We start from the raw sequence: 118,776 nt of genomic DNA on the forward strand, positions 1-118,776 counted from the left end.
ACTTACCATTGTTTAAGTTTCATAATATAAGCTAGAAATTATTTTATCAAGTATTACAACCATACTAGCACTGATAGAAGAATGGACACATTTACTCGCTTAGCAAGTTAATTCACCATCACTGGGCAAGTTATTGCATCTCCATGTCCATGTGTCATGTAAACAAGCCAGCTATCATAGATGGTTTTCAAAAGTTACTTCCTAAATTTAACTGTCCAGTGAATATGAATATTTTTTCTCTCAATTGTCTATACAGAATCTAAAATTACAATAATTTCATAACAAGGACAACTCCTTAAAGAGATATTATGTGCATAAAGATAAAAAAAAATTAAAACAGCCTTTTTATTTGACCTTTACGACTAAAACATGGTTTGATGAGCAAACTGACACCTCAGTAATTTAGTTCTAATGCATTCATAAGACTATGACCATGTTTCCCTGAATGTACTGTTATTTGGAAGTTCACTTGCTGTTCCGTACGGTAGATGTGACGTTAAGCATGTGTGTGTGTCTGTATGTGCTTGCTTAAAAATGTCAATGAAAAATATTGCTTAACCTCTTAACACAGTAGTTATGTATAGAGGAGAAAAGTTAGTACAATTCTAAGGGCCCCTTACTGACAGGCTATTGCAGGGAAACAGGGTAGGACGGCCTCCTTTATGTTTGTGAAATGGACTGTGCTGTCTTGAAAAATAATGGTTATCAAAAAGAGGAGGATAAAACCATTAGAAGGAGTACCAATTTCTAACCCAGTTTGACCTGGGTATCGTCTATAATATATGACTTCAGGCGGGAAAGTTTGAAGCATTAGGTAGCCAACAGTTGCCAACTTTTCAGCAAGGAAAATCTCTAATAACTGTCCTAAAAGTCACCTAAAGGCACTAAATGACACCATTATATAATTTACATATTTAGTCATACTTTCATCCAAGACAAAAAGTAAATAAAAACACTCTAAATATGTTAAAAACTACATAGTAAAAAACTGCATGGTAAAGCTGCTGAGACTGACCACTTGTCAATCCTTTTTAGATGGGGGAGGCTCACTGCTATGGAACTAGATCGATCTCAATTTTCACAAATACACATATGTGATTCATACATACACAGGACAAGATCTACACATGCACAGCATGATTCACACAAGCACAAACAAATCCAGGCACACACAGAACAAAATCCACACACGCACAGCACAATTCATGCAAGCACACAGATCAACACATGCACAGAACAAGATTCACCAAAGTATTTCTGGTCCATAAACTATTATAAATTAAATTACAAAGTTTTAGAAGTCTTTAAACTTCACTGCAATTGTGTGTGGATTTTTGAGATTCTTCTGATGTACCTCGATTCACAAATGCATTTTTTACAAACAAGGAATGGTTTGCCACCAATCACAAAGCTCCTTTGTATAAGTCAATCACAAGAAAGCACGCCATGTGGGATGACTGATCCCAAGATTCCACATCCTCCGCCAGCAAAGGCTACAATCTCTGCAGTTCCTCCCATCTTGCTCCGCTCCGACTCCCTTGGAGCTTGAGGAGAGCATGCGCCATATTATCATTTAATTCAAGGGAGAAAAACATACGATAATGAATGCTTAAATTTATTACGACATAATTAAATCTCACCATCAACATAAATCACACACGTTTCTGCCAAAAATAGAATTTTTTCGTTGTGGGTCTTTGTAATAGGAATAATCATATAAAATGAGTTTCTTCTCTACCTCCAAACCCTGCATCTCTTCATGCACGTGATTATATAATCGACTTCCACCTCCTGGGTGACTGGAGTCCCTGGAATGAGCAAGCTCTAATGGATGTGTTCCTCTACTTCCTACTAAACGCCACGGCATCCTACAGCGCCTCAGCGGTTCATGTGACTGAATGAGCAATTTAGTGTCATCTGCTATCTAAGCAAATTATTTTATGCTATTAACCACCAATTCTGGAAATTTTTTCACTTGTGATTAATAAAATTTTGTACATACTATTAAGTGGGAAATTATAAGTATTTGGTTTTCTATTTAAACATTAAATATATCACTGTCTATCTCGCCTAAATTTTTACGTTCTGAGCCTTCTGACAGTCTTCTGCTCAACTCTTGCCATAGTTCTGGTGTTATATTTCAGAGCACTTCACAACATCTATTTTCGTCTGCTGCAGTGGTGTGTTTTATGTTTCAACTTTTTTTAATGCAATACGTTAATGTTTTCAGAGGTGAGCAGTAGGGGTGTAAATCACATCCATCATGGCGATTCGATTCAGTATCGATTTCCTGACCCAATGATTCGATTATTTTCGATACTCAAAAATACACCACGATTCGATTCGATTCGATTAATCGGTTAATATTTTTTTTTTTTTTTTCATTTTGTTTTTTTTACACCTTACAGGCTAAACAAAGTTTCAAGTTTGAAATAAATCAATGAAAGCTGTAATATTGTTATGCATTTCTTTTTTTTTAGAAACAACAGCAAATAACAGAAGTAGAAAAGTTGTATAAAAAATACTGCAAAAATACATAATCAGTGCAATGAGTGCAATGCAATACCTCGGCTCCAGACGCCCCGCCCCCTTGAGAGACGCTCCGCTGCTCCTCTCCCAAATTGTAGTTGACCGCAAACAGTGCCGCAGACAGGAGGCCGGCTTGTTTCGTTTTTATGACCAAAATTTTGGAAAACAACTTGTGAAGTTTGACCCGCTAGAAGAGCGAGGTGCGCGAGAATGCTGAGACCCTTTTTCCACCTGGATCTCCGCTCTCTTTGGCCCTCATTTCCCTCCGTCGTCGGACTAAATTCGCCCCCAATTCATCACCGCCTCGGCCGTATCTAGACCCACAGTGTGTAGCACAGACCACGCTACAATATTGAGCATAATTTAAAAATGTCTGTGTCAAGCTCACAACAACACACTGCTGCAGCAGGATAACCAGGAAGCGAGGTAGGAGGGCAAAATAGGTTTAGCGCCACCGCAGAACGGGAGGAGAATTACACCCAGGAGCAAATGGATAAAAATAGACCGAAGGAAAAAAAAAAAAACATGAATCGATTATCTTGCAGACGTGTCGATGCATTGGATCTTCGGCTGTTGGATCGATGCATCGATACAAAACGATTATTATTTACACCCCTAGTGAGCAGCCAGTACTTCAGAGCAGTAAACTTAGAGCCATCTGTGCTTTCATGCATGGTTTGCCAAAGTTTCCAACAGTAAGCAGTCATTCAATTTTAAGCTAACCTTTTTTTTTTTTTGTAAAGACTTTTAATCTTGCATAAAATAACATTTTGCATACTGTATTCAGAGTTTTACATGAACAAATTCATGTGCTATTCCTAGTACTGAACTACAGTAAGTAAGAAGGTGGCATGCAAATCTATTGATTGGTCAGTAAAATTTTAGAGATGCATAGACGGTAGCTGCTTAAGCGCCGCGGGACCAGATTTGTTTTTCCCCTGCTCACATTCACACAAACATCCATCTCCCCCGCCCCCACCACCACCACACACACCATTACTCACTTTGGACATGTAGAATCAGTTGGACACTGTATAAAAGATTTCCCTTATGTGAGTAACAACATAGATCTTGTTGAGAAGCAACATGCTGGTGAGCACCCTTATAATAGTTATTTACTTAAATGTAATTAAATGCATTTTTTTTTTCAAGTACTTATTAATCTTTAAATCTTTACTAAAAACACAGAAAGTCTATATGCCTAAAGTAACAGTAAATGTGACTGTTGTTTCTCATCTTTGTACATTTTTCTGAACAACCCTTTATATTTTTTAAGTTTTTGATCTGGATGATCTTATTATTTTATTGAAATTCACAATATTAAAAATGATCAACTACTGCAAAATGTGAAGGATTAAATTTCTTTCTGCTCACTTTAATTGAAACACTTTAATTTTACCTTTTATATAACCAAATGTTTTTCTATAATAATTCCCTTTCGCTATTCTTGTATAGTTTATTATTTCAATGTGTAGCTGGCTTCACCTGCCAAAAGACATTTTATTCATTAATGTGCACTTACAGGTAAACTAACACAATACTGTATACTCTAAATACCATAATCACTTATACAAAATAAGTTTTATAGACATAGCTTTAAATTACCATTAAAGAACTTCCAATTTTAATACTAGGAATTGACTGTATATATATCTTGCTCTTCCTAATTTTAAGACTCAGGCTGTTCTGGTCCCATCTATTAGGATCATTGCTCATCAATAAGATATTTTTTATTACGTAAATCGAATACATAAAAATGTTCATGAAATTTAGATATTAAAGTTAAAAAGCATACACAACATAATTATTTTAAATATCTAATTTAAAAAAAAAAAAATAAAATATCTAAATTTAAAATTTCATCCTGTATGATCAAAGAGTTTAAGATACCTTCGAATGCTAATTAAAAGTAATGATTGCAAATAAAAGCACGAGTTGTGACCATTTTTAATGTATTTATTTTTTAATCTGGTTGATTTTATTTTGCCAATGCAGTTTTACGCCAGAGTTTTTTTTTTTTTTTTTTTTTTTTTTTTTTCAAGTAAATCTATGTTCAATTTCCTAGCTATCATATATTTTACTGGATTTCAGTTATCCATTCAGTTTTTGTATATATTGCAGATTTTCTAATTTTTTTTATTGTGTTTTGTGATCTACTTTTTCTTAGCTCACAGCAGCAGGTTATATAAGATGAACTCATCATCTGCCAACCTTACACTGACAGGGCGACGTCCAGATCCCTTTGGTAAAGCTGTGACTAAGATTTTCATTGTCATGCTTCTGGGAATTTCCATCAGCTACATCAATGCTGCTCTCATTCACACCTTCAAGAAACATCAGGTTTGATTTTTGTTTTAAATGATGGAATTGTGCTGCTGCTGTTTTGGTCTCTATGGTAAAATAAATATGTTTATCTCAATGGGAATGTTAAAAAAATTAATAAATAAAATAGATACGTCTAAATCTATTCATAGTACTTTATTAATTTCAAATTTGAATAAAAAGATATTCTAAATTAAAAATGTTTAAATGCTGTTGCTAAAAGATTAACAGAATTTATTTTAGTCACAAAGATTTAAATATTTCAAGACGCCATTTCATGTTTTTTCTACTATTATGGCTTACACATAAAAAAAAAAGTTCTATGTTACAGGAAAAAAGTAACTCATGATACAAAATAAAATAAATATTTAAAGCTATTTTTTATTAAATCAATGATCTTTTTCTTGAATTACTGCATAGGGCCTGTGACACTGATGAGATGTAATGGTAGATTGCTTTCATAGGAGTTATTGGGTCGTCTGCACTGGGTCTGCTGTCTATAATCTTTATCAAATTATCTCATAGAATCTCTACAGGGTTCAAATCAGACCAGTTTTCTGGTTGTTTTATCTAAAAGAGAGACGCTGAGTACCAATCCAGTTCTGTTTCTCAGATAAAATATTATTGAATGGAATTTTAAGTTCAGTCAAGGCCACGGTTATCCTTGTTTGTTCATCTTTCCTTTTAGCTTTCTATTGGTGTGGTTGGATACAGCCGTTAAAGTAATTATCTCATTTAGGTGTGACACAATGATTTTTACAGAACTTCATTTACTTTTAAAATATTCTTATTTATATGTACCTGTAAAGCTTAATTTATTTCTCATCAGACCTGCTCAGGAAACAAAGCTCATTGAAACACCTGTTGTAAACAGAAAAACAGACTTCTTTACTGTTTTTGTGTGTACAACTAATTTATCATCACAAAAAAACACTGTATTGGTTTTTAGGCCATTTATTAAAAGAAAAACTTATTTTGAACAGTGAATAAATTGTGTGCCAAAAATATTGCAATTGAATGGTTCAACCTTAAATTTAAAATCAAGAATAAAATGTGGTAATATTGTTTGGCAAGAAGGTAAAAACTTGTTTCTCAGAGTGTCTTCTTTTCTCTTAGTCACTTGCCAGTAAATACCAGTAATAAACATTAAATAGCAGAAATAAACATCAGTGTGAATCTTTCTTCTAGATTTTCCACACGAATCCTCGGTACATCCTGTTCATCCACATGGTGGTCAACGACATGATCCAGGTGACCCTCTCTATCAGCTTGTTTATCATCAGCTACAGCGTCTACAAAATCAGTGTTTCAGTTTGCTGTATCCTTGTCCTTATTACTCTCTTCACTACTGAAAACACCCCCCTGAACCTGGCCTGCATGGCTTTGGAGTGCTATGTCGCCATCTGCATGCCACTGCGCCATGCCCAGATCTGCACTGTTAAAAGGACATTGATGTTGCTGGGATTAATCTGGGCAACCACCATGCTGTCAGTCCTCCCAGACCTGTTCATCACCTTGGCCATAGAACCACTGGAGTTCTTTAACACCCAAGTATTTTGTATCAGACAAACCAGCTTCCGAAGTGCTGTTCTTCTTAAAAAGAGAGACGTCACATATTCATTATTTCTAGTTTTAGTTTGGTTTACTATCTTTTTCTCCTACTTCAAGATCCTGTTCACAGCAAAAACAGCAAACAAGGATGCAACAAAAGCCAGAAACACAGTCCTCTTGCATGGGTTTCAGGTGGTGCTTTGTATGACTACATATGCAGCTCCTCTCCTCCTAAGTTTGCTGCAACGGTTGTTTGTTCTAAACTATAACGACTCTCTTTTTGCATTTTACATTGTAGTGCAGGTACTGCCACGATCCATTAGTCCAATCATATACGGTGTGCGAGATAACACTTACAGGGGGTACCTAAAAAGATATTTGCTGTGTAAATTCAGAGTCAGAAAACATCCAGATCCTTGATTTTTTTCAGTAAAAAATAATCCCTGATGTCCGTTGCTCAGTAACACAAAGTGTCTGTACTCGTCAAATTAACAAACCCTTAATTTCTAAGCCAATAAATAATTGATTATTTCAATAATCAATTAATCAGGACATATCTAATTAATTTCTTTAGCCACACACAACAGAAGTATTTTGGGAGGAAAATATTTCTTGTTTTAAGGCAATTTTATATAGCTGCTTGATTCCACACTAATTTTAAACAAATGTATAAAAAATGTAAGCAACTTTGGAAATAAAAAAATACCCCTGCGAATAAAATAAAGGGGTCATTTTCTGCTCGTCCTCTATTCTGTCTACTTTCTCTGTTTTTGCTGTTTTTAACTCAGACCATATGTAACACCTACAGTAGGATAAAATAAAAAATAAAGTAACAATATCATATTGATTTAGATGCATAAGTAAGGCTGTTTAGGTGATAAAAAAAAACATATTTTAGAGACAGAAGAACTCAAACAATGGAAAGTAAAAAATCTTGGATGACACATAACGATGAACAACCTTTAAAAATAAAAAATATATAGTTTTTTTTAACAGGCTGCTCAGTAGAGCAGTGGGTGGCACTTAAGGGTGTTCAAAATAATCGTCATGACGATGCATTGCGATTCAAATTTTTGTGATCTACTGCATCGATTCTTGAAGGCAAGAATCGATTATTAAAAAGAAAAAAATGAACAAATAAAATACATTAATGGTTGGCACACATCAGCCAAATCAAGTGGAATACAACTTCCAGTCCAGCAGATGTCGCTGCGGATGTGTTGACGCCTGCTGCTTTGTGTCACAAGCATGTCCGGCCGTGGGATACTGCGACGAGTCATTCTTAAACAAAACATGGAGGACACTATGAAAATTCGCCCCGCGGCTCCATCACATTTCAAGTCAGATGCTTGGATGCATTTTGGCTTTAAAAACAAAGAAGGTACAAATTAAATTGATATGATGCACGTCATTTCCAAAAGGGGAAATATACATTTGAATGTTTTCATTTCATTGGTTTAAAGGACCACTGAGGCCATGTAAACGGCACTGATTATCCTTATTTTGTTTTCATAATTTTGATGAATCCTAAATCTTTTTGTCAGTGTGTCCACGCCAGTAATAGTAATATTTCTGTCCAGTATTTGTTTTCATGGCAATACCTCCAAAAGTTGTTTCAATAAATACAGCAATGTATGAATTCAGTTGCTTTCAGTTATGTATCAATTGAAGACACGATCCAGATCATACACAGCCAGTCAGCCACTGGTAAGGGCTGTATCTTTTTCTTACAGTGTACAGTGAAATGCATCGCAATATTTCAAGTATCATGACGCATCATGATAGAATTGCATCGTGGCATGTGAATTGTAATTGGATTGATTAATGACTTTTTTGCCAATACCCACCCCTAGTAGCACTGCTGACTTGCAGCAACAAGGTTGTGGGTTCGATTCCCAGCCCGGGGTCTTTCTGCATGGAGTTTGCATGTTCTCTCTAAGCATGTGTGGGTTCTCTCCGGGTACTCTGGCTTTCTCCCACAGTCCAAACACATTAGCTTAATTGGCTTCTCTGAATTCTCCTTAGGTGTGAGTGTGTGTATGAATGGTCCTGTATGTCTCTGTGTTGCCCTGTGACGGACTGGTGACCTGTTCCATAATGAAATATCACATATATTTACATCTTATATATATATATATATAAAAGAATATATTGTGATATTTCATTATGGAAAACAATCAAAATGTTCTGTTTATTATGAAATTACAATATTAAATTCTATTCTAGTAAGAATAGAAATACTAATATATATATTTATATATATTAATTTATATAATTATATAATTTCAGAGCACTTTTGAGAGAGAACTAAACCAGTTCTTACAATCATGGATCCATTTGAGCTCCTAGAATAAACAAAACTTTAATTGTTGTGTGATCCTGTATTCCCCATAAGTTGTATGTCTTGACCATCCAGTGGTTAATAATGGACAGAGCATTTTAAATATTTTGACATTTTTATATTTTTCTGTAAAAGTATTATTGTCCTGCTAGTGATTTTTGAATTAGACATGAGATATTCATTTTTGGTTAAATTCTAAATGTAATTAAAGAGATTGTGCATGTTTATGGTTACCTTTTTTAAAACAATGGTTATCAAAATATATTTATTAGTGCTGAAGTTACGTTAAAATGATCTATTCTACTTTTTGTTATGTCTAGTTTAATACTAAAGGATCTGGTTGTAATATTTATTTATGCATCACTGGTCCTCGCCTTCACACCGGAGGGTGGGTTTAAGCAAAGATACAACAATAAATAACCAGACTTGAATCCTATTTAATACTACAAAGAGAACAACCTCCTGAACAGGGATTACATGTTACATGCTTAGATCTAAGGTCTATCCGTTTGATCTAATATAATAATAACTTTTAATCTTTAACAAACATTTGTCTGAATTTTTTGTTTTCTTGTTGTAATATAAACGGTTTTTGAATGTTTTCTTTCTTATTAGATGTCGTCCTTAACTACCAGCACAAATTTCACACATCCTGAAGGCAACCTAACTGGAGCTGGAGTGGAACTGGGCATGTTTCCTTTCATTACTGTTATGAGCAATGTGGTTGTTATCTCACTGGGCATCATCATCTGCTTCATTAATGCTTCAATGGTTCACACATTCCAAAAGCATCAAGTATGGATTTATGATACTGTTTTTCAGTAGCTTACAGTTTGTTTGTTTTCTTTTTTGAATCTCACTAGTGGGGTAAAAAGATAAACTTGGGAGAGTTTGCAACTTTTCCAGCTTTCGTATGTTTTTCTTCCTAATAAGTTCTTAATGTGATTTTCTTTTCTGTGTAAATTAGTTTCCAGTAATTTTTACAACCTTACAGTTTAACTCTGGATTTCTGTACTTTAGATCTTCAGGTTCAGTCCTCGCTACATCCTTTTCATCCACTTGGTGCTGAACGACATGATCCAGTTGACAGCAAGCATTTCCCTCTACATCTTTGCCCATACCTTCTACACCATCTACGTCTCCGTGTGCATCGTCCTCCTTTTGCCCTCTATTCTCACAAACACAAACACTCCATTAAATCTGGCGTGCATGGCAGTAGAGTGTTATATCTCTGTTTGCATTCCTCTCCGCTATGAAAATATATGCACTGTAAAGAAAACCTATATTATGATAGCTCTTATGTGGGCAATAAGCTTGCTCGCTGTCCTGCCTGATGTCTTCACTCTTTTTATCACAGAGGAGCTGCATTTCATGAAAATGAGATTGTTCTGTGACAGGGAATCTGTGTTCAGAAACAGCTACGGTACAACTAAGAGAGATGCATCACATATATTTTTTCTGGTGGTGGTTTGTCTCACTCTGATTTACACATATTTCAAAATTCTGTTTGCAGCAAAAGCTGTAAATTCAGATGCTAGAAAAGCAAGAAATACTATCTTGCTTCATGGTTTTCAAACACTGCTGTGCATTATGGTGTATGTGCAACCTCTTCTAAAGCAGCTTTTGATATACTTGCTTCCCAATCAGAGAAAATCTATACAAAATATTACTTTTGTGTTAATTCAGGTCTTTCCTAGGTTTCTTAGTCCAGTTGTTTATGGATTGCGAGACAAGGAATTCAGAAAGTATTATAAGAAGTATTTTATATCTTTACAAGTAAAGGCAGCGAGGGTACAATTCTAACATATACACTGCAAAAAATATAAATCTCAATAAGTTATATTTTCTTAAAATAAGTGTGTTTTTTCTTGATTTGAGGAGGTAAGTAAGACACTTTGCCAATGGAACAAGACAATTTCCTTTTAAAATAAGAAAAAACTATTTTATCGTCTTATTTCAAGTAAATATTATCTAACTATCTTATTTTAAGAGTGAAAATACTCATTCCATTGGCAAATCATCTTATTTACCTGCTCAAATTAAGGCTAAATATACTTAATTTAAGCCATTTTTTACTTATTTCTGGATTGTTTTTGCAGTGTACCTGAAATCGTCTTAAACATTTTAACACAGGTTTCAATGTGCAATCAATTTGTTATTGTGTTTAAATTGTATAAACATAATGTAATCTGAATGTATTCTGAACACTTGACTCACTGTGTTGTACTGTATAAAGCTAGACAGGTCAGTAAAATAAAAAAATATATGTGAGTTTCTAGGTCCTATGATAAAGAAAGTGATTTATTTAAAACACGAACAAAAAGTCCTGCTTGTTGATAACAGCAAGTTTGAGAGGTGCCCATGTTCTGTTGAGTAATCGAAATTTGTACATACGTATAGCAGAAAGTGTCAACTAGATCTAATAGAACACCACATGCTTTGTGTTTTCAGTGTTTATTTGAGAGTTTAAGATTTGCATACATCTACTTCTTATCTGCTGTATGATATTTTGATTTAAAATTTTACCTGCCCAGCCAGTGTTCTAATGCACCATCTAAATAGAAATATGAAAATAAAGTCTTAAATAGCGCAAGTTTTGCTACACAATCTTTGTTGTAAATAAAACACCCTTTAAATCTATGAGGTTAACATAAATAAAATATAGGCTGTACAAAAACTTGATGTGGGCACAAAAGGACTAAAGAAAGAAAAGACGAAGCATTGCTGCAGGATAAATCATCACATTGGCCAAAATAGTTATAAAAAATTCTTATAGTAGATAAAGTCATAGTGTTTTTATTTTCAAATTTAGAGGTAAAGTCCTACAGAAAAGTTGTGTGTGAATAACTTGGCAATGTTGAACTCTTCAATCATGCCTTATCGATAACATTGATCCCAATGCTAAACCCCTACCGGAAAGAAATGCAAGGTAGAGTGACATACAGTGGGCATAAAAGCACATTGCTATCCTGCTCCGAAGCCAATCATCTTGCAAGATGAATGGCTTTATTTAGCTCCTGGCCCAGGTTCTCTCTCATGCGGGCAAACTTTCACCCACGTCCACCCCATCTCCTCCCTTATTCTCAGTCCCACTCACCGTCTGCCTTATTCCACCACCAGTGTCTAGGTCTCGGGGGAAGACAACTCTAATCCTTTTGTGGGTTACTCATCCAAACGTATATAGACTCACAGCATTGAAGTCTTCTGCCAGGGCCTGAGCACCAAATAACTTATTTTGTTCATGTCTTTTTGCTTTGGTCTCCTTGAATCCCAGTTGGTGTCATGATCTGGCCTGTTTCCTCTCCCCTAATAAGTAATTCCTCTCACCTGACCTCTTCCTTCCCTGCCTCAATTATAATTTATTCCTCTCACCTGTTTCCTCTGGTTTATATTCAGTTCAGCCTGAGCATTCAGGGCCAGATCATTGTTTGTCTTTCTGTCAGTCTTTCTGTTCAGTTTTTATTTGGTTCATGTCCTGGATCCTAGCTGCCAGTGGAAAGAGGGTTTTAGTGTTTGTCTCATCTCCTGATCGTCCACTGTTCCTCCCCTGCGGAGTCCTCTGGGTTTTTGGCTCATTATGGGGGGAGGTTCAGTTTTTAAGCCTGGCTCCAGGGAGGAGACAGTTTAAAGTCTGCTTCAAGTTCCGGTTCCTACGTCCTGTCTCGGCTACCCTCTTCCACTGTGCCTGCCTGTCTGCACCTGATCCTGTCTGCTCCTGTGCGTGACCACCTGGTCATGCTTCTGGTCCCAGTCTGACTTTGAACCTCCTGGAAGCCTGTGCATGTCTGGAAGTCTGGATCCTGCCACCTGTCTCTGTTCCTGCCTGATCTGGATCCCTCACCAGGATCAGCTTCCAGCATCACCCCTGGGACTGCAGCACTGGGGACACTCGTGGTCTGGACTGTTAAACCAGGTAAGTGACCAACCCAGATAATCATATATCAGTTTATCGTGGTCACTTACCTGTGTTTCCTCTCCCTAGAGTGTCTGAGATTGGGCGGTGCCCCGCCCCCCTGCCTGCAGTGTCCGCGAGCCACAGCTCCGCTTTTGTTTTGTTTTTATTTTAATAAACCTTTTGAACTTTCCTACTGACTGTCTCTCCTGAATACTGGGTCCATCTGTCCGCGATTCATGACAGTTGCTCACCCTGAGACTGGTTCTCCTGGAGGTTTCCTCCTGTTTTCCTCTCCACTGTTACTACACCCATGCTCAGTGCGAGGGATTGCAGAGAGTCAATGAGTCATAATTCGCTGGTTTTCCTTGGATAAAAATATGTTGAAGAATATGATAATGTTACCTGTATAAATAAATGAAATATTTTCTAATAGCAACCTTTCTCTGTGTGAGTCTCTGCAGGTTGAAATAGAAAATTCATGTTCCCACCAAACACAACAGAAATACAGAATCAGCATAACGATTTTAATGCAGTTAAAAAAAAAAAAACTAAGGATTTTTTTTTCAGTGTTTTCAAATTGGATCTTGGATTTTTCTTTATAATTTTAAGAACTTCACAGGGAGATGCTAACCGACTTGGTCCACCAGATTCTATGCAAAAACACTTAGACTCTCTTTTCTTTCTGCTTCCTGTAACTCTGCCTTTAAAACAATATCTAGACAACCACAGGCTTTAAGTATGATTTCACTGGGTCAGACTGGGAAAGATTTTCTGCCCTGGCATTTATTTCCATCTACACCAGCCCACTTATCAGAATCAGAAATACTTTAATAATCCCAGAGGGAAATTACTTTTGTTACACACTCCAGTTACAGTTTCATGGTAGATGCCCAACATTATCCATTCTCACTTCAATATGGATAAACTCATCAACATGTAGGAATGTGCATAGAGATGGGAACAGAGTTTTAACCAGCTTTCACGATTACAGGTAGTTGTTATCTCATTAGAAGAGTGTCATAAAACAGCTGCAATTGCAAACAATCTTAAATCCCCTTAATCCTCTCATGTGTTCTCTGCCTGCTATAACACTAAACCAAGAAGAGTAGCTGTCTTTAAAAAATATACATTTCACAGTATTAGACACACGTCTGGACCTAGAGGGTAGATATATGATAATAAAGATATCTATAACCACATTTTTAGCATTACGGCCCCAAACTTTGATGAGCCCATATTCTTTTACTCTTTCTTCACAGCTCTATTGAAATATTTAGATACATACCTTATTATCGGAGGTGATTTCAACTTTGGCCTAAATGAAAAAATAGACAGGCTTATTAGAACAGGATATCAATGCAGTTGGCAGGTAAATAAATATAGATAAGTAGTACATGAGGGATTATTTAATGTATGGCGCTCTCTTCATCCTAACAGCAGAGAATCTCATTTTTCTCTCTGATGTACATCAGTCTTACTCATTAAATTTGTATGTTTAGCTCCCTCAGGATGAGCTTGTAGTGGCATTTGCTTGCATTGTGTCGTTGACTCTTCAGATCTACAAGTATAAAAACTTATCTGAATGATACAGTATACCATACTCCTCTACCATCAGCCAATGTCTGTTAATGGCATAAAAGGTCATCTACTGAAAAGATCTATGAGATCGATTTTTATTTAATCTAAGATCTTTGTTTGAAATATTATTCCATAGCGATCATATATCAAGCAAACTGTCTTGTAAGATCGAAGGGCATGAAATGAAGATTATTTGTCAATGCAAAGATTCAATTAAATTCAGTTTATTTCTATAGCGCCAATTCACAACAGTTCAACCAGATCATACAATCAAATTGATTCAAAGTTTGCTATCTAAGGAAAACCAGTTGACTGCATCGACTCATTGACTCAAAAGCAATCCCTCACACTAAGCATGCTTGTAGCGACAGTGGAGAGGAAAAACTCCCTTTTAACAGGAAGAAACCTCCAGCAGAACCAGCAGAACCAGGCTCAGTGTGAGCGGCCATCTGCCGAGGCCGACTGGGGTTCAAGAAGACAGAAGCAGAGATGCATTTTAAGTGTATTTAATGAATTTTAATAAACAAAATTAATATGAAATAAATGAAATGTAACACTCACAACCAGTCTTTATTCTAAACTTTGAACTAATGGGTTGGTTTTCCTGATGGCTTATTTCTCCAATTGTAGCATGAGGAAACGTGCTGAAAGACATTTTGTCAACCTTCTTTTTAGGAATATAGAGTACATTGTGTGGGAGATCAGTTGATTTTGTTTATTTGTAAAATAAAGCTAACTTGCATATTTCTAGAGTTCTACAGGATGCGGGTATCTGATAGTGCTCATAAAGATGAGACGCTATAAGAGCCCAAAAAGAAATTAGAAAAAGAATGTAAGCGCTCTCCATCCGTGTTTTTAACAATTTTTAATTTAATGTGCCATTGAGAAATAGAATCAGGAAATGTTCTCCATCAAATTTCAACTATTGTCTCTCAATTTAATTTACATTAGGTTAAACATAAATAATCTGCCTAAGATTTTTTACTGATAGAGAGGGCTTTCGGGAAAAAACGGAAATAAAAAATAATAAAACTTTGTCTTGATTTATAGCAATACATTGATTGCTTGTTTGTTCAGTATCTTTCTAGGACACAATAGTCTCTAAGGTGGTAATACTGTCCAGGTACAGAAAAGCATGTTCTAAATAACATTTTCTGAGACAGGTATAAAGGTGTAAAGCCAGCTGGCCTCAGCAGATGGCTGCTCACACTGAGCCTGGTTCTACTGGAGGTTTCTTGCTGTTTTCCTCTCCACATGCGCTGCATGCATGCTTGGTGTGAGGGATGGCAGATAGTCAGTGAGTCTATGCAATCAGATGGTTTTTTCTTAGGCAGAAAACTTTGAACCAATATGACTGTATTAGCTGGTTGAATTGTGTCCATAAATTGGCTTGAGATATGTTGGGATTTGGCGCTATATTAGGGGGACCAAACGTCCGTATTTCCCAGGACATGTTCGTATTTCACGTCCTGTCCTGGGCGTCCCGGGTTTTTTTTAGAAAGTGAGGAAATGTCCTGTTTTTTTTAAATTACCTTCATTGGACCATTAAATTTACAGACGCTAGGGCACTGCGCACGACGCTGCGTGTGACATCACCCCTGAGCCGCGCCAGTGCGGGGGCCCCGTTCTTAATCAGAATATAGATAGCGTGGCTGTCAGTACGCCAACAACATGCAAAGGCACAAATGTATGTTTACCAACGATTTACAAAAGAGTTTCCCCGCTTTCAGACCGGATCGAGACAAATGGGAGGCCTTGTGCACAGTGTGCAAAGCAGGCACATATGTCTCGGTGTCCAATGGAGGTGCAAGGGATCTGAAAAGCCACCTGGACTCCGAAAGTCAAGCTATTCTATTGATATGTTTGTTCGTTTTTGGTACATTTTGAGTTATTTTTGCTACAAAAGAGGTGTTTTTTGTTAATTAGCTCATTTGTTTATTTTTTCCAATAACCTACAGAACAGACATTATTTCGTTCATTGCTGAGGCTGAGTATCATCATATTGGGAGTTTATTGTTAACTTTTATTGTTAAGTGAGGGATGTTTAGATGAGACATTATTTCTTTCATTGTGCTATTCATTCATTACAGGAATTGTTAAGCTGTCATGATCTCAGCGCTGATGGTTTGGTTTTTTTCCTTTGCTCCTTGCTTTCCTGTCTAATTGGTTCTGCGGCTGATTATTGCCGATCATTTCCACCTGGTTCCTCTACTATTTTATTGTGTGTTTGCCTCCCATCAGCGCCGGGTTATTCTTGTGTTTTTGAGATACGTTCCCTAGCAATCTGTAGTCTGCCTGTTTCCCTGATAGTGACCAGTTTCTGCCCTGAAGATTTCGAGTTTTTTGCCTTGCCCCTGTCTGCTCTGTTTGTCCTGTCTCATCCTGGATTCTACCGGCTTCTGAACCTGGAACTGTCGTCTGACTTCGGCCTTGGATTTCCCCTCTGGACTCTGTTGCTGCTCGGCGTCTGCTGCGCGCTCTCTAGGAACTCTCGGGGCGTCTCCCGCCGCAACTGCGGTCAAACCTCAGCAAACGGACTGAACTTTGAATCAGGTCAGTGACTTTGCTCCAAATCGTGTTAAGCTCCATATCCAGTCACTGATCTGTATTCTCCCATTTCTGCAGAGAGCCGCCCCGCAGCAGACGAGCAGCCCCGCGCACCTGTTTTTGTTAAATAAACGCTTTGAACTTTCCCACTGCCTGTCTCGCCTCGAATTCTGGGTCCTACATTCTGAGATCATTACAGAATAACCCGGCCAAAAACATGGACCCATCGGCAGACGGGCAGTGGCGAAACGACGTGGATCAGAGCATTTCCCGTCTAGAATCAGGCATGCGGGAGATCCTCGATTACCTGCGTAATCAGGCTCCCCCAGCTGCTCCGCCTGTGACAGCTGCCGCGCCCTCGTCTTCTACTGATAGTCCACCTTTTCTTGAACCACGTCTGTCCCCTCCTGAAGTGTTTAAAGGGGATCCTGACCAATGCAGAGCTTTCCTGACTCAGTGCGAGATTCATTTTGAGTTACAGCCCTCTGCGTAATATCTCTTTTAGCGGGAAAGGCCAAATTATGGGGAACGTCAGAGTGGCTGAATAATCCTGAACTCTGCAGCTCGTATGATGATTTTTCTTCGGAACTAATCCGTGTTTTTTGTCCAGTTCTTCCAAGTAGGGAAGCCTCCCGGGGACTATTGACTCTCAGACAGGGAGATCGGTCAGTGATGGAGTACATCACTGACTTCCATCTGCTGTCTGCTGATTGTTCCTGGAATGAGGATGCCCTCATGGATGTTTTTTTCTTTGGCCTGCGGGAAAGCATCAAGGATGAGCTTTCGACCCGCGACTACCCCCGGACTCTGAAGCAGCTGGAGGACCTTGCCAACCGGATCGACCTTCGCCTCACTGAGCGTCGCAGGGAGAGGAGAGCACTGACGACGGCCTCCTCTCAACCTGTTGTTCACTCCGCACCCTATGCTCCTGCTTCAGCCCCTGGTCCGGCTCGGATGCCAGAGCCCGAACCGATGCAGCTGGGACGCACATGCCTCTCCAAGGAGGAGAGGGCATGTCGAATCAGCTGCCACCTCTGTCTGTACTGTGGCAGTGATGGACACTTCCTCAGTTCCTGTCCTTCTAGGGGTAAAACTAGGCTGGGACGCACCAGACTCGCTGCCTCCCCAGCTCTCCTGCTACCTAAGACTCGTTTGGTTTCTTTCAGAACCCCAGATCCTCCAGTAGCCTCGGCCCCAGCACCCCCGGAGCCTGGTCCGGGTTATTTTTCTCCCCCTTCTTCTGAGTCTGGTTTGGTGGATTTTTATTATGGGGATAGAGAAGATCTTTATCCTTTCCGTTCACCTCCACCCACCAGATCCAGAGAGGGGGGCCCTGCCTTCACTGTCAGGCGCCTCCTCAGGTCTAGGAGGATAGGCAGTGGGCTTCAGTATTTGGTTGACTGGGAGGGTTATGGACCTAGGGAAAGGTCCTGGATTCCGGCCCGGTTGATCCGGGATCAGGACCCCCACTACGGGGATCATCCTGATCAGCCTGTTGGGGCGTCTGGAATCCGCCCTTGAAGGGGGGGTTCTGTCATGATCTCAGCGCTGATGGTTTGGTTTTTTTCCTTTGCTCCTTGCTTTCCTGTCTAATTGGTTCTGCGGCTGATTATTGCCGATCATTTCCACCTGGTTCCTCTACTATTTAAGTTGTGTGTTTGCCTCCCATCAGCGCCGGGTTATTCTTGTGTTTTTGAGATACGTTCCCTAGCAATCTGTAGTCTGCCTGTTTCCCTGATAGTGACCAGTTTCTGCCCTGAAGATTTCGAGTTTTTTGCCTTGCCCCTGTCTGCTCTGTTTGTCCTGTCTGATCCTGGATTCTACCGGCTTCTGAACCTGGAACTGTCGTCTGACTTCGGCCTTGGATTTCCCCTCTGGACTCTGTTGCTGCTCGGCGTCTGCTGCGCGCTCTCTAGGAACTCTCGGGGCGTCTCCCGCCGCAACTGCGGTCAAACCTCAGCAAACGGACTGAACTTTGAATCAGGTCAGTGACTTTGCTCCAAGTCGTGTTAAGCTCCATATCCAGTCACTGATCTGTATTCTCCCATTTCTGCAGAGAGCCGCCCCGCAGCAGACGAGCAGCCCCGCGCACCTGTTTTTGTTAAATAAACGCTTTGAACTTTCCCACTGCCTGTCTCGCCTCGAATTCTGGGTCCTACATTCTGAGATCATTACATAAGCATTTTTAATAAATACATTTTGAATAAAATTATCATTTGTTATAGGAGTTATTGCTGTTGACTTTTACTGAAAATCATTTTTAATAAATCAACTGTTAATATCATGTTATTGTAGGATTACCTAGGCCTATGCATGGGAACAGAGACCCCCCCGTAACCCCCCCAAGGTGTCCTGGTTTTTCAAGATGAAAATATGGTCACCCTACGCTATATAAATACAAATAAATTGAAATGAAAGTGTGTGCTGGTCAAAAATAACATTATGCATATATTAAAAAAAATAGTATTTAATATTTAGCATGATTCAATAACAAAGTTAGTTTAAAAAGTTTACCTATTTCTGATTTGATTACATCAGACAACTAATTGATACCCAGGAGAAAAACATACTTCAATCAGATTTCTGCAGAACTTAACCTTCATATAAAATCAGAAACCTTCCCTCATAGCTTTTGACTGGACAAATAGATCCAACAGTGATACATCTGAGGTAGGAAATCTTTTGTACTTTTTATCCGTAGTATGACGTTTCAGCTTTCCCATTTTCTATAATTAGCTTTATTAATGAAAAATGATGAACATAGTAATATAAATATAGGTAGCAATTAGCTAAGAGTTCTTTCTTTCAAACTCAAACTTTGATTATCTCAAGGAATTCACAAATTCAGCTCCATTTTATATACTGATTATTTATGTGGTGTATTAAAATGCTTTAGGTTCTAACTTTTACCTCTTTATTGTCTTGACTAAAACACAAAAGGATGCCAAGTGTTTAAGGTCATTTGTCTTAATTTTACTGAAAGCTGGGTTTTCATAAAAAAAACTGCTTACAAATTATTTCCTAGGGTAGACTGGCTTCACAGGCTGTTCATCTACAGACATGGATAGTTAAATGAAAACATTGATTTTAAAAAACTTACAAAGGTACCGTAAATAAATTAGGGGCACTGATAGCTGTCACTCTATGACAGGAGGGCAGACATGTCACCACAACGGAGTATTAAGTTCCCCAAATATATCTCAATTAACAAAATGTGGTTGTTGTAAATACAGCTTGTGAAACCTTAGACAAGTCCAATGTCTGATTTATTCAATAATAATATCAGTCAGCCTGCATTTTTCTATGTTCTCCCCAATACACATTTCAAATCTTTCTATGCTTGTTTGACAGAGACAGATAAAAAGAATATGAGTAGCGAAAGAGTTGGCTTGTGTAAAAACATAGACAGAGGGAGGTTTATGCTAGACAAGATTAAATAACATAAATAATATTTTAAAGGCTAAGTTGTGCAGCAGATGATATTAAAAAGCAACAGAGAAAGGAAAACTTCTGTGAAGTTAATAAAAAAAAACATTCAGGTAAAATCCTTTCCTGACTCTACTATCTTAAAATATGTCCATTACTGTTCTCAAATCCTTTGTACATTTTCTGTTGTTCAGCAAGTATCACCAGCCTTTTTTATGTATATATTTGTATATTTTACTCCCAAAAAACATCTATAAAATAATTTATACATAAATTCAGTAGGATATTTTCTTGAGCAGAAGAAAAATATTCTTTCAGATTAAACTTGGCAGGTACAATTTTTATGTTTCTGTTCCAAAAAAGTTATTATTTTTGTTTATTCATTTTGGTATTATTATGATAACATGATCTAGTTTAGTTCATTCTTAGTTGTGGAATAGCAGAAATCAAATAGTCAAAATTTGTTTGAATTAAAACAGTTCTTCTCTCTTACCTTCATTAAAAGTAATAAAGATTGGTTTTGATCTTGTCAGGTAATTGTAAACTTGAGTTTGAGCTTATTTTAGGTAGTCTATGTACATTAAAAGTAGTAAAAACCCCTTTATGCAAGCCGACAATGGAAAGCTTACTTCACTGTCCTTTTGATCCATCATAAACAGCAAATTTGGAGAAAGAAACTCCTGAGAAAGAATTTAGTGCTAGTGAAAAAGCTTGCTTTAAAGATGACCATTTCATAAATATTCATAAATTCCAGCTCATCAATATGGGCTGAGCCCTTTAAGGCTTATACTGTAGATGTCTGCTGGATATCCAACACCTTAGGCCAAAATAAATAAATAAAAAAAAACATACATTTTACCTCTGAGACAATAACAAATCAAATGTTACACTGACATTTTTATACAACTACCATATGCTTCTCAACATGGTTACTCATTTGCAACAGGAAGGTAATTGACAGAGTGAAGCATGGGGTTCACATCTGCTCTAGGGAATATTTATCAAGATAATCTGATTCAGAGCTCAATCTGTTTTTAAAGTCTTACAACACAGGTCAAATACACAAAATACTGAAAATGTTTAAAAATACAATAGAAAACATACAGCATGTTTTGTGTAACACACGAGACAGACACCAAATCTTTTATTTAAACACTAAATGTTTCAGTATGCAATACAAATTTAACCCTATTAAAATTAAATTAATTGATTTTGTTTTTTAACAGAATTTTCTGTTTTAATAATCAAGAATATTTGAGCTCCCAGATGAATTCCTCATCTTTGAACTTCAACATGTCCAGGACCCTGACTTACAGAGATTCTCCAGGCACTGCTGTGGCAAAGAATGTGCTCATTATGGCTCTGGGCATTTCCATCAACTATATCAATGGAACACTGATTCACACCTTCAGAAAACACCAAGTCAGTTTTTGTCATCCTTCACTATGAGTTATTCCTGTCAAAGTGTTTGAATAAAACCCAGCATTATGAATGAAAAGAACTAAAAATAAACTTTCCTTCTCTTCCAGATATTTTACATGAATCCTCGTTACATCCTTTTCATCCATCTGGTGGTAAATGATATGATCCAGTTGACTGCATCAATCAGCCTATTTGTCATTAGTTACGTCTTCTACAAAATCAACGCCTCCTTCTGTTGCTTTATCGTAACCTTTGCTGTTTTCACCACTGTCAATACTCCTTTAAATTTAGCCCTGATGGCGGTGGAGTGCTACATTGCTGTTTGTTTCCCGTTGCGACATGCTGAACTCTGCACCATAAAACGAACATATTTTCTCATAGGTTGTATTTGGGTTTTGAGTGCAGCATCGATTTTACCAGACATATTTATTATCCTTGCAACAGAGCCTCTATGGTTATTTCACGCCACAATATTTTGCCAAAGAGACAACCTGTTCCGACGGCCAATAAATATACAAAAAAGGGATGTTTCTCATATAATTTTTTTAACTGGAGTTTGGTTCACCCTTTTCTTTACCTACTTCAGGATATTTTTTGTTGCTCAAGCTGCTAACTCAGCTAAAGGAAAAGCAAAAAGTGCCAGAAATACCATCCTGCTTCATGGAGTTCAGCTGCTTTTGTGTATGCTAACATATGTAGCTCCTTTGGCACAAAAGATTTTTTTGTTCCTGGCTCCTGCATATTCTGTCCAGATCCTTTTTGTTTTGTACATATTGATCCAGATTCTGCCCAGGTTGGTCAGTCCTATTGTGTATGGGCTACGAGACTGCACATTCAAACAGTACTTGGGGAAGTATTTTCTGTGTACTGTTAGAGCAGCCAATAAACTGCATCCATCAGCGAAGCTTTCAGTATCCTGAATTGGATCATTTTAAAGCATTTGGTTTCCTGTCCTGTACTTAGATAAAGCAATCATACAAATGATTTTGAAATCATTCAAATATGGGAAAAAAATAGATCCGTGTAATTTCACAATTAAACATTTTGTGAATCATACCATAAATCGAAGTATTTTCAAATCTAAAAACTATATTGCTAAATATATCTTAACTGTCTTTTTTTTACGGCCTTGAGGCAGGACCTATGAGAAATATTATTCTCATCCAAATTGTGCAAATTTTGCTCCTAGCATCTGTTGCTTGCTCTTTTTCCAACAGTAAGAACGCTGTCATGGGGAGGAAAGGAACACTATGCTGAACCTGAGCAGCCTTTTACCTTCCTGATGTCATTAGGTGATAGAACACATTGCTGGATGATGCTTTTCAAATTAAAGTAATACAAATGTAGATTACAGGTGGAGCTCTCCGTTATAAAACCCAAAACATATCAAGGTGTGTTGTGTCTGCACAGATAATGAAACCATGTATTATCTGTTATTCTCCTTGAGGTGAAACAGAGCATATACACTGTAAAAACTAGAAATCTAGAAATTAGTAAAAATGTCTTAAATTAAGTTTATTTAACCTTATTTTGAGTAAGTAAATGAGACAGTTTGCCAATGGAATTAGTATTTTTACTCTTAAAATAAGATAGTTGGATAATATGTACTTGAAATAAGGCAATGCAATTGTGTTTTCTTATTTCAAATGTAAATTATCTTGTCCTATTGGCAAAATGTCTCTTTTACTTCTTCAATCCAAGAACAAATGCACTTATTTTAAGAAAAAATGACTTATCTAGATTTTGATTTTTTTCCAGTGTAGGCTGTGTTACACATCGAGCTCCTACTGTATGTGGAAGATGGCAACATCCCCCCTATGTTTATACTAAATGAACTATCGAGATGAAGCTTCCTCTTTCTACCTCCCTTACTGACAGCACTTATCATGCAAACTGCTGATGTCCACTTTGGACACAATTTAAGTGTCCGATTTGCATTATTTGGATGGACAAATTTTTTGTTGTTACTTTTCATTTTGTTGTCACTCATCCTAAGCTTGAAATGGAACAAAAAACTATGCCAATCACATCCCCCTTGGAACCACTTTGAATGATTATCTATATTCACTATATTGCACTGTGTATGGCTCTGAGTTATGAATGGCTTTGTTTTGGGTTCATTTACTTATTTTTCAATTAGCAGGTAAGGTTGTACCCAGGACAATGACATTTTAAATATGTATTCAATGTTTTTATTTGAATAGTAATTATTTACTGTAATAGTTCAAAAACCCCTTTTTCCCCTGAGGCTTGTGATTTAAAAATGACAATTGACTGCTGTAACATAGGATGTTTTAAACTATGATGTAAATCAAAGGAATATGGGAGTGATCAGTTATGTCTAGGTTTGATTTAAGATTTGAAACACTGCATTAACATTTAAATGGCACATTTTCAATCCTTTCTTCTATGAATAATAAAAGTGGTTTTACATATAAAAAGGTAGGCACATATTGGCTTTGGTTATTAGTAGTACTTAGGTGTTTACAAATGTACAGTGTGATTCCTGCTGTGCTGTTTTTAATGCTTGCATAGTTTATTTTACTGTGAGCTGGTATTAAAAAGAAGAAAATAATAGTTAAAATTGCTGGAAATAATTTTTTTAATAAGTAAACAAGTTGTCAGATATGCATGATATCCTTATTGCTTTTAATAAGGTAAATACTTTAATAAAGTATTTCAATGTCTGGTTCTATACCATGATGGCAAAGGAACAAAATTAAAATAGAATTCCTGGAGGCCAGAGTTAATCCTCTATGTCTGCCCTATGATTTCAAATTTATTTACATACAATCCATCCATCTATATTCCTCTGCTTGGCCGTCAGAGTGAGTCTGATGCTTACCTCCAGCAGTATACCCTGGACAGGATGACAGTCCATCACAGCAAAGAGACATACAACCATGCATGTACTCATAGCTAAGGGCCATTTAGAGACCCCAATTAATCTAACAGTAATGTTTTTGTACTGTGGGAGGAAGCTCAACAGAACCCACGCTTGCATGGGGAGACAATGCCAACTCCATGCATTTGAGGTCTTTTCCCTTAAAAGCATGGATGTATTCCAAATTTGAAGAATAAAGTTTGTAAAAATGTTGTCTGCTAGACTCCTTCCGCCATGCCTGTTCCCTGTTTTATTCAGAGGAAATGATGCGTTTGTGTGTTCATGTGTTTGTATCACAGAAGGGGAAAAAATGCATATTTTCTATTATATCACTACAGAACCAGTCAGCCAGTCAGTTTAGTTTGTTTGTTAACTTCAAGTGTTGACTTCTGAACTATACCTATTTACTATTTTGTATAATGATGTGTGTTAACATAAGTGTGTAACATTTTACAGCTGGCTAATATATGAGAATGGAATGACTTACTTTGTTTATGACTCTCTTTTTTCAATCTAATGGACATTTAACAGTCTTGAAGTTGCAGTTTTATGCACACTCTATGAGTGCCACCAAGTGGTCGATAAGTATGAGCTGATTATATTAAAATCTATTCTAGGAGGCTTTGCCTGCCATGTCGGCCATTCCATGCATTGAATATGCCGGTTATACTTAATAATAAATTTTTCTTACAAAATCGGTGGCAAAAACATAACAATATTGTACTATTTATTGCAAAGAGAAAAACAACAAAACATATTGAATGACAAAATGAAAACGTGTGTATTTTGTTTTGCATATTTTTGTGGTTGATAAGTCATAGGTAACACGACTCCTTCATAATAAAATAAGGTACTCCAAATTTGTTATTATCCAGCATGGTTTTAAAGGAGAAATGAAAACAAATCAGCAAGATTAGGTTTCCTGGAAAAGCATATTGAAGCATTTCCTCATAACTTAAAAGGGAAAAAGTAATGACAGTCAATGTCAGTATACCAATGAAGTTTTTATAAAAATGCTCCCATAGCAGAGTCCGACTGATTGAAATTCCATAGCATACATACTTGGATCACCATCTAAATCAGCATGCTGAGATTTACTTAACATTGTTGAACGATTCTGCCATATGAGTGCTACACTCATGTATAAACGCACATTAAAACCACTGCCACAGAATCAACACAAATGTGACTCCAGTATCACAAGATCTGATAATATTATTAAATATCTTCTTGTTATGCTATGTAGACTTTACCCACATTAGGAGGGTTAAAACAGAAGGCATCACTGGATGTGATGCATTTAGCTAACAATTATCTGATATCTATGGGGGGCATCACAGAGTAATGAGATGTTTTTCTTAGGTGATCAGCTGGCAATTTGAACTGGGGAAAAAATGTGATTGTAACCTAATGGCTGCTAGAAATGTGGAAATGTGTATATTGTGACAATAGTTTGTATTTTAGCCATCAATTGTCTGCAAATGTACCAGAGGATGTACCTGAAAACTTTTCTCTGAACTTTTTTTTTATTATTTTGTCAGTTTCTACATTTTTTGCCATGCCTCTGGTTTCAATAGAACATCTTTATCCTCCAAAATATTTCCCCTCACTTTTTACAGTTTAGTTTATATATGTTTAAATTTTATTTTAGATTGGGAAGTGAAGTCATTTGATAAGTTTGCAATAAACACAGACTTCCACCTTCATCCCGATGATCTTACAGAGCAACTCAACAAGCAGCCACCTACGGACACACACACGTATTGCCACTCACATGCATACATGCAAGCACAAACACATACACACCCACATGCATTACACCGCTGACCTTTTCATGTTTCTATTCCCATGACCGTCCTGCATATAAACTATATATGGGGATAAGTCAAGCAGACCTGACTTATTGTCTGCAGTATAAACCTGTATGACCAGAACCAGGTGAGTCTGTTCTTTGTCTTGTTCTCATTTAAACTGGTAAATGCCTAATATTAATTCAACATTTAAAACATATATAATATGTAACATATATAATACACTGATTGTCATTTAAAATATTTCTATTTTACTGCTACTATTAGCCAAAAAGAAAAACAAACAAAAAAAGGATCTGTACACTTTTACATTGTAATACTTAATGTCATAGACTACAGTGTGGTGTGAAAGTGTTTTTCAAAATGTAAATGCTGTGTTATTAACATTAACAACTTTTCAGTAAAAAACAAAAATAATAATTTAAATAAAGCAAAAAATTGCTGTCATCTCTGAAGATGGGCTTCAGTGAATTTGTTTAAAATGACGACTTGGATGATTACTGGATGAGAATTACACTAAAACTAGATAAGAAACACTATACCTAAACAACTTTAGATTATTAATTAATCTATATTGAAGAATGATTGTATTCTTTTTGGTCATACAATGCATATTATTTGCTCGCAGTTTAACTGCTATATGTTTCTGATTAAGAAAATAAGAAAATAATTTATTCATTTTTAACATTCACCTGTTGAACATTTCTCTGCAGTTTGGCACACAATATCAGATGATTTATAAGCCCTCTAAATACTGGTATGAATACTACTACAACCGTCAGTCGGGACCCGCTCTACATAGCCATCATCAAGAATGTGATCACTGTCGTCCTCTCTCTTGCTATCATCTACATTAATGGGACTCTGGTTCACACATTCAGAAAACATCAGGTACAAATTTTGTCCATCATACAAAATATCTGCTGTGCTTTCCGTATAATAGCTGTGTTGCTATAAAAAGTTAAAGGTAAAAAGTACAATAGCGTGAAGTTGGGAAACTATTTCAAAACCATTTCTATGTGTTATTCTCAAAGTTTTTAAAGGAATTTTTTTTCAAAGAAATAAAAAAAATAAAAAAATAGGGAATGAGAGTCAAACTGTGTTTATTCATACAATTATACGTCTACAGGTAAAAACAATTTTTTTTCAACTAGCTGCAAAATAACTGTTTTAAATTTCTGCTGTCTTTTTGGTCTGGCAAAATCTTTTTAAGAACATTTCAGAAATAAATTTTTCATACAACACATTAATAATTAAAAGCATGTGATTGTACAACTGGGGAGACTGCTGGATATTATGTACTTTATCTTTAATTAAGAAGGGAGTAAACCTTTCTACAAGTTTATGACGTATTTTAGTCCATGTGTTAAAATGACATCATGATAAATCAATATGAATAAAATGTTTCAGGGTAAAGATTTTTCTAAAGGTTTTTAATTTGAAAATATCTTATTATATTTGTCAAATTCAAGACCTACATATCAACAAGAGATGTAAAAAATAAATAATATATATAGAGTTTGGACTCACAACATGGAAATAAAAAGGTTAAATGTGCAACAATATTGTTTTGAAATTTATTTTTGCCCCTTGAACATAACATTTACAAATAGAATGCCAGAAAAATAAAAGGAAATACTGCTAACAAATGCTATCCAGCTTATTTTACAGTATTTCTTCAGAACTTTCAATGTAAATGTGGGCTTGCTAATGTAACAAAAAAATCTGTCCTGAAAAATGTCATCCTCCCATTTCAGGTTTTCAACTCAAACTCTCGTTACATCCTGTACATCCACCTGGTAATCAACGATATCATCATGCTGGTATTGATGATCCTGCTGCAAGTCCTGAGTTACATATTGTTCAAACTCAATGTATCATTCTGCATCATTATGCTAATGATTGCCCTACCTGCAAACCTAAACAACCCTTTAACCCTTGCAGCCATGTCTTTAGAGTGTTACCTGGCCATATGTTTCCCTCTCCGCCACCCTCAGATCTGCACTGTCAGGAAAACCTACATTGCTGTGGCTTTGATATGGCTCCTAACTTTACTGACAGTCCTGCCAGATCTGTTTATTGTGGTGGCCACAAGACCTGCAGGATACTTTCATTCCAGGATTTTCTGCCTATGGGCTAATATTTTCTCAAGTCCTATCCTTGAAAAAAAGAAAGATGTGTCCAACATTTTGTATCTAGTCATTGTTTGGCTGATTATTCTCTACACATACTTTAGGATTCTTTTTACTGCAAAAGCTGCTTCAGCAAATGCAAAGAAAGCGAGGAACACCGTCTTACTTCATGGCTTCCAGCTGCTGTTATGCATGTTAAGTTATCTTCACAGTATAATGATACAGGGCCTGTCAAGTTTGTTTCCGAAAGATGCTGTAGCTATTCGATATGTCATTTCACTACTGATTCAGGTTTTTCCCCGGCTCATCAGTCCAATGGTGTACGGCATAAGGGACAAAGTGTTCAGAGAGTACTTGAAACAATACTTCTTACCAAACAAATCACTTGTTCATCCAGAACAGATTAAAAAAGGGCCAAATTAAAATCTGAAAGAACCATTTTCAATATCATGGATTTTTCTGGGAGGACATTCTATATTAACATTTTTTTAACTACGTCATTAAAAAAAAGAAAACAGCTCAGGTAAAAAAAATATTTTTACCAATTTTTAGATAACTTGCTGATGCAAATTTTTTATTCAGAGGAGCTGAGATCCTCAGTCGGGAGAAAGACTATTTATCACCCAAACACTTAACTGTTACAGCTCAACATTTCTTAAATCAAACATCTGATCATTTTGCTAACGTTCTTCGACTATATGACTGGTAAAATATAAAAATCTTCCTCTTTTTCAACTACATACAAAGTCAAAATTCCACTCCGAAATAAATTAAATAAGAAAAAAAACTGATTTTTCTTTCTATCTCTTTGAATGTAAAAAGTGCTAAAGTTCATGACCATCAACACAAGTGGTAGGGTTTGATGTATTGTTTGCAAATGAAAGAATGCCAAATATCACTATAAGCAAAAAGTAAAATGTAAAGATGTTTAGAATGCTAAAATAATCAACCAATAAGGATTTTTTTATTATCTACTACCCTTTGCCCTTTGGTGATTTAGCATAAAGGTCCAACCATGCAGCTTTCTGAGATAGTCTTTTAATCTGGTAACCTTAATTGGTCTTTAACCCTTTAACATTGGAAATAATAGGTGGTACAGTCATTTGGGTCATTTACACATTCTTAAGAACCACATACAATGAGTTTTGGTTGTAGAAAGTTTTTAAAACTATTATTATTTTTTTTTGACAGCTTAGCATTAGGTTTCTTTTGTGTTTCAGTTTGCAATAACAAAAAATTATGTTAAAATAATTCCAGTGTAGTCCTTTTTAAAATAACTACAAAATGTCTGCAAAGCAACACTTCATCAACTTAGGTACTTTACACATTGCTTAGGAGAAAATAAAACTTGTTAAAATTAGTGGAACAGTGCAAAGTTCTGACTTCAATACACAACTGAGGTTTTGTCTGTAGAAACAAAACAAAGCTTTCAGTCAGCAAAGGGTTTTATCTTCTCTCTTCTCTCTTTGTTATATTGGACTTTTAGGTAGCTTTCAGGGTTTTAGTGAGTTGATGGTGTTACATTAGTTCCATAAACAGGCAATTCTGCAATACATCCCCAATGAAAGAAGCACAGAAAAAATAACCCAAAAACATCTGCTTTCCTATTATTTTGAAGCGATACTGTGTAACTTTTAGCCAATAGGGGCATTTGAACTTTAACCTCCAGGTTTAGCACCACCAAACGCCACAAGCAAAGAGTGTCACAACACTGTAAAAGTGAGTAAAAAACTAAATAAATAAATACATAAAAAATAAATCTAAGTGAATTGTTCTTAAAAATAAAAAAAAGAAAATAGAAAAAAAGGGGGGAGGAAAAGCGAGTCACAAATGCTATATACTGTAGCTGCAAAAGCAGTGTTTCTTCCAGATTTTCCCTCATAGGAATCCTAGTGTTCTGAGGGCCGCAGTCCTGCAGATTTTACTGGTTTCCCTGCTGCAGCACAGTTTATTTTTTTATTGATTTCTGACTAATTAGCTTTTGCTGAACTATTATCAAAAGAATCAGCCATGCGCCTTTGAAACCTGTAGGACAGCAGCCCTTGAGGACCGACTTTGGACATGCCTTCCTTGAGTAAACATGTTTAGTAATTTATAACTCATCCTAATGCAAAACTGTTCTGGAAACATAATCAAGAACACTAAGCTACTGAAATTACGATAGAAAAAAATCTCTCCTCTTAATTCTAATTTACCTGAGTGCTTATATTTAGAGTATAACTCAAATATATTCAAATGTCCTGCTTTCAGCAGCACAGCAAGATGATTTTATACTTCTACATAAAAAGACTTTGATAAATGAGAAGACTAATGGTTACATTGGTAGTGTGTGTGATCTCGATTATGTCCCCATCTTAGTTTTGTTAAGTTAAAGTAAGTCAATTCAGGTTTGTTTATTTTATTCATGGACAGCCCCTCTTTTAACACTGTATTTAAAATAATGAAACATATTGGACTGACCAATAATTAAGTAAAAAATTAAAATTTCTTTTTACTGGAAATATTGTAAACTGGCCCAGATCATGATACAACCACCGACATGCTTCACAAAAATCCTTGGTTAAGGAGTTTCTGCATTCACAAAAGCATCTAATAATAAAGGTAACAAAAAAGTAAAGTTTTTTTTGTTTCTTTGGTTTTTTTTTGTCTTAACTTTCTATCTTTCTGCAATTTGTCAATCCTACAATTCATCCAATCAAGCCAACATGCTAGCCAACTACAGGTTGAGGCAGCTATGGTCACCCTAATAAGTGCAACATGAATATTCAGACTTTTTTTCCTTAAGTACAGACAGAGCGAACGAGAGTGGGCAGAACTATACAATCAGTTTCTGTTGGAAACCTAAGATTTGAAGTCATCACTGGAGTAAATATTCATACTTGGAGGATTAGAGAGGGAGCACAAGAAACAGAAAGAAAAGTGGTTTAACTCAGTCATATGGAAGAAACCTGTTTACAACAACACAGAAGACAAGGAACTTTTTATAATATTTGTATAATAGGTTGTCCTAAAAAAATTAGACCTTTTTGCCTCTTATTACCTGAGCATCTTGTCTTTTCTTTCAGGTTTTCAACATGAGCTTTGGTTACGTCCTCTACATCCATGTGGTGATCAACAACATCATCATGTTTACAATGATTGCTCTTCTCTTGTTCCTGGGCTACATTTCCACACTCAGTGTCTTATTTTGTATTATTTTTATCATGATTTCTATATTTTCCCACCTAAACAATCCCTTCATGATTGCTGCGATGGCTTTAGAGTGTTACCTGACCATATACTTCCCTATTTGCCTCCCTCAGATCTGTATGATCAAGAAAACTTACATTATAACTACTCTCATATGGTTCCTAACAATATTGCCAGATCTATTTGTACTTGTGGCAACAAGACCTGCTGAGTATTTTATCTCCAGGATTTTCTACTTTTGTGCAAATACTTTTACAGCCCCCTGAAGTGAAAAAAAAAAAAAATATATATATATATATACAGCCATTTATATGGTCAAATCATTCTTTTTTTTATGCACATTTCAGAATACTATTTACTTACATCACAGGCTGCCTATTCATCTGTAAAGAAAATGAAAAACACTGTTAGGCTGATGGATTCAATGATGTTTAATAAACTTTGAGTTTTTTGTAATAATGACCCATTTTCCTATAGCATTACTGGATTCCATCAAATGTTCAGATTATCAATTATCATTCAAATTTAAAGTTTTAATACAGTGAATATAAAAGAATGTGGTGCTTATCTGCAGAACTAAAGGGGGCTGAGACCTCTGCTTTCCAGATATTTGTTAGGGCCCATGCTAAAAGTGGGGCACATGGTAAAATGTAACGATCAAAAATGTAATGTAATAAAATGTAATAATAAAAAGCATCAAAATTGCCTCTGAGAAGTCAGAAATATATTTTTATATATATATATATATATATATATATATATATATATATATATATATATATATATATATATATATATATATATATATATATATATATATATATATATATATATATATATATAATAATGTCATAAACAAAGACACAAAATAGATATATCTGATGATCATTCAGTGCCTCATTTGACTGAGTGAAGAGCATATTTTTTATTAGGAACTTTTAAAAACTATTTTGAAATCTTAAGTCAAATAACAGAGGGCTGTTAGTTTAAAACATATATTAAAACTGGGGATAAAAAAAGAGGGAAGAAAGACATAGGAAGTAATATCATTAATATTGCACCAACAGCAGGATTACATCATTATTATCTCAAATTTTCTGCTCAGTGATTAACACTGATGTCTTTATAAGGGGCTGGTATCTGCAGCTCCTTGCTGCCTGTGTCTTATCTGGGGACAGGTAAGTGCCTGAGAGGTGAGATGCAGGACTCAAATTTGCTTTAAGATGAACAGCTGCAGAATTTATATTTATCAAAACCTGAGCTTTGGTTTTAATCCATTCATTGAGCAAAAAATGATATGCTTTTATATTTATTTGAATATATCCATATCTTTGTCTTACTGTTGCTATTATTGCTATGCATGATTTACATCAGATGGGGCTGCTTTCAAATTTGTGCTACATATAAGTAGTAATAATTTTCATTTATTTTTTTTTATTTCTTTAAAGGGCAAATAACTTTTTGCATTTTACAATTGATAATTTTTTGGAAAATAAAGAATGATTGCTTAATGTTTAAAAATAAAATGCGAAGATAAGAGTTTAAAACAACTTTTTAAAAATGTTGAACAAATTTTTATGCACTTTTATTAATGTTTACTTTCATTTTGTTTATACTTGGCTTCTCTCTGATGTCTCATGGAAGAATGAGCTCAATATTGAGTCTCACGAGCAACATGACTTCCCCTAATCAGGTTGGGTGGCACATTGAAAGGAATATAACTGAAATATACTGTTTGGCTTTATTTTTTTTGAGTAGTAGTTAGTAGTGTTTCTTTTAGATGATGACACTTATTTTGTAAACCCAATGAAAACTGTGAAGGGATTTTTTTTGTGTTTTTTAGTTTCTACAATAAAGCACTTTTATGAAATTGAAAGTATTTTTAACTTTATAAACTCATAGTTTAAATTTTTTTTAGAATGAATCGGCACTGTTAGTTTTTGTTTTGTTTTTTAAACTGGATTTAAGAACATATAGGAGTTCAGAAGCAAGGTCTAAAGGTGATAAAGAAAATTCTTAGTGTTTTCGGGTTTTATTAACTAAAGAACTCACTATTTCTAAGTCAAACAAGTAGATTTAACTTTCATGTTGACACATTGAACTATTGAAGGCATATCTACGTTTATAGGAAGAGTTTTTTTTCCTTATATTTCTTTTTCTAATCGACAATTGTCATAAGCTTGACAGACGACCGGAAATGAGGTTAAAGCAGGTATCAGCTTTTCTGTTTTTACTGAGTCATGTTTCCTTTCTTCTCTTTTTAGCCAGTGCTGGTTAGAGATACTTTTGCCACAGCCTTTGTGAAGAACCTGATTGTTGTTCTGGTTTGGCTCACCCTCACTTACATCAACAGTATCTTGATTGCCACGTTTTTTAGACACCAGGTATTACCTGCACATAGCTATCAGCTTTAAAAAAAAAAAAGTACTGCTTTTTTTAAAACTGTATATGCACAACTATTTGCATTACTTTTGCTATAGAAAAATCAGATGTCATTTTTTCTACAGTATATATAAATAACTTATTTATTTTACTGTCTAAAATTGTGTTGACGTTATGGATTTAACCATTGAATGTATATACAAATATTCAAATTTTTTCAGATTATAACCTCAAAATAGGTAATAAATTTGATAGATCAAGATCAAGTTGCACATGATTATGGAGTAAGGGAAAAATTTATAGATGTTTAATTTATTTAATGTTTACGATTTTTTTGTTTGTTTTTTCTATATTTTTAAAAATCTGCATAGTTAAACTATAAAGTTTTTTGGCATCGTCTTTATCTAAATAGGTAAGGCTACGCCAGAATTAAATAGTCTCTGTGATTATCAATATTTACAGTGAGGAAATTAAGTGTTTAAACACCTTGCTGTTTCGCAAGTTCTCCCACTGAGAAATCATGGAGGGGTCTGAAATTGTCAATGTAGGTGCATGTCCACTGTAATAATATACACGTAATCTAAAAAAAAAAAAAATATCAGAAATCACAATTTATGATTTTTTTACCTATTTATTTTTATGATACAGCAGCAAATGACTAATTGAACACCTGAGAAAATCAATGTTTGTTACAGTAGCCTTTGTTCCCAAATGTTTGCTGTAGTTTTTCGCCAGGTTTTCACAGACTGCAGGAGGGAATTTGGCCCAGTCCTCCTTACAGATCTTCTCTGGATCAGTCAGGTTTCTCAGCTGTTGCTGAGAAACACAGAGTTTGAGTTCCCTCCAAAGATTATCTCTTGGCTTTAGATCTGGAGACTTTCGAAGCCACATCAGAACCTATATATGCTTCTAATGCTACGTTCAGACCGTAAGCAGCAGAAGCAACAAAAATGCGCGTGCTGATTTATTTTTTATGCTTGTACAAGTTTAGTTCTGCAGCACACCCGAAGCATCTTTACTGCTCTAGCTGCGCGGTCAAAAAGTGGGTCTGATGTGCGTTGGGCAAAGCTACCCTATCCTTTCTTTGCCTGTAACAATGGCAGCTGTATTTGCTGTGATCAGTGGGTTAAAAAGTAGTTTTTAAGTGAGAAAGTCCACCTGAAAACTCTGCCAGTTCATCAAGATTATGATCCTGCCTTCAAATATTATTTCGCTGTCTGAGCCGCTGAGACCCCTGTACACCAGCTGTGCGTTGTCACAGAGAATCCCGTTCAACAGCACCCTCTGGCCCGGTCGCCTCTTTGCGGTTTTCCGCTACTGTTCATGAAAGATGGAAGGCGTTTTCTGGACTTTTTTTTTTTAGATTATGTCAGTGGACATGCACCTATCATGACAATTTCAGACCTCTAAATGATTTCTAAGTGGGAGAACTTGCAATATAGCAGGGCGTTCAACTACTTATTTTCCATACTGTAGGTCATTAAACAAATTCTTAATTGTATTAAGCTCCTGATTTTAACCAGATTAAGCCATGAAGATGGTCTGCTTTAAATCACTTTATTGTTTTTCTGGCTGTAGATTTAGGGGCATCTTTCGTTCATATCATAATTCCAACTAGTTTCTAGTTGGTAACTAGTTTCTTTGTAAAATAAGGAAAAGGTGCGTAGAGTAAGAGTAAGAGTAAGAAGACCTGAAAGCATTTGCAAAGTATAATTTTAAGGTTTAAACAAATATTGAAATAGACGTTTTGGGTTTCAAGGACTATAGATTGTGATAGATATTCCTAATCTCTTTACTAACATCATATCAAGTCATGAAATCAAGTTTAATTCAGCCGGTTTTGTTGCTACCATCCAACATCATATCTCTATGCATGACTGTTAATTTCAGCAGCTTTATTGTTGTGTGTCTTCCAACAGATCTTCTATGAAGACCCTCGTTATATCCTCTTTATCCACATGGTAATCAATGATGGCATTCAACTGACTGTGACTATCACACTATTAATCCTTAGCTACATAATATACAAGATCAATGTCTCGTTTTGCTGCTTCTTTATCCTGGTGGCAGTCTTCACCACCAGAAACACCCCAGTAAATTTGGCTGCAATGGCCATAGAGCGCTACTTGTCCATTTGCAAGCCTTTGCATTATACTCAACTCTGCACTGTGAGGAGGACCTACACTGTTATCGGAATGATTTGGTTTATATGTGTTGCTCCAGATATAACAGATCTGTTTGTGACCCTAGCAACTGAACCATTAAGTTTCTTTCATGAGTCTGTGTTCTGTTTACGTCAGAATGTGTTCAAAGACCCGATCCTGGCTCAGAAGCGGAAAGCTTTTGATATCATTTATTTCTCCTGTGTGTTTCTTACCCTGGTCGTTACCTACTTGAAGGTCATGTTTGCAGCCCAGGGCCTCTCATCAGCTAACACTTCAGCCAAGAAAGCCAGAAACACTATACTCCTTCATGGCGTACAGCTGGCCATGTGCCTGCTCTCCTACATATCTCCAAGTGTGGAGATTGTTCTACTCATCATGTTTCCTGGTCGAATTCTTGAAATCAGATACGCAAACTACCTACTTGTTTATATTCTGCCTCGGTTCCTGAGCCCAATAATCTATGGTGCGAGAGACAAGAAGTTTAGGAAATATTTCAAGAAGACTTTGCTGAGATGCCGCTGTAAGTACACTGTAAAGCCAGTGGCCCCACTTAACAAGGAAAGAATGTGAAAATACTTTTTACTTTTGGTTTTGTATTTGTGCTTCCCAAAAAATAAAGTTTAATTAAAATTTAAGGATATTATTATTGATTGTTTTTTTTTTACTTCCTGATAAGAAGTAATTATATGTTTACAAGATACTTGTCTATTGTATTATATACACACACACACACACACACACACACACCCACACACACACACGCCTGGGAGTTTGAGGGTTCTGCGCAGTATCTTGGCTGTTCCTAGGACTGCGCTCTTCTGGACAGAGACCTCTGATGTTTTACCTGGAATCTGCTGTAGCCACTCTCCCAGTTTGGGGATCACAGCTCCCAGTGCTCCAATTACCACTGGCACCACTGCTGCTCTCACTTTCCACATCTTTTCTAGCTCCTCCTTCAGTCCTTGGTATTTCTCAAGCTTCTCATGTTCTTTCTTCTTGATGTTGCTGTCGCCTGGGATTGCCACATCTATCACTGCTGCCTTCTTCTGCTGTTTGTCGATCAACACGATGTCTGGTTGGTTAGCCATCACCTGTTTGTCAGTCTGGATCTTGAAGTCCCATAGGATCTTAGCTCGGTCATTCTCAACTACCTTAGGAAGTGTCTTCCATTTTGACCTTGGGACTTCCAGCCCATACTCATGGCAGATGTTCCTGTACACTATGACAGCTACCTGGTTGTGGCGTTCCATGTATGCACTTCCTACCTGCATTTTACACCCTGCTGTTATGTGCTGTATTGTTTCAGAGGCATCTTTGCACAGTCTGCATCGGGGGTCCTGCCTGGTGTGGTAGATCCCGGCCTCTATTGATCTTGTACTGAGTGCCTGTTCTTGTGCTGCCGTGATTAGAGCCTCTGTGCTGTCCTTCAGTCCAGCCTTTTCCAGCCACTGGTAGGATTTTTTGATATCAGCCACTTCTTCTATTTGTCTGTGGTATACGCCGTGCAGCGGCTTGTCCCTCCATGATGGTTCTCCTTCCTCTTTCTTGTCCTCACTTTTGGTGGAGCCACTTACTGAGGGGATAAAGGCTGGAGGTAATCAAAGAACATGATCCTCACAATGCTGTCTGCCTTGTCTAAGTGACAGTGTGTTTGTTGTAGCAGGTGTATTATGGCATCATCAACCCCACGGCAATAAGCAAACTGCAGGTGGCCTTGATAGCTGCTTGTTTGCTTGCTGAGGTGAACCAACAGAACTCTCTCTAGGCCTTTCATTATATGGGATGTCAGTGCAATAGGTCTTTAGCAGTAAAGGACTGTTGGCTGACCCGCCCTCTCCACTTAAAAAAAAATGCACATGAACAACCCTGTACCCAATCCAGAGAGGGAATGCCTATTAAACGTGTGCAAGAGCATGCACAAACCCTTTTCTCCTTGTGCACTCTCTGTTTAAAAGTTGCTGTTTGCATCGCTTATACAAGCTTACTTTCTAAAAGATTTTCAATTTTTCCACTATGTCAGACTCACCACTGGTAAGTGAAAATGTGGACGAGCATGTAGGACGGCTTTACATAAACATATCACCAGAATGATTGACAATTAGGACCACTTATTTTGATGATCTACCCAGAAAAAGAACATCCTCCACTAAACCTTCAAGTGTTATGATCTGCCCTGATAGCTCATCTTAAATATTCTTTTCACTCACTTGCCTAACTCTGCCCGGTTTTCTTATTAGCGCTCATCTCATCTACCTATGTCAGTTCCTTTATATTCAGTTCAGCCCAAGCTATCGGGGCCAGATAATTTTTTGCTGTCTTTTTGGTTATGCCTATTAGTTTGTCTGTTTAGTTTATTCTATGGTTCATATCCTGGTTTCCAACAGCCAGTAGAGCAAGAGGGTTTTGGTGTTTGTCCTGTCTTTTGATTGTTTCCTGATCCCTCTTCGCAGAGCCCTCAGGGTTTTGGTTCGGAACGTCTAGAGAGTCCGTTTTATTTTTGTAAGTGTAGCTCCTAGGAGGAGAGCAAGTCCTGCTGAAACCCTGGTACTACGTCTTGTCTCAGCTTCCCTCAACCACTGAGCCTGCCGGTCTTCATCTGTACTGTACCTGTCTATCTGGCCACACCTCTGGACCCGTCTGAACCTGCCTTCACGCTCTGAAGATTCCTGGAAGCTTGGATCCCTCTGTTCCTGCTTGGATTGGAATCTCTGATCAAACTGAGAACTCCTGGATTCCTATACTGTTCCTGCCTAGATCATACAGTCAGATTGGTTCAAAGTTTTCCATCTAAGGGAAAACCAAATGATTGCATTGACTTATTGACTTGACAGCAATCCCTCACTCCAAGCATCCTTGTTGCAACATTGGAGCGGAAAACCTCCTTTTAACAGGAATAAACCTCCAGCAAAACCAGGCTCAGTATGAGCGGCCATCTGCTTCTGTCAAAGAGACAGAAGCAGACAAAAAAAAAATGAAGCAGAGATACACAGGCAACTGTCAACCAGTGCCACGGGTGGCTCTGTCCAGGAAACACACAGCCAGGCAGATTATCTCCAGCCAGCTCCAATGACAGAGGATGAAAGAGAACACATACAGTTAGTCACAGTAAGAGAAACAGGACTACACTGAGAAACATGCTAAGCTCGAAAATCTATAAAAGGTGTTGATGGCAGCAGCCCAGCTGATATTTTTTTTCCAGGATGGTGTCATAGCCAAACAGGAACAGACCAGATGAAGCAACTATGATGAGAAAAGGCAGAGAGGGCATAACGTTAGATATTTACCTAACAAGTACTGCAGAATAGGAGAATAGAGATATAGTGATGAAGAGGGGTCGCTATGTCCTCCAGCAGTCTAGGCCTATAGCAGCACAAATGGAGAAAATAGCTCGGGACAACCTAAGTATTTTGGACGAGGTTTAAGAAAAGTAAAACCACACTGTGGCCAAGGCAGAGCCAAAAAGAAAGGCCTATCTGGACTGAAGTTCTCTGCCGCTGGATCGGGCTGTTAATGTCCACCTACATCTCTACTTGCCCAGCGACTAAGCGCACATAACTGTTTTTAACTATAAGATTTATACAATAGGAAAGTTTTAAGCCTACCCTTAAAAGTAGACGGAGTGTCTGTCTCACATACTAAAACTGGTAGTTGGCTCCACAGGAAAGGAGCCTGATAACTAAAAGATCTGCCTCCTACTTTTAGAAATTCTAAACTAGTAAATATGCAGATTGAGAGCGAAGTGCTCTGTTAGGAACATAAGGAACAATCAGATCTCTGATATAAGATGGAGCTTGGCCATTTAAGGCTTTATATGTGAGAAGGAGGATTTTAAATTCTATTCTGGATTTAACAGGAAGCCAAAGAAGAGAAGCCAGGATAGGAGAGATATGATCTCTGTTTTTAATTTTCATAAGAGTTCTGGCTGCAGCATTTCGGATCAGCTTAAGACTTTTAACTAATGATGAATTATAAATTACAGTTTGCAATAAAAATTCTATAATTTCATATTAATAACTATCAATACAATGCATTATCAAATAGACAAACTGAATTATTTACTAAAGTTAAATTAATCAATCAATCAGCCAACCCTTCAGACAATAAAAATTAGTTTGTGCTTTATTAGTCTAAATATGTGCTTTAAAGGCCATTTAACAGGACAAACAAAACTGATTTACACACATTACCGTTCTAGATCAGCCTTTCTCTTTTTATCTTATAAAGTCCTATACCTAAAATTTTTGTCATCTTAAAAGTGAAAGTAAAAAGTCGTAAATCAACAACAAAACCTAATAAACAGTTAAAAAAAGATTTGGCTTCTCTCATGTTAAATATAACATTCTGGTGAAGGTCTAGGTTGCTTTGACTGCTTCCCAAAACATTCCTTCTCATAGACTTATAAAAAAAAGGAATAAATGTGTTGAAGGATATTCAGAACATATTAGTAAAATTCTGGAAAACTGCAACAAAATCATTATTCCAGATTTATAGGAGGATTACAAAGCACACTGTTTGCATATGCTTATTAGAGGAGACTATCTAATCTGTTACATCATAGCCTTCAGCCTATCCCTATAACTCAGTAATAGTGACTCATGGATAAAAGCACTATCAGACTTCTTATAAATACGAAAGAACATGTATCTCACAATCTCACAAAGTGAGATTTCAGTCTTCGGTTTATAGATGTGAGTATATAACACTATTTGTTATTGAATGTAGAAGCTCTTGAATACCAAGCTCATAAGTTTAACTGCATTTATCCACATCTTCAAGATTATTTAAGAACAGAAATGATTGTGTTTGGCTAAGAATGATAAAAAGGAATCAGAATTTTATGCTCATTTTGTTTATATAGATCATCTTTTTACAACAGTAACATATTGAGATATATTTGTTTTCTATTACAGCTCCTTTTCAGAGTCTAAAACATGAGTTTTAGACACCTCTCCATAAGGTATGTGTATGAGCATGATCTATTTTATAATAAATCTTACCTGTTTGCCTATAAGTATATTATCAATATGTTTATAGGAGGTTTAGTTAAGAAAATGTTTTGTCAAAATTGTTACTACAACATCTTCCCTGTGATATACGGGGAATCTTCCCTAACCACAATTTTAAATCTTTTTTTAAATGGAACTTGATTTCAAAATCTAAACATAAATTTACCTTTCTCCTTCCTTAGACAGTAAGGAGGAGAAATAAAAAAAAAAAAACAATTCCTCCTCCTCCAAACACATGGCTCTTCTTATGAGTAATAACAGCTCTATGCAGACAGGGAGTGATGTGGCCCTGCCTAAAGAAAGCTTCTCGAATGCTCTGACTAAAAACATAGTGGCTGTGATGGTGTGGCTGGTCCTCAGCATCATCAACAGCAGCATGGTGCACACCTTTTTACGGCACAGGTATGGCTGTTTCTTTCAAATTTGAGAATTTCTGATTAGAAACAGAATTCTGACAAAAATGATCTGTCATATAATGTGACATTTAACCACAGATAAAGACATAGCTATGAATGAATGTGTACAAATGAATATAATATATTTATTTTTTTGTTAAATAAACACATTATTACTTGGAAAATTCATAACAGGACAGTCTTTATCATATCAGTAATTTGCATCAGCTGCTGACTTATCTGCTCTCTCTAACGTGAACATATAAGTGTCCATTTCTCTCTCAGCTTATTTCTCTTGACCCTAGTCTCTTCTACGAGAACTCCCGGTACATCATGTTTATCTGCATGGTTGTCAACGATGCTCTGCAGCTCACGCTTGTGACGACCCTGTATGTGATCAGCTACATCTTCAGAAAGATCAATGTCTCAGTCTGTTGCCTCCTGGTAAATTCTGTGTATTTTCCATCAGCTTTTTCCCACAGAATGTCTGAAATAAGACTGCTGTAGCTACCTATTTATAGAGAAATTTAAAAGATGTTTTTCATCATTTAAGTGTTGACACAGCCAAATATTGGAAGTGTGAAGAATAAAAAATACAATGTGTGAAAAGAAGGGGGAAAAAAGCATTTTAGTGTAAAAAAGCTTTTCCTTGATCATGCAACTCCCAATGCTACAGTATGTTATTTTGTGTCTTTTATAGAAGGTAAAATACATAAGGCCTTTCTGATTATAGCCTTTAACAGAAATATCTGCAAAAATGTCTCTGGTTACACGCGTCAAATACATTATTTTAAGAAAAGGTGAATTTACAATACAAACTGCTGCTAGTTTGTGATTGAAATCTACTAAATAGACTATCTGTACCTCTCTGCGTTATTATTCTGACCAACTCTACAACATATTTACACCATCTTTAGGTGATGACAGCTGTTTTCACCACCCGCTTCACCCCTCTCATCCTAGCTGGCATGGCTGTGGAGCGCTTCATCGCCATCTGCATCCCCCTGCGCCACACCAACTTGTGCACAGTGCCCCGCACCCTCCACCTCATATGGATCATCCTTCTCCTTGCTGCCACCCCTCCAATCACTGACCTCCTCATCACCATCTTCAAGGAGCCTCCGAGTTTCTTCCACAAGGCCATTTTTTGTGACCATTCTTTTCTTTTCCGTGATCCTTCCATCTATTACAAGAACAGCGTGTTTGATGGGTTGTACCTCTCCTTTGTGGCCCTCACGCTGCTATACACCTACTGCAAGATCATGCTGACAGCACAGGCTGCCTCAACCAGCCTGGCATCCGTGAGGAGAGCCAGGAACACTGTGCTGCTTCACGGAGTGCAGGTGACATCTTAATACTAAGGAGCAGAATCATTAAGCATTGCAACACCAAAAGTTGACCTGCAATTAATATAGATGTCTGAATATTAATTAAACTATATCATCCTTTTTCTTAATCTAATTGATTTTATTCCATCACTCACTCACCGATTTGTAGGATTCTACTTTATGTAAATACAAAAATAATAGATATGATATCCATATTTATATATATATTAAGAGTAAAACAGTAAAACCTACCTAGATAAAAAAAACTATTGTTAACAAAATTTCTGATATAACTACTTTCCAAATGTCAGAAAGCTGCAGAAGTGCTGCAAAGAGTCTTTCTGTTACAAGTTTATTTGAATTAATTTATTTAATAAATATCAGCAAAATAACGTACAGCTTATTTAATAATGGGACTTATTTGTCCTATTTAACCAAATTTGATAAAGATGGTATCAAAACTTTGATTTTTTTTTCACATATTGCTACAAGTGTAAGCATTTATAAATAACATAATATGTATTTTTTGTTGATTTTATTTCTTTGTTTCAATATTTTTTTAAATAAGGTGATTTTGCTCTGTGTATTTATTTTTTCTTTACTATGATATTGCTTTTCTTATACTGTTTTATTCTTTAAGTGCATGAAAAGGTTATTTAAGGAAAATACCATTTTGATATGAAATGTTGGTACATGGTTTAGTTTATATTACTTGGTCTTAAACTTTATTTGCCTTTTCTTTTACAAATAAAATCTCCTTCAATCTTCATTTTTTCATTCTTCATTTTCAGTTGCTGCTGTGCATGCTCGCCTTCGTGGTTCCTTCCCTCCAGGCTGCTCTGATCTCCCTTTTCCCCCAGCTGTCCCTGGAGATCCGCTACATCTTCTTCTTGCTCGTCTACATCATTCCCCGCTTCATGAGTCCAGTTATCTATGGGTTCAGGGACGAGCTTTTCAGGAGGTACTGGATCCGCTATCTGTCCTGTCAGAAGATCATTCGGGTCCAGCCTAAAGCTTTAAAAGAAACTTGCAGGTGAAATTAATGGAAATTATGTGGGAAGCATGACACCCAACATCTGTAATGCATTGGCTCCAAATGTAAAGAGGGCATTGTGCTGTGATTTTTAGAATTAATTATAAATGGCATCTGTTTGTTTCAAATTCCTGACTATTGTGACTGTTAAATGAATTTATTTGACCAGCGTGTCAATTCAAATATAAGTTGTGCCAATCACATGGAAGCAACTCAATGAATTTAAGCATCTAGTCATGTTGGAATGAGGAATGGCATGATTTTCTTTCCAGCTGTTCTGGATATTTGAAACTGTTAATTTTAACTAACAATTATATGTTGATTTTTCATAGAATGATCAAAAAATGTCCTGTTACATTTTTTATTTGCTTCGTGAATATCAAATCACTCTCATCAATAAAATATATTCAGAATACACAAATACACAGAATTAAGGCAGAAGAATACACAGGAGTAAGGCAGAAGGAAATTGACAGAAAGTCCCAAAAAACAAGTACAAATGTGTACAGATGTTGGTATCACTTATAAAGGAAAAACTCACTATGGTCTCAGAAAAAAAAATGAATGTGACAAAAGTGATAGATATTAATTTTATGAAAACAAACAAATAACTAAGACATTGCTTTTCATCATTTTTTTACAGAATGATCTGAAAAAAATCAACTTATGAAACAGGCCTGGACAAAAATAATGGTATCCATAACTTGGGTACAGTAATCACTCTAAACCAAATGATCCCTATAAATGTCAATGAGACTTCTGCTTCTTTCAACAGGTATCCTTATGAGCAAACAGCTCCAGTTGCCATAGGTACGATATTCAATAGAATTTAGATTAGGTTTCATAGAAAACCACTGTACACTGCAAAAAATTGAAATCTAAAGAAGTCAATTTTTCTTAAAATAAAGGAATTTTTTTCTTGAGTTGAGGTGATAAGTAAGACACTTAGAACCAATAGCCAATAGAACAAGATAATTTACATTTAAAATAAGAAAAAACTTTTGCATTGTCTTATTTCAAGTGCATATTTTCTTATTATCTTATTTTAAGAGTAAAAATACTAATTATATTGGTAAACTATCTTATTTACCTGCTCAAATTAAGAGTAAATAAACTTAATTTAAGACATTTTTGGCAGAATAGTCCAATGTGTTCCTTTCAGCCATTCTTGGCTGTTTCTAGCTGTGTGTTTTGGGTCATTATCTTGTTGAACGACCCATCACACTGGGCAGCATATTTTTAAATGGAATTCACAGATAGTTTTGATATTTTATTTTCTCAATTTAAACTATTTTAATTTAAAGATTAAAGAGACCCTGTGGCAGATGACGTAAACCAGCTCCAGAACATAACATGTTTCACATTAGGGACACTGTTCTTTTCTTGATATGCAAGAAAGTTCTTTTGTCTCATTTGCCCATAGGGTATTCTCCAAGACGCTTTTGTTTGTCAAATTCCTGTCTGGATTTTTTTAGGATTTGTTTCCAACAATGGTGTCCTGCTTGATCGTCTCCCATTAAGTCCAATTTGGCTGAAGCAATGACGGATGCCGTTATCTGACTCTGATTTTCCTTGAGCTTGAAGCTTGTTTTTCAACTCTTTAGTTTTTTCCGGGCTCTTTTTTAACCTTTCTTATTGTCAGTCTGTTTGGTTGTCATCTGTTTTCCTCCTGCAGGGAGGTCTGGATAGTAAATTTCTTCATATGTGAAACTGTAATCGCAGAAACATCAAGATGCTCTAAGATGGCCTCATAGTCTTTACCTTTAACATGCTTGTCTTTAATGTCTTTCTAAACTCCTGTGACAATTCTTTCCTTTTCTTCCTCTGGTCCATGTTGAGTGTGGTACACACCATGTCACCAAACAGCACAGTGACTGCCTGTAGCCCTATAAATAAGCCCATTGACTGATTACATGATTGTAGAACCTTATGATATGAATTAGTGAACACGCCTCGGTTTAACACGACTTTTGGTCACATTATTTTCAGTCTTTTAAATGGGTACCGTCTTGTTTGTCCAGGCCTACTCCATAAGTTAATTGCTTGTTGCTGCTTTTTTAATTACTATTATTCTGTTGAAGTATAGTTAAAAAGCAATGTCTGACTTTCAAATTTGATTTTAAAAGATTTTCTTTTTACTTTTCTCAGAATCAAAATATATCTGTGAACCACTTTGTTGTTTGACTTTGATTTTTTTTTTTTTTTTTTTAAAGAAGTAACACATTTTTTTCTGAGTGTATCTATTCCTCAGTTTGTAAAGGGGCTGGGTCTAAATTATTAATTATGTCTGCAATTAACTAACTTGATATTTTACACAAATATAAAGTCCACATAAATTTAGTTTTCTAGCTTTTAGCACCTATAATTATCCATATATTACTTATACAGCCAATAGGAACTCTCTCACCTTGGAAATCTTAGTATAGGAGCAACACTACATTTGAGCCACCAGATGGGGTTATGACCACAGTGATGCTTCAAGCAATACGTTTTAGAACAACTTGAAAAAGAGGGGAATTTTATTTTTATATTAACCTATGAAAGTATTTATCACTGTTTCTCTATCTTCGGTTTATTTAGAACTGAAATGTTTGTACAATTAAATATAAAACAAAGTAGTATTTTAATGAGGATTGAACAGATTTGGCTGTAATAAACACAGGAAAATCTACGGTAGTCATCCACTTCTTTTATGTTCCATTTTTCTATTATATTTGGTCTAAAGAATGAAACAAAGTAAATACTTTATTAGCTTACAAAGATTATACATTCATTTGGTTTATTTAAATAGATTTTTTGGTTTTAGAAAAAAGAGCCATCAAATCCAAACCTTGAGAAACATCTTGAGCCACTTCCTATTTGGCTGTAGTTTGTTAAAAAAAAAAAAACAGTACAAATTATGAAATTTAATTTAAAATAAAAAGATCTAACCCCTAATCTGACCCATGACAATAAAGGCACTGTGGGGTTTTTTTGTTTTTGTTTGTTTGTTTAAGAAAAATGTATTGTTGTAAAGTTGGCTTAATTGTGTGGTTTCAGTATAAAGTGTGGGGATTTTAATTTTTGAAGCATCATCTACCAACATTGCAACCTACGGAAGAGGATTAGGGCCACTGGAAAAAAAAAAAAAGTTAACTGATTTTTTTTATTTTATTTCAGTATAGTATGGGGGAAAAGTCAGAATTCTGACTTTTTTCTCAGAATTCTGACTTTTTTCTCAGAATTCTGACTTTTTTCTCAGAATTCTGAGATTAAAGTCAGAATTCTGACTTTTTTCTCAGAATTCTGACTTTAATCTGAGAATTCTGACTTTTTTCTCAGAATTCTGACTTTTTTCTCAGAATTCTCAGATTAAAGTCAGAATTCTGACTTTAATCTCAGAATTCTGACTTTTTTTCTCAGAATTCTGACTGAATTCTGACAATAAAAAAAGTCAGAATTCTGACTTTAATATCAGAATTCTGACTTTTTTCCCATGTTAAACTGAAATAAAATTTAAAAATCAGTTTACTTTTTTTCAGTGGCCCTAATCCTCTTCCGTAGGCAACCAACCCGTTTCCTCCCAGAAAAAAAGACAAAGCAGATAGATTTAAAAACGATTCCTTAAATGACCACTAAGTGTCGCCATTACACCATAAAACGTCGCTATAAAAACCTCGAGAGGTACTATTTGGATGATGTCCCCCATTTTCCGGACTATCACGGAAAAAGCCGAAGACTCCCCACTGAGACAGCTGAACGCAACCCGTAGTTCAGATGGTAGAAAGCTGCACCTCCACAGCTCAATCTGCTTTTTTTCTCTGCACTTTTCTGTTACAAATGAAAGAAAAGTCAAGAGTTTGTCTAGAGGATACGTTGGTCTCGCATTCTCTTTTATTTTTTCAGATTTGCAAAAAGAAGAAAGAAACTTCCTAAATAATCATGGGGTGAATCTAACATTTGAGGATCATTTTCGGGTGATGAAGGAGCGCCGTCAGAAAACTCAGACGTGAGTTACAATTAAAGACTTTCTCTCACTAAGATGTCTATCCAGGGTGCTTTTGAAATAATTCAGGCAAAAATGATTCCCACACCTATTGCTGCCTGCAGGTTGTGGATGTGTATAATAGTTTGTTGCATGCATCCTCTATAGCTGCGTTTCAAGCGGAAATGCTGAATTATAGATCAACTTTATTTCTATTTTCATCATTTGCTGTCCCACTGAGAGCTCAGCATCAGAGCATTTCATCATTCACAGTTGGAAGATGATTTGTCTGTTAATAATAGCTGTCTTCCCTGTTGTAAATTGTAAATAAAAAATAAATGTTATCATTAGTTGTGTGTTTAACCTTGAGTATTTTAATCACTCATTTATTTACTTTAGTTAATTAATAAAAGAAGATAAATAAAGCTCTAATTTTAAACAAAAAGTTTTCAGGTTTCATAAAATGTTATTCTCATTAAAAGACATACATGTAACTTTAGGCTTTAATTTCTTTGTTTTTTTGCAATATTTTATTTGCTGCATGGAGAAATGAAGCACTATGCTTGTTCATCTGTTGCTGCACACTGCTGCTCCGCTGGCCTAACTGAGACTCACACTTTTCTTTTGTTAATAGTAAACAACATTAACAAATCAATTGAATAAAATCTGTTTAACTGTATATGATTTCAGCAAAAAGCAACAAAGAAATTGTCTAACAAACTTGATTTTTTTGTTGTAATTTATGCGTTGAAAGAATAGTAAGAGCTTTTCATGTTTCAGAATTTGGTCTGCCGATCAAAGTAGGTAAAAATTGGCTAAGTGAGATCCCTGCTCAGTTAATTGATGCATTGCTGCAAAAGGCTGGGGAGAAAGTCTTCTCTGTTAAATATTGCTTCAAAGCTTTGGAAGGAAAATGTTTCTTTTCACTTAAAATCAGATACACAACCATGGGATTTTATTATCTAAAACCAGTTCAAGCTTTTTGTGAAGAAAGATCTATTCTACTTTTATATAGAAATGAAACATTAATGAAGACCTACTTTATGTGAAGAATTGAGATAGAAAAGAAATGCTGAAAGAAATGTTTCACGTCATGTAAAATGCTCAAGCTCAGGCTTTTTGTTTTTATCTAATTGTTTCTATTCTGTTTGTAGTTGAAAGCTAATTCAAACAGTTATTCAATATTTCTAAATATTTAGAAGACAAGTTGATTGTCAACTTTTGTCAGTTGTCAGGGTCTAGTTATAGGCAAGGCAAGGCAAGGCAAGGCAAGGCAAGGCAAATTTATTTTTATAGCACAATTCAGTACAAAGACAATGCAAAGTGCTTTACATGATTAAAATACAGGAAGATAAAACAGAATCAAAGCAAGCAAATAAAATAAAATAAAAAATGCAGAAACAAAAAAAGTATATTAAAAACAGTTGGATTAAAGAAAACATGTTTTTGTTGAACTGTTTAACTAGAACAGTCGAAGGCAATCCTAAACAAATGTGTTTTTAGTCTTGATTTAAAGGAACTCAGGCTTTCCGCACTTTTACAGTTTTCTGGAAGTTTGTTCCAGATAAGTGGAGCATAGGAACTAAATGCTGCTTCTCCATGTTTAGTTCTGGTTCTAGGTATGCAGAGCAGGCTGGAGCCAGAAGACCTGAGTGGTCTGGAGGGTTGATACACTGATAGCAAGTCTGTGATGTATTTAGGTGCTAAGCCATTCAGAGATTTATAGAATAACAGAAGTATTTTAAAGTCTATTCTCTGAGATACAGGGAGCCATTATATAAGCTATTATATTTAACCATACCAACTGAATTTCACAGCATTTGTTGGCTTTATTTAAACAAATGAAATAACTAAAATTTAAATCACTACACATATCACCCAACAAATGTTTTTTGTCTGCAGAATTCTGTTTTAGAAATAATTGAACAAAACCTATAAGCTATTCAGAATTAAGGGAGAAAAAGACAACTACAGTCCCAGTTTGAATTTGAACCCCAATGTCCCGCACATCAAATGAGGAAACTCCCATAAGAGATGGATCTGTGGAGCTCTACGGGGACAAGGACAGAGGGGGCACTGGACCCCCATGAAACCTGATTAACTTATTTCAATTCAATTTTTTTTATATAGCGCATATTCACAACACATGTCATCTCAAAGCACCTTACAGTTATCCAGATCAAACAGTCAAATTGATTCAAAGTTTTCTATCTAAGGAAAACCAGTTGATTGCATCAACTCATTGACTCGAATGCAATCCCTCACACTAAGCATGGTTGTAGCAACAGTGGAGAGGAAAAACTGAATTTTAACAGGAAGAAGCCTCCAGCAGAACCAGGCTCAGTGTGAGCGGCCATCTGCCGAGGGAGAATGGGGTTCAAGGAGACAGAAGCAGAGACACAAAAAGCAGCTGTAAAAGGTGGCCCCATCCAGGAAACACACAGCCAGGCAGACGAGCTCCGAGCCAGCTCCCGTGTCAGAGGATAAAGAGAGCACATCCAGCCGGTCACACTCAGAGGAACAGGACTACACTGGAAAAACAGGCAGATCTCCAACATCTATAAACAATATCAGATCACTGCTGTACAGGACTTGATAGTGTGCAAATGCAGAACAATAAAAACCTAACCTTAAATATGAAATTAGACATTTTTGAGAGACATCAGGTTACTGCTATCTGCGATCTTAAAGGATCTCTGCAGCATAGCATTTCTACCACCACAATGTCCTTCTCTCTCATATCCAACCTTCTGCATCCTTCCCTACATCTATCTAGCTTCTCTGTGGTTTTCCTCCTCATCAGAATATGGTCATTCTTATATTCATTCCTTCATTTATTCAATATCGCCACCATTCCCCAATATTAATCTGCTGTTTTCTGCTTAGGCCATTATGAATTATAATCACAAGCAGCAGGTGAAACTATTATTTACATTTGTTGTTAAGACATAATTTTGTATGTTAACGTTGTCATAAATGCATTTGCATTTAACCATGTTATACTGCTAGATATTGAATTTCCATGTCTTCAGTCATGCTTACAAAGTTATTTACCAGCTGTAAAACAAATGGTGTTAGTGACACGGGAGCAAATATTAGGTGCATGCTGAATTATGACTCCTAAGGCAACATCGCCTTCTGGCGGAGGTTTATTTTAGCATGTTTAACTACACGAAAAAAACAACAACATAAAACAGCTTATGTTTATTGTGCTCTCATATCTAGTGGTCAAAACCTGAAAAATTAAACACGGAATGCTTACAGAGTTCTCAAAGTGTTTTAAACCAAAGAAAAGAGGAAATTAACGCAGTCTGAAGACGTTCCTTAATTCATCACCTTATCATCAAACAAATAGTCTAATACCAAAGGTCACTTTGAAACATAATGATGATTGTTAATAAAAGCATTGCAACCAAATCTTAACCCATTAAGCAGGCCTCTCATTTGAGGAGTTAAAAAAATGTCTCACTGATGGTTCATTTTGAGTCTCTGCCCTCATGCACCACACCTGTCAGGTTGTGTGGATGTTTTTAGAGGGCAGAGAAAGAAGCTGAGGCGGTTTCTTCCAGATTTAATGAAAAAAAAAACTTAAAAATACAAAGTCCAAAACTCATCAACAAGGACAACTCAAGAACCAAAAAAGCTAGGAGACATGAGGGATGAATAAACAAAGAGTAACTGAACAAGATGTGTATTTATGAGAGAAAGAAACAATGAGAGGACTAATTAGCTGATAGGGAGCAGGTGCAGACAGAAGTTAGTAGAAGGATTTAAGGGAAAAGGAGCATGAGAGAGTAACTTAAAAAATACAACACTGCTTAAATTTAACACAAAATGGAAAGGAGACCAATGAGCAAGAAAACACAGAATGACATAAATCAAAGTGTAACTGAGAACTTAGAAAGAAACTTAAACAGAAGTCCACAAATGGCAGAATCATGACAATACCTTTCAGAGAGCCTATGAAAAAATTGTCATTAGTGATTGATAAACCTGTCTGTTGGAGGGTTGGGAAAAGATGTTATATGTTTTAAACTAAATATGGATTTGCTTGTTATTCTTAGTTTTTTGCATTTTCTTTAGCAATAGAGAGAGATTAAAATGTCATTAAACTTCATTTTTAGACTAGAAGAATTTCTTTCAATTGAACTGTTTTGTATAAATTGTTATACATTTAATTTTTTCCTAAAAAAAAAAAAAAAATATTTGCTTATGTTTCAATGAATCATTAGCATAATACTTAAAGCTCACGCTCCTGGAACACCAGTGGTCTGGGACGTTATAGCTTATTCTAAACACCTAAAAACAATGAAGGAATTAGGAGTTCCAGTGTGGAAAAATGCCAGTTTTAGTGTATTTGTGTTGACTACATCATTAGCAAGGAAGAAAGAATTAAAATATATATATTTCAATCATAAAAAGAAAGGGGAAAAGAACATAAATACACATCAACAGACATATGAGAGGCACAAGATAACCTTATAGCCTTACAATAAGATAGTCAAAAATGACTTAGTGTTACATCTGTCAGTCCCTATTCACAACTTATTTTAAGACCTAATTATGTGTTCCTCAAACAAGCAATCCACCCACATAAGATTTTTACTTCAACGCTGCTGATGCCAGTACAGTCAGCTGAAGCCAGGTCATGTGACCATATAACTCAGGATGATGTGATTAAATACGAGCAGGAAGAAAGGGAAAGATTCAGGAACAAAGTCAGATCACTCTGGCTGAAATACCATTATGCTCACATTAGGCCAACACCAGAGTCCTCAGGTCATTTTTCACATTTACCAATTAGAGACCTTATAGCATTAGGGCATCACATTTTAGCCGCACTTTACCTGAAGCTGTAACAGAGCCTGCGGCTGTGAATGGCCCCTGTCACTGCTGTTAGACGGTGCAGAGCAACTGACCAGAAATTACGCTGAATCAAAGCAATTAAAAAATACAATGAATATAATATTTTGGTAACAGAAACAAACAATAACAGCAAGTTGTTTACTTAGTATCACTGTTTCTTCAGTGAAATCTTCTATAAAACAGAGCTTCCAAAACTGAGATTCCTTGAAACTTAACTTGTTGCTAAGCAATGTTGAACCAACATTTGCAAACAAAACTGGGTTGAATTAGATTTTTTTTTGCCCTGGCAGTGGTATTACCTTCATATTGGGAAAGGTACTTTAAGCAACAACTGGAGGAGGAACGTCTGCGAGTGAGTGAAAATGTCAGAAACATTTGCACAGATTTAAAGCTTAATATAAACGTGGTAATGAATTCATTTGGAGGGAGATCCTACTGCGTAGTTTTCACTGTCAGAATGTGTTCACTGTGTGGGTGTGTATACTGGGAGTGCAGTAAATTAGCTTGTGCAGGAGTTATTTGTGCACTTACTGTTTTTATTACTTTCTTTTTTGCAAGCTTATTACCTGGAGAAGTTTGCATGGTTTTGTGTACAGGTTTGAAATAATGTATTTCAGTACCCTTTACTTATGTGTTTTACCACACTGATGTCTATGAAGTCATTTGTAATTCAAAGTTAACCAGAACTTATATGGAAAAAAACAAATGTTATATTTTCTTTACAAAATGTAAAAAGTTTTAACTTCAAATGATGTAAATGCGTCTAAGAAAATCAATTGCAGACCTAGATGAAACTAGATTCCGACCTCCACTAAAAGGTCTAAAAAGAAAACCTGCATCTGTACAGAAAGTGGAGGCATAAGAAAAAGTCTTGGTGATGCACAAATGAACTTTTGGAACAACATTACATAAGTTTTAGTTTTTAATATTCTTACTGTTGTTGTTTTCAGCTACACATGTGCCTCTTTATCAAACATTAACTATCTACTGTGATGTTCTTCCTGTCTGTTGAGCACTTCACTGAGCAGATAACATGACAGAACCAACCATGCTGGTGCTATGCTAATGGTTATTTTTATGCAGCTTTATTCATCAATGCAAAGCTTAAATTTGCCTTTTAAAAAGCAACACGATTCATGATGATTTCAGGAACTAAATATGAAAATTCCAAAACCTAAGTATGATTTCAACCTTATTTAGTGATGTTACAAAAAAAAACGGGTTCACCCACAGAGCTATAATTAGTTGAAAAGACGTTGAAAAGACGACATGATTTACATCCAAACGACGTCTACAGTTGGTTGAAAAATGAAATGTGAAAAGCAGTAATTTTCAAATCGTTGAAACGACGATTAAATCTGGGTTTGTAGCATCATTTCAGTGTCAATTATTGGACTAAAGTGGGACAAAATCAGACCGACCCAACACAGAGCCCAATTTTCGACAACTATTTCTGGACTAAAAGACTATGACGTACCGACCAGATTTAGCCTAAAAGCCAACATCAAAAAAATGTATGGTGTATGGGGTGACTTTGGGTTTTAGAGTCTTTTAATCCCTAGTTAGTTCATAGGCCAAATTTAAGTGACTTAACAAACAAGAAAACAACAAAGGCCACTGATACTACTACACTGAAAAATCTCAACAACACGCTTTCAAAGATTTTAAGACAACTTGGCGAAGCTTTAAAAGATCATAAGAAAGTGTGGCTGATAGGAAAGATGTATAAAGAAATGCCAACATCCCACAGGTGGGATGAAAATGTAACTCCACATGGATATAGAGATAGTCAAATAGATTTTTTACAACAAAAATTATATACATGACAAATGCCGTTCTTCATTTTAAGATTTGGTTCGGTTTGATATACTGTAGGTCACTAACTATACAGTAGTATGCTTAAATCAAATGCTGTTTTATCGATATGTAAATTTGAAAACCTTTTTAATTAGGGTTTATATTTCTTAGATCTCTTTTTGCCAACCCCCCCCCCCCCCCCCCCCCCCCCCCCCCCAACAAAATAGATCAACATAACATTGTTTTAGGGCAGCCTTAAGTATATAAATGCAGTCTTCAAGTTTGATTGTTTAGCAGCAGGACAACGGTCTCATTTACACCCACTGAGAGGCTTAGAGGTCTTCAGGGGTAGATAATTTCCTCTAGTGAGAATTTTCCTGCTGACAGTCCACTGATTGTTGTTGTTCTTGTATTATCTTTCTTTAGTGTTTGTATTATGAAAAAAAAACTAAAAGAAACCAAAGATCTTTTTAAGACGAGACTTTAATGCTTTTCACTCTCGTTGCTCTCTGTCAATTCCAGTAAAAACACATAAGTAAAAAGATCATTAAATCACCAGTATAAAAAGAAGCGGAACTGCAACAAAGACAAAGATTCATGGTCACCTCATTATTTTTAAAGGCAGAATAAAGGCACAGAAACCTCTCATCGTCACCATGAGCTGCTCCGTCAACAAATGCAGCAGGTGGACACAGAAGAAACTGTCAAAGTGCTTGTTTTTATTATTATTTTTTTTACAGTGGAATATCTTTTGAGGTCATGTAACTTCCAACATCATTCTGTTTTTTGTGATCAATAATACATTCAGAGCAGTTTTATAAAATTTTGTTTCAAACCCTTTAAACCAGTATAAACCTTTAAAGGTCACTGAGTAAATATGTATTTAGACAAGTTTCAATGTATTTAACTGCCCAGCTAAGAACGAAAAGACAATCATATATGTTTGCTTTACACTAAAAACTTCAGGGATTTAGAGTCAGTGTGAAATTACACCACAATTCAGGTCAAAGGAGAGCCTACTTTAAGCTGCATTTTATAAGAGCTAGTCTTTAATAAGATAATAACTAAAACTGGCCAGATCTTGCACATTGTTGATGAGTAATCAGTGATCTCCATTCTGTATTTTGAAGATTCCACCATGGTGAAGGAGGCTTTGCCCAGCTGGGTCCATCAGGACTCTGAAGAAGGTCTCGTCAATGTGAATGTCGGAGGCTTGAAGAGGAGTCTCTGTTCTAGCACACTGAAGAAATTCCCAGACACCAGGCTTGGAAAACTGTTGGCTTGTGATTCAGAGGAAGATATACTGCAGGTGGGCCCCAATGCTTTAGTAGGTGGTACACAAATATTAAGGTTCCCACTTTTAATTGATCCTCCTTTATCCTATAGGTGTGTGACGACTACGATGTACAGGAGAAGGAGTTTTATTTTGATAGGAATCCTGGTCTGTTCCCTTATGTGCTCCACTTTTACCAGACTGGCAAACTTCACGTAATGGAAGAACTCTGTGTGTTCTCCTTCAGGTCTGTTTTGATCTCATCCCTCATGTCACTTAGAAAAAACTTAATGCAAATCAAATTTATTTTGCAAAAGCCTCCACATTTCACCTGCTTTAATGAGGCGCTAAGTGGTAGAGTGGCTGCTGTGTAAGCTATCGGGACTACAGTAATTGAGGTTTTCTTGCACATGCACCAGATCTATGGTTTAGTATCCTGCACTGTAAGCAGATGTAGTAGCTGCTCTTGTGAAGACTAGACTAATGTGGTCGTTAATAACACATTAATAGTGTCTTTTCCTTTTCCCTGAAAGCTACAGTTTGGAAGTCAGAAAAACAATTGCTTAACCTTATTTCCTTTATACAACTATTGAATAGATATAAGTGAGGAAAGTATTTCTATTTACCTAATGTTCAATCGATTCTCCCAACCACTGTTTTTTAAGTGAGCTTGCACTTATATCAAATGTTTGGGATACCAAGCTGAATTGCTGTTTTTTTTTTTTCTTGTCCTCCACAAAGTCAGGAGATAGAGTATTGGGGCATCAATGAGTTCTTTCTGGACACCTGCTGCAGCTATCGTTACCATGACCGCAAGCTGGAGAGAGGCCGGCACCGCTGTTGGGATGACGAGAGTGAAGTTAGCAGTGTCGACACATCTGTGGATGAGATCTCAGATTTAAACAAGTCAGACATCGTAGTCCTCTTAGCAGAATATTTTATTGCTGGATCTGGCCCTGAAACTGCCATTTTATAGTTAAACATGAAGTCATCTTCTCTCCTCTCAGGGACATACAGCACTTTCAGGAGGTCCGCTATGGGAACATCAAAAAGTGTTTATGGCTCACACTGGAGAACCCCGGATACTCCATCCCGAGCAAGCTCTTCAGTCTGCTCTCCATCGGAGTGGTGATCACATCAATCGTGACTATGTGCATTAACAGCATCCCAGAGTATCAGGTTGGTGCGGAAGACATTCAGAGATTAGTTAGACGTGCCTCTGATGGGGAGCCAATTATAGCATCATATCTAATGATTAGCAACTCTAAAATGCATGAGGAAAACTGAAGTGCACATCTGTGCTAGTTAAAACTTCCTCTTTAAACACTTTAACTTAAGATCCTGTAAATTAAATCAAATGTAATCTCAAATTATCTAACAAAAAGTTAAAGCTTCAGCTTCTTTTTGTAAGTTAAAAAAAATTATGCTTATTGATTTGTCTGTGGCTTGATTTGTTCAAAATACTAAACTTCAACAAAAATAATTAATTTACCCTAGAAAGCTATTAAACATCAGGTTGTAATCCTAACTGGAACTGTGTTGCATCTTTCTGAAACAAAAAGGAGAGATGGTGGAAATCAGCACTAATGAAAGATTTCTATACTTTGGAGAAAATGACAAGAGTACAAACCACTTTCAGATAATTCATTTGTTCCATGATTTAAACATTGAGATTGCCTTGTGATCAGCTAAAAGGTCCTAGCATGGAATGGTGGGTTAAAGTTGACTAGCCATAGCACTTTACAATGACTATGTGGTGATATTTGTTGGGAAATAAAACTCATCTGAATTTAAATATGATTTAAATAAGAAATTGAAAGTGGATGCTGTGAAAAAAGGAAGATTTTGCAAAATAGTTCTGATATTTATCATCAAGGTGGCAGCATTAATTTACTTTTATTTGAATTACTTTTATGTACTAAACTACTGTGAAATAACTTGGGTTGTTGTATTTTTTTATTTTATTTCACGATTTGCTGTTCCCTTGTGGAGCTTTCCTCTATGACTAGCTTACTTACACTGGATGTAAGGTATGTGTTTGGCTTTGACACCATCCTGGAGAGAAATATCAGCTGTGCTGCTGCCATCAACACCTGTGTTTATAGATGTTTGAGATCAGCCTGTTTTTTCAGTGTAGTCCTGTTTCTCTGACTCTGACTGGCTGGATGTGCTCTCTTCATCTTCTGACATGGGAGCTGGCTCAGAGCTCGTCTGCCTGGCTGTGTATTTCCTGGACTGGGCCGCCTGTGGAGCTGGTTGACAGTTGTCTGTGTTTTCTGCTTCTTTCTGTATCTCTGCTTCTGTCTCCTTGAACCCCAGTCGGCCTCTGCAGATGGCCGCTCACACTGAGTCTGGTTCTGCTGGAGGTTTCTTTCTGTTAAAAGGGAGTTTTTCCTCTCCACTGTTGCTACAAGCATGCTTAGTGTGAGGGATCACGTTCGAGTCATTGACCCGATGCACTCAAATGGTTTTCCTTAAAAAAAAAAAAATTTGTATCAATTTGACCTTGTGATCTGGTTGAATTGTAAAGTTCCTTGAAATGACATGTTGTATTTTGACACTATATATGTAATTAAACTGAATTGAAATTGAATATTTTTGACAATTATCTATAGTATTCCTGATGTTTTTAGTGATAATGCTTTAAAAAGGAAGTGATATTTTATTTTCAAACCTCTGGCCGTTCTGAGGAGGAGGGATCATACCAGCATCAGCATCCATTGTTCAATGAAACACACACAATTATAACCCAAGCTGAATTAAGGTTTCGGGTAAATTTTAGAACAGGATAGAACACATCTTTTGAACCTTACTCAAGTCCTTTAAGTTTTAAGATTTAAAAATACATTGTGAAGTAATTTCTAATGAATGTTAAAAAAGATCATGCTTTTTAGCAAATGGAAAAATTATTGCTTGTGAGTTTACAAAAGTTTAATGATGAACATGTCAAACAATTAAAAGCAGCTTAAGTTCAACTCCACTGCAGAAACAGGTTACAGTAATCAAGAAAAACCTTGTATTGCTTAGTTTACCAAAGAGCTTACCATTGATTGGCATTGATAAGGATAAAAAGAGAAAAAATATATTGTTCTTATTTTATTTTCTGAAAATGCATATTTTGTGTCTTTATATGCTTTTTCTTCTCCTGTTTTTTAACAGACTTTTGACTCTGATGGGAAGTTAATTGAAGACCCAACCAATCAGGCTCTAGAGGTGTTCTGTACTTGTTGGTTCACCTTTGAGGTGAGGACATAGTAACCTGATGTTTTGTCATTCAGGCGATGTCTGCAGGTGGAAACCAAACACTTTGCTCTGTTTCTAATATCAGGTTGTGATGCGGCTCCTACTCGCCCCAAACAAGAGGAAGTTCTTCCATCATCCTCTAAACATTATCGACCTGGTGTCTGTGGTTCCAATCTACATCACCGTTATATTTGACATGACTTTGGGATCTGAGTCTGAACTAGGAGACCTTGGGCGACTAATACAGGTTACTGGTGTATCTGATTCCTCTTCTCACAATATAGAATGGAAAAAACTCATTTCTGGGTTGGATTTGATTTCGGTGCAATAAACTGTATGAGTTATTTTAGGAACACAACATTCTGGAAAAAAAGATGTTTTTGAAATTGTAAATAAATTAAGGAAGGCAGATCTCTTTTTACAACAAACATCTCTTCTTCCTGAAGCTGAGCTGACAGATACAGCCATTTCAAAACACATGGGAGGTGATTTTAAAACTTCTAATTCAAATAATCTAATAATTTTTAGGTTTGTGCTCATTACAGGCTGTGCAAAAACCAACCTGTAGGTTTTTAACCTCACTAATTTGGACAAGAGTGTGTAGTACATGTTACCAGCCTGCATAGTTGGCTCTAAAAGCCCTTTAAACCACTGCAAGGTGAGTCATCTCAGCAACAGTGGAAACTATACAAATTAAGGAGAATACTGCATCATTGCCTCATTATTGTGCCTCAGCTCATGACTGTTTGACTAGTCACAGAAACATTTTCTTTGTATCAGAGACAGGACTTGTCTTTCTCCCAGGTGTTCAGGTTAATGAGGATCTTCCGAGTTTTAAAGTTGGCTCGACACTCCACAGGTCTGCGCTCTCTGGGAGCAACACTTCGGGTGAGTCAGTGTCTGTCCTCCTCATAGGTTTAGAACATCAAAGTTTGTGACACAGTAATCTGAAGACTTACTGCAGGCGCAGATGTCAACATGAAATCGATATCTAAGATAATTCACAGACTAATCTCAGTCAATTAAAATATAATTGGATGGTTCGTTTATTTCAGCAATCAGAATAAACATTTTATTGCCAATTAGTGTTTTTGTTTTTACGAAGAATTTGCTTTGGTGATAAGTTGCTACACATAAAGAAAAATACAGCTGATACGGATAAATGTGGAAATAAATAATGCAGCATAACCAAACGCAAGTAGTGTAGGAATAATAAGTTTTTAAGAGAATAGTACAACTCCATTGCAGAGAAAAAGCAACATGGCAGATATGAAAAACATGAAATAACAACCCTATGATATTAATTAAATTGTTTTTAAATGTGTAAAGATAGTTTGTTATTTGCAGAGATTGTAAATCAAGGTTCAGCAGCTAAACAGCGAGTAGAGATTAGCTCCAACCACTAGTATTTCAAGCTCTAAATCATTCATGTGGATTAAAAAAAACTAAAACTCAAATATTATCCTGCATAACCTGGTTACATATGGAGGGATACTGTGTGCTCCAATCATTATTTAGTTATTTATTTTGATTGGTTGGGATAGTCTTCTAAAATGGGGAGTAACCACCTAGTGGTTAGGGCATAGAGCTTGAAATCCTGAGGTTGTGAGTTCAAATCCGCACCTACAGACTGCCACTCCGGGTCGCTGAGCGATGGCAGCCCACTTTTCCCAAGGAGGATGGGTTAAATGCAGAGGTACATTTCTCCAACGTGAGATCCGTAAAGTTCAGTTATTATTATTAATATTTTAAAAACCTGAAATATTCTTTGTAAAAACCGTTCTGAGAAACTATATTAAGAAAAAGTCAAAAATGTACTTGTAATACAGAAATATCTATCTGGTGGAAAGTATGCTTCAAGTGTATCAAGTGTATGATCAAAACTTAAATATGAATTACTGCATCACTGCAGCACAGTGTGGAGGTGGTCACCTTGAAGGAAGCCTGTGTCTGTGGCGTCTCTCCTAAAGCAGATTGCCACTTTTGGTTGTGTGGACATCTGCCAAGTCCTGCTGGAAAATGACATCAGCATGAAGTGCTCTTAAAGTTTTTGGCAGATGACTTTGGTCCTGATAAAACACAGTGGGCCAATATCAGCAGATGAAATGGCTCCCTAAATCAAAAGGGCATTGCATACGTGTGTGTGGGGGGGTCTTGAAGGGCTTACTCCAACTGCAGTCCACACTTTGTCTATGAATAAAACTTTTAAAACAGCTTTGCTTTACAATTCTGTTAAGGCTGTGATTATCCCTGCTGCTTGTGTATCTTTCTCTGTCTATGAGTCCTCTTTAAACAGCCAGCCAGTTTGCCAAAGCATTTATAATGATTATCCTCTGCTGGACAGTTGATATGTCAGCATTCCTAATCATGACTGGAAGAGGTGAATTGATAGTTTCTCGTTAAAGAAAACAAATATTTTATTGTAATGTTATGTGGGAACATTTATTTTGAGAATCCATTTACCTAAGCTAAATAATTAAACTAATATAAACTCTTCTGATACATTGGCGTGGGCAAAGGTTTCCCTTTTATAACTGAATTGCTGAAAATAAATTCACTCTGAAATTATCTTTAATAACTAAAGTCATGCCTTAATAAATCACACATCATTAAGGATGGAAAAAAACACAAATGTGGATCTTTGAAAGATGTGTTTTTAATGGTTGTGAATTTCAACAGAATATCAATATCAAGTAATCCCTGAAGCCCACTCTTAATCTTATCTGAGACAGACCTACAGGTTAGAGTCCAGCTTAATTGGCTAATTAAACGCTCTCATCTTAAGCAGATTCTAAAAAGCTGTTGCTCAGCACATTGGGTGGTACAGCACTTAGTCATTTAAGCTGTAGCCCTCTTATTCATTATTAAAAATAGTAATAGAAATTATTGACTGAGATGTATCAGAGAGAAGCAAACATGCAAACAATTTAAGAAAAAAGCAAGTCTAAGGCATGTGTACATGCTCCCCATTAGACACAGGTTTAATTATTCCCAGCCTGGTTGCACTCAGCTGACCCTGGCTGTTTGAAGGTCTGCTTCACTCAGATGCTCTTTCCTCTGTCCAATTAGTGGCCAGTGCAGCAGATGTTCTGCATGCAAAATTATACAAGAACATGATGTTTAAGTCATGCCTTCCTAAATGTAAAATGTTTATTATTTGATAGCAGAATTAACATTGAAGGTCATGCTGGCCATATTAATTGAGTCACTTCACTGAAGGTCTGTCTGTACTCACGATGAGCAGATGATATTCTATGTAAATCTAGTGCTACAATGTCTGTTGGATGCATCCTTAAAGAAAATATGTGCGTGATACAAGCATAGACGTTCTAGTGTTAGATGCTGAATCTGAAGCCGCTTTCAGTAGCTTATGTTACATGGATGGTTTTTACATCTGAGTTAGGAAGAGAGGTTTACACTGCAAGCAGGATGAATATATTAATCCTCTGGGATACAAACCAAGACAGGATTTTCTCAAATAAAGTGCTAAACTTTTGCAATGTTGCAGATTTACATGATACTAATATTTATGACCACATCTACAATTATTGTTGAGAGTTCATTACTAATCACATTATAAACTTTAAATCAAGATCATTTCTGATTTCAAGAAATTACATTTAGTACAAGAACAAAGAGCAATAAGTGAGTTCATTTGGGATGGTAGTTTCCAATTTATTCTCAAAATCTGGTTTAGAAAGTATCTTCAATCAAACAGATTTTGTATAAGGAATCTATCATCAGAGGAACACAAAAAAAGACAACCTATCCCTGTTTTTTCCTTTTAAATCCAAGTATTTTCTATCTTTTACTTGCAGGGAAAATAATAGGAAGAATCAAAACCCATCAGCTATATTTAGCAGCAGGCAGTGTAGCATTACTGCATCAATGTACTGTACGAGTCCAAGCTGTGTTTTATTTTTAGTCGACTAAATTGACTGAGGATGTTCTTCTGTGTTTTCCTAGGAGAAGGACTGGGATGCATGACACTTTGAATAAATGTCAGTTCAGATTTCCTAACCTTTAAATGTGACTTCCACCAATTTTTCATGATTGCCAGCATAACAAATGTCTTTCTACTTCATCTGCATACTAAGCTCCTGTGAAACAGCATTTTTTGGAATCTAAAAGTTCACTCAGATTGCTTGGCCTCATTCTTGACATTTTTGTTAATGTTGGCAAACTCTGATTTTAGCTTTATGAGAAACTTATGGTGTAAGATAAAAAAAAAAAAAAAAGAAAAATCTTTAACAGGTTTATAAATCTATCAACCAATTACTGTTCAGTGTTACAAATATAGAAACATGGAAGACAGTGACTAAACTTTCTCAGAGTGTCTTTTTTAATTTTATTGCTGATTTTTTTTTTTTATTCTTTTTATTTTTTTTTTTTTTGTATCTGCAGCACAGTTACCGTGAAGTGGGGATTTTGCTGCTGTACCTTGGTGTCGGAGTGTCTGTATTTTCTGGGATTGCTTACACCGCTGAATGTGAAGAGGTAAAGTTTAAACTATGCTTAGTAGTTCAGAAACCCCATATAAAGCCTGATTTTCAGAAGGTTTGCACATCTTCAAACAAGTGCAAATGTATTTGCACATGCAGAGCAGATCTTCAAAGAAGATGGGAAATGGCAGATAGCACGAGCAAACCTTTTTTTTGGTGTTTGCCTTCATCAAGATGCAGCTCATATCCTAATAACTGAACTGCACAAATTCATGGATGGATTCTATGAAATTGTAATCATCTAGTATCAATGTGCTTTAGAGAAAGTGAATTTTCAAATTGGAAACTCAAGCTGCTGTCGTTTTTGCATCCTTTTTAGTAGTTCGGAGAGTCAGGTGCAACTTGACATGCAAAAATATCTGCATTTTTGCCACATAAGAGGCATTTGTACAATGCCAGAGCAGGTAGAGATGCTGTATTATGTGTACATGAAAACATATTTGCACACAAAGAAAGAAAAACAACAGTGGGGTAATATTAATAAAGCAAAATATTTTTTTACACAGGCCAAATTAATAAAAAAGACCTAACTTAAATATTGTTGACTGTTCATAAAAAATAAATGATCAAAATAGCCTGCAAAGAGACATGGGAGGGGGGGCACATCTCTTTTTTATCGCAACAGGGATTTTGGTTCTCCCTCAATTTAATAAAACATAACCGTGCAAGAAGCATGGTTGTGTTTTATTAAACTCTTAAGCACCTACGTTGTTTTACTGGATATCATGTCATGGTGCTGCTGAGAGGAGCTGGTGGAGATACATCTAGATGTTTAGAGCATGATCTGGTTCTATATCTATGAGCAGACAAGAAATACTTTCTCATGTTTTATGAAACCTATCTGTATTTTTTATATTTAAGTTTAACTTCAATATTTTATAATACAAATAGGCTACCTGTTCTGGGTGCATGATAATTATTTTGTAATTTCATTGTTTTTTAATAGTTATTATTATTGGCATGGCTTTTAACCTCATCTTTCTTAATGACCACTCAAAAGCTGCCAGTAAAACACAATGCTTATTTTATTGCTTATTTGCTGCTTATTTTATTGGGCAGAATGAAATCAGTTTGCAAGTCTTAGTATTTGCATAACAATCTTTGTACATCAACCAAAATATGCCCATTTATAGCACGTACCTACCGGTACTATAAAAGAACTATACACCTAACATCTCTTTTTGGAATGTTTGAAGATCCAGCCCATAGTGTAATTGTATCCATACTATAAATTTTAAATGTTAATTTTAAACAAATTAGATTGTTATTTAAACCCTTACATTGACAGTTTTTTTTTTTTTTTTGGCTCGTCCAGCAGGAAAGGTTACTCTCTTCACCCTCCACTTTGACCCAGAATTAAGTGTTTTTTTTGCATTGAGGCTAATGTACATTTTCAAGTGAGGAAAAGTTGGGTTACCTCTGATTTAAGCCCCATTTGTGGTTGCCATAACCCATGTGACTTAGAATACACAGACAATGACATGAAGGCTTAAATTAGACAGGTCGGATGGTTTCAAATATAGCAAGATGGTAAAAATTCATATTGCAATGTTCATTCCTTTACCTAAAAAAAAAAGGATGACACATTTTTAAATCTACCAAGAAATGTCCACCTTCCTAAACTGAAAGGGAGATACTGGGAGTAAGGCAAAAATAAATAGGCTCATGCAAAATGGAAAGATGGAATCCACTAATGAGATGGAAGAATCTGTCAATATCTCCACTAGCCTCTACTTTGTAGCCTTTAAAAACAGAAAGTTTATGTCCAAAATGTTATATATTTTAAAACTAACATGGAGTCAGTATTGACCTACAGAGAGGCCACTTTTCAAGAGAACAGAGAGGCTGGTGAGAGTTTATAGGCAGATGATTGAAGCTAGATACAAAATCATTTACAGGAAATTATTTTTCAAGGGGGGACAATGAGCTTAAATAAAGCCCGAGCTACAAAGGAATGATTTGCATCAAAGATGTGGGGATTCAAAGAAGCACAAAGAGAAATGTCCCTGATTTATTGAGACTTTCAAGGGAAATAATGTTGAGAATATATCATCCTCAGTTTAAAGTATATTTATTTTACCTGTTTCAGGATGTGGGTTTGGACACAATCCCTGCCTGCTGGTGGTGGGGGACTGTTAGCATGACCACAGTGGGTTACGGAGATGTAGTGCCCGTCACAGTGGCTGGAAAATTAGCAGCAAGTGGATGCATCCTGGGTGGCACTCTGGTGGTGGCTCTGCCCATCACTATCATCTTCAACAAGTTCTCCCACTTCTACCGAAGGCAGAAAGCTTTGGAGGCGTCAGTGAGGAACAACAACCGCAAGAGGATCAAGGTGACCTGTGAGAGCGAGCTGGAGGAGGAGGAGGAATCGGATCGGGACAGTCGCGGCCTGGATGATGACGATATTGACGACATTGAAGAAGATGACATTGATTTTGAGGATGAAGGAGGCGTGATAAACTACAGCTATGTGGAGCATCCATCTTACCCATCAACAATTAGAAAGGAGCTGTATCAGCTGTAAAGAACTGAAACTTTGGGACATTACTAACTCTAACTCAGCGGACTGAATATACCATGTGGGTGAAAGGTGACCCCATGGGAATACAATGAAGTAAACTTTCATTTCAGGGCTTCCATGAATTATTGTAATTTGCTGCCACTGAGTGTGCATGGAGGCTGTTTGAGGACTGAACTTTGCTTATCAGACCTTTGCTTTGTCTTTAAAAATTAAATATACCAAAAAATTGACAATTCTGAACCTTATCAAAACCTATACAAAAAGTGAATGTAAATGAAAAAGCATGCTTCCCTGTAATGTTAACAAAATATACCGTAGTAGCTGAACATAACTTGTTTTAGCTGCTGTCTCCAATGTGTAGAATATGCTAACTGACACGTTGGCAAGAAGTGAGAGGAAATCCACCGGAGCCATCTTCTGCTCAGTGCATTTATTGTTTGAGTGAAAAAAAAGTCCATGCAGTCTTCTGCATATTTTATCTCATATCAACAAATTTCACCATGCTATTAGCATTCCTTCAAATCCAGTAAAACAGCAGCAACCTGTCACTCATATAAGGGTTCTGATCTATGCTGTTTCAAACACAGAGACTCCTAGCGGCCACAGCATGAAGCAAAGCTTTTTCATTGCTCATACATACCAAAGAAAAACATTGATAACACTTTTGAGAAAGAAGATAAAATTAATTATCACCATAATCATAGTTCTATTGGATCTAAGGCTAATGGTTACTAAATGTGTTCAGCTGAAGTGAACACAGGTCAGTCAGCCTCACCTGGGGAAAAAAAAATATTTAGAGGACATTTGAAATACAGAAGAAATCAGTAAGAAATTGCTTAGCGTAGCATGACGACAAAAATTCTCAGTAGAAAATGAAACATCAGTTTTTTGTTTAAAGCTGCAGTCTGTAACATTGAGAAGAGAGCAGACTTCGACTGAAAATTGAAGTCGAAGTCTGAAACTGAAGTGGCGTGAAACTGAAAAACAGGTTTCACGCCACTCCCCCACCCTCTCTGCTTCACTCATGCCCTACCTCCAAGCTCCACCCCTCTCACAGCATCTGCGCGGCTACCGCATGCGACCAGAAAAGGGGGGGTGGGGGGGGGGGGGATTCAGCGTGTGTGAGCTGTGATTGACACTCCATCAGACGCTCCTCTGGCTGTGATTGGTTGTTTTGACTCGTCCCGAAATATTCTTTCCAGATTGAAATACAGGCAGTAGGCGGGACCAATTGAAGCAGTTTTTTTCACAGGTTACATATCACATGTACTGCTGTCTGGGCATAGGGACAGTTTTAGCCAATATGACAAAAAAGTGATTTTTAAAAACTTACAGACTTCAGCTTTAACTGATAATTTCTTTGTTGTTGCAATTGCCTCCAGGTAACAATTCTTACACTTTATCAAAGTTATTTTCATCAAATGGTTCCACATTTGTAAGTAAAAGCACGTGGTTTGAGCAGCTGAGCACTAAAAATGTGCCACATCGTCTTTGCCTTTATTTGTTGTCACTTGATTTAAACGATTTAAGCTTAACAGAGAAAAAAAAAAGCAGCAATTTGATAATGGAAGTTTTCAACAGGCAGGGACCACAACATTGTGTGGGAGAGCCATACGCAACCACAAACGTTTGAACTGGTATTTGTCACAATACGGATAATAACGGATTGTGTTGGTCATTCTGGCATGAACAGCGGTACTAGATGGTATTAAATTCAGGACTGCAGACAGGACATTATATCCTCTATCGTGGTACTTCATGATAAACGTTTCTCAGTCTGGGGCAGGAGTTATCCTCTATCAATAAGCCTTATTTTCCTTTTAAAGATGAAGATGTTAGACAACTCATCATACAGCCTCCACCAAAAGGTGTTTGACACCAGCAGATATTTGGCATGTATTAGGCATGTATTTACTGACACTTCATGCATTTTCCTTATAACTGTGGCAACATTTAATAGGAAATAACAGTAAAACAGTCAAACATTGTCACTTTTTTAAGTGTGTCGAACAATTTTAAGAAAATGTTGACATTGTTTGTATTCTGTTTATTGACATGAAACACACACATGAATTTAACAACAGTGCAGCACAGCTTACAACTTGAAAAAAACAGTTAAAGACAAAGGATGACACAAAATAAACATTGAGAACATGATCTGCAATTACATTTGCATGGAAGAACATCTTTGTTTACATTATTGTCCTTTTTTCTGCAGTGTAGTATCTTTATTACTGTTTTGTGCATTCATTGCTAAACAGAGGTATGAGGATTTATTTTCTAATTCATGTAATTTTATTGAAGAGTTTGCAGCATGCTTTTTGTGAAACTACCTCTGAGATTAAACACAGCAGCTGTTTTTTCACTACAGCAGATTATCACTGTAAGAGAGCAGCTTTTTTTAGGGTATGAGGTCATGTAGTGGTGATGCTTTACTCCTCAATGTGCTCTCTCTTCCTTATGCCAAGCTTCCCTTTTAGCCTAACGTGGCAGCTGCTCATGGACAAGCCTGGGAGAAAGTTGTAGTCTTCATTTCAATAAAATTTTCATGATTGTTCTTCTTCTGTTGATTTATTTAACTTTGGCAGGTGAGGAGAATACAGCATCAGTGGGATTTTAGCTTGGTGAATCAATGGAGGCAGCAAAACGATAAGACTGTAACTCTCTCTCACTGTAAAACTTGGACCAAACTTATATCTGTTTAAAATACAGCCACGTCTTCTAGAGTGGATGCGTCCTTCCTCTCTCACTTATTATATATATTATTATATATTAATATTCTCCAGAATGTTTGCCTTTATTTGTTACAGTCATTCTTCTTTATTTTTATTTGGTCTTCTGCCGGTGTTAAAATGAGACGCGGAATGCAGTAAGAGTCCAGGAGTAATGAAACTCTGATGAAGTTTTAAGCATTGATGGTGGAGGAGGGGCTGGAGGTGGGTTAAAACAGGGTCATCTGAATGAAGTCACACAGAGTAACCACCGCCTGCGCAGTAGGTACCAAACAAGTTGCAGATCGGAGGTCCAAAATTATACCTCTGACATTAACTACCCAAAGTTAAAATCCATTATATTCTACACAATCATTTTTGTATAAGGCTTATCAAATTAAAATGTAATAATACATTAAAAAATGCATTTTTCTTATTTTCCTTTAAACACTTTGTGTGCAGTGGAGCGTAAAGTAATTAGATTTTTATCATTTTTCTAGATCATGCTCAGAAAAAAATAGAGTTATTTTATTTTTTAGGGAAAGAACAAATAAATAGTGTCACCCATAGGCAAAAGTTGCATCTTACACAGGGCTTCTACCTAAAGGCTAGCATACCAGGTTAGCCTTTCTGAACCAGAAAAAATAAATAGATTACAAAATATATAAACACAGATAAATAAGAAACACTATATACGTAAAACCATATAGTACACATTAGTTAAAAAAAAAAAAAAAACATCCTGACCTATGTTCCAGTTTCATAGTAAAAGGATTCTGGAAACTTGCTTTGCCTATTCAAAGAAAAATAGGTTTAATATCCATTGGGCAACGTCCCAAAGCCTAAAAGCATAAGAGGGAATGACCTTTTGGAGTTTAATCTTAAAAATCCAGGAAAGCATTGGAATGATACTGTGCTGCAGGTTATTATTGTCCAGGGGTCCTTTAACCCCTTTTAACTCACAAATTTCTCTCTACTAAATCCATTCTCAAAGACAAATGCATGTCTGAAAGACTGCAAGATGAAAGCTGGGTCAGCCTAAAAAGCAGCAATCAAATTATGGCCCCTATGTTTCTAAGGTTATGTTTCAGTTAATGGATGATTGAGCAGGACACAACTTTCAGCAGGTCTTTAACAGGAGAGAGAAGACTAAAAAGCAAGACTGTCTCCTGTGGTGAGCCGAGGCGAATGGTTCTGTTCGCTATGAAACAGTGAGGAGGAAGGGAGCCGTGTTCTAATCATATCGTTTGATGTGCTGATAAACTAACCGGATCTGATGTTAAGGTGTCAAAATGACATCAAACTAAACAGATTAAAGTCACTGACTACTGAATATTTTGATACTTTTGATACTTTAATTTAAAACCAGTTTAACCTAGACTTCTGTCTGTAGGTTCGATGATTGCAAATTTTCTTCTAGTCACAGAAAACCTCTTATCATTAAAGGGATTTGTTTATATATCTCTATTTGCTTGAAAACTAAAAAAATGAACTTAGTTTTCCTCAGTTCATGCTTTAAGGCAAGGACCTTTATCAGGTCGACAGCGTGTGGTTAGAAATCAGCAGACACCTATTCCACCTAAGAATAATAAAAAAGTTATCTGCCCCAAGGCATCAAGATGCAACAAATGTTTCTTCATCTATGATAAGACTCGAGAACAGTGCATTATTTAAAAGAAAAATGGTGTGAAACAATATGGAAAGCTTAGGGTTTCATTTGTTCAAAAAAATAGCTTAATTTTCTAACAGGAGTGCATCATTTTTTGTATCTCCTAAAAATTAAAGGGGCAGATCTTTGTTATTCCTCCTCAATTCCACGAAATTCGTAACTAACAACAAATTGAAACTAGTTATGTTTGCTTCTGTCTCCATGAACCCCAGTCGGCCTCGGCAGATGGCCGCTCACCCTGAGCCTGGTTCTGCTGGAGGTTTCTTCCTGTTAAAAGAGAGTTTTTCCTCTCTACCATCGCTGCATGCAAGCTTTTTGTGAGGGATTGCTCTCGAGTCAATGAGTCGATCTAATCAACTGGTTTTCCTCAGATAGAAAACTTTGAATCAATTTGACTGTATTATCTGGTTGAATTGTAAAAGGCCCTGAGATGACACGTGTTGTGAATTGGCGTTATATTAATAAACTGAATTGAAAAGTTATTGTACATTTATGTTTCCTTAGGAACATCAGGGATCCCCCATTTAATGAGTCATCAACATAATTGATTTTATCAGGAAAATATTATAAAAAAAAAAAAAAATTAAAACAGGTTTTTTAATCCAAAAATGTGACTCGGAACATTTAGAATAGGGCTCGGGATCCACTTTGCATTGTGGGACGTCGCGGTCATATTGACGGCTACGCAAACGTAAACATAGCTCTGATACAACGTTGTTGTTGAAAGAAGAGACGTAGAAGTAGAGAGAAAAAAGATGTTAAAATCCCGAAAAAGATCTGGAATTTACCAGGACACGTTAAATAGAGAAGCCACGGACCGGTATGTTGACAAAATCAGCATTATTAATAATTTGGATCCATATGAAGTTCCAAACAATGAGTGGAGCACCGATGAGTGAGCGCCTATACTTCAAAACAGTTCCGAAGCTACAAGTCCTTGGAGTCTCATGTGCAGTTCATGAATGGATGGGTTCAGGAGCTGCACATCATAAAGCCAGCAAACAGTGGGAACAGAGTAATCTGTACAAAGGTAAGCTGTGATCAGACGGGCTCTGGAATCTGCTAGTTTAGCAACTGCTAACCGCTAATGCTAACAACCACTCACGCATGTAATGTACTTTTAACTAGCTGCTATGTGTTTCAAAGGTGTAGTTAGTAACGTTAACTGCCAACCCTCCGGGTTTCTCACGTATTTGAGCCTTTTCCCGCTGCCGTTTTTATTATTTTCCCGTAAAAGATCCCAACTTTCAAGGAAAGAAACAAAGTAGGCAATAAAATAAAACCGTGCATCTTTAACTTACCAGAATGAAAATGCAGGGGACACACTCTCAATGACATTGGAATACTGTGGAAAGTTATGTTCGGTCGTCTTACAGCCGCGATCCAAGCTATTTATCTCTGACGCTTGGTCTCCATGGTTACGCCTCCAGGCAGGAAAGCGGTGGAAAGTTAACCCATTTTCTATGTTTTTCCCCTGGCGATCATGTGTTGCGCTGTTACAGCCCACAATACAGCAACGGTTCACCATGGTTGAAATCAAGTTAAGGTGAAATTAATCAGGCTGAGAAGGAGTACAGTATGCGGTAGTCATAGGCAGTAGTCTGAGCCACGGTAAAAGAGGCCGTCAATATGACCAAGCCCTATTATGAAAAGTGGCAAGGTACGCAGCAAGGATGGATAAGCAACACATTAAACCTCGAGGCGGATGGGCTACAGCAGCAGAGGGCCACACAAAGGGAATCCCTGCAGGTAAATGACTGCTGCTACAATTACTGACAACACAGAAAGTTAAGAATCAATCCACTACTTGGTTAATCATTTATTTCAATCATGATGAATTTGTAGTACATTCTGTTTCAATATTCCTTATTTACTTTTTTATGTTTTATTTTAATATAGTGATAAAAAAAATGAAGTGGCACTTTTTAAACTGGGAGTGTATAACTGTCAAAAGTGTCAAGTTTAATTTGAGCATTTTTGTTTATATCAATAAAGTACAAAACAGGAAATTTTACCACTATTAAGGTTCTAAATTTGAAAACTGAACCAAAATTGTAATCTGATTGCATCTCTTTAAATATTTATCTCTCTGTTTTGTATTTTTTTAATCAGCTGATGTGGCGGTACTGGAAGCTAAATGCCCTTAGTGTTGAATGAAGACACTAATAGAAATATGACGCAGATGTTACATTAATCTTAATGAACAAATGTTCCCCAGTAAATGTCAGGACAACATTGCAAATTGCTCTTATAAACAAGACTTTCTCAGACACAAGTGTTTGTCCTCTGCAAGCACACACATTTATCTAATTAAGGTACCGAGAACCAGCGGGCCTGTAGACCGCAAAGGAGAGTGAGATTATATTTGTTGTCAGCTGATTAAATATTCATTTCAGCTATTTTGGCAGATGTAACTCTCACCATAGTGAAGGATAACGAAAACGGGACATCGAAGTGCCTCAAAGGTTTTGTTGATGGGACAAGAAAAGGCTTTTAGAAAATCAAGGGGATATTGAGCTCAGTCGCTCTGTCTGCTGTTCAAAGTGGAGCTAAAGTGAGGGCAGAGAACTAAAATCTTCATATATGCAAAGACATAAATATGCTTCCAGTTGTTATTCTATAGTGGATTCATGAGTTTCCATCTTCAGTCCTTTAGAGATTAAAATGCCTCTCCAGTACATCATGAACCTCTGCAAATGCATGGTAACAAGTTTCTTTTATTGAATTTAGTTGAAATATCTGAAACATTAAGGACACAAAAAAAGTCTTCAATCCACTGCCCTCTTCTATACAGAGATTAGAGGTTACTGGCACACTAACCTGCAGTTTTTAGATGTTTCTCTGCTTTAACATACCTGTTTGAGATGCCTGCAGTTTAGCAAAGTCTGGTAAACCCCCACCTATGGAAATGAGCTGTACTGAAGCTGGAAAACGTGCCGGAGCAGACATGGAAAACACTGCTCTACATCAACCTTTCCCTAGATGACGGAGATCCTCACTTTGTCTGTAATGGTGAGTCCAGGGACCCTACATGGGAAGCTAATTTTAGCTGCATGGTGCTGATGTATGGCATTCTAGTCATAATCCAGACTTTCTAACCTTGAAGGAATGTTGGAATTTGAACAGACTATTAAATGAGGATCTTTAGAGATCAGGATAGAGATCTGTTCGCCCTGTTACAGAGCAAAGTAATGTTTGTATTATGTCAAATTATGCTCCTATCAGCCTGTGTCTCCTAAATTATAACTGGTGATAAAGAACTAGATTATTTCATTTTTAATGGTTTAAAGATGCCAACAACAGCATGCGATAAAGAACATCCTCTCCACATCCTGACTGTTGCTACCAATAAAAAAGATAGCAATGGGCCACCCTGGCATAGTCAAAAATGCACATGGGAGAATCTTAGTACAAGGAATAGAGGCACAGCCTTTGGTTTGATCATTAAAACCAACAAAAAAAAAAACAAAACAAAAAACCCTGCATGCTTCTTAAAGGCTTCCATTGCACCAGTTACTCCTGCTGCAACCTCTGGCTCAGAGGACACATTTGTAAGCCTCTCCCAGAGCCATAAAACACATGTGGAATGGACAACCAACCTGCAATGATCCTCTCAGCAACCTTGAATTAGTTTTAGAAAGTAAATTAGTTCTTGGGTGGATCTTGCTCTCATCAACTGCAACCTGCGCTTCGTCATTATTTTAGTTCTTCAAACAGAAATACAAGAAACATAAACAAAGATATCCCATAATATATTTAAAGCTACAGTGTGTAATAATTACAGGGATATACAGTCAGAAATGTAATATATTATACATAACTATGTTATTTATCATCACCTATGAGCTCAGCCTCTTAACCTTAATATTTGCGTTGCCTTAGAATTCGTTATTTATAATTACATAGGAGCGGGTCTCGCAGCCATGGAGGCAGACATCTTTGCGCTACGGCAGCGCAGAGCCAACAAACTAGCGATTGCGAGATCACCCATTACGCTCGAAAGTAACTACGGCAAGTTGAGAGAGATGAACTGAGACGGTACTGAACACACAGACTAATGAAATACTATCTGTAAAATTATCTATGTAAACAAACCTCATCACTTGAGAAGGTAGGTGATGCAGACGTCGTGGAAGACATTTTGTCCCGTAACGCTTGCCGTACTGTTGGGGGGGAGAAGCGGTGGGGGGGAGATGTTCATGTTGCTGCGGTCTGCAGTCTGGACGTTAGATGTCGCTGAAAATTACACACTGTAGCTTTAATGTTATTGGGTTCCTTGACTTTCTCTGTCTTGTATTCTTTTCTCCTATTTTATTACCGCCTAAAAAAAACTGACCATTATGCATTATTTCAATTAACTCACATTCAAAATACTTACCGTATATTACCTCACTTTATTAGTCCCCCCCCCCCCCCAAAAAAAAATCATCTCAAAAATTAAACCCATGTTACTCACAGCAACCCAACACAACAAAAACAAAGCCCAAAACATTTAAATATGCATATATGGGAACGACATGGTAAATTCTGAGTGGCTCTCATGAGGCTTTACAAACCTGGCAATAAATGAATATATCTGATTGTGTGGATTACAGTTATTAACAAAATTAACTTTATTCCGTAAAAATTCAAAAAAATGCAAAAAATATCCACTGGACTTGGTTTTCAAGATTTGAAGACACAGACGCATGGCCCAACACAGAAGAGCGGCCACCTCTGGACAAGACTCCGCAGTACACCTACACCTTGTGGACAAAGGACATTCTTTTGAGGACCAGAATGTCCATATTCTAGATAAAGAAAATAGGTGGTTTGAGAGGGGCGTGAAGGAAGCCATCTATGTTAAGAGAGAAAAACCAACTTTAAACAGAGGTGGTGGACTGAGATTCCAGCTTCCAAAAACATACAATTCAATCATAGACATGATCCCTTCCAGATATCACCAAACCCCCCACCCCATCACAGAGGAACGAGGGACTTACCCGCTCCAGCCGGTGAACAATACCTCCTTAACGACCAACCCTTAACAATCATAGACAGGTTTCAGGTATTACAGGAGACAATCCCCCCCTTAATGACAATCCCCCCTTTAACGACCGACCCCTAGAATCATAGACAGTTTCAGATATTACAGGCTAACGATGGAACTAACGACCCATTCATCGGTTTCTATTGCATGTTTCCAAGCGATACAAGGCGTTGTCTATATAAGACTCAAACTCACTGCGGATCCAGACATTTGAATTGAGAAAGCTTCCTGGAGAGGTGGCGAAACGTCTTCAAATCTTGAAAACCAAGTCCAGTGGATATTTTTTGAATTTTTACGGAATGACTATGACCTGGATGACTGAGAACCTTCATCAGCAAAATTAACTTTAACGTTTGGAGAACATATGTCAACACATGTTAACCTGTTTCAAGAACAAACTGAGGATTGTAATGGTACCGCATATTTATAAACAATGGCTGTTTAAACCTGCTAGTTTTAACTATGACAACAAAGTGATAAAAAAAAAAAAAAAGACTTCATCCAAAGATATTTTGACCAATGATCTATTACAGATAATGTATAAATGTTCATAAGAGGCAAAGAAAGAGGCCAAACAGCGACTTTAGTTTATTCTCTTTATTAAAGAAGCAAACAAAAAAACACAAACCAAATACCACTGATCGCAACATATTCTTGACTTGTACTGCATGCTGTGTGTTAAGGCACATGCACCTTGGAGAGTGACGAGTAAACTCGCATGCAGACAAACAGTCTTGTACTTAGAACCCAAAAGGCAATGACTTCCAAAACACTTTGATGTATCCATGTTAAATCTGTCTTATAATAGATGCCAGGAGCACTGCTAAAATATAATGCTTTTAGAGGTCTATGTCTTAATAAATCGTACATCTATCCACAATTTAGTCTTTATTTCAATGATATTAAATAGGTATAAAGAAAATCTGAACAGTGGTAAGACTGGAGAAAGAAATTTTAGTAGGATTTACACTTTGTAAATTATATCGATTTCAATTTTAAACCTAAAGTATGTAAATAATTTAAATAACAGAAATCAAACTACCCATAATCAGCACTTAATAAAACACATTTTCCTTTTCCACACATTAAAGGTTTACCGTTACTGTAAACCTTTTAAAAACAATTAGAACAGTGGAGCAGCAGATTCTGGCTCAGGAAAATCTGATGACTTTGTTGTTTGCCGTTTTTAAAGTTTCAAACAATAAAACAAAGGAACATTAGCTTCTACGTATTTCACTTCAGCAACGTTAGCCTTGTGTCGGTTTTCTCCAGTGATTTAGACTTTTTTTTGTAAGCGTTTGAGCAGAACTCAACAGGTTTTTCATCTAATTCAGTAATACTAATGAGATTATTTTCAGGATTTGTCCTTTTTCCTGTACAGTCACAAAAAAATTGAATGATGATCAGAAAAAGGAAGCAGTGCATTCAGTGTAAAACCACAGGATGAAATAAGAATCCCTTTAGCTTGCAACACAAAAAAAATTGTCTTATTACAGAAAATGATGGCATCCAAAGAAGAAGCTCAGTTAATTACAGCATTCAGCTGAAGGGATTCCCTCATTTAACTAACAGCAAAGCTGAAATGCTAGCACTCACACAGCTGAATGCTTCTCATTCAGTCTGTGTGGAACGTCTCTAAACATCTACAGCAGGTTCTCATTGTCATTATTTACACCCCTGAGGAGTTTGATGACCTGAGAAGCTTGTTTTACTCACAGTAACTAAAGGCTTCCACCTTTCTGACCGTGTCAGCTCTAAACCTATGTAACAAAAATATACTCGTCCCTTATTTTATTTCTATTCACTTTCTTTGAGCTAGATGAAAAGTAGATATGTCTGAAATGCTGGAAAAGCTTAGGAATGTCACAAGTAAAGCTGAATTTTTTCTAGAAAGAGGCCTTTTGGAAGCTGTTAAAAGTAGAAAAAAAAACCTTATTTTAATTTGTTTGGTTAATTTGTCAATCTAATTACCGTTTCATGTGTAGTTGGAAATTACAATACATTAATGGACTGAATAAATGAAGCAAAAAAATATTAAGGACACTGGTGGTTAAAACAAGGCAAAAACATGATCAAAATACTCCCTCAAAACGGTTTGTATGCGAAACATAAAAATCACAAACTTTGAATTGTTCTCAAATATTACATCCACGCCTGAACCTTGAGGTAAGTACAGCCTAAACTCTTTATTTTTTCCAGGAGTCTTTAATGATGACCTAAAAGGAAATAAGCAACAAAAATGTCTCCACTCTGATTGAATCCCTTTAAATTATAAATGTGAGGCATAAAGCTGAGTTAATAATTTCTTACGCCTCAATCATAAATGTGAAGAAAGCTTGCAAGGCTCTAAAACAGGTTGTAGAAGATCAAAATTCAATTACAGAAAAATTATATATTAAATTATAATTTGGATTTGTTAAGTAATAATTGCTCATTTGCGTTAACTTTTAAAAATGCTCCATTTGTTTTGTTTTTTCAGCGTTCTAAACTTAATACTGTTCAAAATACTGATATAATTTTTAATGTAGTTTTGTGTTTTTGTGTTAACTTTAATGATCTTCTGATCTTTTTAGATTCAGAGAAGGAATGTCTACGAAAGGCAACAGTGGACAAACAAACAGCTCTGCCATAGTTGCACAGATATCCAGAACATCAACTTGACCAAAGTGCTATGAACCCCAGAGGGATGCAGACATTTAGCATGTGATAGAAAACGTGCAACCCCAATGATCAGGTTGCACATTAACCTAAAATTCTGCAGCTTGAAGTCTCAGATGGACCTGCACCAGCTGCTCTGGTGAAAAAAAGAAAGAAGGCAACATCATCATCACCAAACACAATACATATCTGTGAGAAAAAAACAGCAAAGAAGCCTGAAAATCCTACGGATTCCTTTATAATATTGTTGCCGCTATCTCTCTTAGGAAAAAGGAAATCAGCCTTTCCTGTTTAAGATAATTTAACATTTACATCCAGGGCTGAGAGTAAAATTACTAACGTACCGGTTTAAGGAAACTGAGGGAGAAAAATTCAAACACTTCACTGAGGAATAAAAGAGAAACCTTTAAACCTTCTTCTGGGCTCTGAATTTGTTACAGCAGTTTCTAAAGGCCTCAAGCTGGTTTAGATCCATATTAAACTTTGACATGTAAACTGATCAACCTGTGTCATAGGGAAGGCAGTCATGTGCTGGTCTTAACTCATTAAATCTCTGTGTTCTGCTTTTTGTGCTTCTTTTTCATTATTAAAGAGGAAAGTTATTTGATCTATTTCTTGTTTTTCCAGACAGGAGTAGAAACACTCACATGTAGCAGCAGCCATTTTCCAGCATAGAGGAAGCCCTCAATAAGAGCACCTGCTGACAAACCAAAAACTTAAAGGTTGTTGATGGTTTGAGCGCAGTCACGGTCCTTTCAAAAAAAAAAAAAAAAGCATGCAATGTTGAAGGCAGATGAAGAAACCTGCAAATCCAGTTCAGATAGAAAACTTTTTCTTTGCTCATTTCTGAATGAGCTCTTAAAGAAAGCAGATTCCCTCCAATCAAACCAGCATTCTGTAGAACAGGGAAGGTCTTTGACATCAAGGTGCGCCGTCCACGTTTAATTTCTTCCATGAGTTTCCAGATGTCACATCCAGCTACATTAAATCTTGTCCAGCAACCAGGATGAGACATTTGTTACAGACGCAGAGGAGGTGTAAAGACGTCTGCAGGGCCTTCTCAGAAGTTCTGCTGAAGTCGCTTTTTTGCTGCGATTGCATCTAGGATGGGCTGCCGCTTAGCCTGGTAACGCTGGCGGATCTCCTCTATCTCCTGCTCCATCTGAGGATCCAGGGAGGCGAGTTTCATCCGCAGCTCCTCCACCGACCATGTACTGACCTGCACAGAGAAAATAAAGTATGTCAACATTCATAAATTACTTTAATATCCTTACAGAGCAAATATCTAACCAGCAGTGTAAAACATGACAGACTTCTTCCCTGGAAGGAGACCAGAAATGCTGAGGAGCTGTTACACAAACCTTTTGTTTTCCTTTTACGAAAACTGATGTCACATTGGTTTTAATTAATATCCCAAATTAATGTTTCCATTTCATGCATTATTTTGAAGCAACTTCTCGCAGAGTGTTCTTTGAAAAATGTTTGGATTTCTCCAACTTTCCTAATGAGGTTAGCCTCTATAATGTGTTACTAATTGTGTGTCTGGATGGGATCTGTCTCACACAGCATAAACCACTCATCACTAGAATGACTTTAAAGGTCAGCCAAACTAATTGGGGTTTATTTTGTACTGAGCAGAGAATAATAAAACAGTTTGTGATTCAAAAGTTCACCTTAGATGGGACCCAGCATTATTTACAGAGGACCACCTGGTCTGAATTATGTCAAAGTTTTTTAAAAAATAATTTACAAAACATCGCCTGTATTTCAGGAATTAAAGTTTTTCTTGAACATATTTAAAAAATGACTGTCTTGACTGAACCAACTAAGATATATAGAGTAATAACTTGCACACCAAAAAACTGGGTGTGTTGCTCAGAGGTTAAGTGTATTGATATGTGTTCAGCGTCTCTTGCTTTGTTGTAGGTCTGTGATCGGGAACGGCGCCTGCTTTAGCTTTCCCCATGAGGTTTTCCCATCTTAGCTTTTACCAGCAGCACATCGCTCTCAAGCTATTTATTTCCTACAATCAATAGAGCTAAATTTAGACCGACGTCCTAGTCCACTACAGAGAGTCCCATAAAGATGAGAAGGAAAGTTCAGACACTAAACAACATTAAGGTTTGTGATTTCAATCTGCAGAAAATTTTGCAAGAGGGATCTAGTGGATCTCACCAACGCAACACTGCATTCACTTTAGCTAACATTGTTCAGTTCGTGAACCTGTCCCCTACAGAGTAATGCAGTTATTTTTCAACTTTATAATAATCAGGCTGCTTTTTTTTATTTTAAATTCATATTCGGTTCAGATGTGTTAAGTTCAAAATTAGACAAACCATGATAGTTTAACCTCATAGCTGGAGAGCTTTATGTAAAGCTACATAAAAGTGCTTTTAAAATGCAGCACAGAAACTAGGAGTCTGCACCATGTATTGTCAGTAAGACTTAAAAGACAAGGATTAAAACCTGTGAAATGTGAAGCTTTGTTTAACAAACAAAACTGATCATAAAAAATGTATAACTTAAAAGCAATGCTTATGTTAAGCAGAGGAACATGTTTCTAAAATGTATGCTGTTACTATAGAAGCATTCATGAATTATTCCTGCAGGCAGTTCCAACAGTTCTAACACTGGTTTAAATAGGACACATATTTCAAAAATACGATTACATGTTTATGCAACGAGAGGTCCACCGTGCTTTGCTTTATTAGAAATATAGAAACTAATGTGGAGTTTGAAGAGTATTCATATAGAAACTGGGAATTAGCCTTAGCTAAAAGGTTGCAGTGTGTGACATGATTCATGAAACATACTTGTCCCTATCAAACAAATAAAAAAAATAAAAATAAAGGTGGGAGTGGAATTAAGTCCTGATACCCTTTATTACAAATTACACTAAAAATAAGGGAGGTAAAAAAAAAACTAACAAAAGACAAGAAAACAACATATAATCAATTTAAAGGGAGAGTTCTTTAAATGTTTGTTCAAAAGAAAAAAAATCTTAATCTAAATTTTTTTTTTAAGTATTATCCTTTGATTCTCTCAGTATAATAGGGACTGGTGGCCTAGCGGTTAGAAGGGCTACAAGTTCCTTGGTTCAAATCCCGCAGACTGCCATTCAGAATCCCAAAGCAAGACCCCCAGCCCCCCCAGAATGCTCCCCCAAGGGTGCAAAGTGGCAGCCCACTGCTCTCTGTGGGGATGGGTTAAAAGCAGTCTAAATATTTCATTGGAGTCTACAAAGCTGCAGAGACAAATAAAGACGACTGCTATTAAAAACAAGTCCATTCTTCATCAGTCGTACTTAGAAAGGAAATTTGACTTGAAAGGACTGATAAAAAGAGCAGGAGAAGGGTAAAAGTTGAATAAAAATAGATGTAAAGAGGACTAACAGAATGAGAGACTGTTCTTCTACATCTGCCTCTGATGAAATATTTAGGTTAGAATGTTCAAACCCCATATTCTGTGCAGCATTGTCACATCGCTGAACCTGCTGAAGCAAAATCCGAGGCAGGACCCAGATAGAGTAAGACATTCATGTAAACTTAGAGGGCTAAACACCAAAGCTGCACATCTTCATATTACAATCCCAGGGTGATTAGTCAAATAACCAAAAACAAACACCCCTCCTACCTAGAAGCATCTAATTTTAGCTTTGGTCCGCATGTAAAATAAATGATGCACTTTTCTACTGGTGACACCTTTACAGAAAAACAGCTGCTTGCAACTACAAAAACAATAAGGATGAGAAATCTAAAATAAGACACGCCCAATGTAAAGCTGTCAAGCTGTTTTCAAAGTGTTACACGTCCCAAAAGAAATATGTTTTGCTTTATTTTTTAGTCTTGTGGAACAACAAGTACTATGTTAGCAAAGGATGCTTAATGTACAATAAAAAATGCTCATTGTCATCAATTTCACGCCCATGAGATTTGGATATGTAGACTAAAATAAATATGTTTCTTCAAGAGGAAATAAGCAGTAAAAAAATATATATCAGTCTTCAGAGGTCTGGTTTAAGAAATGAACAAATTTACCTCGTCGTTAAAATAAAATGCAAATATTCTCATCATGAAATGACGTGAAGAAAAAATACAAAAGCCTTAAAAATGCCTTTGAAACTCTAAACAATGTTTACATGCTACTGTGATATTGACTCACTTTGTAATCAAGAAGAATCGGTATTGTCTGGATTTTAAATTACTTTCTTAATTATCTAACCATGTTCTTATTCTTCAATCCTAGAGCAGAGAGCTGGAGTTAATCACCAATATCAGCAAACTAAAAAAAAACAAACTCTTTTAGTCTTACAATAGAGCACACAGGTCCTGGTCTATTCTTAGAAATTTAACAGTTAGATACTGGAAGAAAAAGGTGTCTTTGTGTCCCCTTTATTAGCTTTAAATCTCAGTGACTATATTCTTTCTTTTGTTTACTAAGAAATCTATCTAATCATTCTTTTATAAACTTTTATAAACCAAAAGTAAGAGTAAGAAAGAGCATTCAGTGATAATTTAAAGGTGAAACGGCAGCTTTGTGATCCAGTTAGAGAGACCGCCTTATATTTAAAAGGTCATGTATTTAATATTTAATTCCAGCAGCAGCTGTTTGCACTCAGTAAATGTCTATGAGCAAGACAAACATCATCTGCATTTTCACAGCAATGTAGGCTCTGTAGAGATATTCATAGCTCTGAAAAACATTGATACATAATATGAGAGGAAAGTTAGAAATAAAACAAACAAAACTGTATTCCTTTGAAGCAGTGTGTTAAAGAATAAAGTTAAAATGTGTATAAATCAGAGGAGCTAATTAATTCATTAGAATTTGACTAGGTTTTTACAAAGGGGTGAACACAGTAGTCCAAGTCTATGTTATAAACCTGTATATATCTAACAAAGAAGATAAATGAGTCACGCCAGCTTTACATTCTCATATATTCAAAGTTCTAATGCTTTTTCAACTACTAAAAGCTTATATGTGTTCTCTCTTTTTTAATAAGCCCACAGGTTCTTATAATTAACAGCCCTGAAAACTTTAAAGACAAAAGGATTTAAGCTTCAAGCCAAAAAATAAATAAATGACAGGATGGAATAATTTATTTAAGATTAAAATATTTCTCCATAAGAGGTCTGAGAAACTGCTGTTTACATGGCAGAAAATGTGTTTACAGTCTTAATCAGATTAACAGCAACATATTGCTTTCTGTAATTGGATCCAGTGAGAGAACATCAAATGCAGCTCTAGCTAACGAGTACTGAGGCAGATGTTCACAGCTTAAAGTCTTAGCTTATAACACAAACTAGGTGCTGAATGACAGACTGAAAAGATAAAAGTGACCTGCTGCACAGCTGGACGAACAAAAAACAGGATGTTGTAAAAAAAAAAAGGATTCTGTCCCTTTTTCTTCATTTAATAGAGTTTCCAATAATAAGATGTGTAGACTGAAGTATTGCTTTTTAATTCTCATTAATTTAAGTTAGCATAGTTTATGTATAGACTGCATGTAACAATACTACTGAAGATTCCCAGTCATCCAGGTCATAGTCATCCTATTAAAGTTAAACAAACATCTTCAAACTTTGAAAACAAAGTCCAGGGTTTTTCTTTTACTTTTTTTTCTTTTCTTTTTTTTTACATATAATTATTAGGGATGCACGATATAATCGGCCCCCTATCGGTATCGGCCTGTATCGGCCTTAAAACTGAATACCGGACATTGGCCACCCCACCGATATTTAATCCGATATTTGATCAGCTTCTGAGTTTCTAAAGTCTAAAAAAAAAATACTACCTGTACTACTACTTCTTCCTCAAAAACTTCTTTTTTACAGACTTAAAAACTTCTAAAGACAGGGGAAAAAATATTGATACATTAAAATATCCCAATATCTTCATATGCTGATATATTGCCATTTAAAAACACCATATCAATCTCTTTTACTAATGAAATATTGCTATATGTCATCATTATGCTACAAAATCCCCCGAAAGTTCACAAAATTTTGCCATATTTTTATATGTTGATATATTGACGCGGTATTGATCTATTTTACTAACAAAATCTCACAAGAATTTGCAAAATATCGCGAGATTTTGTAACAGAACGATGAAATTTCACGAGATTTTGAAAGTAAAATGAAGCTCTAGCAGAAGTTCAATTGAAGAAACTCTGGCTTACCTCCATTCAATCAAAAGCTGATCCGTCTCTGACGCGAGCCAATCAGCTTTGAACTACTCCACCACGAAGGCCAATCAGCATCCTGCTTTCACTTCATAAGCACCTTCAAATCCCTGTCTCAGCCCGCTATCCAGCAAACGCAATGTCAGATTTTATTCAGACGACAATTCACCCACCTCCATCCCCTCCTCCGCCATCGTAGCTGAGTCGTCTTCCATGACATGACTTCTACCCCAACCTCATCAGAGAGTATTAATTCCAGTCGTCACCATCCCTCGTCTCATTGCAATTGGTCCGGCAGAAGACCACCATGTTGAGCCCGGTTCTGCCAGAGGTTTCTTCCCAAAGGGGAGTTTTTCCTCTCCACTGTCGCTTCATGCTTGCTCATCATGGACAGTTCATGGTACCTGCATCACCAGCAAGACCTCTACATCCTGAGTGAAGCCCGGTGTCAGCTCCCGTAGTCTCTGTTCCCACAATACAGCTCAAGCAGATCACCTCGTTAACCAGCTCGAACTTAACCACCACCAGTTTCAGGCCGGGGGGAACATCCCTATTCTCATTCATCTACTTATGCATATTAAAGCATAATTCAGCATGAATGTTCCTGCCGAGGTCTGAGCGCCAAAGACTATACTTTCTTATCAATAAAATTCTTCTAATTATCTTTTCTCTCTGTGCGAGTTTTTCAGATTGAAATAGATCGATACCGCGTTTTTAAAAATCAATTTGATATCAGCATATGAAAATATATCTGAGTATATTATTTTTCAAAGTGTCAGAAATGGATAAAAAAAACTGCTATTTTCATTGACTACTTATTTTTGTCCAGCTTTAACATCGGTATCTATATCGGTTATCGGCTAGATGAGTTTCAAAATATCGGCATATCGGATATCGGTCAAAATCCCAATATCGTCCATCCCTAGTAATTATGTTACACTGACTGTTATACTCATTCTATTGACAATCTCCTGTCCAACAGTTTGCATTGCAGTTTATTTATCTGGAAACTCTCCTAACTGTGATTTCTTATCCTAGGATTAACTAGATTGAAACTATTTGAACTACATATTGGTCACCTGCCTCCCATGTCGACCTTTTAGTCAGTCACAGCAGCAATAGCAGCTGTGACGCATCACATTCTTTTTTTGTTTTACAAACAATGGAGTTAATGGATATATCAAACTCTTACCAAATCTGATCAGGAGGATCGAGCAAACAATTTATCATCCATTAAGGTAAAAAAATAAGTAAAATATTATAAAATCCTTTTAAAAGCTTTTTCCAAAAGCTAATAGAGGATATTCTAGCGTATATATATATACATATATATACATATATACACTATATTGCCAAAAGTATTTGCTCACCTGCCTTGACTCACATATGAGCTTAAGTGACATCCCGTTCCTAATCCATAGGGTTCAATATGACGTCGGTCCACCCTTTGCAGCTAGAACAGCTTCAACTCTTCTGGGAAGGCTGTCCACAAGGTTTAGGAGTGTGTTTATGGGAATTTTTGACCATTCTTCCAGAAGCGCATTTGTGAGGTCGCACACTGATGTTGGACGAGAAGGCCTGGCTCTCAGTCTCCGCTCTAATTCATCCCAAAGGTGTTCTATCGGGTTGAGGTCAGGACTCTGTGCAGGCCAGTCAAGTTCATCCACACCAGACTCTGTCATCCATGTCTTTATGGACCTTGCTTTGTGCACTGGTGCACAGTCATGTTGGAAGAGGAAGGGGCCAGCTCCAAACTGTTCCCACAAAGTTGGGAGCATGGAATTGTCCAAAATGTCTTGGTATGCTGAAGCATTCAGAGTTCCTTTCCTTGGAACTAAGGGGCCAAGCCCAGCTCCTGAAAAACAACCCCACACCATAATCCCCCCTTCACCAAACTTTACACTTGGCACAATGCAGTCAGACAAGTACCGTTCTCCTGGCAACCGCCAAACCCAGACCCGTCCATCAGATTGCCAGATGGAGAAGCGCGATTCGTCACTCCAGAGAACGCGTCTCCACTGCTCTAGAGTCCAGTGGCGGCGTGCTTTACACCACCGCATCCGACGCTTTGCATTGCACTTGGTGATGTATGGCTTGGATGCAGCTGCTCGACCATGGAAACCCATTCCATGAAGCTCTCTGCGCACTGTTCTTGAGCTAATCTGAAGGCCACATGAAGTTTGGAGGTCTGTAGTGATTGACTCTGCAGAAAGTTGGCGACCTCTTCGCACTATGCGCTTCAGCATCCGCTGACCCCGCTCCGTCAGTTTACGTGGCCTACCACTTCGTGGCTGAGTTGCTGTCGTTCCCAAACACTTCCATTTTCTTATAATACAGCTGACAGTTGACTGTGGAATATTTAGGAGCGAGGAAATTTCACGACTGGATTTGTTGCACAGGTGGCATCCTATCACAGTTCCACGCTGGAATTCACTGAGCTCCTGAGAGCGACCCATTCTTTCACAAATGTTTGTAAAAACAGTCTGCATGCCTAGGTGCTTGAATTTATACACCTGTGGCCATGGAAGTGATTGGAACACCTGATTCCAATAATTTGGATGGGTGAGCAAATACTTTTGGCAATATAGTGTATATATATATATATATATATATACATACATACTTTTATATTAGGGGTGGAACGATTCACAAAATCCACGGTTCGGTTCGATTCACGGTTTCTGGTCACGGTTTTCGGTTCGATTCGATACATGTTGATTGTTACACCGAAATCCCATAAAAATTTATGAAATTAATGAAAAAATCCCCCAAAAAATAATGGATTGTAATTATTTTAAATGATCCGCAGAAACCCTGGATCATTTACGTATGTTTTGCTGCTTTGAATTTAATCATCTGGCGCATGCTCTCTAACCTGACAACAGCCAGATGCATGTCTCGCTCCGCTGGCTGTTGTCAGGTTACATGCTCTCTACCATCTCCAAGGGACTCAGAGGGGAGCAGACGAAGCCACAGTGGAGGCTGTAGGCTTTGCTTTGAGCAGCCGGTCTGGAGCGCAGCGGGGCGGAGCGGGGGTTACTGACGGAGTATATGGGATTTCGGGGTTAGCATGACATGTTGCTGTTAGCATAAACAAAACGTGTTGCACAATGCTTGCACACTGTTCCACAACTTTCTTTCCGCCGTCATCGTAGGTCACTCTAAATGCAAAGCGGTCCCATACAGCAGACCTATAAAGTGCTGCTGGCGCGTCTTCCAACTCCTGTTCTTTCCCACTCGCCAGTCCGACACAATTCTCCACAACAACTGATTTTTTTCCCTGCTACACCCGGCTACGCTGCTTCGCTTCTTTTTCTTCTTGTTTACTACTGGCGGTTGGCTTTGGTCGCAGTACCGCCACCTTCTGCTCTGGAGTGTAATTGCTTCCTCTATGAGTAAAAGGAGCAGCGCATGAACCGAACGAAACACACACGAACCGAACCGAACTGAGACAGTCGAACCGAACGATTCTGACTGTTTTCATAAATCGTCCCATCCCTAATATATATATATACATATATATTAGTGCTGTCAATCGATTACATTTTTTTAATCGCGATTAATCGCATCAATGCCTAAGTTAACTCGCGATTAATCGCATTTTAATCGCACATTTTTTTCCTGATTGAAAATCATTTAAATACTCTCGATGACATACAAAAAATACATACAGGCTAGGTTTGTGCCAATGTTCTTTTTTTTAAATGAGAACAGGTCACAGATACTGATTTATGCCACAGAAACATATGGCAAGAAGATGGGGAGGCATGTAGCAAAAAATAACAAATGTGTAGCCAAAAAAAAAGGCCCTGAAAACAGGCTGATGTAAAAGACAGTCTTTACAGTTAATACAGTCTTTTGAACAAAGACAAGCATTTTACCCTACTGCTATAAAATGCAGTAGAGTTAACATTAGATGTTAATTAACCAAGATAATAATGAACAATTTTCAATCAATACATCAAAATCAATAGACCGACATCACTAGATGAAGGTAGTCTATGCTCTAGAAAGTTACTTTTCAGCCTCTTAACAAAAATGAGAACACACACACACACACACCCACACACACACACACACGATACCGACCTGTGGCGTACACAGACGGCAAGTGTGCCCTAGCAGATTCCATTTCACCTCAGTAATCTGTTTTCTCAGCGTATTTCTGGTTGCTACTAGTTACCAGACACTGAACTTGTTTGTTGGTGGTGGGGCTTAAAGAAAAGGCACTAGCGTCACCCAGTGTATGAGCGTCTTTTTCCCTTGAGGAGCTCCGCTCTCGAAGCCTATGAGAAATGCATACACTGGGGGAAAATAGCCCCGCCTTCAAGCAGGCTTCAGCGGGATGTACTTGGAAAATTGTACCATAAAACCACATAGCGTTAATCTCACGTTAAAAAAAATTATCGCCGTTAAAATGGCCTCGCGTTAACGCGTTAATAACGCGATAATTTTGACAGCACTAATATATATATATATATATATATAGATATATATATATATATATATATATATATATATATATATTGCATAGGGGACAGCAGCATGCTGATGCTATCTGCTTTGTGAATCCAGTGCAGACAAAAAGCAAACTGTGGAGATTGCATTGCTTTCTGAAGTGTTACAGTGTACTGTGTCTGTGGGGCCGTTATGAAGGAGTTGTTAGAGTTACAACATCATTTTTTTTTTTGTTTCTCTCTGTGGTTTGAAAAGTCTTTCTCACACTCACAACTTCAAGATCTCCTTCAGCTGGGAGTTTGCGGTTGTCTGCGTTGTTTTCTCCGCGGCGTCCACCATCATTGTGATTGTTTACTTCCTTTTCTTTCTGCTCAAAGTACTCCAGGAAGGACGGCTTGGCCGGCTGCATCGTCTCGTCTCTCCCTGTGTGACACAACCAAATCCACATTAACTTGACTGAAGAGATTGCAACGTTATGCTGAGCCAAATATGTACCAGAACGTAGCATTTCATATGCTTTTAGCTAACGTTATTATCTCCAGAATTATCTGGAAAAAAAGAGGCAACAATAGACTAAAAAACTGGATAAAGACTTGATTTAAACAATGATTTTGTTTTAGAGCACTTTATATTAAAAGTTTGAAATTGCATGGATACAAAGCACATGATGCAAATTCAATCATTTTATGAGGCTATTAACCTTAAACAATACAGTAATAAAAATCCAACAATGAAGCATTGCTCTTAAAGGAATAGTACACCCAAAACATGATTAGCCTTCATTTTCTACTCACCCCCATGCTGAACAACACTCTGGAGTACTTTTTTGATATCTCAAATGCATCTGGAGCTCTGGGAGGCTTCTTGCTGTCTGCTGACATTCAAATAATGGAGGTCTACGGTGCCCGAGACAAAAAGGTCCATAAAAGTCCACAAAAACGTGTCAATATTCCTCCATACTGCTCGTCCAATGTATTCCAAGTGTCCGGAGTGGGTAGCATCCAGAATTTACTCGAAACGAAGTCATTTAGAATGTTTTTAGAGCATAAACAGTAGTATATAGTATTTCCTGAAAGCGCGCGCCAGCGCGTTCAGGACGCTACGGAAGCCGGCAGACCAAACCAGATGAAAGTGCGCATTCAGCGTCTGCTCTGCCGATAATGCAAGCGTAGAAGAAGAAATGTGCTGTTTACCTGTGCAAAGAAAGAAACAATGAAAGAAAAATGTCTGAGGACTTCAGTGTTGAGGAAGAGCATGAGTTCTTTGCCGAGCTGAATGCGCACTTTCGTCTGGTTTGGTCTGCCGCGGTTTCCGTAGACTCGTGAACACGCTTTTAGGAAATACTATACACTACTGTTTATGCTCTAAAAACATTCTAAATGACTTCGTTTCGAGTAAATTCTGGATGCTACCCACTCAGGACACTTGGAATACATTGGACGAGCAGTATGGAGGAATATTGACACGTTTTTGTGGACTTTTATGGACCTTTCTGTCTCGGGCACCGTAGACCTCCATTATTTGACTGTCAGCAGACAGCAAGAAGCCTCCCAGATCTCCAGATGCATTTGAGATATCAAAAAAGTACTCCAGGGTGTTGTTCAGCATGGGGGTGAGTAGAAAATGAAGGCTAATCATGTTTTGGGTGTACTATTCCTTTAAAGAATGAAATAAGGTGCTTAACATAAGCGACATTCTGAAAGTCATATCAGAGCGTCTAATTAATTAGAAGAGCTATGGTAGGACTTAAAATGTAAATTAATTTAACAGCAGGTGCTTTTAGGATCTGAGGGTGCAGTAAACCAGACAGAACAAATGTTTTCAAGCATGAATAAACAATTTGGGGATTTTTGACGGTACAGAGTATCATTAAAATAGTTCTTTAAAATTTACTGTTTTACTGTGTAATAATGTGTATATTATTAAAACTAAAACAATAAATAACAGCTAAAAGTATCTCAGTCCTTTGTTTTTCACCAAGGTCTTTTTTCCAAGAACTATGCTCATTTATCAAAATAAAAAAAAAAGAGATAATTAAAAATATATATCATAGCAATGTTCTAGCTTTGGAGTGAGTGTCTAAATAAAGGCAGCACAATGCTTTGCATATATATATATATATATATATATATATATATATATATATATATATATATATATATATATATATATATATATGCACACATAACTCTTGCAAGTAATTTACCCAACCCCTTGAAGCTGCAGGGTACTGCACACTAAGCTAGTGTTAATGGTCCAATTTACAACTATTTACCTTCATAGGGATCAATAAGATGCTAAAATATTAAAACAATAAACTGAAGAAGGCCACATAAAACATTAGGACAAACATGACAATGTGGGGGGGAAATAAACTTTGAAGTTTTTAGAACAACAACTACATTAGGTAAAAAAATGGTTTTACAGGAAACTAAAGAGCCCAATATCCTTTCAATGAATGTGTATCAGCTGGATCTAATAAATCCTGCAGAGTGATTTGTGTGTCCATTCAGGTGATTAACTACAGGATAGAAAACACTAGGCAATTATAACATACTGCTTCACTATTAACCTTTTTACTCCACAGTCATAATCACACTAAACTGATCCAGGTGCACAGCCCTCAAATAGGGATACACCCATTTTTTTAATACATTGATATTTATTTTGCTATAATCACCAAAACCAGAATGCACTACTTCAATATAGATATAAATATCTCTCAGATAGAGATTAGCGGATGTTTATGCAGAGAAATTGTGCACTTGCGAATGCTAATGTTTGCATTCTTAAGAACATAAAACAAGTCTTTGAAGGAAAAGACAAAAAATGTAAGATATTAAAGTTACTTTAACTAACGACTAAGGATTTAGGATGTTTTTTTATATAGGATACAAGCGGCTGAAATGAGCTGTCTCAGCAGGTTGGCTTGGCCGGTAGAGATGGGGTGAGGAGCTCAGTCATCAGAGAGAGGCTCAGATTTGAACAACACATCCAGAGGAGTCAGCTGAAATCTTGTCTTAACATTTATCATGTTAGCTAAGGACAGGCGGTACTGTAATGTGGCACAGGTGTGTTACTGCAGGTTTATCAGCCTCTTTAATAACTAGTGGGTTAGCGTTAAAAATTAATTATTTTTTTTTATGTGCAACTCAATGATTGAGCAGCTACTTATTAATCACAGCTGGCACTAGCTCATCTGTTTGTTTGTTTTTTCTTTCTTTTTGGTACTTGGTGGACCTGCCAACCCACTGGCAAACATTGCAGTTGAAGGTTAAACTAAGAGCAGACGTGCATGAGTGTGCCACCTTCTGGTTGGGAGGAGTTCAACCTGCCCCTCTTCTCTTCATGTGCAGGCTGTTTTGGGGTTTTTACACTAACTAAATAAAGTGTCTCCCTATACTGACTTTAATCAATCTGCCACGTGAAGCATAATTTTAACAATTTAAAAGTAATTTTAAAAAGATCAGGAAAATGAGAGGCATCTAAATAGTTGTATTCTTTATGATAAAGAAACACCTTGGATGCATCTATATCAGTTTGCCTGGTTATGTGGGGGTTTAAACAGCTACACAAACTGTGTAGAGTAAATTTCTCCTTTGAATGCACCAGTGGGGCATATCAGTGAGGGCAGTTCAGTGTTGGATTCATGGCTTTAATAAACTGTGGTGTTACATGTCATTCACACATCACTAAATAGAAAGCCACTGGGTGAATGTTATGAAAACAGTTACAATTTCTACTACTAATGTATTCTTAGAAATCCTCCACACCTGATGAAATATATAACCGTTCTAGTTATGAGGCTTTTAATCTAACATTACCCTGCTAGAAAGAAGGTAAAAAAAGAAAACAGGCAAATGCAAGGACTCTCAAGGGGCATTTCAACAGGTTTGGACCTAATAATACAATTAAAGAAATTGAAATGTAATTAACTTGAAAGGCATGAACTTTATTAAGTTATTTTATGAAGAAATGATTCAACACATAACTAGATCTTAGCTTAATAATACAGACTTTTTATATTTTTATTAAATCTTTTAGTTTCTCTTCAAAAGGTTTAGGAAACCAAAAGGCAGACTTTGATGGCGCATCATGCCTAATTGTTAATTAAATCTTGAGCACAGATATCACTGAGCAATCTTTTTGTTTCTCATATGTATCTTTCAAAAGTTCTTTCATTACTTTAAAGATAAGCCTTAATTTACCTAATTGTCATTTTTCATCAACATTCTTTTGCTTTATGAATCTTTGAATTCTTATACTTCTGTCAGAATCTAGTTTAACAAACAGCATCAAAGACTCATTAAGATGACCAAATATCCAATGGTCATGGTCCAATTTCTGGATTTAAAGCCATTTTTTCTATCTGAAGATTAAAAAATGGGCTAAGTTTTATGTCATCTGACAACAGAAGGACAAAGTTATCCTCGGACACAGAGACTGTAAAAATCATAAGTTAAGGAAACTTGCCATACTTTTCCCAGTGTGAAGATGCTTCCCGCCCACCCAAAACAATCAGATAACTAAAGGTCAGCGCTATAAAAATCCATGAACTCATGTCTGCTTAACTTTGGTATCTAATGTTGTTTGGTAACTTCAGCAATTATCTATGGGGTGAAAAAGGTCTTTCATACAGGGCTTCACATCACTATAAATTATGACCTGCTGTGCCTTGTTGCCTCTCCATGCCAAGCAAGTCTAAAGGCCAGCAAGTTAGTGGGCCTTAATAAATGTAGCTCTTGGGTCTTTAAAGTTTTACATGTAATGGTTACTTTCATTGCTGTTTCAGTGGGGGAAGATGGAAGCCTGGTGAATAAAAGAGAAGCTTAATGCTGCAAAATGGCAACACTGCAAAAATTGAAATATAAGTAAACCAGTTTTGCTTTAAATAAGGGTTTGTTCCCCAGATTTGTGCAGGAAAGTAAGAATATATGCCAATGAAATAAGATACAATGTTAAGAAGAGCAAAACCATTATCTTGTTTCAAGTGCATATTTATATTTCTTATTCATCTGTATTTTACTCATTCCATTGGCAGATCATCTTGTTTACCTGCTCAAATTAAAGGCAGATACACTTAAAAATGTTTTCTTTTTAAGATCACTTTAAACAGTGAACAACTGGAGATAATACACTTAATCTATTTGCTTTCTCTTAGATAAAAAAGTACAATTCCTTCAAAATAAAAAGTGCAAATCTGAAGTGGTTGATTTTTATTATTTTTTTTTTGAAGTCAGGCAGAAATTTTATTTTTCTTTCCACTGGTCCATCAAGCCTTTTTGATACAGCAGTTTCCAAGGCTATCTACATACACATTAAAAAGCTTGACCTCTTCTTTTCACCATGCTATAATAAAATAAGGTCATTATCAACCACAGTAAGCAAAGTATGCTATTAAAGGTTTTTTTAAAAGTTTTACAATCTAAACATAAGTTTAAGCCAAACAATGCTAAACTTTAGAATGTTGACATCCACTCCTATCTTATTATTCAGCACCATAAAACTTTCAGAGGAGGAGATCTACGAGATGAACAGCATACAGTGCTTTACATTATTTATAATGAGGACCCCTGCATGAAGCATTGGCATAGTTACTTTCAGTTTGCACAGAGTTAATTGTAGCGCTTCAGTCTGCAAGCTGCTAACCAAAAACTGTTACAAAGTGTCAGTTTAAAACACATTCAAGAATTTCAAGTTTTAAAACCATAGCAGGGTTCTCGCCAGTGTATTTCAGTGTAATGGATAGTTACGCTGAATGTTGTTAACCCGAAATTAAGCCGTAACACTGAATTTTAATGAGCATAACGGCTGCAGAAACACTGTTTCCTAACACATTAAACCCCTTATTTTCACAAGTAGGTGAGAAACCTGTCTGCATGAAGCATGTGCTTGAGAGGCTACCATTACCTAACTTCGCAAAACTTTGACATGATTCGTTGTTGGAGATCAGGGTTTTTTTTTGCAGTGAAAACTAAAGCAGCCAACCCCAACTAGAGTAGGGACTATTATATTTCAGAAGCATCAAAATCATTAAGGGCATTTCATAGCAATAAGAACACTCCTTTAATTCCAAAATATTTGCAATAAAAAGAAATTTTCCTCATCTGAACAAGATCTGTTACCTTGACTTTATTTCATTCAGTCCAGTCTCACCACAAAATGTCAAAAGCATTACTTAAAGCAGTAAGCATTGGAAAGAACTGGTCAGTTGTAAACTTGAAGAGAGTAGTATTATTTGGATTGCAGTGTTGCTTTGATTGAAAATCAATAATGCTACATGTTAAAATTGGCTTTAGTTATCAGGGAAAAAAAATGGAATCCGTTATCTTGAACAGTGCTAATGCAACAAATGTTAAACATTTACAGCCAATTTAAAAATAGATTTGATTTATTACATGGAATTGTAATGCCTCAGAATAATTTCAGTAATTATTCAATTGTTTTGACATAAATTAACCTTTCAATAATCAATCACTGATTGAGGTTTTCATCAAACTAGACATATTAGGAATAGGTGAGTCCAACAGATCAATGCAAAAAGATCAGGTCCCATCTCACATTGGAGCTTAGTTAGATTCCAGTCTGAATGTGGAAATTAAATTATTGGATTTATTTATAATTACTTTAAACTAATCTGTACTAAAAAGGTAAATGATGCAAATCCCAGACCTTTACTGTGTGGTTTTCATAACCACTTATTCTTTATAATAAACAATTTCATATTTTAGTTTGAAAAAGAATCGAAGATTATAGGAATGCATTTTGAGTTAATGCAATTTACAGTAAAGGGGAGCAGCAGTCCAGATCGCCAAAGGTAGAATGCTTTTTTCTGAATCATTGTGAGTGAGGGTTAATAGCTAATCAGTGTAAATTAAAAGGCGTTTTATTTTTTTAGTACTTTTAGTGGGATCGATGTCTGATCTAATCCTCTTTCTATATCCTCAGGGCTCAGGCACCATCAAATCAGAGTCATTAGTCTGGTGGAAGTGCACAGAGGGACAGATACACACAAAACTTTACACACAAAAAATAACTAAATATTACTGTAGAGAAGTCAGAGAAATACACACTGAAACACAAAACAGCAGCATCTGGGGATTTGATGTCATTCTGATTTCTAAATGTTTCAGTGTTAATGCAGCTTAAAGAGCAAGGAGAGAAGATCCATGCTAACACAATGCTAAGAAATCTGATCGGAGAAGTGTGTGTGTGTGTGTGTGGACTAAATGAGCTAGCATGAGATCAAGATTTATCATTGCCCATGCAACCAAGATGAGGTAATATTGAATAAACGTGTCCTTGTGTTCAATGTACTGACATTTGGGTTTAATGCATAATCGTTTCTAAAATGCTTGCATCAGAAGTGCATCATATAAATTGCCTACGAAAAGTCTCTCTGCATTTGGATGTTAAATGACACTGATGTGGTCAATATCAAATTGCTTTTTGGAAAAGAAATTTGGAAAAAAAAAACTTTTAAAAAATTTATAAATAAATAATCAACAAAACCATAAAGTGATAATAACTTTGAAAGACTGTCATTTTATTCAGCTTCTGGTTTGTGTTTACAAATTGCCCCTTGGGCAAAAATTACAGCTCTTAGTGTGGATAGGTTTGAAAACCGATAAACAGATGTGAGCAGAACAATTTTCCTCTATTGAAAATGGCTTACAGTCTTTCAGGTTGCTTAGGTTCAAAGTAGTCAAAAGATCTATTAAAGTCCAAGAATAAAGTCAACAGGATTGAGATCAATCCTTTGATTTGGTCAATGTGGAACATTTAACTTGTTATCAAACAATTTCAGAATAGCTTTTGCTGCTTGCCAAGTCAGTTTGCATTTCATTTGTAGTTCTCAGAGTAAATATAAAATATTTTTTTCCAGATTTGGCAATATTTTTTAATGAGCTTTTAAGAAAGATGGGCTGAGAAGAATCTCCAGAGCATGATGTGACCACCCCCATGCTTTAAAGTCATAGGGAAATCATATTTACATGTCAAATCATTCTGGCTTATTCATGTATAAATGTTCTCTTTGTCAGACTATATTGTCCCAAAAGTAAGAAAATTTCTATTTTTAAAATAAATCCTGTCTTAAAATCTGTGCTTCCCCCCGTTATTTTATGCAGGCCAGTTAGTTATACGTCAGCTTGTACACCTAAATTCAGCCAATCGTATATCAATGGTCATCTGTTAATCCCTTTTTTTTATGTCATAGCAAACATGAGTTTTCTCTTATATTTAGAGGATCTGAATATGAGGGGCTAAGAAATACTTTTTACAATAATGAGTTAAATCATTATATTCACCTATATATAGCACCAGCTGTATTAAACTAATGTAATTCTGATGTAGCTCTGTTTTTAGCATAATCCAGCAATAATTTCTGATAATCCCAGAGCAGACTCTCGATAAATTCATGCTTCCGGTTTGGCTTTACTTTTATTGAAAATACCAGTAAGCATACGCTTAAGGATGAAGAGCTGCAGCCTCTAGCAGGTGGCAATAAAACTACAACACTGACAGAAATTCCTTTGAACGTACTCAATTACTCGGATTGAACAAATTTGAACCTAATAAACAATCAAAGTTTTGTTGTGAGTCGATTCTTTGCTTGCAGCCTTAGTATGTATGTGTTTTAATGTCGAAGTTGGTTTTATTGCTATTTTAGGATGGAAGGTTTTAACCATTTATGACTCATTACACAGAGCCATGCCGTTTACTTCAATAAGGATATTTTCTATTTAAGATAGTAAGTGTTACAAAGCTTCCCTGACTCATAAAGAAGCCTCATTAGATGCAGTGTAGGAGTTGTGGAATTACATCATTAGGTTCTACAATTACTTCTTTTTTCCACACACACGAGCGTGCATCCCTGGAGTCACAGTTAGTCAAACTTACACACAACCACATATGCAATACTCTCTTTGGGGTTAATTTCAACGCCTATAAAAGTAAAAAGTCCACCCACAGACTCCCGGCACACAAACAAAATGCAACTCCAATAAAACCTCCCAATCAAAAGCACCTAGGAGATCTAATGCTCCTAACACTTACACCACGGACTCCAGGCGGATGCTGCACAAATAAAGGGTTATAAATCGAACCTTGGATCTGATTCAACACGTTAACGCTCAATACTCGTAGAAGTTCTAGATTAAAATAGTTTGGAAAAACAACAAATAGATGTATGAATGAAAATCTATTAATTTTAAGTTTTTTTTTGTTTTGTTTGAGAATAACCTCTAAATTTCCCTGGAGCAGTAATATCTTTTCAGGAACATCAAAATGCATCAGGAACCATTGTCTGGTTTTCTGACGAAGATATGTTCACTATAGTAAGAAAGATTAACAATATACATAAATAAATAAGCCTCTTGAAAGCTTAAGCTGAGGTCTGTAAAATTCAGGAATATTTGCTTTTGTATAATATCAACAAATACAAAAATATTTCTCCAGTCATTTTGGTCATGGACACCTTGTGCCCCCTGGTGGATAGATCGCCTGATGTCTATAGTATAAACTAAAAAGTTTATACTATAGACATCAGTTTTCCTTGAAGGCAGTCAGTTTAGGGGTGCAAATAATGATTATTTCGCTCTTTGAATAATCTGTCTATCATTATTTTATTAATTTATTAACAATCGCATAGCCAGAGTTTAATTAAAGAAATTTTTTTACAAAATTAAACAAGGTTAAACTAAAAAGTTTAGGATAGAGCATACTGACAGACAAAAAAGGTATTTTTATCTTAATCAAAATGTTTATATATATATTTTTACAATTTGGTATAATTACTGCTCTATGTGGATTGCTCTGTCAGCTAAAGGCATATTTAAGAATCTCTATAGTCCAGTTAATGATTAATCGGTTACTAACTTAGTTGACAATTATGTCAATGATTGATTTAGGTGATTAATTGGTTCAGCCCTTGTTCAGTTATTAAATAACATTAATAATAGTTGATTTGTTCAACAGTAGCTATGGATTAACTTAAGTCTTACTAAAAAGCAACGCTGTCAAAAATATGATGCAATATCAATGTAAAGGAAAATATGATTATATATGGGAAAATTATTTACAGCTTATTGCTTTTCTTCTAATACTTACTAGGTCATCTGATTAAATTGATGCCAATTTATATTGACCTGGAAACAAAAGTTTTATGAACATTGGTGCAATTTGTAAAGAAGAACTTACTTTTCATAGTACCAGCCTCTTCCTCATCCTCATCATCTGAGTTGATGACCATGGTGCCAAGCTGTGACTGCATGGTTCCCGTGTCCTCGTGCTCGATCATGGTACCACTTAGTGAACTTGCCAATGAGCCAGCAGCCCGAACAGTTCCAGAATCACCGGTTCCAGCCCGAACCATTGTCCCCTGATCAACCTCGTCTTCATCCTGGAATGTACATGCAGTGGGTCAGTCAGCGCCCAAGTTACAGATAAATAAGAAAAAAAATTAAAACCTATGGGGAGAACATGAAAAAACAAAAAACAAAAAAAAAACATGAAACATGTACCGAATTGTTTTCGTCTTCAGCGTCTTGTTCTCTCTGCTCTGCCTCCTCTTGCCTCTTTAGTTTGATCTCCATTGCATCTTGGATTAAGGCTCTCAGGATGGAATTGGGTTTGGCTGATTTGATAAAAGGATGCTGTAGGGAACAAAGAAACTTACAATCAAGTCTGAAATTCTTCCAAACACATTTATTTTCACTACTAGTGAGTAAAGTAAAAACTGTCTGAGTAACTTAGCATTGTGCTAAAATGCTAACATAATGTAGAACTTTACCTGTAACAGCTGTGTAGCTGTTGCCCTATTTTCAGGGTTTTTCACCAAACATTTTTTGACAAAGTCTAGAAAATCTGGTGACCAATGATCTGGGTTGCGAAACATTGGGGGAGGATTGGTTGGAATCATGAAGATTGCCTGCAAGAAGAGAAGTTGTTGAGCAATTCTTATTCAATACCTTATATTAAAGATACTCATTAAAACATTGTTGCTAGTGTGACAGTTGAACTTAGGTTGTTTTTTAATATTTAATTTTCCTTCAGGATCCACAAAGTCTTTTTATTTTTGTCCTTAATTTAGACAACCAACCGAAACTCACCCTCATTGGATGTATGTCAGCATAGGGCGGTTTGCCCTCAGCCATCTCTATGGCTGTAATTCCCAAGGACCAGATGTCAGCCCCACAGTTGTAGCCTATCTCCTGAATGACCTCCGGAGCCATCCAGAACGGTGTGCCGATGACTGTGTTTCGCTTTGCCATGGTGTCCTACAGAGGAAAAGCAGAAGACAGGATGATTTACCCTAAACCTAACCGTTTTAAAGAAGTTTTAATGGCATCAGGGAAAGTGCCATTTATTATATCCGAGCAAGAACTCAGAACTAATTCAGGGGTAAATCCCTACATACCCAGGACTTTAGGGTTCAGAAAGCTCGATAGCCGGCATTCAGAGATAAATTAATCCAACTCTGCTCAGTAGTAGGATTTCCTAAAGTCATCCCAAGTCTGTCACACATTTGACAGTGTTTGCTAGGTTTTATTGACACCCTAAAAATGGGGCTTACTTTACTCACAGTCGAGTCAGCTGATTGATATCACAGTTTTAAGACCAAAGACCCTCAATATTATAAGATGACTCAGGTTAAATGCTCTGTACTCGGAATAGATAAATCTCACTTTCTAAAACTGGGCCCTGATGGCTGGATGTTTAACTATCCGGATAAATAACAGGAAAATGTTTAAAACAAACTATATTATAGTTAATATGTAGAAAATCAGTCAGGATCAAGTCTGTTTTCTCTAACTTTCCAATAAACGTGGGGGACAAGTACGAGTTGAGCCTTCTGCTTACTGTAAGCTGTCCAGCAACTCCAAAGTCAGCCAGTTTGGCTTGACCTTCTGTGTTCAGCAGAATGTTTCCAGCTTTGATATCTCTGTGGATTTTCCTCATGAAGTGAAGATACTCCAGACCCTTCAGTGTTGAGTGAAGGACAGTGGCAATCTCATCTTCTGAGAGCTATAAAGCATAAACAGACACACAAAGAGTGATTAAAGAAAACGAGAGGATTGGATCCTGCAGAAAATTAGGGTTAGTAAAGGAACTATTTCAAATAAAGTGAACAAGTAATGTAATTAAAAAATATTTTTAAAAGCCTTGAGAATTACTACTGAAATCCAAATTCATATGAAGGGAGAATAAGGTTTACAATATCTATTTCAACTTTGTTAACTAACCTCAATTTCAAAGCAACACCTATAGGCTAAACTTCTGATTAATTCCTGATGAAACTTTTTCTACCTGACAAATATGTCTGCATAAGAGACGGTAACTTAATCATGTGAAGTTACAGAGTTAAAGTGTCCTTTAATAAACATTTCTAAATGCAATGTAAAAGCCTTTGAGATCTTTGTATCTCAAACTGCCCATCCATTCACAGACAAACATTTTTAGGGACACAATGATTTCTTGTTCTCAGCTTTAAAAGGAACCAGACTCAGACCCATTTATATCATCAGGAGTCCTCATCTGCTGTGAAACAACAGGGCTGCTTTGGGGGTTACAAAACCAATACATTGACTGTTTTCTGCAACTTTAAATGTTCTGCTTTTGGGTTGGCTTTTAGGTTAGACAGCAAGTAATTTGCATGCTGGAGAGGTTGTCATTCTGAAACAGACTGTCACCCTGGGTCCCTGAGCTAGAAGCTTAAACCTGCTACACACTCAAAGAAAAGCATACATTCTTTTCTTGATCCAATTGCTCCAAGAAAAAAACTACACCATTTCCTGCTATAATCAATGTCTTTTAGAGTTCTTGCTGCTTGTTCTCGAAAGAGTCGACATTTTTCTTGCAGTGAAGAGCAGTTTAGTGATTGGTAAAGTTTTAGATGGGCATTGTAAAGACAAAATGACATGATTTTCCCTTTTGTCTCAGGTTGGACTTTACCCCTTTTTAAAAGCAGTGTGCTGTGACATAATGGATAGTTAAAAGATTGGCTGTTTTAAACAGTATAATATAAAAGGTTGCATGGCATGTAATAGTAAAAGTATTTTGTCCTCCATCAGTCCTAAATATGTCCCCTCTGCCACTGTGGTGCTGTCATATTCTATGTTGTGGGTGCATTGTAAGCTACAGTGCAGGGACTTTCTGTGAGCTGATTAGCTGTTTGTCTCGTGACTAGGTTTATCTTTATATTGTCTCTATAATTGTTTTTTAGCAGAATATTTAATCCTACAAAGGGTTAAATACAACAAACTACTGACTATATTGGAAAAACCTTATTTTAAATCACCTACATCTAATTGGATGATTTCAAGTAGAAACACACCACTGAAATTGTTAAAGGTTAAAAAGATTTAAGGCAAAAAATAAAAAATAAAGTAAAATCTTGTTGTGAACCACTTGTTCTTTACATTCTTTCACCCAGTTTTTCACGTGACACCTTGGTGTAAGTGTGTGAGCAGAACAGGAGTGTTACATTACCGTCTTGTTACGTAATCGGATGATATCCAATACTGATCCTCCACCACAATACTCCATGACTATCCACAGGTCACTGTTTTTGAAATAGCTGCCATAGTAGCGCACTACATGGGGACTGAACACAGAGATGATTTATTTATACAGTCTGTCTCTAAATGTTCTGATTTCTGCTTTGTTATAAGGTTCTACATCCCACAGGGATGCAGTAACCAGCTCTATACATACCTGTTGCATTGCTGCATGATGGAGATTTCTTTGATGATCTCCTGCAGATCAGACTCCACAGGAACTTGTTTGATAGCAACAATCTCCCCGGTTTCTTTGTGATTGGCCTTAAAGACACAACCATAAGACCTGCAGACATACAAAGGTTTCTTCAGGATGTTTTTATCTGTTGATCTCAACTATAAATACCAAGAACCGGTTGGACAAGTAAACCAAATTATCAGTCAGTAAACATCAAACAAAGTTTAAAACCATATCTTATTTGGAACAAATCATGTAGGAATGCTAATTGTCTAAAGCCACAGCTGATTTTTCTCAAACTCTTTTCAATCAGATCACATTTTCATTCAGCTTTTAACTACTTTGAACACAATTAGGACTCTGGTTGAGAAAGGGAAGTCAACGCATTTAGAGCAGTTAAATACATACAATTCATGATCCAGTCCACCTCTCACTGCAGATAGGTTTGTGTTCATTAGTGTTACCTACTCTCACATTTTACTTTGCTTTTCTTTTAAGCAGGAGTGACTAAAAGCAATCAGCTGTCTGGACCTGAATGGACTGCATTTTTTTTTTGTTTGATGTTCAATCTTCTCCACTGGTGGAAACTGTTTTAAAAACAAACTATAAACACAACTTAGATAAGCCAAAGTCACATCAAGCGAGGTGCTGCTAATGATTGATTAATGAGCAGAGAGGACGGAAGAAACTGGACAGGATTTGATGGATAATCGTTCCTTTCTACTAGCATCAGTTGTGACACACGCGTGCACAGCTTTAATCAGCTGCTGAAAACAGGAAGAGCATTGAGAAACAGGATATGAAGAGGCGCTGTTTAGACTGACAGGCACAACAGGGGGCGGAGCTTACTGGCAAACGAGGAGGGAGAAATTAATGAGGCAGAAAAACAGAGCAGGAAATAAAAGAGAGACTATGAAAGAAAATAGAAAACAGAGGCAGATCAGCATCAAAGCTTAGATCCCCTTGAAATGCAGGTAGATATAGACATCCAGACGGTATTGTTTATCAGGGCTGTGTAATCAGTTATAATCTTACTGACTCACCCTTCACCCAGCTTCTCTAGGACATCAAGGACTTCCTCTGGCTGCTTGGTGAGGCTGTCCTCGCTCAGCTTCTTCAGCTGCCTGAAATGATAAGTGGGAGATAGATGCTGGTGAGGAGATGCTGCTGGAAAAGGAGACACAGAAGCAATAAAATGTTTGTTGACTTTTCCTCCTAACCTTAATATTTAAACAGCAAAATAAATCAATTAAACATGAATTTCTCATGAGTTAAATCTAAAGAGAAGACGGAAAACACAGAAAACATGAACAAGACTTAGAACTATCATTTATTTTCGCAGATCTCCTCTTAGAAGCTCAGATTTTAAACCTCTTCATCCCAGACAAAAATACTTCAGCTAAGAGCCCAAAATAGATCTAAAAACTTCCCAGATGTCGACTGTGACAGGTTTGTGTTCAGATAAAGCAGGAAAGGAGGAGGAAATATCCAATTAGTTCAAACTGCCAAAACAAACTGCTGAGTTGGGCCTCCAGGGACGTTGGTGTTGGTGGATTAGCCCACCACCAGTTCAACTAAAACATTCCCACAAGCCTGCCGTGTTCGGTATTAGTCAGCCATTACTGGCACATTTTAATAGATGATGAATATCTGCATTTGGAAATGCCAGCTCACATGGGAGGAAATTATGTAGCTTTGGATGCATCTACTTCACTCATTTATATTGTCATGACAGTTTAATGACTGTATTGAGACTCTAGACTCAAACTCTTAAACATTATGTTTTTTAATCTAATTATTTATCCTTGCTATCTGACCTGGTTTAAATCATACAGAAGGACATTAAATTTAATAAATAGATAATGTAATCCCAAACTCAAATGCATTTCTTAAATTCAACTAAACCTGCAGTCATTACTGTGAATAATAGAAGCTGTCAAAACGGTCTCTTTAAAGCGAGATCATGGCTCAGTAAATATGTGGCCTTCCTGTGAAACCTCTGAACCACAACTCAGACTCTGTACGGCCCAATCCAGCCTGAAGCCAAGCCAGTCTTGATCAACTCTGGGTCGAAAGAAGCACAGAGACAGGAGCCTTGAAAGGCTAATTTGACCACAGGAGCCCACAAGAAAATCTTGATCTGCTTTTCAAATGAACTCTTTCAACTCTTGCAAAAAACAAATGGGGGACATACCAAATGCTTAAAGAAGCTACATTTAAATAATTTCTTTAACTTTTTTTGTTTGTCTATATGCTATGCAACCTTAGCAACACCGTTTTCATACAAAAAGATAATCTGCAAATGTTTTTACAACCATTTCTTAAACTGGGTTTGCATAACTGAATAATCCAGCAACCAAACACAACTGATATTCTACTTAAAGAACATAATGGTAAAAAATATTTAGGTTAAAGTAACTGTTCCCTAATCATTTATGGCGATTTGATTCAGTATCAATTTCCAAACCCAACGTTTCGATCATTTTCGATACTCAAGAATACATGATCTTCTTTTTCCTCTGCCACGTCTGTCTTGCCTACCTCTTCTTTCACCTCCGCTATCTCCTCCATGTCTGTCTTGCCTACTGTTTACGCGAGTGTGTGTGTGCCAGCGGGAAAAGGGTAGTGGCTAAAGGAAGCGAGGTAGGAGGGCAAAATAGGTTTAGCACCACGGCAGCATGGGAGTCCAGAAGCAAATATGGTAGATAAAAATAGACTGGAGGAAAAAATAAATAAAAAAATGAATCGATACTATATATAAAAACTAAACAACTTGTTCCACATAGTACCTCAACAATAAAGTTCACAACGGACAAAGAAGATTATGTTTTGGTCAAAACCCTCGGTGTTCAGCCAAGCCTGGTTGGTATTATGATTTGCCCAGAAACCATAGATGAACGACTTTTGATTTTGAAGCCTACACATGAAAAATGTCAGCTGCAGGTAAAGGACTCTAGCTGGTTTTCAGGAAGGCTGGTAGAAACTCCTTCCTTTTTTTTTTACTGACCCATAATAAACGCCGTATAGTGTGCTACATAATGAACCATATAGTTTTATCCCCGAGTAATATTGAATTATTCAGCATAAATTACATTTAACTAAACTAATGAATTATTCTAGAATATAAAAAAAAGGGTAATGAAAAAGAAACAAACACACACTTTTAAAACTCTAATAAATGTCCTCATGGAAATGATTTATTTGTATTAAGGACATTTCATGTAATTATTAGGTTTGATGCTTTTTATTCCGGTAATCCATAGAACTGCAGACATAAAAAAATGCATGTTATAAATGTAGTCACAACATCATTAGATGACTTTAAGTTTTACCTGCAAACAGTACCAAAGGGCCTTACTTATACTTTACAATAAATGTATTATTTAAATAAAAAGAGAAATTAAGTCAGAGCAATAATTGCTGATCAACTTGCAAAATTTTTAGCTAATGCTTGAAGCAGTGCTAAAAAGCATGCTCATTTAAATAAACAGATACAGTTAAAATGCTACTTTTGCATTGCCTGGGTAAGGAAACAGCTGATGACTGAGTAGACATGATAGCAGAGCTGTGGTTTTTTTAACAGGCATCATCCTGATAGGGGAGCAGAATAGGAACTCCTTAGTTCCTACTGCCAAACACACTCAGCAAATTCAGCTAAAAACTGGTTCCCATTCTGAACAAACTAAATGTCTTTACCACATGAACAAAAATCAAGGCTTGTTCACAGAAAGGCAAACATTAACGACTGCATATTTTTTGCCCCAGTTTAAACCCTGTTAAAAAATGCTGTGTATAAAAAAAGAAACAAAACCCAACAGCAAAATCTAAATGACTGTCAGTCAATGGCTGCCTGTATCTGTGTATACCGTCTAACATTAGGCGGTAATGGGGGCAAAGAATCAGAACCACTGCTGGAGCACAGAGCGAGTGGCCACAGTTGTGTTTGTATAACTGTCACCCATCATGTTTGATAAACTCTCATGTTATCATGTGGCAGTGGAGAAGGGTCCCAACAGGCCAGCAGAACCAACTCGCACTAACCAGGCAGTAAATCACACAGAAGCCTGACAGCTGCACTCACAGTGGCTCTGCCGTTCCTCTTCTGCCGTCTTAAAAAGTTGGCTGAGAAACTTTTACATTAACTTAAAATAGAATTTATCTAATAACAGTATAGTTAAGCAGGTCAGCAGTAGAAAAAAAAATTAACTTCAACTGGGTCGACTACAACTAACACAACAGTCAAAACAAAGATGATCAAACTAAGGGATGGCCTCATCAGGTTTTTATTTTTCTAATACAGTGTACCAGTCTGAAAATGTATTAGTTAAAACTCAAAGTAATGCGTTCTATGCGTACAAGCTGTGGCAACCAAATATTGGGAACCATTTATCCAACTTTTCTTTTACATCTTTTTTAATCAACTTTAACATATCAGTCTAAAGAACAAAAAAAAAAAAAAAAACACACTATAGCTAGTGGAACAAACTAATGACACTTTCTATGCAGGAGTATATATATATATATATATATATATATATATATAGCCTTTCATATCAGAAAATATTAAAATTTATTGGTTAATTCTTTGTTTTGCCTATTTGAAATACAGGCAAGGAAAATAAAACATAACCTTCACCCTTCCCGATTTAAAGGTTACCTTTAATCTTTAAATGCAAGTCAGCCCTGCTTCCCCCTTCCTACATTTCCCAGAAACCATGGTTCAAGAGTCTGACTTTTAGAGCTCTTTTTCCATAGTTGCATGCTTCAATAAGCTAGTATATTTTGAGATCGTAGGCTCCTACAATTATGTTTACTGTTGTATTACTGGAGCTAAAACCTTTTGAATCTGGGAAAAAGCAAAGCTCAATTCCAGTTAGTGAAGTGGACGGACTCCCGCTGCACTTCATCACCTTTGACTCCTGCTCCAACAAAAACTAAGACAAAAAAGTTACAGAATTATGCACTTAAACTGCATAAAATATGTGAATATATTATAAACAGAGTTGTTTTATACCAATAATAGATTAAACTGTGTATTATTCTGATTGGTTCATAGACAGTTTCAGTCATCCTAAATTAAAATACAGTCAGTGCTGGAGCTATTTATTCTTTATTCTTTTTATCCATTTGAATTGTTTGTATTATGTACAGAGTATATTTGCAGGTTAATAATAGTTAATTCTATTTATCTTTGTTTTATTATTTTTCCTATTTTTGTGTTTGTTCTGAGGTATGACAGGAAGTGATGTGGATCAGTCCACTTTCTATAAGTGTAGGGGCCTGTGAAAGGACCAGCAGGCATTTTGGGTTGCAAGTCTATGGTTGCAAGAGAGGTAGAACAAAAGAAGAAGTTTGTACTCTTTAATTGTACTCAAAAATAGAAAATAAACCATTCAGAACCATCATCAATATATTGAAACTTCTTTTCGCCTTTTTGCCTGCGTATAGAAACTTGACCCTAGTGCCTTAGTAATGGCTTAATTGGAACTTTAATTGGATGTTTGGCCTGGCAAACAATTACCACCACAGTCAGTTCAGAGCCAGATGGTGTTTCCAGTCCTCCAGGGCTGGTGTCTGTCATGTTTAACATGTTTTCTGACTTTGACAAACCAGAATCCTAACAATGGGTGGTTTGGGGGCTTATCTATATCTGGGGGTGCATGCAAAGGAGTTTATTGAACCTATTGATACAGGTGTGTTGGAGCGTGGAGTCATTTAAAGTGAACAAATGACTCAGTGACTGGAACTACCAATCTTCTGCCTACAGGTTACAGAATCATTTGATGGCCCAGTTTGTAAAACTGTGGGAAGATACAACAAAGTGAGTAAATGCAAAAATCAAAATCTAAGTAAAACGAAAAATATTACTCCAACATGACAGAGATGAAAAACTTTTATTAATCATATAATTTATAAATATCTTAACAGCTGTTGACCTTATTTTCCTGCTGCAAAACCAGTTATTTGGTCTCTTAACCTCATTTGTATCAGCACCTCACACTAAGGTACAACTTTCTAATTACAGAGCAGATTAGATGATTCTCTAATACCACTGTGGATTAAGGCGGCTTTCAGAAAGATTTAGAGGGGATTAAGTTATTTAATTAGATTAGGGGACCTCTGATAGCAACAAGCCCTGAGATTTAAAACACAGACCAACAAAAGCATCTTAATCTTGATCAAATACTCAGGTATGTGAATGCATTCATGTTTAACATTGCTTTGGAGAAAAAAGAAAATTCAGCAACTCTAAATGATGCAAGGGCATAAAAATATTAATGTTTCATTACATGTTTTTTTTAAATTACCCTCTTTAAGCAGAAAACGGATCAGCTAACTGTCTAAAATGAACATATATTCCTTAAACTTAGAATAGGCCAGGAGAAAATGATCAAAGGAGAAACAATGATTTCTTTTTCTGAAAACCAAACCTTTTACTTCAAATACAGATTAAGGGCTTCTATATTGAAATATGCGATATAAAACATGTTAAAGTTTCATATAAAACATTCAGGCACATGTAACTGATAACAGCACCTGTAATTGAACCAAATGACTTAAGCAACAATTATAAATTTAGATTATTATTTAAGCTTTACGCCAAAACTATAAAGAAGGAGAAATTTCTTGTTTAATTTCTTCTTATAAAAGTTGCAAATGGTTTTAACAGATATTGAATCGTATGTCAACTTTCAGTATAACGCGAGGCTAACGTTTAGAAAAATGCATAGAATTGATAAGCTTTAAGCCGCGTTCATTATTAGACTTACCTGCGGGGGTTATTCCTCATCTGTACTTTCTCCTTGGTTTCCATGTTTTTCCGTTCAGTTCAGTTGGACTCTTCTAATTCAGGTCTGGAGTTAAACTTGAACCGAGCTGGACAACGTCAAGTCGAAGCTAACAGTAGCAGGTCGCCGCCTGCTAGCCTGCTAACAGCGGCGGCTAACGCGCTGCTTCACAGATGCGATTCTCCCGCTGCTGCTCGGTTACCGTAAAAAACACCGTGTATTTTTATCATTCTGAAAAAATGGGTTTACGCAGTAAATTGTTTTTTTCGGGCTGTGGTATCCACGCCTCCAGGTACATCCTCTCGCTGTGTCTGGGCAACTTAAGGCTTGTTTGACAGAGCGTTTGGCACCGCTCTATCGTCCACCTGAGAGAACCAGGAAGTGCTGAGGGGTGGGCAGGAAGCCGGAGGCGGTGCGAACAAAGCATGCAGTCCATGATGCCAACAGCAGAGGGCGCCATGCAAATATATACTTATACCAATGGTATCCAAATCATTACCTGATTTATTTATAGCAAACTTTGGGCATCAAGTACTAAGCCAGATACAATATAGCTTTGTTTTAAAACACTTAATTTACTGCAAAAGAATACTAATCTTTCAACATATCAAAGACTATGCAGAGAATAGATTATTTTGGCACAACTTTTAAAATTATCACGCAGGAACAGTTACATTAATAGAATATTTTATTTGGAGGAACAAACAGCAGAGAGATGTTCACATGTGATCAGTAAGCATCAAAGGGAAACCATCTTCAGACCAGGAATGAATGACAGGACGGGGGAGCTGGAAGAAGAATTTAGAAAAGTATTAGACACAGCTAATTATAATTTTTACTTTAATACATATGAAGTCAATTTTAAACATAAAAAACTCACAGAAGCTTTACTCTCCAGAAGGCCGCACACTCTCAAAGATGCCAGCTTCCCTCATGGCGTTGAACTCTTTGACTGCGTCATATTGCTTGTAGAAATCAGCATATGCCTTTTTCCTGGGCTCAGTCACTGTAAACTGTAGGAAACAGGAGATTTCACAATTTATTTTTTACTTTTGACAATGATATATATACTATGATCTCAATCTATAAAGTGAAAAACTTCTAGATCAATAACTGACAAGGTATCTAATACACAAAATACAAAAGAAGCCAGCAGTCATGCTGAATTCTTCAAATTGCCACCTGGATCTTATTATAGCTGTTCTTGCTTTGCTACTCATCAGCAAAACTCACAGACACTTTTTTTTTTTTACATGAAAACAATTCCATTAATTTAGTAAAAAAAATAAATAAATCAACCACTTGTAATTACTGACATCTATAATTTGGAGTAAATATCGGTTGTTGCTAAATATTTACATTCTACTGCATATTTCACCACATATATATATTAGGGTTGTCAAAAGTATCGACACTCAAAAAAGTATTGATATTGAAACGTTGTATCCGGATACAATACTCGTTTTTAAAAGTATCGATACAGTACCACCACCAGTGGCACCTAAACAGTCATTCATCCAAAGTGCAGAATAGAGGAAAATGCACTTTCAGAACACTGTGTGATTGAATAATTCTGTGCACTTTTCAGTTTAACACTTTTTTTTGTAACAGGTGCAGCTGCTGAGAATTATTTTTGTTTCTTAACCGGTTTGGCTAGTGTCACTGTTATGTGTGCAAAGCATAGCCAAGGAAGGAACACTTAATTTAAATTTTATACGTTTTTTTTTTTATCAAGCTTGCTTAATATTGTGCACAGCAAACAACCTCAAAATATTGTTCTTATTGTTTATTGTATTTATTTATTGTATTTTATTTATTTTGGAGTCTTTGTTTTTATCCTCGTGGTATCGAAAATGGTATGGGGTATCGAATATTTTCCTTAGTATCGGTATCGAGTTGAAAAGTTTAGTATCGTGACAACCCTAATATATATTTGTCTTAAAGAGCTCTGAACTTCCACCTCATTGCGTTTTTGCACCATGTTTTTTCTCCCACACCATTTACATTTGATCACTGCTGCAGTTTATGAAATGGAAATGTTGTATAAAACGAAATTTTGTTTTGTATATAAAGTGTGTATGCAAAATGATAATAAAAGTTGTCTAAGTTCATTTCAACCAAACAGAACTAGATGTTCTTGTTTTTTGTGTTTTTCTACAAACATTCTATAATTGACACACATTCTCACACGGTTCAGCTTATATAACGTCTTTAAAATTAATGGAACATTTTTTCTTGTAGGAAGTGCTGCAGTTTAAATGAAAAAATTAAACAATCTGAATGGTGCTAAAGGAAAAATAGCTCATAAATGAACAATGTGTGGATTGAAATTTTTTTTTCCACATATGCTTATAGGAAAACCAAAAGCATTATCTGCCTGACTTTTCTGTAGGACTTGAACTCAGCAAATCAATAGCTAGGTCTGCATACTTTTAGGAGAAGCTGACAGTACTCAACAAATTTTAACATAGTCGATCATAGCTAGCATTACAGTACTAACCGAAGTCTGGCTGTATTAGTGCCTTGTTCTCACCTTGAACGCAATTGCTGCTGTTATGGCGAGCGTAAAAGCAATGGGCAGATGGAACCTCAGGCGCTTCGCCAACAGTCCCCTCATCACTGGCTTTGGCAGAGACATGGTGGATCAACTGTTTGGGAGAAAAGACAAAATGCAACATATGATAAGTTAGTGAACCACTATAGTCACCCTGCCAAGATGGTAATCATGACATGTTAACGAGCAATTCTTATATTTTTCCCAGTAAATAAATAATAATAAAAAAAACTCCACCATAACAATTAATTTGTTTCTCAGCAATGAAAAAACAAACAAATAAGCACTAATTTATACACTAATATATCTTAATCAGAGGCACCAGCTAAACACATTGGCCAACACGTTCTACCGAGCTTAGGGCTGCAACTAACAACTATTTTTCTTATCCAGGGTTTTGCTCAGGAACCCAGAGTGGGAGCAGAGGCTGAGGGGATCCAACCGGATACTTGCAACCTCCTCAGAGCACAAGCACACGACTCTAACCATTAGGACAGCGCTCCCTGGTAAGATCTTCTGCTGCTGAGCTATTTGCTCCAAATTTTTCATCACTTTTTATGGGTAGGTTGTGTTTGCAAATTATTTTATCCAACTGGTTAATAAAAGGCCATTCTAAACTTTCAGAGCACTGAGGTAGTAAAGTGCCTCAGTAAAGTAGTTTGTAAAGAGCTGTTTGTTTCCAGTTTTATAGAGTGGGATAACGTTTGCTAATTTCATGGTGTTTAGAATAAGTTGCAGATGATTGCAGCTGGTTTAGAAGTTCTTTTAGTTACATTTTTAGATGTATTATTCTGACCGGTTCATTAACTCTTCCTCACTCTCTAATGACGAACAATGAATTTAGATTTCTAAGTCTCCGTCTGTTCTACATGTGTTGGTGGATCATACCAATGTTTCATGATAAACAGTATAATAATAGAAAGATATTTTATATAGCATGTTTAAACCCATCTAAATACTTTTCATAATCTATCAACATGTATAACAGTATTCAATATTTCATTATATTTTTCTTTCAATCCTATTTATTATCTTTATATTTCTAGTAAATCTTTTCTGGCTTTGGTTCTCAGTGTTAAGATCTCTCCATTCAGTGTATCTTTCTTTTTTAGATTCACTGCTCAGACCTTTGGTGATTTAATAAGCTTTTAAACTGGTCATATATTAAGAAATGTTTAACTTAACAGGGTAATGTATTTTAGTTTTACTTTCAAACTTGCCAATTTAGTGACATTGGTGTTTTGCGTTTAATATGCGTCTAATTAAAAGGGTTGTAAAATTAAAACTAACCCTCAAGTGTTTGCCTTATATCTACTATCAAAAACACATCTGTTTAATACAAAGGTTATTTCAAACGGCTCTAAGTTTTTGTATATGTAGGCATAAAAAAAATCATACCAAGTTGCTCAGCATTAAAGTTTTTAATAATTTATTTTCACAGCTGAATATGAACTTTACTTTAAATGAGAGGTTTTCTTCACAGCCTCAAAAGCTCAATGACTATCATTCGTGTTAACAGTAGGCAGATCGCCATTAACTGCTGTTGCCAAGTCATGTCAGCAATTACAACAAGCCAATATTTAACTCAAGGTGAAACTTTCAACTAAGAATCAACGTATTTTTAACAAACTAGACACACACTACTCAAATACATAAATTGAGCATCGAAGACTGGGTTTATAAAAAAAAGGTCAACAATATCTGACCGATACGTTTACGGAGAAACAACGACTTAGCATATTATTTATGTTTTAGTTATTAATCATAAACATGTCTGTATGTAAAATAAAGCAATTAGAGTTCGTTATTTCATATAAGAAGCCGCTTTTTAATTAGCATTTAGCTAATGATTGGCCAGTGTTAGCTAGGTCAAAAAGAGCTAACGGCTAACCAGACCGCGTCAAGGAGGAACTGCGGCAAAATCAATATAAGTTGTACATAAATCGTAACATTCGGCTTCAATATGACATGGAAATTTGTTTAAAAAATTAAATGACAGAAAAAAATTTAGTTAAATTATTTTCAAGATACCCACAGTTAGTCAGACGACCTTCAGAGAAACCGCTAACACGCTAACCTGATGTGTACTCTAACAGGAAGAGTCTCTACTGGTGCCGCGATAGGACAAACAATCCCCTTAAAAAGCAAAGTAAAAGGAGAACAGTTTAATTCATAGGGCAAAAACAGCACAGAAAGAAAAAAAATCACTACAATATGGCCATTCAAATATTTAATAATTCTTGCTTATATAGTTATTTTTGGCCAAATAGACCATATTACTTTTTCATCAAAATGTGCATATTCATAAAACTTTTGTTCTGTAAGTTTGATAATAATTTTGATAAGTCTCTAACCATAAAAAAATGCGTCGTTGGTGGAAGAGTGTTTCCTTTAAACCTTATATTCTGAGATATTTTTTTTTCATTAAAAGTCTCTACAAGTTGGACACATTTGTTGTAGTACACATTTTATCCACAAGGAGGCAGTAGAGTACTTTCATAAAACTACGGCATTATTGACAGTAAGTAAAAACTGACATAAGACATGTATTTTCCCGATGATAGTATTTTAAGTTGTGATTTTCTTCCTGTTATTGAATTTAGTGTGAAACTTTTGACAATATAATTCCTTGTCACTATTTTTACTTTGTTTTTTTCCTACCCTTTATTAGATATACATGTATTTTATAGGTTAAAACTTGTTTCTTTAAAATTTTCATGAATAAATTCGACCTTGATTGAACATTCAATTCTGCTGTCTGGATTAGTGGTCAGCTGCACACAGATGCACAGAGATGCAGGATTCGCTGATGCATAATGACAGTTATTTTCCTCACAGCTGGGGTTCTTACTTGGCAAACAATGACACACTTTGGATAGGTTACGAAAATAGGATTCAGTTACATTAAAGTCATTTTGCAGATGCTGCTATTCAGAACAACTTAAAGTATGAAAATTATGTAACTTTTAATAGTTTCAATGGTTCATCATTTTCCCCAGAGCTTTTTTAGCACATGCCTTTTGTTGGAATACCCATTATTCTAACTGATGTCAATCAGTCTTATACAAAACATCAATACCTTGGATTTACCTTGGGTTTTGTAAGGTCCTCTTAGCAGTTTAAAGACATGTGTTTATAATGGTATATGAAATAGAAATTGATTTCTTTTTCTCAACCATGTTATTTTTGTGGTCGTGGGAGGTGGGGAGTTGGATTGTTATGTCTCACCACTGGGAATCAGAAGCAGCACCACATCCAAATCTCTTGAAGCATTCATTAAAAACATGTGAGCGAGGATGTGGGGGGGCTTGGGAACATGTGGAAGAGACACTAATATGCACAAACTGAGGATTCTAAAACAAGAAGGCCTGAGAAGGAATTTTTTTGGCTCATTTTTCTGCAGCTGTACTAATAAATGTCTTTATAGACACTTTGGAAATAATATTTTGTTTTCTAAAACTGCTCACTTTGCAATAGAAAGTGCAGTTTAATTAATGTTTGTGAAGAACCAGGAGTTTTGTCTGAGACATTATATCATAGGACAGAATGCTTGGTTTCTGGCATCACTTTTTGTCCAGTTTAAATAAACAGCAACTTTATCTTAAGGCTAATATACCTGAACCAGACTAAGTACTCCTTGTAAGAGTTTTTACTCAGTAGCAATGAAAAAACTGCTGGGTTTTCTCTTTAATAACAAATCAAAATAATAAATCATGGAGCAGCTGCTGAATGAGAAAGAAAAGTAACGATATTGTCATCTAAAATATCAGGTTGTTTAATTTCTTCAGCTTTTTTTAACCACAGTAATGTAATTAATTTTTTCTTTCACCAAAACTAGTACATACATAATCAGGTTAATTACTGACCTGAAATGTTGTAAAGCCGTATTAGTCTTGACTTTGCCAGTTATACCCCAGTGTATATCTTAATGCAAAAAAAAGCCATAATGTAATGTAATTTCAAGTATTTGTGCATGAATCTAGAAGAAGTAATAAAAATGTCAAGTTCAGTTGCAGAGGTCTGCACAGTAAACGTGTCCCTGCTCTTGTCTTCAATTTTCTCATTGAGATAAAATAAACAGTATTAGGCCTGCACAGGTTACAATGATCTTAACATTAGTCTGTTTATGAAAGTAATTATAGCATCTTGAATGTATTAAATCCTGGTGTTTATGCTTCCAAACTCAGATATACCTGAGTTTTATATCTATGGACTTGATGCTCACGTTTATTCACAATTACTACTGTCACTACTGTTCTGCAGCTTAGCTACATCCCTGCTTCAACAAAACCAAACTGACAGATCACCAGCTCTTCACTATCAGGTTCAAGATTTAATTGTGGTTCAAGAACATCTTCAGCAAATCTTGAGCTTTTAAGACTTTTCTTACACCTTTACATTCCTTTATTACAACACACAGTATGTGTTATTTGCTACTGAAAATTAAATTGTTGCCACTATTTTTTTTTTTCTGTAATGCAGGCAACATTTTTTTTTTCTGCCCTGATTTCTATTTGCTGTCTGTTCTGTCTCAGTCTGGAGGTCTTTTTGATTCAAATTAATCTTTCATCATATGACGAAAATTTCCTGTATACTCTTTATATAGTTTTTCATGTTTTTTTGTTTTATAGCTTCTTGCAATTATTCTCTGCTTATATATATATATACTATTTATAGTCAATACATTCATGGTCTCTGTGCAAGTGTAAATAAATATTTATATCCTCTATAGCACTTCTGGATAGATGCAAATTACATTTCATTTCTTTGTACTTGTGACAATGTAATGACAATAAAGTTAAATTCTATTCTATTCTATTCTATTCTATTCTATTCTATTCTATTCTATTCTATTCTATTCTATTCTATTCTATTCTATTCTATTCTATTCTATTCTATTCTATTCTATGAATAAACCACAACACACTAAAACCGATCTGGACTTATTGAACAGAACTTAGAAGCATTACCTGGTATTTGAAATGTGAACCAAAGGAGACACAGAATGATTCCAATATCATATTTCCTTCCCTTTTTTAATCATAAATGGAAGCATGTAATACAATGTAATTCAGTGTGTCTTAGATTATTTAAAATGAAGAATTAAGGAAACCAATGCACTGAATATAATTACAAATGTTCTTAAACTGATTTATTTCTGAATGAGTGCCAGGAGATTATTAGTTCACTAACCATAATAAAATGCACTTTTCAACAACAGAAAAAAAAAATAGAAAGAAAAAATAGAAAATGCCCACATCGTTCAGATAAGGAAAATAATCAAAACCACATTAATTTGCTTGAAGATCTGGACTCGATCAATCCTAACATCTGTATTTTGTTTGTTCTTTTCTCATTTCATGGTCCAGAATCTTTACCCAACATAAAACAAAAGAAGAATGAGTACTTTGGATTTGGCTTGCATGTGCTAATACAAATGATTTGTTTATTTCTTGATTATTTTGTTCACTTTCCTTCTATCAGTGTCCAGTAAGTGTTACCATATTACTTTATAATTGCATTAAAAAAAAGTTTGCGTGCTTATAGTTCCTGAACAATAGTGAAAACTGTAATACTCAGCTGCTAGACTTACATCAACCCGCCCTTCAATTACTGGTCAGTTTCCATTTGTATTTACAATGTGTCAGTAAGTCATTTTCTGTTCACAAACTATACACCACAATCAGAATTTGAGACACACTAATATTTGTCCATTAGTCTGTTTTTTGCATCTCAAAGGGAACTCTCAACAATGCTTGATTTTGATGTACAACAACAACACACTCCTTGTTTAGTCCTACTGCACATTTTCATTTGGCCCTGTTTCCAGAGCAGTCAGAGCCAGCCGCCTTCTGAAAGAAACCAGATCACAGATGGAGGACGTTGGAGAGGAATCACTTCCTTTTGCGGGATGATTATCCATTACAGTCTCCTGATGCTCTGGCATCGAATCCACTCCATCCATTTAAGCATTTCTTTTCCCCACATTATCTTGTCCTCTTCTTGTTCCCGTTGTGTTAAGCTGTGTTTTACTTCAAGTCTCCTTGTTATCATCTTCGCACATTTTTTTTTTGTTTTTTTTTGCAAATTCTTTGGTGCCAGAATTGTGTACTTTGAGTGTCTGAAACAAAATCTGAATCCAAAGCCTTGGCTCAATGTACACGCTGTGTTTTTTTTTTAGAGAAGCTTCATTCAGGCTGCCGATTATTCTCTTTTTTTCGGTCAGTGTTTCTTTCTTTTCGAACTTTCCAACTTGTGGTTCTTTGATTTCATAAATACTCCGTCCTAAATTGAATCTGAATAAAGTAAAGAAAAAAAAAAGAAGAAAAAAAATTCCATATATATATATATATATATATATATATATATATATATATATATATATATATATATATATATATATATATATATATATATATATATATATATATATATATATATATATATATATATATATATATATATATATATATATATATATATATATCCAACATCATTTTGTCAGCTATTTTGTCCTCAAAAAAATGACCTTTTTGGAAGTATAGGAGCATTTCAGTAAAGAAATTTGACTATTCCAATTAAAAGTGAACCTCATATATCATAAATATCCAAGCAAAACACTGATAGTATTAATTTCATGATTATGGCTCAGAGCTAATGAAAACACAAATTTTAAATACAGAAATGTTGCATTATATCATTGTTATGGTCTTCCCTGTCATGCTAAGGAGGCGGAAGAAGCTGGTTGTTCACAGAGTCTATTTTCAAACCATTAATAGAAAGTTAAGTACGGTAGAAGAGAGAGAAAGGATTAAAGGGCAATTCTAAAGTTTGAGTATTCAAAAGATATTAATCCACATGAAGACATATGTTGGAGGATAAC

At 36.3% G+C, this 118,776-nt stretch overlaps 8 protein-coding genes across 10 annotated transcripts in view; 6 read left to right on the plus strand and 2 right to left on the minus strand.

The window, feature by feature from the left end:
• Nucleotides 1-233, plus strand: part of LOC119797210 (odorant receptor 131-2-like) — a 3,287-nt gene extending 3,054 nt beyond the window's left edge. The window contains exon 2 of the mRNA XM_038306176.1: nt 1-233. This exon is cut by the window's left edge and continues 1,400 nt beyond it. The gene's annotated coding sequence lies outside the window, so the exon portion shown is untranslated.
• A 3,315-nt stretch (nt 234-3,548) lies between these two features.
• LOC119797209 (odorant receptor 131-2-like) lies at nt 3,549-6,979 on the plus strand. Its single transcript, XM_038306175.1, has 3 exons — nt 3,549-3,621; nt 4,697-4,869; nt 6,040-6,979. Exons 2-3 carry the CDS (start codon nt 4,720-4,722, stop codon nt 6,820-6,822), a joined length of 933 nt encoding a protein of 310 aa, XP_038162103.1. The 5' UTR covers nt 3,549-3,621; nt 4,697-4,719; the 3' UTR covers nt 6,823-6,979.
• A 12,427-nt stretch (nt 6,980-19,406) lies between these two features.
• LOC119797225 (odorant receptor 131-2-like) lies at nt 19,407-23,166 on the plus strand. Of its 2 annotated transcripts, none has more exons than XM_038306209.1 (3): nt 19,407-19,433; nt 21,439-21,611; nt 21,719-23,166. In XM_038306209.1, exons 2-3 carry the CDS (start codon nt 21,456-21,458, stop codon nt 22,529-22,531), a joined length of 969 nt encoding a protein of 322 aa, XP_038162137.1. In that variant the 5' UTR covers nt 19,407-19,433; nt 21,439-21,455; the 3' UTR covers nt 22,532-23,166. The 2 variants fall into 2 exon arrangements, with proteins under 2 accessions (XP_038162137.1, XP_038162136.1); XM_038306208.1 differs by having other exon boundaries at nt 19,413-19,433; nt 21,416-21,611.
• A 9,556-nt stretch (nt 23,167-32,722) lies between these two features.
• LOC119797224 (odorant receptor 131-2-like) lies at nt 32,723-36,774 on the plus strand. 2 transcript variants are annotated; one of them, XM_038306206.1, is made up of 4 exons: nt 32,723-32,805; nt 33,272-33,320; nt 33,892-34,011; nt 35,929-36,774. In XM_038306206.1, exons 2-4 carry the CDS (start codon nt 33,273-33,275, stop codon nt 36,742-36,744), a joined length of 984 nt encoding a protein of 327 aa, XP_038162134.1. In that variant the 5' UTR covers nt 32,723-32,805; nt 33,272; the 3' UTR covers nt 36,745-36,774. The 2 variants fall into 2 exon arrangements, with proteins under 2 accessions (XP_038162134.1, XP_038162135.1); XM_038306207.1 differs by having other exon boundaries at nt 32,791-32,820.
• Nucleotides 36,775-41,370: 4,596 nt separating this feature from the next.
• Nucleotides 41,371-44,535, plus strand: LOC119797207 (odorant receptor 131-2-like). Its single transcript, XM_038306174.1, has 4 exons — nt 41,371-41,582; nt 41,881-42,019; nt 42,493-42,918; nt 43,695-44,535. The coding sequence occupies exons 1-4, from the start codon at nt 41,416-41,418 to the stop codon at nt 43,938-43,940; spliced, it is 978 nt and encodes a 325-aa protein (XP_038162102.1). The 5' UTR covers nt 41,371-41,415; the 3' UTR covers nt 43,941-44,535.
• Nucleotides 44,536-47,654: 3,119 nt separating this feature from the next.
• Nucleotides 47,655-66,298, plus strand: si:dkey-43k4.5 (potassium voltage-gated channel subfamily S member 2). Its single transcript, XM_038306177.1, has 10 exons — nt 47,655-47,924; nt 55,694-55,872; nt 55,950-56,083; nt 56,578-56,742; nt 56,844-57,015; nt 58,996-59,079; nt 59,165-59,326; nt 59,884-59,967; nt 63,484-63,576; nt 65,671-66,298. The coding sequence occupies exons 2-10, from the start codon at nt 55,702-55,704 to the stop codon at nt 66,106-66,108; spliced, it is 1,503 nt and encodes a 500-aa protein (XP_038162105.1). The 5' UTR covers nt 47,655-47,924; nt 55,694-55,701; the 3' UTR covers nt 66,109-66,298.
• Nucleotides 66,299-76,096: 9,798 nt separating this feature from the next.
• LOC119797214 (serine/threonine-protein kinase 4-like) lies at nt 76,097-109,737 on the minus strand. Its single transcript, XM_038306180.1, has 11 exons — nt 109,322-109,737; nt 103,595-103,675; nt 102,531-102,659; nt 102,306-102,420; nt 100,677-100,841; nt 99,926-100,093; nt 99,607-99,744; nt 99,338-99,469; nt 99,015-99,216; nt 89,086-89,237; nt 76,097-79,391 (listed from the first exon to the last, which is right to left on the minus strand). Exons 1-11 carry the CDS (start codon nt 109,363-109,365, stop codon nt 79,233-79,235), a joined length of 1,485 nt encoding a protein of 494 aa, XP_038162108.1. The 5' UTR covers nt 109,366-109,737; the 3' UTR covers nt 76,097-79,232.
• A 272-nt stretch (nt 109,738-110,009) lies between these two features.
• Nucleotides 110,010-114,029, minus strand: LOC119797215 (cytochrome c oxidase subunit 6C-1). The gene is made up of 4 exons (XM_038306181.1): nt 113,929-114,029; nt 111,873-111,987; nt 110,220-110,352; nt 110,010-110,127 (listed from the first exon to the last, which is right to left on the minus strand). The coding sequence occupies exons 2-3, from the start codon at nt 111,975-111,977 to the stop codon at nt 110,227-110,229; spliced, it is 231 nt and encodes a 76-aa protein (XP_038162109.1). The 5' UTR covers nt 111,978-111,987; nt 113,929-114,029; the 3' UTR covers nt 110,010-110,127; nt 110,220-110,226.
• Nucleotides 114,030-118,776: the final 4,747 nt, after the last annotated feature.

Source organism: Cyprinodon tularosa, unplaced genomic scaffold (assembly GCF_016077235.1).
Source record: "Cyprinodon tularosa strain WSP-4 unplaced genomic scaffold, ASM1607723v1 ctg575, whole genome shotgun sequence".
In the NCBI taxonomy this organism is placed as follows: Eukaryota; Metazoa; Chordata; class Actinopteri; order Cyprinodontiformes; family Cyprinodontidae; genus Cyprinodon; species Cyprinodon tularosa.

Excerpts from the sequence above, each read along its gene's own strand:
- LOC119797209 (XM_038306175.1), top strand. The coding sequence starts at position 4,720 with ATGAACTCATCATCTGCCAACCTTACACTGACAGGGCGACGTCCAGAT. Across the intron at positions 4,870-6,039 it reads ACACCTTCAAGAAACATCAG|ATTTTCCACACGAATCCTCG; the intron begins GTTTGATTTTTG and ends TCTTTCTTCTAG.
- LOC119797225 (XM_038306209.1), top strand. The coding sequence starts at position 21,456 with ATGAATTCCTCATCTTTGAACTTCAACATGTCCAGGACCCTGACTTAC. Across the intron at positions 21,612-21,718 it reads ACACCTTCAGAAAACACCAA|ATATTTTACATGAATCCTCG; the intron begins GTCAGTTTTTGT and ends CTTCTCTTCCAG.
- LOC119797224 (XM_038306206.1), top strand. The coding sequence starts at position 33,273 with ATGAGCTCAATATTGAGTCTCACGAGCAACATGACTTCCCCTAATCAG. Across the intron at positions 33,321-33,891 it reads ACATGACTTCCCCTAATCAG|CCAGTGCTGGTTAGAGATAC; the intron begins GTTGGGTGGCAC and ends TTCTCTTTTTAG. Across the intron at positions 34,012-35,928 it reads CCACGTTTTTTAGACACCAG|ATCTTCTATGAAGACCCTCG; the intron begins GTATTACCTGCA and ends GTCTTCCAACAG.
- LOC119797207 (XM_038306174.1), top strand. The coding sequence starts at position 41,416 with ATGGCTCTTCTTATGAGTAATAACAGCTCTATGCAGACAGGGAGTGAT. Across the intron at positions 41,583-41,880 it reads CACACCTTTTTACGGCACAG|TCTCTTCTACGAGAACTCCC; the intron begins GTATGGCTGTTT and ends TCTTGACCCTAG. Across the intron at positions 42,919-43,694 it reads TGCTGCTTCACGGAGTGCAG|TTGCTGCTGTGCATGCTCGC; the intron begins GTGACATCTTAA and ends CTTCATTTTCAG.
- si:dkey-43k4.5 (XM_038306177.1), top strand. The coding sequence starts at position 55,702 with ATGGTGAAGGAGGCTTTGCCCAGCTGGGTCCATCAGGACTCTGAAGAA. Across the intron at positions 56,084-56,577 it reads CTCTGTGTGTTCTCCTTCAG|TCAGGAGATAGAGTATTGGG; the intron begins GTCTGTTTTGAT and ends TCCTCCACAAAG. Across the intron at positions 63,577-65,670 it reads ACACCGCTGAATGTGAAGAG|GATGTGGGTTTGGACACAAT; the intron begins GTAAAGTTTAAA and ends TACCTGTTTCAG.
- LOC119797214 (XM_038306180.1), bottom strand. The coding sequence starts at position 109,365 with ATGGAAACCAAGGAGAAAGTACAGATGAGGAATAACCCCCGCAG. Across the intron at positions 103,676-109,321 it reads ATGAGGAATAACCCCCGCAG|GCAGCTGAAGAAGCTGAGCG; the intron begins GTAAGTCTAATA and ends TTATCATTTCAG. Across the intron at positions 89,238-99,014 it reads AGAGGCTGGTACTATGAAAA|GGAGAGACGAGACGATGCAG; the intron begins GTAAGTTCTTCT and ends TGTGTCACACAG.
- LOC119797215 (XM_038306181.1), bottom strand. The coding sequence starts at position 111,977 with ATGTCTCTGCCAAAGCCAGTGATGAGGGGACTGTTGGCGAAGCGCCTG. Across the intron at positions 110,353-111,872 it reads CAGCAGCAATTGCGTTCAAG|TTTACAGTGACTGAGCCCAG; the intron begins GTGAGAACAAGG and ends TGTTTCCTACAG.